The following is a 139816-nucleotide window of genomic DNA, read 5'->3' as shown; positions in this document are numbered from 1 at the left end:
CTGGCTATAATGCCTTGTACTGTAAGCACAACAGAGCTGGGCCAGCTGCATGTATGTGTGCAACGCACGCACAACACACACGTACCTCAGAATGTCCTCTCTCCTCTCTCCCTCTCTGAACCACCGCCCCGGAAGAAGAAGATATGAAGGGAGCGTGGCCTAATACAAGGGGGCGTGTCGGCTGCTTCACCTGCTGGCTGTGCGGGAGAAGCAGAGTCCCGTGTGGGACTGCAGGGCACAGCCTCAAAATCGGGACAGTCGCGCAGTATGAGGGACAGTTGGGAGCTATATATGATGTTGTGCCAGGCCAGCTAAACAAAAGAAGAGCCGCGTACGGGAGGGGAGAAGGCGGTTCTCAGGCCTCCCGTACGACGGTCACAGTATACTGACTTGGCCACTAGACCAGATCCTGCGAATCGATGTGCACTATCTCTACAAGGAACCCATTCGAAGGGGCCGTACTTATTCCAGAGTGGGTCAATATTCCCTCAGAACAATGTCAGAGACTGTTAAACTTGATAATGAATGTCATCCTCCAGTAGGTGTACACTCTCGAAAATGATGCACGACAGAGTGCATATTCGCTCTGCCAGCACCATTATAGTCTATGGCTCCATTGGGGCATATGTCCCAACTCCATTCTGAAAGCAATTCATTTATGAGGTGTACTTAATTTTTAACACTGCTTCAGCATTTTGGCGTAGTTCTTTTTAAATAATGGCACATAATTTATCATGTGTTGTTTATCTGAGAGCTTATTTACCCAATCTTAAAGCTTTTAAAGTGTATCTGCACCCGTCATGTTTTCCCAGGCGAAGCCACCACAGGAAAATGGTGGCAGTTGTTTTCCTGAAAGACTTTGTCATTGATCTTGCAGCAACTTTGCGGCAGCCATCTTTTACTCTATAATGCGCCGGCGCACTATGTCCCGGAACACAGCGAAATACTTCTGATGCATGCGCACTAATGCTTTTCGGCTTTGCCCACAGTTGGGCAAAGCATACTGCGTGTGCGCAAGGCAAGATTGCCTTGCGCAGGCGTTTACTATGGAGGACAGAGCATGAACTTCAATCCAATATTGCGCCCAGCATGCAGCCAGCGGGTAAGGAAAGGGTGAATCAAACACCCCAAAACCCCGCCCATATGACTGAAAACTGGTCCCGCCAAATTCAGCTGACAGGTTCCCTTTAACTACTTCCAGGTCTCCGGTTAAAAGAGGGGACGTAAGACAGAAAATGTGCACAGCATTGTTGTTTTTACATTGCTGTGCATTAAGTTCATTTTTGGGGGGCCAGAAACCACCTAAAAAAATACACCATTTTCACATAATCCTAGGACCAGAAGTTTAAATACTGTAGTGATATGTACAACCATACAACTCAAAGAGTAGTTTTTCTCTGGACTGTATGTACACTTTTGCACAGATTTTTTTTTATTGCTCACTTGCTTCCTACACTGCAAAATTTATCAGCTTTCTAAATAGTCATTTTAAATATTCACTATCGTTTGGTGATTTTTTTTATCTAGCCAAGGACCACACAAAATGTAACACACCTGTCCGAGCTCCTTCTAAGTTGTGACAGCCCACTGTGCTCCCCTCCTTTCTCTCAGCGTTTAGCCAAATTCATTTGTCAGGTTTTTTGTTTTCCAATTTTCATTCATTTTTGGTCTGATGTGTCATCCATTTTCCAATATACAGAAGGAAGAAAGAAAAAAAAAATAACAGCTGGACATTTTTAAACATCTCATAGCAGTCAATGAAAAACGGAAATCACGAAGATGCGAATGTGCTATTTATCATTTATTTTACTCAGTTATATAGTGACAATAATTCCACAGCCCTTTAGACATCATCACTATCCCCATTGGGGCTCACAGTCTAAGTTCCGAATCTCTATCAGCATGTCTTTGGAGTGTGGAAGAACACCAGAGTAGCTGAAGGAAACCCACACAAACACGCTTGCAGATGTTATCCTTAGTGGTATTTGAATCCAAATCTCAGCGCTGCAAAGCAACACGACTAACAACTGATGTAAATATGTTGCCCATTTTCAATTACACATTCACTTGAGTGGGCAAATTCTGTCCACAAAAGGGACCAGAGTAGGGAATGCTTCCTTTCTATATTTTAAGCAGACCATCAGATCAGAGGGCAAATGAGCCCAACAAAATGGACCCAACAAGTTTATCACAATTTACACTTAAAAACTGGAATAGATTATGACACTCAGCCCAATTGGAATACATTTTTGGTAGTGAAGCACACCTCTTAACCCCTATACATCCCAAGCCAGTTTTCGCCTTCATGACCAGGCCAAATTCTACAATTCTGACAAATGTCACTTTAAGGCCGGGGTCACATTTGCGAGTGCAATGCAAGAAACTTGCCTCAATACCCGACACTGCCGCAGGCACTTGGGACTGGAGCGTGTGCGGCTGCATGTATTTCTATGTCCCGAATGCTGGGGGAAGTGCCGGGTATTGAGGCGCGGGTTTCTCGCATTGCACTCGCAAGAGTGACCCCGGCCTAAGGGGTAATAACTCTGGAACTCTTCAATGGATCCCAGTGATACTAAGACTGGAGGGGGGGGGGGGGGTGACTTATTGTACTTCATGATAGTGGTAAAATTTGTTCGATATGACTTGCGATTATTTGTGAAAATATCGGAACTTTGGTGAAGATTTTGCAAACTATAGATTTTTATGCTGTTAAACCACAGAGTTGTATCACACAAACTAGTTAATAAATAACATTTCCCATATGGCTACTTTACATCTGCTTAATTTTTTAAACATTTTTTGTTAGGAAGTTAGTAGGGTTAAAACTTGATCAGCAATTTATAATTTTTCCACCAAAATTTACAAAACCATTTTTTTTAGGGATCACATCACATTTGAAGTGACTTTGGGGAGCCACCATGACTGAGAATAGCCAAAACTAACACCATTCTAAAAACTGCACCCCTTAAAGTTCTCAAAACGACATTAAAGTAGTTTATTAACTCTTCAGGCGTTTCACAGGAATTAGTGCAATGTGGAAGGAAAAATTAAACGTTTTACTTTTTTTTTCATAAAAATTTTACTTTAGCCCCAAATTTTTTATTTTCACAAAGAGAAAAGAATAAAATGGATCCCAAAATTTGTTGTGCAATTTGTTGTGAATACGTCGATACCCCATATATGAGGGTAAACTACAGTTTGGGCGCATGGCAGGGCTCGGAAGGGAAAGCGCACCATTTGACTTTTTGAATGTGAAAAAGGCTGAAATCTAGAGCGGACGCCATGTTGCATTTGGAGAGCCCCTGATGTGCCTAAACAGTGGAAACCCCTAATATGTGGCCCCATTTTGAAAACTAGACCGCTCAAGGAATGTATCTAGATGTATGGTGTTTAACCTCCAGGTGTTTCATACAAGTTTATAACGTAGAGCCCTGAAAATAAAAAATGGAATTTTTCCCACAAAAATGTTCCCAAAATTATTGGAAAACAGACCACTCAAGGATTGTTGTAGTCCCAAAATTTGTTGTACGATTTCTCCTCAGAACGCAAATGCCCCATATGTTTGAGAAAACTACTGTTTGGGTGCATGGCAGGTCTCAGAAAGTAAAGAGTGATGTTTTGGAAAGCAGACTTTGATGAAATGGTCTGGGGGTGTCATGTAGCATTAGGAGCCCTTGATGTGCCTAAACAGTGGAAACCCCCCACAAATGACCCCATTTTGGAAACTAGGCCCCTAAAGAAATTTATCTAGATGTGTTGTGAGCACCTTAAGCCCACAGGTGCTTCACAAAATTTGACAACATTGAACTGTGAAAATGAAAAAACAAAATTCCCACACAAATGTTGTTTTAGCCCCCCAATTTTTTTCATTTTTACAAAGATAGCATGACAAATTGGACCCCAAAATTTATTGTGCAATGTTTCCTGAGTGCACCGAAACCACATATGTGGATAAAAACTACTGATGAGGTACAGTGCAAAGCTGAGAAGGGAAGAAGCGCCATATTGAAATTCAGATTTTGGCTGAATGGTTTGAGGGTGCCATGTCACATTGGCAGAGCCCCTGGGGTACCAGAACAACACAAACCTTCCATAAGTGACCTCATTTTACAAATTACACCCCCAATGAATTAAACTGTGCAGTGAGCATGTCGACATCACGTGCCTCGCAGAATTTTATGCAATTGAGCGGTGAAGAAAGAATAATTACATTTTTATCATTAAAATGTTGTTTTAGCCCCATGTTTTTAATTTTTCTAAGGACTAGTAGGAAAAAATACACCTTAGTTTGCTGTGCAATTTCTCCTGAGTGAGCCAATACCCTACATGTAATTGGGAAATACTTTTCACACACAGTGGGAAGCTTAGAAGGGAAGGAACACCATATCATTGTGCAGATTTTACTGTTAGGGTATGTGCACAAGTAAGAATTTCTTGCAGAAAATTCCTGAAGAAAACGGGACATTTTCTGCGTTTTTTCACGTTTTTAGCTTGTTTTTATCCGGAGCTTTCCCAATGCATTATATAGCGGGAAAAACGCGAAAAAAAACAGCAAAATTAATGAACATGCTGCGCTTTTTCGCAGAAAAAAACGCATCATGTGCACAAAAATTGCAGAATGCATTTTAAATGATAGGATGCATATGAATGCGGTTTTTATGCATTTTTATCGCTTTTTTAGAGAAAAAACCCAAAAAAAACACAACGTGTGCACACAGCCTTATGGTTTGTGGATACCATGACCCACTGGGAGAGCCAGATAGGACTTTGGGCTTCCATCTAAATCTCCATGTGACGTGATTCAGATGAAACCCCCTAGGGATCTGCAGCGCCCCAGAGTCCTGGTCGTTGCAGTAATGTCGCTCTTCCACCAGGGGGAGTGATGTTACATTTGATGGTGCTAAAGGAGTTCACCTGACCAGGTATCACAGTCACACTCTACACTTCACACTCCAGTCCACCAGGGGGAGCAAAGGTTCTATTTACTAGGCCACTCCTCACACACGGGTAAAACTGGTGGGTTGGATAGGAAGTCAGTCAGAAGCTGCCTGGGTTAGACCCAGAGAGGACCTGTCAGGCAGACAGGGGGAGAAGGAGGAACATCTGAGCTGCAGACAGAGGGTCCCTGTCAGGTGGGATCCTGACAGAGGCCAAGCACGAGATAGAACGTTACAGAGCTGCGCCTGCACTTCATTGCGGCAGCATCTTAAGAAAGGACACGAAGCGAAGTATATTGTGGAGAGTGAGAAACGAAGTCACAGCACAAGGAGATAATACCGGGAGGAGACCTGCCCCAAGATCGGCAGCCTCCTTCTGAGGCGCGTAGCCGGTGGCCGGAACACCGAGGGAATAATAGGCTCTATGCATTACTTCAGAGACCGGCAGGACAGTTGATTCCAAGTTGACTGCCCGACCTTAATACCTATGAAGACACGGAGGCAAATTGTGGGAGAGGGGCGTCTCTAGGGTCCCTATAAAATAGCTTCAGGCCTACCCCTTCATACGGGTTGTCCTATCCATATCATCTGGGGGACAGAGAGAGAGAGAGAACATCAGAAACATCCACGAAAGTTGTGAGGACTATCCCGTGGTGCTCAGCAGGGAGGTACTACAACACACAGGCGCTAGTAGGAAGGCTACTGATTTCCACCTGGATGAGGGAACTCTGGATGTGCCTTCGGACCGGCCGGACTCTGCCTGCCCTGTGAACAGTACTCTGGACTGTGGACTCTGAAGTCTTCAGTAAAAGGTAAAGAGACTGCAACCTTTGTGTCCTCGTTCTTCATTGCGCCTTACATCATCCACCATCATCACCTACACATCTGGGAAGCCCTGGGGACATATTTCACCTGTGGGAAGGTATACCATCTAGCTGCCATTCCATCACCTCAGCGAACCCCTAAGCAGCGTCGGTCACCGTGACCGAATACCACAGGTGGCGTCACGAACACCGTACAAGCAACTACACCCTTTAAGTGGACGCCCCTCAGAAGGGCCACGGACCGGGCCGGGCCACCGTGACATCCCCAGAACCGAGAGAGATAGACCCGGTACCGAGTACCCCTTTGCCCTACATGTGGGGGCGATCCAGATCCATTCAATATAATGACCTCAGAACTCTGTCTGGCCTTTGTTCAACGCTGTCCTCTTCACGAGTGCACAAAACTGTGGTTGACTGCGCCCTTGTGAACGCCTAAAAAGACGGATTCCGCCAGATCAAAGGCCAGACAGTGTCCATAGTGCCTCATTATAGGAAATATTTTGTCCGTGGTTCCATCTGAATCACGTATTTCAGAGATTTACATGGAAACCCTGATGTAAGCGATCAGCGTAGAGAACAGGGTAAATATGAGCCAAGCCTTACTGCTGTGTTTGGGAGGGTTTTAAGTGATTAGACAACTTTATTCTTCAGGTCGGTGCAATTACAACGATAACAGATTTATATTGTTCTATTCTGTCTGGCTGCTATCATACACTAAAAAATGCTTTTTATTGGAAAAACAAGTTTTTGCATCCCCATAATTTTCCTATATTTCTGCTCACAGAGTCATGTTAGCTTGATTTTTGTGGGACAAGTTGACATTTTTATTTTTACCATTTTTGGGTAAAAAAACGTTTTATGACCGCTTTCTATTCCGATTTTTTGGGGTAACAGAATGAATAAAAAACAGCAATTCAGGAACTGTTTTTTTATGCCATTCTGCGTATGGTAAAATTGATAAGGCAGTTTTATTATTCAGGTCACTACGATTACAGCGATGATACCACATTTATATTTTTTTTATGTTTTGTCGCTTTTACACAATAAAAACTATTTTATAGAAAATATGGAAAATATTTTTGCATCGCTTTATTTTGAGAGCTGTAACTTTTTTATTTTTCAATTCACAGAGCTGTATGGTGACTTGTTTATGAAGTTTTCAGCTATACCAGTTTTATTTACATGCATCTTTTTTATCGCATTTTATTCCACTTTTTGTTAAGCGCTATGATGATAATATATTTTTTATGGTGTTCACTGAAGTTAAGCATGACAGTTTTATGAAGCCGATCGTTCCAGTAGTGACGATACCAAACGTGTAACGTGTACTTTTTTGTTTTATTTTTTTAACACAAAAGTACAATATTATAGGTACTACATATATATTATTTTTTATATATTTTTTTTTACAAACTTTTTTTTACTTAGTCCCTTTATGGGACTTTCTCTTCCCTTCCATAATGTACTAGGTACATCAAAGTTCGGGAAGGGGTTAATGAAATTGGCATAACTTACTTCAGCACTCCCTTCATTAATGTACACTAAATGTTCTGTGTGTGGTTTGGCACATATTGTAATCTAATATCCGTATTTTTGGCACCAGCACACTAGTTAATAAAGTTACATATTTCTAGAGATAGTCCTAGTTTAAAAAATGTTGCATTCATTGCTTAGGAAGTAATGTTTTAAGCTATGCTGTTTACTAAGGAGAGGCATTACTAAGGCCGGCGTCACACCTAACGTATAAAAATAACGTCCGTTTTTTACGGCCGAGATAAGCAGAAATGTTCTCGAGCAGTGATCCGTATTTCATCCGTGTACAATGCGAGGATGCGATTTTTTTCTCAAAAAAGTATCCGTGTGTCATCCGTATGGCATGATTTTCTTGCTGGCTTGGAAAATGGACATATGATGGATTCATGGGGTCAAATATTCGTGAAAACATATATATATATAACTATATAATTGTCTAAGGGTCACTTCCGTCTGTCTGTCTGTCTGTCACGGATATTCATTGGTCGCGGCCTCTGTCTGTCATGGAAATCCAAGTCGCTGATTGGTCGCGGCAAAACGACCACGACCAATCAGCGACGGGCACAGTCCGGCGGCAAAATGGCCGCTCCTTACTCCCCACAGTCAGTGCCCGGCGCCCGCTCCATACTCCCGAGTCCCCTCCAGTCAGTGCTCACACAGGGTTAATTGCAGCGGTAACAGACCACGTTATGCCATGGGTAACGCACTCCGTTACCGCTATTAACGCTGTGTGTCCCCAACTTTTTACTATTGATGTTGCCTATGCAGCATCAATAGTAAAAAAATGTAATGTTAAAAATAATTTAAAAAAAAAACAAAAAACCTGCTATTCTCACCCTCCGTAGTCCGCCGAGCCGCACGCGGCTGCCGCCATCCTCTGTCCCCAGAGATGCATTGCAAAATTACCCAGAAGACTTAGCGGTCTCACGAGACCGCTAAGTCTTCTGAGTAATTTCACAATGCATCCTGGGAACGGAAGATGGCGGCAGCCGCACACGATCGCCAGAGCTTCGGTGGATCACGGTGGGTGAGTATATCACTATTTTTTATTTTAATTATTTTTTTTTAACAGGGATATGGTGCCCACACTGCTAAATACTGCATGGGCTGTATTATATACTGTGTGGGCTGTGCGATATACTACATGGGCAGTGTGATATACTGCGTGGGCTGTGTGATATACTGTGTGGGCTGTGCGATATACTGCGGGGGCTGTGCTATATACTACATGGGCAGTGTGATATACTGCGTGGGCTGTGATATGCTGCAGGGGCTGTGCTATATACATGGGCAGTGTGATATACTGCGTGGGCTGTGCTATATACTACATGGACAGTGTTATATACTACGTGGGTTGTGTGATATACTGCGGGGGCTGTGCTATATACTACATGGGCAGTGTAATATACTGCGTGGGCTGTGATATGCTGCATGGGGCTGTGCTATATACATGGGCAGTGTGATATACTGCGTGGGCTGTGCTATATACTACATGGACAGTGTTATATACTACGTGGGTTGTGTGATATACTGCGGGGGCTGTGCTATATACTACATGGGCAGTGTTATATACTGCATGGGCTGTGCTATATACTACGTGCCCTGTGTTATATACTGCGTGGGCTGTGTTATATAGTTCATGGGCTGTGTTATGTACTGCGTCACCTGTATTAACGCATCGGGTATTCTAGAATATGTATGTACTGTGAGGCAGTGACGCCTGTTACAGCTAGGGGGCGCTATATGTGCTCTGCAGAATGTGCATGGAAGCGTAGTGATGCCATGAGGGCGTACTACAGACACAGGTGTGGCTGTAATTAGAATAGTGAAGCAGTGACTGATTAAAAAGCCCTGTAGTAGTGGGGGAGGTGTCAGTGTGTTCTTGGAAGCAGACAGGGCAGTTGTCTGCAGAGCTCTCTGTGTGGAGCAACACAGAGGCTAAAGGAACCAGAGAGACAGACACCCTGCATCTTGGGCTGTCTTACGTGTACCCGGCTGCACTCCAGAGGATAAAGAGCGCAGTGCGCTGAGTGAGTACAGAGACTTGTTACCGGTGTGCGGTCACCGAGGGAAACTGGACAGAGGGAAGTTCGGCCTGTGTATTGACTGCGTCATATAGCCATGCATTATTAATGGACTGTATGAAGAAGCCGTATACTATATTGACTGTGTGAAGTAACACAATAAAAGAACGTTTTGTTTGAACTTATTTGGGTCACTGCCGTTTCACTGTGTATGGTCATACCGCTGCATCACAGTATGTATATAGCAGCCACATAGTATATAGCACAGGCCACATAGTATTTGTCTGCTATATACTACGTGGCCTGTGCTATATACTATGTGGCTGCTATATACATACATACATACATACATACATACATACATATTCTACAATACCCGATGCGTTAGAATCGGGCCACCACCTAGTGTGTATGTATATATATGTATATATATATATATATATATATATATATATATATATATATATAGTCAGTGAGACACACATATATTTCATACAGAGCTAGATAGCAGAATAGCCGGTAATTCATTTGTCGGCTTTTGCTAAATCAATACAGAACCCGACAGGATATGAGACATGGTTTACAAACAGTAAACCATTGCATATCCGTTAGATTTTTATATATCCCTCACTAATAATGCTAGTTGTGTGTGTGTGTGTGTGTGTGTGTAAAATCTTGGAGCTGTAGGTGTTAAACATCAGTGCCCAGGAGAGAAAGGCCATACAGTCTCTGAAAACCAACTAAGAAATCATCATCAAACCTGCTGACAAGGGTGGTGCAATAGTCATGATGAACACATCAGACTGTATGAAGGAAGCACACAGACAACTTATGGACACACGCTACTACAAAAAATTGGAGTCAGATCCTACACAGGACTATTACAAGGAACTAAACAAGTTAGTATCTTGTCTGCCCGATGAATCCATAAGAGCCGATGACCTGATACCAGGAAGTCCAAGAACAGGGACATTCTACATGCTTCCCAAAATCCACAAATCTGGAAATCCGGGAAGATCAATTATTTCATGTGTGGGCACCCTTACTGAGCAGGTATCTGTATGGGTAGAGGGTATTCTTAAACCACTGGTAAAGGATACACCCAGCTTCATTCAGGACACAACTGACCTATTGAATAAACTATCAGCAATAGGTCCTCTACCAGAAGGAACCATCCTGGCCTCAATGGATGTGGGATCTTTGTACTCTAATATCCCACACCAGGATAGATTAAATGCCTGCAAATTCTTCCTGGAAAACACAGGGACTGATGCTGACCCTGTGCTGAAACTTATAAAATTCATCCTCACCCGCAATTTCTTTGAATTTGACAAGATATATCTAAGGATACAGGCACAGCAATGGGAAGTAAAATGGCCCCACAGTATGCAAATCTTTTCATGGCCAAGCTTGAAAGTGACTTTTTGTCCTCATGTCCCATCAGGCCCCTGGCGTACTACCGCTACATTGATGACATTTTAATCATCTGGACGGAGTCTGAGCCACAGCTAAAGACATTCCATGAACAGTTTAATCAATTTCATCCTACCATCAACTTGACACTTAACTACTCCTGCACTGAAATTAACTTTTTGGACACCATCATTAAGCTGCAGAACAATGAAATAGAAACATCCCTGTATCAGAAACCAATCGACAGTCCAACATACTTGAAATAGGAAATTTTCCATCCAAAACACATAAAAAACTCTATTGTCTACAGCCAAGCCATCAGAATCAATCGTATATGTTCCAACCCCATGGATAGAGATGAACACCTTGGTCGCCTTAGAAAGACCTTTATGAATCAGGGCTACCATCCAAGAACAATTGAAAACCAGATTACAAGACCCACTAGAATATCAAGGAATTACCTGCTACATTACAAAGCTAAAGAAGCAAACAACCGGGTGCCTCTAGTGGTCACCTACAATCCAAATCTGGAGGTGCTAAGGGGAGCTGCACAGGAATTACAACCCTTACTACAAAACGATGCCCACTTACAATCCATTTTTCCAGACCCCCCACTACTGTGTTTTAGGCAGCCCCCAAATCTAAGAAGCATCATTGTCAAAAGCTCCCTGTCCTCTCCAACAGCTGCAGGTACCTTTCCTTGCAATCAGAAAAAATGTAAAACCTGTCCATTTATAATGACCACGGACAAGATAAAGATCCCCAATTCACATCAGAACTACAAGATGCCAGGTACTTTCAGCTGCATCACATCTAATGTGGTGTGCCTAATCATTTGTACTGAATGTCCAACTGGGGGTCTGTATGTGGGGGAGACAGGGCAGAAACTGAGAACAAGAATGAACTCTCATCACCATACAATAAGAGAAAAAAGAATGGATCTACCTGTGACAATACATTTCTGTCTCCCGGATCATATCATTATGGACATGAAATTACTCGTACTAAAAGGTAGCTTCAACTCTCAGAGACAGAAGCATATGGCAATATAAACTGATGATGACCTTTGACGCTCTTAGTGCAGGAATAAATGTGTCACATGGATTTATGTCTTTTTACATCAACTAAGGAACTAAGGAATTTGCCCCTCAGACCATGTGGGGTCATCACAACAGAACCAGACCCCAATCAGAGATCAATAAAACATTCCTTATCTAAGAACTGGTCCAATATTAATGGACATGACTGTTTATCACTCATGGTAATTCTGCTTCATGTCACCTGTCTTATCCATGTTTTTTCTGTGCTTTTTTTTTTTTCTGTGATGTGTTGTGCATAAATATGTGATTCTCCAGAATTTCTTTTAGTCTATGCCTGATGAAGAGACCTGTGTAGTCTCGAAAACTTGCAATTTGTTACCATCTTTTCAGTTAGCCATTAAAAGGTATCAACTACTGAGGACTCTCAATTCTAAAGGTGTTAAATTAAAGGATTCATTCACGGAAAAAACTGGTGTGGGCTCTCGTGCAATTTTCTCCGCCAGAGAGGGAAAGCCAGTGTCTGAGGGCAGATATTAATAGCCTAGAGAGGGACCATGGTTACTGGCCCCCCTGGCTAAAAACATCTGCCCCCAGCCACCCCAGAAAAGGCGCATCTGTAAGATGCGCCTATTCCGGCACTTAGCCTCTGTCTTCCCACTGCCCTCTAGCATTGGCATATGGGGTAATAAGGGGTTAATGTCACCTTGCTATTGTAAGGTGACATTAAGCCTGGTTAATAAAGGAGAGGTGTCAATAAGACACCTATCCATTAATAATTCAATAGTATGAAAGGGCTAAAAATACACACACACACACACACACACACACACACACACTAAGAATAAAGTCTTTTAATGAAAAAAGGAAACACACAGGTTTAACATCTTTATTGTACACTCAATCCAAGTGAAACTCTCGTTCTCCTGTAAAAAATTCCAAAATAAAAAAACAACAATATCCCATACCTGTCTGCCGTACAGTCAAGTCCCACGCTGTAAATCCATCTCAAGGGGTTAATTAGCTTACAACCAGGAGTGGTGCTAATGCTACCAGCCGGGCTGTAAACCACAGAGGAATGAATGAAAAGCTGCCTGCGCAGCCTCCCCGCCTGACTGGACATGAATTCTGACATCGTGGGAAAATGTTCAGAAACTTTCCCACGCTACAGTTTACTGCGGTCATGAAAAAGTGTGACAATCCTGTGCTGTCCGTTTGACACCTTCCTGGAATAGAATGCAGAATAGAAATGATACAGTTCTTTAGGTGTTAAAGATGTGCAAATAGATAGATAGATGGATATCATAAGATATAAAATTCCACGGTACTACAGGCTGGTATTTTTAGGCAGGGAAGGGCCCAATAACGAGGGAACTTCCCAGCCTGATAATTTGAGCTCATAGCTGTCAGCTTTACCTTTGCTGGTTATAAAAAAATAAGGGGAACCCAGCATCGTTTTTTTCATTTAGTAACTTAATACAAGTACAGTAAACTACACGCGCAAGGCACTAATTACATATCTCAAGTATATACAGGTACATTTCACAAAATTAGAATATCATGAAAAAGTTAATTTATTTCAGTTCTTCAACACAAAAAGTTAAACTCATATATTAGATAGAGTCATTACAAATAGAGTGATGTATTTCAAGTGTTTATTTCTGTTAATGTTGATGATTATGGCTTACAGCCAATGAAAGCCCAAAAGTCATTATCTCAGTAAATTAGAATAGTTTATAACACCAGCTTGAAAAATTGATTTTACCATCCGAACTGAAATTTCAAAAAGATAATGACTTTTGGGTTTTCACTGTCTGTAAGCCATAATCATCAACATTAACAGAAATAAACACTTGAAATACATCACTCTATTTGTAATGATTCTATTTGCTATGAGTTTAACTTTTTGTATTGAAGAACTGAAATAAATTAACTTTTTGATGATATTCTAATTTTGCGAGATGCACTTATATATCCTTCAACCCCACATCTATCTATAATCTATTTACCACATATCTATCTATGTATCTCTGTCTTTGCACATCTTTAACACCTAACCATCTGTCATTTCTATTCTGCATTCTATTCCAGTAAGGCTACTTTCAGACATAGCGCATTTTTGAGCGCTATTTTGCGGGCGCTTTTCAAAAATGCGCAATGTCATTTTCGTCTGCCGGCAAAGTGAATGAGAAATTCACTTTGCCGTTCAGACACACCGCAAAAAAACGCGGTGCTTTTGTCTGCAAACACGCCGGCGTAAAAAGAATTGACATGTCAATTCTTTACGCAGCGGCGTGTCTGCGTATCCCCCTAGGGCCCCATATTACCGTCCACACACAGCGCCTTTGTCCTGGGTGTCGGCGTCTTTGTACGGAGGGGTTGACACCCAGGACCGGACGTGACGTCGGACAGGAAGAGGGAAGCCCCCGCCCCCCAGTGAAGCAGCATGGAGTCCTTCAACAGAATGAGCATAAACGTGGGGCTGCTGATCGAGACGGTAAGTATCCCCCGTGTGTGTGCCCCCTGTGCGTGTGCCGTGTGTGTCCCCCCTGTGCGTGTGTCCCCCCCACTGTGTGTGTGCCGTGTCCCCCCCGCCCCCGCCCCCCGTGTGTATGTATGTGTGTGTGTGTGTGTGTGTGTGTGTGTGTGTGTCCCCCGTGCACTGTATGTAGTGGCAGCATGTCTGCACGGGGCTGAGAAGTCATGAATTTGATTTCTCAGCCCCGTGAACTGATGAAGCAGAGTCGGGGATGCTACGGATGCAGGTAACTATGATGGAGTTAAATTAGAATCAAATAAAGACTTCTTGCCTGTTTATTTTGATTAAAAAATATTTTTTCTGTGTCTGTCTTTATTTACTTTTACCGTACAGGGTTACGAGGGGGGGCGTCTGACTGACGCCTGCCCTAGTAACCTGGGGTTAGTGACAGGTGTCAATCAATCACCTGTCAGTAACCCCACCCCCATTACCTGGGTGCTGCCATTTGCATGCGCACCTGGAAGGGATGTGGCAAGCGGCCGGGGGGGGGGCACATCTGAGTGATGCGCCCCCCCTGGGGCACCTGTTGGGTGCTATGGGTAGCCTGGGGGGGTCCTACATCCATGGCCCCCCTCAGGATGCCCATAGTAGCCATCAGATGCTTCGCTAGCCCCATCCGGACATAACGTGCAGGGGAACCGCACGCATTTTTTTTCATTTATTTATTTATTTAAATAAATGAAAAAAGTGAAAGCAAAGGGTTTCCCCTGCAAGACGGGGGACCCTATGCCATTTTTTTCATTTATTTATTTATATACATGAAAAAAAGTGAAATCATGCGGTTCCCCTGCAAGGAGGGCGGAGCCCATGCCGTTTTTTTTTGGCAGCTGGCAGAATCGACATGATGTTAACTCCAGTGTGTATTGTATTCTGAGTCATAAAGACAGGAAATGACCTCAATGACTCTTTTTTTTCCCCTTTTTTTTTTTTTTCAAACAAACTTTATTTTCAGTACACAATGCTGAAAAAAACGCAGCTGCAAAAAACGCAGCAAAAAACGCTGTGTGTGAAAGCAGCTGCGTTTTTTGCCTGCGTAAAAAAACGCAGGTAAAGCAGCAGCAAAATACACGCGCGTAAAAATACGCAGCAAATACGCTGTGTGTGAAAGTAGCCTAAGTGTCACACGGATGGTGCACACAGACGACACACATACACACAATTGGCACATGGATGACATATAAGTACTGTACACGGATAACACTGGTACTGGTTTTTCCAGTACTGAAAAAATTATTGTGTGTAAAGAAGGCCTAATAAAAAGTCCAGAAACAAGTTCAGTTTTGTAGAGACAAACACTCTTCATCCTCATTGGATACAAGTTTTTATGGTATAAGTTAATATCCACTGGCAATTAATAGCATGGGCACAGCCCATGTACCAACTCCAAATCTACAGCTTACTAATTCTTCAATGCATTAGTAACTTCAAAGCACATCATGGGGCAGGGGCAGGTGAAAGGAGAAATCATTATACAGGTCCTTCTCAAAAAATTAGCATATAGTGTTAAATTTCATTATTTACCATAATGTAATGATTACAATTAAACTTTCATATATTATAGATTCATTATCCACCAACTGAAATTTGTCAGGTCTTTTATTGTTTTAATACTGATGATTTTGGCCTACAACTCCTGATAACCCAAAAAACCTGTCTCAATAAATTAGCATATCAAGAAAAGGTTCTCTAAACGACCTATTACCCTAATCTTCTGAATCAACTAATTAACTCTAAACACATGCAAAAGATACCTGAGGCTTTTAAAAACTCCCTGCCTGGTTCATTACTCAAAACCCCCATCATGGGTAAGACTAGCGACCTGACAGATGTCAAGAAGGCCATCATTGACACCCTCAAGCAAGAGGGTAAGACCCAGAAAGAAATTTCTCAACAAATAGGCTGTTCCCAGAGTGCTGTATCAAGGCACCTCAATGGTAAGTCTGTTGGAAGGAAACAATGTGGCAGAAAACGCTGTACAACGAGAAGAGGTGACCGGACCCTGAGGAAGATTGTGGAGAAGGACCGATTCCAGACCTTGGGGAACCTGAGGAAGCAGTGGACTGAGTCTGGTGTGGAAACATCCAGAGCCACCGTGCACAGGCGTGTGCAGGAAATGGGCTACAGGTGCCGCATTCCCCAGGTAAAGCCACTTTTGAACCATAAACAGCGGCAGAAGCGCCTGACCTGGGCTACAGAGAAGCAGCACTGGACTGTTGCTAAGTGGTCCCAAGTACTTTTTTCTGATGAAAGCAAATTTTGCATGTCATTCGGAAATCAAGGTGCCAGAGTCTGGAGGAAGACTGGGGAGAAGGAAATGCCAAAATGCCTGAAGTCCAGTGTCAAGTACCCAGTCAGTGATGGTGTGGGGTGCCATGTCAGCTGCTGGTGTTGGTCCACTGTGTTTCATCAAGGGCAGGGTCAATGCAGCTAGCTATCAGGAGATTTTGGAGCACTTTATGCTTCCTGGCACCTGCTCACAGTGCCAAAACCACTGGTAAATGGTATACTGACCATGGTATTACTGTGCTCAATTGGCCTGCCAACTCTCCTGACCTGAACCCCATAGAGAATCTGTGGGATATTGTGAAGAGAAAGTTGAGAGACGCAAGACCCAACACTCTGGATGAGCTTAAGGCTGCTATTGAAGCATCCTGGGCCTCCATAACATCTCAGCAGTGTCACAGGCTGATTGCCTCCATGCCACGCCGCATTGAAGCAGTCATTTCTGCCAAAGGATTCCCGACCAAGTATTGAGTGCATAACTGAACATTATTATTTGATGGTTTTTTTGTTTGTTATTAAAAAACACTTTTATTTGATTGGACGGTTGAAATATGCTAATTTATTGAGACAGGTTTTTTGGGTTATCAGGAGTTGTAGGCCAAAATCATCAGTATTAAAACAATAAAAGACCTGACAAATTTCAGTTGGTGGATAATGAATCTATAATATATGAAAGTTTAATTGTAATCATTACATTATGGTAAATAATGAAATTTAACACTATATGCTAATTTTTTGAGAAGGACCTGTATATGGAGGCGCTCTGTGTAAATGGAACAGCAATTCCATAGTCTTTTTATGAAAAGAAAATCATGGCACTCATTGTAGAATTCAGTCAGTTTTTGTATTCTAATAGGATCAGCTGTGCTGGTTGATGGATCTCTGCACACTGCCTGTACTCTGTTAAAATATATGGACACCTCGGAGGGCATAAACTTAAATGCATGTACTGTATTTTTGCTTAAAATAATATATGGATTTTTGGCTACTTTAAAAAAGTAATCTTTTTGGATTCCACAGACTATGTATTACTGCACATTGCTGACTCCAAAATAAATTAAAGGGTTTGGCCACTACTTATTTATTGATGGTCCATTCTTACAGTAGGAAATTAATATCGGATTGGTGGAGGTATGACAGCTAAGTACCGGCACTACCGGGGCGTTCTGGAATGCTACCGGAAATACAGCAGCTCTGTAATTTCAATAGTGGCTGCAGGCAGATTTTGCAGATCCCCTTTACCCACGAGCCCGTTTTCACATTCATGACCAGGCCAAATTTTACAATTCTGTCACTTTATGTGGTAATAACTCTGGAAAACTTTAACGGATCTCAGTGATTCTGATTCTGAGACTGTTTTCTCGTGACAAATTGTACTTCATGATAGTGGTAAAATTTGTTTGATATTAGCGTTTATTTGTGAAAAATGTGAAATGTTGCCAAAATGTGGCAATTTTCAAACTTTTAATTTGTATGCCCTTCAATCAGAAGAGTTGTGTCTCACAAAATAGTTTAAACAATAACATTTCCCACACGTCTACTTTACATCAGCACAATTTTCAATTTTTAAAACAATTTTTTTGTTAGGATGTTATAAGGGTTAAAAGTTTACTAGCGATTTTTAATTTTTCCAATAAAACTTACAAAACCATTTTTTAGGGACCTCGTCACATTTGAAGTGTTTTAGGGGTCTATATTACAGAAAATACCCAAAAGTGACTCCATTCTAAAAACTAGACCCCTTAAGGTGCTCAAAACCTCATTCAAGAAGTTTATTAACCCTTCAAGTGCTCCACAACAACTGAAGCAATGTGGAAGGAATAAAAGAACATTTTACTTCACAAAATGTTTACATTAAACAAAAAATATTTTATTTTCAAAAAAGGTAACAGGAGAAAATTAACCTCAAAATTTGTTCTGCAATTTCTCCTGAGCAGGCTGATACCCCATATGTTTGGGAAAACTACTGTTTGGGCGCACGGCAGGGCTCAGAAGGGAACGAGCCCAGTTTAACTTCGCTGGAATCGTGAGCATACGTCATGTTGCATTTGGAGAGCCCCTGATGTGCCTAAACAATGGAAACCCCCCCAAGTGACCCCATTTTGGAAACTAAACCAAGGAATTTATCTAGATGTGTAGTGATCACCTTGAAACCCTAGGTGTTTCACAGAATTTTATAACGTTAAGCTGTGAAAATAAAAAATCAATTTTTTTTCCACAAAAATTTTCTTTTAGCCCCAATTGCTTTATTTTCACAAACTTGCAAATTGACCCCAAACTTAGTTGGCAAGGTCTGCGGGCATCATGTTGAGTTTGGAGAGACCCTGATATGCCTAAACAGTGGAAACCGCCCACTTGTGACCCTTTATTGGAATTAATCTAATGTGTTGCTGGATGTGAATTGTTTAACCCCTTAGTGACCAGGCCAAATATTTTAAATCTGACCAGGTTACTTTAGGTCAGTGTTCCCCAACTCCGGTCCTCAGGAGCCACCAACAGGTCATGTTTTCAAGATTTCCTTAGCATTGCCCAGGTGATAATTGCATCACCATCAGAGACAATAATTCCATCACCTGTGAAATACTAAGGAAATCCGGAAAACATGACCTGTTGGTGGCTCTTGAGGACTGGAGTTGGGGAACACTGCTTTAGGTGGTAATAACTCTGGAATGCTTCATCACATCTCAGTGATTCTGAGACACTTTTTTTCGGGACACATTATACTTTATGATAATGGTAAATTTAGGTTGCTATGTTTTGTGATTATTCATTAAAATATTAGAAATTTGACAAATTTCAAAATATTTACAATTTTCAAACTTTGAATGATTATCCTTTAAATTAAGATAGTCATACCGCATAAAAACATTTATAAATAACATTTTCCTCATGTCTGCTTTACATCAGCACCATCTGTGAAATGTTCTTTTATGTTGTTAACATCTTAAGAGGGTATAAAAATGTAGCAGTAATTTTCCATTTTTTCAAGGAAATTGACAATGTATTTTCTAGGGAGCTGTTCAGTTCTGAAATTACTTTGGGGATCCTATATATTGGAATCCACCCCCAAATGTGATACCATTTTAAAAACAGCACCCATCCAAATATTCAATAATGCTTTGAGGTAGTTCTTTGACCCTTTAGGTGCTTGTCAGGAATTAATGAAATGTGGCATGACAGGAATGAAAAAATTTTTACCACCTAAATGTTGCTAACTTTTTAACAGTCTGCCAGATGTATTATTTGGCCTTGAATTGCAATGGCAAACATCAGGACCATACAATCATCCTTTCAGAAAGCCAATGGGGTTAAAGAGGAAACCCCCACACATTGTTAACCATCTAGATGCTGTAGTCACTATTGACTGCAGCATCTAAGGGGTTAAATGGCCAGTACCAACACTGATCGTGGCTGATACAGCAAGTTGTCAGCTATATTGTACAGTTAATAGCTGCTGGATTGTCTCCTGTCAGAGGAGGTTATTCTCTTACATCTCAGGTCAGTAAAAAGACGTTATTGGTTGTCATTAGGTGGTTAATGTAGTGGCATATGTGAGTATTGCAGAGTGCATCAGGTTGGCATGCGCGAGTAGTGTAGAGTGCATCAGGTTGGCTTACGTGAATTGTAAAATGCATCAGGTTGGCATACATGAGTTGTAGAGTGTACCAGGTTGACATACGCAAGTAGTGTATTGTATATGTAGTTGGGCATATGAGATGTGTAGTGTGCAATAGGGTTGGCTTTTGAGTTGTGTAGAGTGCATCAGGTTGACATATATGAATTATGCAAGTCAGAAATGCACTTATTAGTCCATGGATGAGTTGTAGACTTTGAAACAGTCTTTTATACACAGACAAGGTTAAGTAACACACTTTGCATCTTTTCTGAGACCTTCCTCTCTAGCAGGTTGAGGAACCTCACAGGGGAAATGTTGCCCTTGTACAACATGGGCACCTTCAGTTCCTGAAGTACTGGGGCCAGCTCCTTCATGACTGCCAAATATTAGGGCCTTGATCACTACCTCCAGGTACTGAAGGAAGGTCCCGGTTTGGCCTGCACATCGTGATAGCATGAAAGAGTTATACATTGCCTTCTGTACAATGTGCAGCTTCTTACACCACACCTTGGCTTCTGCCATGGAACTGTATGGCTGGAGGACTTGATCAGAGAGATAAAATACTCCCATGTTCATGTTGTACCCTAGTACACAGCTTGGTTTGTATACCTGTGAAGTACCTCGTACAGCGGTGGGGTACTGCCATCACCATGTATGGTGGTCAAGAAAAGGACATCCCTCTTGTTCTTGATCAGCTTGTTGTCGCTACATTGGGCTCTGCTGTCACCCTCTCTGAGCAGCTGCCAAATTAGCTTCATAGGGAGACCTCCCTCATTTTTGCAGACAGTACCACATGCTACGGCAGCTCACGCAGAGGGACTTGAAGAGTAGGATGCTGGTATAAACGTTATCTACATAGAGTTGATAACCTTGATCCAGCAGAGGGTGCACCAAATCCCATACAATTTTCCCACTCATTCCCAGGACAAGGGGGAATTCAGGGGATTGAATCCGGGTGTCCTTCCCTTCATAAATCCTAAACCTGTGGGTGTACCCTGAGGTACTCTCACACAGTTTGTACAGCTTAATTCCATACCTGGCTCTCTTACTGGGCAGGTATTGCTAGAATTTGAGCCTCTCCTTGAAATATATTAGGGACTCATCCAAGCAGATGACCCTTTGGGGAACATAAACCTCAGTAAACTTGATGCTGAAGTCATCAATGACCGGCCAAACTTGAAGGACATCCTGCATTATAACTGTAATGCAAAAAATAGTGGATTGGCGTCAAAGCATTTATGGCAGGGCTTTGGAGTCGTTAAGCCAAACCACTGACTCAGACTTTGACTCCTCAATTTCCCTGACTTCCAACTCCACAGCACCGCCTCACCACTGAGCATGTACAGGTACATCTCACAAAATTAGAATATCATCAAAAAGTTAATTTATTTCAGTTCTTCAATACAAAAAGTGATACTCATATTATATAGAGTCAATACAAACAGAGTGATCTACACTGTGTGCAGAATTATTAGGCAAGTTGTATATTGATTACGATACTTTTTATACATGTTGTCCTACTCCAAGCTGTTCATGCTTGAGAGCCAACTACCAATTAAGTAAATCAGGTGATGTGCATCTCTGTAATGAGGAGGGGTGTTGTCTAATGACATAAAAACCCTATATAAGGTGTGCTTAGTTATTAGGCAACTTCCTTTCCTTTGGCAAAATGGGTCAGAAGAGAGAGTTGACGGGCTCTGAAAAGTCCAAAATTGTGAGATGTCTTGCAGAGGGATGCAGCACTTGAAATTGCCAAACTTTTGGAGCATGATCACCGAACAATCTAGCATTTGATGGCAAATAGCCAACAGGGTCGCAAGAAACGTGTTGGGCAAAAAAGGCGCAAAATAACTGCCCATGAATTGAGGAAAATCAAGTGTGAAGCTGCCAAGATGCCATTTGCCACCAGTTTTGCCATATTTCAGAGCTGCAACGTTACTGGAGTAACAAAAAGCACAAGGTGTGCGATACTCAGGGACATGGCCAAGGTAAGGAAGGCTGAAAAACGACCACCTTTGAACAAGAAACATAAGACAAAACGTCAAGACTGGGCCAATAAAAATCTTAAGACTGACTTTTCAAAGGTTTTATGGACTGATGAAATGAGAGTGACTCTTGATGGGCCTGAGGCTGGATCAGTAAAGGGCAGAGAGCTCCATTCCAACGCCAGCAAGGTGGAGGTGGGGTACTGGTATGGGCTGGTATCATCAAAGATGAACTTGTGGGACCTTTTCGGGTTGAGGATGGAGGGAAGCTCAACTCCTAGACCTACTGCCAGTTTCTGGAAGACAACTTCTTCAAGCAGTGGTACAGGAAGTATTTGGTATCGTTCAAGAAAAATATGATTTTCATGCAGGACAATGCTCCATCACATGCCTCCAACTACTCCACAGCGTGGCTGGCCAGTAAAGGTCTCAACGAAGAAAAAATAATGACATGGCTCCCTTGTTCACCTCATCTGAACCAAATAGAGAACCTGTGGTCCCTCATAAAATGTGAGATCTACAGGGTAAACAGATCAAGCAACTGACAGAATCTATGGATGGAAGGCTGTTGAGTGTCATCATAAAGAAAGGTGGCTATATTGGTCGCTAATTTTTTGGGGTTTTGTTTTTGCATGCCAGAAATGTTTATTCCTAAATTTTGTGCAGTTATATTGGTTTACCTGGTGAAAATAAACAAGTGAGATGGGAATATATTTGGTTTTTATTAAGTTGCATAATAATTCTGCACAGTAACAGTTACCTGCACAAACAGATATCCTCCTAAGATAGCCAAATCTAAAAAAAAAAAAACACTCCAACTTCCAAAAATATTAGGCTTTGATATTTATGAGTCTTTTGGGTTGATTGAGAACATAGTTGTTGATCAATAATAAAAATAATCCTCTAAAATACAACTGTCCCTAATCTATTCCTATCAACTACTGTATTTTTCGGATTATAAGAAGTACTTTTTTCCCCAAAAAAGGGGGGTGTTTGGAGGTGCGACACTGCGGGTGTTCGGTGGTGCGGGACTAAGCCGGCATTTTGTGAAAGCCCGGGACCCCTGCACTTCCATGGTTTACATTGAGGTGGACTCTGGCAAAATGGCTAGCAGGGGCAGCGCATGCATAGATGGAGATCTCGGGAGATGAGATCTCAGCACCAAGATCTCCATAGCGTTGCACATCCGAACACCCCTTTCTCCCAGTCTGAGGTACGCAGCATCGCCCCGCTCCTGCCTCCACCAGCAGCTACCCTGGGACCCCTCTTCACCGCAGCCACCACCCCCGGTAAGCAAGAAGACGCATGGATTGCAAGAAGCACCACCATTTTATTAAAAAAAAGGTTTTTTTACTATTTTTCTCCTCAAAATTTGGGGTGCATCTTATACCTGGCAAAATACGGTAATCTAAATTATTTTTTATTCACTTCATTTTCACACAAGAAAAAAAAAAACAACCGCCACCACCGGAAGACGATCAGTAATTTACAGTGCGTATGGAAAGTATTCAGACCCCTTTAAATTTTTCACTTTTTGAATTTATCAAATGGCTGCAATGAAACAAAGGTTCCTTTTTTTCTCATTAATGTACACTCTGCACCCCGTCTTGACTAAAAAACAAACAAACAAATGTAGTAATTTTTGCAACTTTATTAAAAGAGAAAAACTGAAATATCACATGGTCACAAGTATTCAGACCCTTTGCTCAGTATTGAGTAGAAGCACCATTTTGAGCTTGTACAGCCATAAGTCTTCTTGGGAATGATGCAACAAGTTTTTCAAACCTGGATTTGGGGATCCTCTGCCATTCTTCCTTGCAGATCATCTCCAGTTCCGTCAGGTTGGATGGTGAATCTTAGCGGACAGCCATTTTTTGGTCTCTCCAGAGATGCTCAATTGAGTTTAGGACAGGGCTCTGGCTGGGCCAGTCAACAATGGTCACAAAGTTGTTCTGAAGCCACTTCTTTGTTATTTTAGCTGTGTGCTTAGGGTCATCGTCTTGTTGGAAGGTGAGCCTTAGGCCAAGTCTGAGGTCCAGAGCACTCTGGAAGAGGTTTTCATCCAGGATATCTCTGTACTTGGCCACAGTTCATGTTTCCCTCAATGGCAACTAGTCATCCTTGTCCCTGCAGCTGAAAAACACCCCCATAGCATGATGCTGCCACCACATTTCACAGTTGGGATTGTATTTGGCAGGTGATGAGCAGTGCCTGGTTTTCTCTACACATACCGCTTAGAATTATCACCAAAAAGGTCTATCTTCGTCTCATTAGACCAAAGAATCTTATTTTTCATAGTCTCGGAGTCCTTCATGTGTTTTCTAGCAAACTCTATGCAGGCTTTTATGTCTTACACTGAGGAGAGACTTCCGTTGGGCCACTCTGTCTGCCATACAGGCCTGACTGGTGGAGGGCTGCAGTGATAGTTGACTTTGTGGAACTTTCTCCTATTTCCCTACTGCATCTCTGGAGCTCAGCCACAGTGATCTTGCAGTTTTTCTTTACCTCTCTCACCAAGGCTCTTCTCCCACAATTGCTCAGTTTGGTGGATGGCCAGATCTAGGAAGACTTCTGGTGGTCTTCCTTTGACCTCATGATTCTCATTTAGTCTGACATGCACTGTGAGCTGTGAGGTCTCATATAGACAGGTGTGTGCCTTTACAAAACAAGTCCTATCAGTTTAATTAAACATAGCTGGCCTCCAAAGTAGTAGAACCATCTCAAGGAGGATCACAAGGAAATTGAGAGAATGTGACTTACAAATGAGTGTCTGAGCAAAGGGTCTGAATACTTATGACCATGTGATATTTCAGTTTTTCTTTATTAAATTTGCAAAAAATTCTACATTTCTGTTTTTTTTTTCCAGTCAAGATGGGGTGCAGAGTGTATATCAATGTGAAAAAATGAACTTTTTTGAATGTACCAAATGGCTGCAATGAAACAAAGATTGAAAAATTTAAAGGTGTCTGAATACTTTCCTTACCCACTGTATACATACAGTACTTCATTTTTCAGAAAGTACTTCCCTTTCATGACGTAGATATACACTTCAAATGTCAGGAAGGGGTTAAGGGAGCAGGCTTCCTGCAGTGCTCGTGAACTTCCGTTAACTGCTTATTATTGGGAGTTCAGGGTGTATGCTATGGATCTGGCCATCAATAAAAATATAGTGTCCAACCTCTTTAACAGATTTAGGATTATCTCAGAGTTTTTCTACATATGTTCTTTAGTGAAAATGTTTGTACACTTCTCAATGCATTGCATTAGACTATAAAGTCACTAAAGGCAACCTATCACTAACAACTGGTGTTTTCCCCTCAGGTTTTAAACATGCCTCAATCACACCTATCCTCAAAAAGCCCTCTCTTGACCCATCCTCTGTATCTAGCTATCGCCCTATATCACTTCTCCCCTATGCCTCAAAACTACTGGAACAACCGGTCCATCTTGAACTGTCCTCCCATCTATCTTCCTGCTCCCTTTTCGACCGCTTACAATCAGGCTTCCGGTCACACCACTCCACTGTAACTGCCCTAAGGTCACCAATGACCTATTAACCGCCAAGAGCAAGCGACACTACTCTATCCTCCTCCTCCTGGACCTGTCCTCTGTCTTTGACACAGTGGACCATTCCCTATTACTACAGACCCTCTCATCCCTTGGCATCACAGACTTAGCCATATCCTGGATCTCGTCATACATAACTGACCGAACATTCAGCGTCTCCCATTCACACACCACCTCCTTACCTCGCCCCCTATCTGTCGGAGTCCCGCGCAAGGTTCAGTTCTAGGGCCCCTGCTCTTCTCCATTTACACTTTTGGCCTGGGACAGCTCATAGAATCTCACGGTTTTCAGTATCATCTCTATGCTGATGACACGCAGATCTACATCTCTGGACCAGATATCACCACCCTACTAACCAGAATCCCTCAATGTCTATCCGCTATTTCATCCTTCTCTGCTAGATTTCTAAAACTTAACATGGACAAAACAGAATTCATCATCTTTCCCCGATCTCACGCAACCCCCCCAAAGAACCTATCCATTACAGTAAATGGCTGCCCACTCTCCCTAGTCCCACAAGCTCGCTGTCTCGGGGTAATCCTTGACACTGATCTCTCCTTCAAACCGCATCTCCAAGCCCTTTCCACTTCCTGCCGCCTTCAACTCAAACAGATTTCACGGATCCGTACATTCCTAAACCAAGAATCTGCAAAAACCCTAGTCCATGCCCTCATCTCCCGCCTCGACTACTGTAACCTCCTGCTCTGTGGCCTCCCCTCGAACACTCTCGCACCCCTCCAATCTATTCTAAACTCAGCTGCCCGACTAATCCACCTGTCCCCCCGCTATTCCCCGGCCTCTCCCCTCTGTCAATCCCTTCACTGGCTCCCCATTACCCAGAGACTCCAGTACAAAAGCCTAACCATGACATACAAAGCCATCCACAACCTGTCTCCACCATACATCTGTGACCTCGTCTCCCGGTACTTTCCTGCACGCAACATCCGATCCTCACAAGATCTCCTTCTCTACTCCCCTCATCTCCTCTTTCCACAATCGCATACAAGGTTTCTCTCGCGCATCACCCCTACTCTGGAACTCTCTACCACAACATATCAGACTCTTGCCTACCATCGAAACCTTCAAAAAGAACCTGAAGACCTACCTCTTCCAGCAAGCCTACAGTAATCACCAATCGACCAAACCACTGCACGACCAGCTCTATCCTCACCTACTGTATCCTCACCCATCCCTTGTAGATTGTGAGCCCTCGCGGGCAGGGTCCTCTCTCCTCTTGTACTAGTTGTGACTTGTATTGTTCAAGATTATTGTACCTGTTTTTATTATGTATACCCCTCCTCACATGTAAAGCGCCATGGAATAAATGGCGCTATAATAATAAATAATAATAAAGTAACATATGGCTGCATGGCTTTAAACCTCAGAGAAGAAAAATTGGCAATGGAAAGGCAGCATAACTTTGTGACTAAATCCAAACTCCAGCCCGAATAAGAATTACAGAGTGTCTAAAATCAAACTACGTACAGAAAACACTCATTATGCCAAAATGTTCTTCATAAATACATTCTTGTGTGCTGCAACATTTACAAGAACTAATTTAAATTTACAGGTTTAAGAAAAATTCAACCACACAGTTAAATAAAAGTTGGCTTTTATGTTGTGAAAGATTTATTGCTAAAATCATGAAAATAAAACTCTTTGCCAATTACACTGTCCTTTTAAAATCTTGAATAACTGAATATAGCAGCAGATCTTGTAACACGAGCAGCTCCTGCAGGACGCCTCTTCAGCTGAGACTTTGGTTCAGGTATTGCACAAACATATTTGCAAGCTGTGATATGTTCTCATTGGGATGAAGTTTGGTGTAGCTGATGAATTGCTGGCGAAGCCTCCTCAGCTCTGACATATTTAGGATACGTGGCAGCTGAATGTGGGAGCATTAAGGAAAATACTGCAGAATATTACAACCTTAGCGGTATATCATGGAAAAAAAACTACAGAGATAAGGGAAAGTCAAATGAAGTCACATTTCTTTGGAAATCAAGGAAGTATAGACTAGGTCAGGTGTACTGAACGTGGGAGCAGATGAATCACATACTGCTATCATTGGGTCCATAATAATTATTTGCAGCAAATGTTAAAAGGAACCTGTCAGAATCTTTAACCCCTCCACCCTCAAATATAATTTATATGACTGTGTAGCCCTTTAGAAGATCACTCAGCTTTTCCATTTATGACTCCAAAGTGATGTTCCAGCAGAGAGAAATCACATTTTTAAAGTTGTGTCTGAAAGTACATTTGGGTGCGACAATACACTTCTAGCTTCTCAGCTCACGTCTCAGTGGCCATTTACCAGGACAAACAACCTGTCAATCAGCCAGGGGAGGGTGCTGCTAGGTAGGAAATACAGAGTGAGGCTGCCGTCACACTAGCAGTATGTGGTCAGTATTTTACATCAGTATTTGTAAGCCAAAACCAGGAGTGGAACAAAGAGGAAAAGTATAATAGAAACATATGTACAACTTCTGCATTATCACCCACTCCTGGTTTTGGCTTACAAATACTGATGTAAAATACTGACCAAATACTGCTAGATTGACAGCAGCCTGAGGCTGGGAAGCTAGAAGTGCATCATCACATCTCAATGCAATGTCCACTGGAGCCTTGCTTTGGGAGTCATAAAGGGATTGTCTGGAATATCTTTTTTAAGGGCTAGACAATCATATTAAATGTTTGGGAAGCTAAACATTTATGACATATTCCCTTTAAGAATTGTAGTCACTTCATTATTAGGGGAAATTAACTATATATGTGCTTGAAAAGTAATTGATAACACCATAACAATCAAACCTACATAGTTCACAATAGTTACAAATGCGTACGAATATCACTGGCTGGTAGTCACAACACTTAACCCCTCTCACACTTGCAGCAATATTGTCCCTGTTCCCACCTTTCCCTCACTAACAGCAACCCTCTCCTACTAGCAGCAGTGCTGTCCCCTTCCTACTACTCCCCCAGTATCAGCAGCCTTGTCCTTCTTCCCACCCCTCTCCTACTTGCAGGAATGTTGTCCCCTTCTTATCTCTTCCCCAGTAACAGCAGCCTTTTCCTTCTCACCACTCTCCTACTTGCAGCAATGCTGTTCCCTTCTTACCTCTTGTCCAGTAACAGCAGCCTTGTTCTCCTTTCCACCCCTTTCCTACTTGAAGCAATGTTGTCCCCTTCTTACCTCTCCCCCAGTAATAGCTGACTTGCCCTCTCTCCTATCACTCTCCTACTTCCAGCAATGTTGTCCCCTTCTTACCTCTCCTCCAGTAACAGCAGCCTTGTTCTCCTTTCCACCCCTTTCCTACTTGCAGCAATGCTGCACTCTTCCTACCACTCCCCCAGTAACAGCAGCCTTGTCCTTCTTCCCACTCCTGCCCTACTTGCAGCAATGCTCTCCCCTTCTTACCTCTTGTGCAGGAACAGCTGCCTTGTCCTTCTTCCCATCACGCTTCTACTTGCAGCAATGTTGTCCCCTTCTTACCTCTCCCCCAGTAATAGCTGACTTGCCCTCTCTCCCATCACTCTCCTACTTGCAGCAATGCTATCCCCTTCTTACCTCTCCTCCAGTAACAGCTGCCTTGTCCTTCTGCCCACCCTTTCTTCTACTAACAGCAATGCTGTCCTCTTCCTACCACTCCCCCAGTAACAGCAGCCTTGTCCTTCTTCCCACTCCTGCCCTACTTGCAGCAATACTGTCCTTCTTACCTCTCCTCCAGTAACAGCAGCCTTGTTCTCCTTTCCACCCCTTTCCTACTTGCAGCAATGCTGCACTCTTCCTACCACTCCCCCAGTAACAGCAGCCTTGTCCTTCTTCCCACTCCTGCCCTACTTGCAGCAATGCTCTCCCCTTCTTACCTCTTGTGCAGTTACAGCTGCCTTGTCCTTCTTCCCATCACGCTTCTACTTGCACCAAAGTTGTCCCCTTCTTACCTCTCCCCCAGTAATAGCTGACTTGCCCTCTCTCCCAGCACTCTCCTACTTGCAGCAATGTTATCCCCTTCTTACCTCTACCCTAGTAACAGCTGCCTTGCCCTCTCTCCCACTTGCCCTCTCTCTCCCTCTCCTACTTGCAGCAATGTTGCCCCTTCTCTCCCCCAGTAACAGCTGCTTTGTCCTTCTTCCCACCCTTCTCCTACTAGCCGCAACGTTGTCTCCTCCTTACCACTCTTCCAGTAACAGCAGCCTTTGCCTTTCTTCCCAAGACTTCCCCACTAGCATATGTTACTTAAAGACCAACCATGGTTTTAATTGAATAAATTGTACACATGGAAAATAAGCAACTTTGTATGTCTTATCAGAGAAATCTGCTTCTTTCTCCTCCTTGATTGATCTTTAATTCTCAATTTGGGGGTAAAATCAGTAAATTCTATCTTTAGTGAACACAGATTCTCCCATAAGTGAAATAGGAGATGACAGTTGGTGCTCATGAAGTTCTATGGAGGATGGGGGGGCTAGAGGAAGACACGCACATTCTGCTACAAGTTCTCCTAAAAACAACAGTTATACTGAAAAAAATTGTAATTGTCATTTCAGGAGAACTTGCAGCGACTGCCATCTCCTTTCTTAAAAATGGGATAATCTGTCTGCACTGAACAGATTTTTTTTTTTTTTTTTTTTTTACAGAACAACCGTTCAGATATGGAAGAGAAAGCAGTGGATATCTCCTATAAGATATTTAAAAAAAAAGTTCTTATTTTCTCCTTTACTATTGATTTATGAAAGAAAATTTAAAACAACGGTTACTCTTTAAGGAACATAAGCAAAAGTGGTATTTACAAAGAAAAAGAAAACACAACTAATCTTTTTGTAATGTTGATTTTTTTTTTGTTCACTTTCCATTCAATGCTGTTGAAACTATGCAGTTTTCACTTTGGACACTAGATGTCAGAAAAAAAAAAGAATTTTCTAAAAAGGGAAAAAAAAAATATCCTAACAGAAGTAGGTAGAAAGAAAGTTCATGGCAAAACATCTGGTGAATGAGGGAAGATTGCAGACAACTGTGCACACATCAGTGGCCAGTATATGATATCAATGATTATCTACCGTTAAAGCCTCCATACACATTAGAAAATGTCAATGGCTGTGTTCTCCCTCAAGGTAATCCACTGCCAGGAGAAAGGCAGGAACTCAAAACTCTGAGCTGACAATTTCTATGTATGGGCAATTTTAGTGTTGTGGTGTAGAACCATTGATTGTCCTTTATTATTCACGGTGAAATTTGACTCTTATTCACATGAAGCTTTATTTTTAAATCAGAAAAGATAGCATTTGGCTGAACCATCGTTTTTCTTACAAAAATATAATTAGTATGGGACGTTTTCTAAACCTTTTCTACTCGGGCCTGGCCAATCAATTCATGAGGATATTGGGGTCTCATCAGCAAACAAATACTAGTGCACAGCCCCTGTGTTACCTTTCCATATGATACCATCAGCAGCATCAAATACATCACAGTGCAACAGATCACCCCCATGAAGCCACAAATGCCCCACTGCAGTGTAAAATACCTCCCAGCACTTCCACAGCAACTCCTGTGTAGCATGAAATGCCGCTCCAATACCACCAAATAGCAGTGTTTAACAAATACGTCCACTATAATCCTGAATACACAAAATAATGCCCCAAATAAATACAACACTGCAGTATTTACCTCCCCTACAATCCTGAACACAAAAAAATAATGCCCTAGATGCCCCAAATAAATACACCACTGCGGTATATACCTCCCAAGCACCAACAAACAGAAGGGTAGCAGAAATACCTGCTCAACAATGCCCAATACACAAAATATTGCCCAGATGTACCAAATACCACAGTGCTGCAAAAAAAACCTCTCTAAACGAGCTAAACATACACCACAGCTTAGCACAGTTGCTGCATAATCCCTAACAGCAGCATTAGGCTATGTGCACACGTAGAATGGTCCACTGCGGATTTTTCCGCAGGGGATTTGATAAATCCGCAGGGAAAAAACACCGCATTTTCCCTGCGGATTTACCGCAGTTTTTGTGCAGATTCCACTGCAGTTTTACACCTGCGGTTTTCTATTACGGTATGGAGCAGGTGTAAAACCGCTGCGGATTCCGCACAAAGAATTGACATGCTGCGGAATGTAAACCGCTGCGTTTCTGCGCGGTTTTTTTCCGCAGCATGGGACAGCATTTTCGGTTTCCTATAGGTTTACATTGTACTGTAAACTCATGGGAAACTGCTGCGGACCCGCAGCAAAATCAGCATCGTGTGCACAGATCCTTACCCTTCCCACATCTCCCTCACTGATTGCAACATTTTGCCTCTTTCCAGTGACAACAAAATTGTCCTCCATCCCACCCGATCCGTACTAAGGCTACTTTCACACTTGCGTCGTTCGACGCATGTTGCAATGCGTCGTTATGTAGAAAAAACGCATCCTGCAAAGTTGCCCGCAGGATGCATTTTTTCTCCATAGACTTATACATAGCAACGCATTGCGACGGAGTGCCACACGTCGCAACCGTCATGTGACGGTTGCGTCGTGTTTGGGCGGACCGTCGGCACAAAAAAGTTACATGTAACTTTTTTTGTGCGTCGTGTCTGCCATTTTTGACCGCGCATGCACGGCCGAAACCCCGCCCCCTCCTCCCCGGACCTTACAATGGGGCAGCGGAAGTGTCGTAAGACTGCTTATGCTGCCCACGTCGGGCATCACTTTCACAACGCGCATCGGCACGTCGGGCCGACGCTAGTGTGAAAGAAGCCTAAGGCTACTTTCACACACAAGGTTTTTGGCTTCAGGCACAATCCGGCAAATGTTGGAAAAACCGGATCCAGAGCAGATTGTGAAAAACTGATGCGACGGATCTGTTTTTTTTCAACGGATCCGGCTAGCATATCTAGATTATTGGATAAAAAAAATTTGGCGCATGCGCAGTTTAAAAAGACGGGATCCAGCGCCGGAATCCGTCATTTTCCGGATCCGGCACCTTCCGGCTCCCATTCTAGCATCCGGCTCTTCCGGCTTTTTCGCCGGAGACAAAAAACGGTGCTATGGACTTTTTTTTTTCCCCCAGAAACTGAACATTTGCCAGATCCGGCAAAAAACGGATGAAACGCAATGTCATCCGGCACTAATACAAGTCTATGGAGAAAAATGGATCCGGCGGCAACATTCGCCGGATCCGTTTTTTTTTTAAATTTAGCCGGATTGAGCCTGACAGCGAAAACCTGATGTGTGAAAGTAGTCTAACAGCTGCACTATTCCCATTTCTAGTCCTTCCCCACTGACAATAGCATTGTTTCTTTTCCCACCCCTCCCTTATGCATTATCCCCCTTCCCAACCTTCACCCGCTGACAGCAGCATTGCCCTTCCCAGCTCTGGCCCATTAACTGTAAAACTGTCCCTCTTCCCACCCCTTCCCTTTTGGCAGCAGAATGTCCTCTCTTCCTAACCCTCCCCCCACTAGCAGCAGCATCGTCCTCCCTTCCCTGATCCCCACTAGCAGCGTGAGCTTTCTATCCATGACTCCCCCTATGGTAGCAGCATTCTCTGCACCAGAGGAGACTCGGCCATAGAGGGACCTGCACCTCACCAGCCAACGAGTCACCCGTCCCCAGTGGACTCCACATCACTGTTTGAAAATGCTCTGCAATGAGGAGTGGAGCAGAATTAGGGAAAAAATAATACATTGTAATACGAAAATCACTTTAAAATTGATATCTTGTTCACATCACGGATATTCCCCTCACCACACAGTTTTTATTTCTCCACTAGCTTGTGCAAAAAAAATAATAAAATTTACAAACTGCGCAGTGTGAACCGTGCTACAGCCTGTAAAAGTCATGTCCATTTTTTCCTAAAGGATATTTTCTCCGTGGCTACTGGCACCATAATAATATCTCCAGGAACACTGGTTTTCTGAGCACTTAGAACAGCCTGCGAAAACACATAAAAAAGGTTACAATAAAAGCAATGTGCATCAATGTGCAGAAAGGCAAGACATGGACTTTTTTCCCAGTTACAAAATACTTTGTTTCTATATTGAAGCATTTTAAGACCCACAAATGTTCTACTTTAGCTTCAGGAGGGTTTTTTTTCTGGATGATAAATATGCTTTGCATCAGGGGAAAAATGTAGCATATTGAAGATTTTTTTTCAGGTGCTTTTCTTTATAGACAAAAAAAAAAAAACACTTAAAAGAAAAAAAAAAAAAAAAAAAAACAGAAATCTTGCTATGTTCAAACTGGTCACTAAGCCTAATGCTAAACTCATAGTTCGTAAGCCATGTGTGTGGATATTGCTGCAGAATTCCATTCCATATTGGCAGCAGGAAAAAAAAACCCAAAACATTTGCTAGTGATTTCTGTGGTACCAGCAGGGCTACTGTGCCAGTCCTGGTGCATGCCGTTTGATTATTACAGCCTCAGATTGCATCCAGTGTCAGCATTGGGGGCTGAGATGCGGCAGAACTGGCATAAAAACCGTGGTGGGACCACAGTAATCACCAGCAGAGGTGAGTCATTATTTTTTTCCAAACTTTACTTGTGGGTTTCACTAGCAGCTTGTCCTGCAATAATTTTTGCAGTATTGTGTTGGCAAATTTGACATTCTAAAATACTGCAAAACAAGTCAATTTCCTTCTTGAAAGCAAAATTTCATGCACTTTGCTAATTCTGTATTCCACTGCAGACTGTCAGAAAATCACAAATTATCCATAGGGTCTGAACAAACCCTCCAGTTGTGAACAAAGCCATTTTCATCTTTGCACAGATACTTTCAGTAGTAGACTTCACTTACAGTCACAACATCTTGTGTCACCTTGTCCAATTCATGCAGAAAATTTGTGGAGGACAAAGGTTGCTGTTTGGAGAAAAAGACAACAATGGTTGTTAGAATGCAAATCTTGTACAAATCGTAATCGCTGAAATAAAAGAACAATCAAAAGCCCAACACATGATGGTTTACAAATGAGATCATCTCTTCCCCACTGCGCACACTTTATGTTTTTGACCTTTCATTTTCTTTTTCCCTTGGAAGTCTTGGAGAAAGAAAAAGTCTTGTTTTAGATGTAGTATTGAATGACATCAATCACTTTCTCCAAAAAAACAAACAGAAAGAAAGGAGAAGAAAAAAAGGAATTCAACTATAGCTCCTTGGGGGTCATTTTTACAGTATTTACTGTACAGTACAAATGACCTTGTAACTTTATTCTGCAGGTCATTACAGTTAGGCTACATCCACAGATCTGTGTGACATGTCCTAGTGCTGTTCGTTTCTTTTTTTCTCGGAAAGCAAATGGATCGATATCGATATACACATCAGTTTGAAAAACAGACAATGTTTCTGGTCCATAAGCATTTCCCATTCTCAAAAGTTCTGTGGTCAGACTTGGCCATTAAAGTCTATGAGGAGTAATGGAAACACTGAAGCTATAAGGCCTGATTAATCAAGATTGGTGCTGTTCACACCGGCCTTGATGAGGAGATGGGCTGAAGTCAGTCGGCTTATGCCTCTTCATGAATCAGGCGTGTCGGATGGGTGGTGTGCACATGTGCTTACGCCTCACCACAAATCCTACTCCCATCAGTACCAATGTAAAATTTGTGGCATAGCGAATGCTGCAACTCGTCATTAATTTGATGAGTGGTGGTCATCACCCCCACCCACTTTGTCGGAGCTGGGTGAAAATGACATGAGAACAGAAAAATGTTAGAGCAGCCTTCAGTTGTGCCAAACTTTTGAGACATTTCAAATTCTTTTTATACCACAATACTGGCATAAAAGATTTGATGAATCGTGCCAATAATTTGTACCTTAGAGTTCCATCCTAGCATCCTACATTTTTAACTGATACATTAAAGTGTCAATGGATGAAAAAAAGCTCATAATGTCTACCCTTCTACAAATATATAAAAAAATGCAACAAGCATGATACTTAGGGGAACAAAAAATCATAGGTCAACACACAGAGGTGTGAATGTAGCCTAATGGCAATACCAACTTTTTATTTAGAAAATCAACAGTCTGAGGCTGCCCACTTTTTTAATACATAAAGAGAGGAGCCCCAGACTGGTGATACGCACTCCATAAGAGTTCCCCCCCTCTACAAGAAGCATACACCAATAGTTGATACCCTACAACGGATCATGCCTTCACAGACAAGGCCAGCAGCGTTATCTCATCCTCACCATGTAAACTGACAGAACAAGGTTTTTAAAAAAAGATAGATGACGTTACCAAATTTTATTCCAGGTTACCTAGTGGTTAACTTTTTTTTTTTTTGTTATTTAATCCAAAATAAAAGTCTAAAGAGAAATAACCAACATGTAATAAAGTGTAATGAGTACAAAGTAGCAGAATTCCTAGGAAAATATGTAATAGAGAATGTGAATATTACATAAATACAGCCAGTCTGCTCGCAGGCACAAATGTGAATGACAGATGGACATAAAAGATAGGTCTCCAAGCACTGCTTGACCCAGAAACTGTTAGTACATGATATCTATTTATATAATTGCCTTAAATTGTCTGTCATCCACTTCCGTCTGGACATCCTCGAATCCCACAATCCACCGCACCGGAAGTTCGTCGACCACCATATTGGAATACCCAAGTGATGGGTATTCCAATATGGCACCCGCTGGTGGTACCAAACGACTGCTGATCATCTACATGAAAGCTAACCAGTGATCATTTAATGGCCAGTTTAGACTAGTATTCTATGTGCATAAGTTATCAGGTTATCAGCAGCAAGTCCCCTGCTTAACAGGACAATGTGCTGCCAACAAGGATTTTTAAGCTGGCTAAAAATAATTTTGCTTGTTTATTGATGATCAGCAGCCTGTTTAGATGGACTGAAAGTCAGGAACAAGTGTTCCTAGGAATGCCCGTCCTCCTCCTCCGTCATCAGCCCATCTAAAACCATGGTAAAGTAGACAATTGTGAATTACACACCGTTTGGGTAGACTGGTTAGGCGGAGGAGCTTTCTTGTGAAAAATTGCATCACTAATCTGATCCAGTGGCAGGACATCATCCTTATGAACAGTAAAGAGAGGACTGTCCCAGCGATTTCGAGAATCTGGAGCCTCAAACCTCTGTACCAAAGCATCAAACCTGTCATAAGAGAGAAATACGGCTTCACCATTTAAACTATGACATTTGTTATTGACAGCGTGACTGACATGACACAATGCAGGGCACAAACTAACAAATCAGGTTTTACAAACCCCAATATGTCATAAAACCTAAGATATGACTAATGCTTTATATGTGATAAAAATGATCAGCAAATGACTCAACAAGTAAAGGCAACCAATATACATTTGTGAAAGAATTATCTATTATACAAGACGCAAGAGAGTACTAAGGTCAAGCATGCAGAATCTAAACAAAGATGCTGGGAAGAAAATTAAGCTGGTGCCTAACACAAAAGCCTCAATGAGCAGACAAAATCAATTCTTGCGCAATGCTAGGCTATAATACATTTAATGAGTTTTCCTGTCATTATTTGGGACTTTGCACTTATTGGAAGGACAGTCCCATAGGGTGAAGTTAATTACATTCACTTCTATCTGGAAGAGTTAGAAATATAATCAATCCCGCATTAAGTGAAGGCCGCTTGGACTACACATAACATCTGGTTAGGCATTTTAAGACTTATTTGGGCCAGAAAATAAAATATTAAAAAAATAATAGCCTTTATGTTGCCAATTTGAAATCTATTTGTAAAAAGGAAAAATAACTCAAGGCTTGTAATAATACAAACCGCTGACTTTATTTCTCTGATCATCGAGTGGATGCTGTGTTTTCAGCCTTTTGTACTCGGTGCTGTCTGTAATCAAGCAGTTACCACGATTGGATTATATATTAACAAGGAGCAAAAGAAAGATAATTGTTTGCAGAACAAACTGTTTCAAATTGAAAATGACTTAATATTCAGTACGTCTCAAACTAATCCCTGAACATCTGAAAATCTTTCTTCCTCATCTGCAATTCAAAGAGTTCCGTGTAGAAATAAAAGACGTACAAGAATTCCAGTAGCCGTTGATGGCAGCTTTGAACTAACTGTTTCAGAAATCTGTACAACCCCCCTGAGAGCGGCTTATGGTACCACGCTTTCTAAACCCGCTTCTAATGAATTATTCTGTTTGTCTTCAAGGCTAAATTAGGAATTTTTTTTCTTCTATCAGTTTTGAAAAATAAACGGAGAAAGCGGTGCAATGCAAAGAATGGAGATAGCTTTGAGCGTATTCTCTATTTGCAGTCAAAGGCAATCTCATCCCTACAGAATATTAATAATGGTCCTTCTTTAGAGGTATGTTCATACCCAGCTTTTTTTTCCCGTAAAGTCTCTGTGAAAACCGACCACAAAATGCCTTCCATTATTTTTAATCAGAAATAAGTGTTGCCTTCCATATTTTTTCTACCATTTCAATGCCATCTATGGAAGCGGCTTCTGCTTGGAAACTGGCGGGTCGTCACACTCACGGAATGCCGCTAATCTGCTCACGCACCGGTAGAACTCCAAACTATAAATCCATGGAGTATATCATAGGGTCAGCCTCAGATTTTTGCTACAAAGACACACTTGATTATTCAAATGTGTGAAAATACCCTAAAAGGAACGTTTTTAACCATATTATTGCTTGCAAGGGTGACGCAAGGGTCCTACTAGATGACAGAACTGTTAAAAATTGGTGGTACAGCCAAGGCTTCAATTACTTACACTGCCTGTGTATACTGATCGTCCTGCTGTCTGTCCTGGTTCCAGCCAGAGCTTGTGTCAGGAGATGTTAGACAATGAATCTGCAGTAACACAAGAGTAATAGTCTCAAACAGTATTTCATTATCATCCTTCATGGTTCCCCAGAATTGGATCCTTAGGTTAAACAAAAGCCATCATCAGAAAATAACCTACCATTTAAATCAGGTTTTTGTTTTACATGTATTTAAAATATATATATATTTTTCCCCATATCATGATCTTTAGAAAAAAAAAAAAAGTAATATAGAATTTTTACACTGGGCAATTTTGCTATTTTAGACTCCTATTTACTGTCCTTTAAGGAAGAATTTTCAGCAAGGATCCTTATGAGCAGAGGCAGGATTACAATAACTAGCAACAACTTGAATACACAGCTGATAACACATCAACTACAAGAGGCAATGTTGCTGCTGACCCTCCACAATGACCATTGCACAGGTTCAGTAGATGCCTCAATACAAAAGTTAGGGTCAGGGTCTGTACTTGTGGCTAATGCTCATGTGTTGCTTCTTGAAACAGCAGTCTAAAAAAAAGGCCCCATTGGCCATTGTAAAAACTGCCTGCAAGAAAATGGCAAACAAACAGCAACAAAAAGAACAATATTTAACACGAAAACCTGAATTAAACAGCAACTCATTTTCTGAAGGTTGTTTCTAAAAGGGAACCTAAGAGTATAAGGTACTCCTAATTAGGACTGAAATCTATACAAAGCCAAGGTGACATCGCAGGATACAGGTAGATAGAAGCCACAGGTGATAATAGGAATACCCATTATATTCACACTAAGATAATCATGGCTAATCTACAGGTCAGTCCTTTCACACACCACCAGGTACAGGCTTGTAATGCAGTTTTACACCCTAATTCTTCTTTGTTACTTCACTGAACGTTTTTCAGACTACTGTTTTAGAGCAAGTTGAACAGAAAGACAATAAGAAAACTAAAATGTATATGATTATTTTATCAATGAAAGCAAAATTATTCATAAAAATTAAAAAAAAATTATATTGCTTCTAACATAAAAATTCAGAATTATTGTTTTTGCATGGAAAAACTTAAACCTTGAATATTAATGAAACAAAACCTCTACAAATAATGGAAGTTTAAAAAAAACATCTAAAGCCTTTAAAGGGCTTGATCACCTAGAAAAAAATCTCTTTAGAAATGTATATAACTTATATATAAATCCAAAGACATACTGATAGGGAATTTAGATTGTGAGCCCCAACGGGGACAGCGATGATAATATGTGCAACCTGTGAAGCGCTGCGGAATATGTTAGGCTATATAAAAATAAAGATTATTATTTATTTATATACTTTCATTACCAAATCCCCACCTAACTCCTGCCATCAGTGCCGGCCCTGGTTCCCGGATGCTTCACTTAAGGTACCGTCACATTAAGCGACGCTGCAGCGATAACGACAACGATGCCGATCGCTGCAGCGTCGCTGTTTGATCGCTGGAGAGCTGTCACACAGACCGCTCTCCAGCGATCAACGATGCCGAGGTCCCCTGGTAACCAGGGTAAACATCGGGTAACTAAGCGCAGGGCCGCGCTTAGTAACCCGATGTTTACCCTGGTTACCAGCGTAAAATGTAAAAAAAACAAACAGCACATACTTACATTCACGTCCCCCTGCGTCCACTTCCTGACTGACTGAGCGCCGTACAGTGAGAGCAGAGCGGTGACGTCACCGCTGTGCTGCTTTCACTTTCACTTTGCGGCGCTGAGTCAGAGGAGGAAGCAGACTGCAGGGGACGCAATGTGAGTATGTGCTGTTTGTTTTTTTTACATTTTACGCTGGTAACCAGGGTAAACATCGGGTTACTAAGCGCGGCCCCGCGCTTAGTTACCCGATGTTTACCCTGGTTACCAGTGTAAAATATCGCTGGTATCGTTGCATTTGGTGTCAAACACAACGATACACAGCGATCAAACGACCAAATAAAGTTCTGGACTTTATTCAGCGATCAGCGACATCACAGCAGGATCCTGATCGCTGCTGCGTGTCAAACTAAACGATATCGCTAGCGAGGACGCTGCAACGTCACGGATTGCTAGCGATATCGTTATAAAGTCGTTTAGTGTGACGGTACCTTTAGACTCCGGTTCGAGGTGTGTGAAGCTGACCGACAGGGTAAATTTCAATAGCTAAGGCTTCTTTCACACTTCAGTTGTTTGGCGTCAGTCACTTCCGACATAGTGACGGATCGACGGATCCGTCACAATTGTTGAGAAAACGGTTCCAACGGATCCGTTTTTTTTGACGGATCCGTTACTTGGGGGTTGTCTGGGAAAAGTATCTACTTTTTGGAGCATGCGCAATTGAAAAAACGGATTGGGGCGACGGATCCGCTGAAATGACGGTCACGACGGATCCGTCGCCCATAGGCGGCCATTCTATGGAATGACGGACGCGACGGATCCGCTGCGAACCGTCATTTTGGCGTTGACAAAAAACGTTTCAATGTCCGTCTATATCTAGAAAACGTCCGCCAAATTTCGACGGATCCGTCGCATGACGGATGGAACTGACGACCATCCGTCACAATCCGTCGCCAATGCAAGTCTATGGGAAAATAACGGATCCGCCAAAAAAAAAATGACGGATCCGTTATTTGAGGAAACTGGCGGTTTTAGACTGACGCCAAAAAACTGAAGTGTGAAAGAGGCCTTAGTGAACCTTCTTCTGTTACAACTGATACAGAGACAGAAAAGGGTACTGACTTACCTATAAGAAATTAGCCACTGAGCCAGCACTGACGACACGCCGGCAAAGAACGCTCTCACCTTTGTTACACCCAAGCTCAAGAGATCCAGGACTGGTAATGAAAGTACATGAATTACGGTAGTTGTTTGCTTTTCTATTTTACACACATCTTAAAGATTGCTTTCTAGCTGGACAGCCCTTTGAGAACATAGGCTCAGTAAATACAGAGAAAAGAACATTTCCATGATTCACAGACTGGCCACATAGATATACAAGGATATCAAGTTCAGGTCAGGAGACCCGTGGCCAGTACATGCATCATGGTCTGTACTGGTACCGTATACTGTACATGGATGTATGAATCCAACCTTAAAGCTTCAGATTTTCATGCTTTTGATGAGAGAGGCAGAACAGGAGACACATACACAGCACTACAGTATACATATGTAAGATGAGATATCCCAACAAAAGAGCAGATATCCCACCAAAAGCATAACTATATGAAAAGGCATATAAGTAAACAATACTTACAAAATCTGTACACAAAATGCCCAGCTCCCTCAGCTTTAAGGGGTTGAACCAAGATCTGAAGTTATCCTCTATCCAAAGGCATAACTTTGTTAGAAGGGAGGTGAGGTTGAGCATGTGCACCTCTGCTCCAATAATTCTCAATGGAACTGCTTGGCCATCTCCTTCACTCCCTTTGACAATGCTTGGAGCAAAGGTGCTCATACTCTACCTCCACTCCATTCAGATGGGGCTCTTCAGGACCCTATTCAGTATCACTGGCAAACCTCTAGCAAACAATAAGTAATGCCCTATCCTATTTATATAAAAAAAACAAAAACAAAAAAAAAACAACTTACCGTATATACTTGAGTATAAGCCGAGATTTTCAGCCCTTTTTTTGGGCTGAAAGTGCCCCTCTCGGCTTATACTCGAGTCATGGTCGGCGGGTGAGGGGGGGGGCCACGACTGTCACATACTCACCTGCTCCTGGCACGGTCCCTGCATGTCCCATGGTCTCCGGCACCCGCAGCTCTTCCTCTGTTCAGTGGTCACGTGGTACCACTCATTAAAGTAATGAATATGGACTCCAGTCCCATAGGGGTGGAGCCGCATATTCATTACTGTAATAAGCGGTACCAGTGACCGCTGAACAGAGGAAGAAGCTGCCACATCCGGAGACCATCTGTCCGGGAGAAGCTGCCAGGGACCGCGCTGGGAGCAGGTGAGTATTTCATATTTACCTTTCCTCGTTCCACCGCCGCTCCGTCTTCCGCGTCCTCTGCAGTGACTGTTCAGGTCAGAGGGCGCGATGACGTATTAGTGTGCGCGCCGCCCTCTGCCTGAACAGTCAGTGCAGAGAGGCGGGACGCTGAGGAGCAGCGGGCAGTGACGAGAGGTGAGTATGTCATTTTTTTTTTATTGCAGCAGCATTACATGTGGCACATTTTTATATGGAGCATCTCATGGGGCCATAAGGAACTGTATGGAGCATTACATTTGGCAGAATTTTATATGGAGCATCTTATGGGGCCATAATAAACTGTATGGAGCATTATATGTGGCACATTTTTATATGGAGCATCTTATGGGGCCATAATGAACTGTATGGAGCATTATATGTGAAACATTTTTATATGGAGCATCTTATGGGGCCATAATGAACTGCATGGAGCATTATATGTGGCACATTTTTATATGGAGCATCTTATGGGGCCATAATGAATTGTATGGAGCATTATATGTGGCACATTTAAACACAACCTACTGATGTCTCAATCAATTTTAGTTTTATTGGCATCTATTTTTATTTTTGACATTTACCAGTAGCTGCTGCATTTCCCACCCTAGGCTTATACTCGAGTCATTAAGTTTTCCCAGTTTTTTGTGGCAAAATTAGGGGTCTCGGCTTATACTCGGGTCGGCTTATACTCGAGTATATACTGTAATAGTTGGGGACACACCCTTAAAAGATAATTGAAGGGGTTTTTACATGAACAAAAGTTAATTTTATTCACTAGATCTTGGAATAAAAAAAGTTCCACAATTGGATGTGATTAAAAAAATGTTCCTGTGCTGAGATAATCTTATAATTGTGCCCCTGCTGCGTACTGTGTAATGGCTGCTTCTGACCATGCAGGAACAAAATGTGCATCTTATTTTTAATCCAAGATCTAGTAAATAAAAACTTTTGTTTGTGGGTAAACCCCTTTCAGGAGTAGTCTTCAACAGGTACAATTTCTATGCACTTACACTGCCTAATAACCATTGCATTATTTTTTAATTATACAGGCTGGTTCAAAAGGATGGTGAAAAATTATTGCCATGGTATTCAACATGAAAAGATAAGTTAAGTAAGTTTTATATATGCACTACAAATGCTCAAAGTGATTTTCATTGGTGACAAGGCAGATGTGTAGGCGGTAGTCCGGTTCTGTCCAGGCCACTATATCCTTTGGTCATTCAGACCCTATGGTTGATGACATACACAGAGACCTTGATGAAGCCCCACAAAAAGAATTTGCTGGGTGGTAGATCTGGCGATTGTGGAGGCTAGCACAACATCAGTGAATGGACATAAGAAAACACATCACTGAACAGTGGAGTCCAAATTCAAGGAAACTTGCATAGTGTGTCTTTTGACATTAAAGGGAATCTATCACCTACTTTTTCATATATAAGCTGTTGTCACCGCCATCAGGGGCTTATCTACAGCATTCTGTAATGCTGTAGATAAGCCCCCAATGTAACCTGAAAGATAAGAAAAACAAGTTATAGTCACCCAGGGTCCGGCGCCTCCCATCTTCATGCAATGACGTCACCTTCTTTGCATCCTACCCGGCTCCTGCACAGGCGTACTTTATCTGCTCTGTTGAGGGCAGAGCAAAGTACTGCAGTGCGCAGGTGCCGGGAAAGGTCCAAGAAGCCCAGCGCCTGCGCACTGCAGTACTTTGCTCTGCCTTCAACAGAGCAGATAAAGTATGCCTGCGCAGGAGCCGCAACAGGAAGCAAGAAAGAGGACGTCATCGCATGAAGATGGGAGGCGCCGGACCCTGACCGCGACACCCATTGGACCGGACCGCCCCTGAGTGAGTATAATCTATCTTGTTTTCTTATCTTTCAGGTTACAGGATTACAGAACATTACAGAATGCTGTAGATAAGCCTCTGATGCCGGTGGCCGCAGCTTATATATGAAAAAGTAGGTGACAGATTCCCTTTAATAAATTTGTGCTAAGTTCTCTAACTTATGAACACAGAGACTATAATTGTGCACTATCCTTTTTGAATCACTGTATTCTACTCATGCACAAGGAAACATTAGCAGTCTGTCATACCAGGCAGTGTGGGGTCTGGACATGTTTTATTAGACAAAACAGCTCATACCTATACCCTGCAAAAGAAGAAGAAATCAGTTGGTCACAAATTACAAAGTGAAAAAAGATCACGCATTTTTAACATTTCTTTTTCCATCTCCTTTTATTCTACTGTATTTGGTGTCATATTGTAAACCTTATGTCCCAGGAGATCAGCAATCCTCCAAACCCCACACACCCACGTTTGCATCTGGTGAGCAAGATAATGCCACAGACATTAGGCAAAATCAGGCAGCAATAGTAGACATCAGGGAAAAAAAAATGAATTCCTATGTTCTCTGTAGGTATTCTTTAACCCTTTAGTGACAGCCAATTTTGTACTTAATGACCCAGACAATTTTTACAATTCTGACAAGTGTCACTTTATGAGGTTATAACTCTGGAACGCTTCAACAGATCCCACTGATTCGACTAATGTTTTTTAGTGACATATTGTACTTCATGTTTGTGGTAAAAATTTCTTCGATATGACTTTTTTATTTACGTAAAAAAAAAGAAATTTGGCAAAAATATTAATACAGGAAAGATACAGTATATATCTTGGTACCAAATTAGCCAGTAGATAGAAAAATATTTAGAATTGCGAGTCCTCAGTGGTTGATACCTTTTAATGGCTAACTGAAAAGATGTTAACAAATTGCAAGCTTTCGAGACTACTCAGGCAAAAATATTGAAAATTTTCCAATTTTCAAACTTTTCTTTTTTGTGCCCTTAAATCAGAGAGTCATATCGCACAACATAGTTAATAAATAACATTTCCCACATGTCTACATCAGCACGATTTTGGAAACATTTTTTTTTTGTTAGGAAGTTATAAGGGTTAAAAGCAATTTCTCATTTTCCTAACAAAATTTACAAAACCATTTTTTTTAGGGACCACCTCACATTTGAAGTGAGTTTGGGGGGGGGGGGGGGGGGGGGGGTGTCGATGTCACAGAAAATACCCGAAAGTGACACCAATCAAATTTGTTGTGCAATTTCTCCTGAGTACACCGATTACTCGTATGTGGGGAATAGCCACTGTTTGGGTGCATGGCAGGGCTCAGAAGGGACGGAGCACTGTTTGACTTTTTGAACGCAAAATTGACTGGAATCAATGGCGGGCGCCATGGCGTGTTTGGAGACCCCCTAATGAACATAAACAGTGGAAACCCCCCAATTCTAACTCCAACACAACCCTAACTCCAACACAACCCTAATGGCAAAAAATAGAATCCTATTGTAGATTGTAAGCTCTATTGTAGATTGTAAGCTCTCACGAGCAGGGTCGTCTTATTTTGTCTTATTTTGCTTTATTACTGTATTGTTAACGTTGTTACCTATGACTGTTGTGTTTGAAACTGTTAAACTGTAAAGCGCTGCGGAATATGTTGGCGCTATATGAAGATTATTATTATTATTATTGATCCCCATCACAGTGATCAAAATGAACCAATACGAAAAATCTATTGTTGCCAGGTGCCGGCTGGCAGATCTCGGTGGACGCACTGAGCATGTGCCCACCATTTTCTTCACGGAAGAAGTTGTCAAGGGCCAGGGTACCCCATTTCTCTCTCCTTTGGTATGTTAGATCATATCAGAGGAGAGAGAAATAAATGGAAAGTCGGCCTTTTTTTGCGGTCGCCGTAATTCGGTGAATAATCGCAATCATGACACTGGGAACTGTAAAAACCAACCCGAATCATGTTCTCCGGGGTCTCAGCTACCCCCAGTAGCCGTGACCCTGGAGATTTTCCGATGCTGCGGGGGGGGCCTCTATAACCTTATTTCTCAGCGCTGTTAAAAAGCGGATCGCCGATGGATGCTACTGCACAGGAGCGGCTTTTTTTCTTATAGCAAAATGGCGCTGGCGCAGTAGCATATACTGCATTCTGAATTATGCTACAGTGGCGTCATTGAGGGAAGAAATTTTTTTCCCTCAAAAAATTTATATAACTAAATAAAAATGCGTATATGGATATTATAGATCCGATCATGCTACAGTGCAGGCGCCGCCTACATGATGAATGTAAAAAAATGTTTTCCAAACACTAAGATATACAGTACAGTTGCATCTCACAAAATTGTAATATCATCAAAATGTTAATTTATTTCAGTTCTTCAAAACAAAAAGTGAAACTCATTATATAGATCACTCTGTTTGTAAAGACTATTTCAGGTGTTTATTTCTGTTAATGTTGATGATTATGGCTTACAGCCAATGAAAACCCCAAAGTCATTATCTCAGTAAATTATAATACTTTATAACATCAGCTTGAAAAATGATCTTAAAATTCTAAATGTTGGCCTACTGAAATGTATGTTCAGTAAATGCGCTCAATACTTGGTCAGGGATCCTTTTGCATCAATTACTGCATCAATGTGGCGTGGCATGGAGGCGATCAGCCTGTGGCACTGCTGAGGTGTTATGGAAGCCCAGGTTGCTTTGATAGCAGCCTTCAGTTCGTCTGCATTGTTGGGTCTGGTGTCTCATCTTCTTCTTGACAATACCACATAGATTCTCGATTAGGTAAGGTCAGGTGAGTTTGCTGGCCAATCAAGCACAGTGATACTGTTGTTTTTAAACCAGGTATTGGTACTTTTGGCAGTGTGGACAGGTGCCAAGTCCTGCTGGAGAATGAAATTTCCATCTCCAATAAGCTAGTCGGCAGAGGGAAGCATGAAAAATTTCCTGGTAGATGCCTGTGCTGACTTTGGTCTTGATAAAACACAGTGGACCTACACCAGCAGATCACATGGCTCCCAAAATCATCATTGATTGTGGATACTTCACAGTAGACCTTGGAAATCAAGGTCCAAGAGTCTGGAGGAAGAGTGGAGAAACAGACAATCCAAGCTGTTTGAGGTCTAGCCAAAATGGAGAGGGAAGCAGATTTCTCTGATCATCACATAGTATTACAAAACTTCTTATATTGGCATGTGCAATTAATTTATGCAAATATTGTTGAAAGTACAGTTCCTTTTTAACATGTTCGAAATCGATGTTTATTTTACCATGCAGGATATATCAATTTACTTTACTAGTATGCCTTTCTTCATGCAAATTCCAAATGTGAGAATGCCGGTCAAATTATAGGAAACTAGTGATTGGCGCTAGTACTTGTTATTAGACTTTGTGTAGGGTGCCCGAGTGACATGTTCGAGGCCGCATGTTTAGCGGCTCTTGGATGCAAAACATGCCGGGATTACCCATGTTTGTCAGTCAATCACCTCATGCTTTGTGGCTAACAGCCAAGAAAAATGGGGCTGCGGGGGCCCGAACATGTCACTCGAGCACCTGCGATACTCTCTCAGTGCACACCCGAACACCCTAGGTAAATTAGAATAATGAGCATTTGCACTCATTACTGGAGGAAACTACTTATGTATTTTAATTTTTTATTACGTACATGGAAATCTATAGAAAAAATAATAATGTATCCTTTTTTAATTTTCAAAACCTTTCCCTGAATGAAGTGATATAACTTTCCATTTTATTGAGGAACTTGAAAATTTCTTCCAAAATCACTTTAGTCTCGATTGCTTGCTTTTTAAGTGCCACTTTTAAGCAGATTTCAGAGCTTTTAAAAAGTGGTAGAGTAGAATTTAAATCGATTGAAAATCTCCTGAAGAATATCCTGAAGAAAATTGATACACAAGCTGGCTGCGGGTCTCCTGACCCAAACGAAGTAGCTTCTTAGGCAAACAACACTGTAGAGTTCGAGTTGACACACTGGGGGTTAATCTATACATCACGGTTCATGCACAGTCATCTATATTCAGCCTTATTAGAAGTCTGAGGCTATGTGCACATGCTGCGGATTACTCTGCAGATTTTTCCAGACTGATTTTTCTAAATCCGCAGGTAAACCGCACTGCGGATTTCCTGCGGAATTACCAAGTTGTTTTCGCGTGGATTTCACCTGCAGGTTTTACACCTGCGGATTCCTATTATGGAGCAGGTGTAACCCGCTGCGGAATCTGTACAAAGAATTGACATGCTGTGGAATAAACAACGCTACGTTTCGGCGCTTTTTTTCCCGCAGCATGTGCACTGCGGATTTTGCTTTCCATAGGTTTACATGGTACTGTAAACGCATGGAAAACTGCTGCGAATCTGCAGCGGCCGATCCGCTGTGGATCCGCAGAAAAATCCGCAACGTGTGCACATACCCTGAGTAGTACAGCCCGCGGAGTCTAGGTAAGACGCATAAAGTGCCTTACGTGTCTAGTTTTGCTATCCTGCCATATATTCCACGTTCACAATGCATCAAATTTCTGTTACAGATTTAGTCATAAATTTGCAATGAATTTGTAAAAAAAAAATAAAAAAATCTCTACGTGTTATCTGCAGATTTTATCATTGATATGACTGCAGATTTCACCCTACCTCTTACAAAGCATTGATATGGCGAAATCTGAAGTGAAAATCCGCACAGGAATGAGCATGCTGTGAATATGAAAAGCTGCATCATGGTCTTATTTTCATGTGGATTTTTTCTGCAGTGTGTCAATGGAGTTTTTAGAACCTCATTTGCTCGAATTGTAGTGTAAATTGCTGTGCAGAATCTGCCTATCTAATCTATAGGAAATCCTAAAAGTGTGAACATGCCCTAAAGGTCTCACGTAATAAAGCTGTCATTTACATTGCACGATCTCTTAAGAAAATGACATGTCTCAGCTCATAGAGAAGCTGACAAGTGAGAAACTGTGCCCCAGGGTAAAAACTACATTATGCGAGTAGTTATATCAATGGTCTCACAGAGACTCACCTCCACTACTTTGAAGCCCGTGACGTGACATTTATATTTGAAACAAAAACCTAAAAAGAGATGAACTGGAACATGTAGAAACATGTTCACACTGGCTACAAAACAGACAAAACCCAAGATAAAAACAAAATAAGCAAATACCCTGCAATAAATAAATAACAATAGTGCATAAAAATAATATAGGGTACCTAGTTGGACAAACGATCAGTAGATTTGGTTTCCAGTACCATCTCTATGCTGACGACACCCAATTATACACCTCTTCTCCTATTATCACGCCGACCTTTTTTAGAAAACACCAGTGATTGTCTTACCGCTGTCTCTAACATCATGTCCTCCCTCTATCTGAAACTGAACCTGTCAAAAACTGAACTCCTCGTGTTCTCTCCCTCTACTAACCTACCTTTGCCTGACATTGCCATCTCTGTGTGCAGTTCCACCATTACTCCAAAGCAACATGCCGGCTGCCTTGGGGTGATCCTTGATTCCGAGCTTTCATTCACCCCCCACATCCGATCACTGGCTCGCTCTTCTTATCTGCATCTCAAAAACATTTCTAGAATTCGCCCTTTTCTTACTTTCCACTCTGCAAAAACTCTTACTGTTTCACTTATTCATTCTCGTCTGGACTATTGTAACTCTCTACTAATCGGCCTCCCTCTTACCAAACTCTCCCCGCTCCAATCTGTCCTGAATGCTGCAGCCAGAATTATATTCCTCACCAACAGTTACACCGATGCCTCTACCCTGTGCCAGTCATTACACTGGCTACCCATCCACTCCAGAATCCAGTACAAAACTACTACCCTCATCCACAAAGCACTCCATGGCTCAGCACCACCCTACATCTCCTCTCTGGTCTCAGTCTACCACCCTACCCGTGCCCTCCGCTAATGACCTCAGGTTAGCCTCCTCAATAATCAGAACCTCCCACTCCAAGACTTTACACGTGCTGCGCCGATTCTTTGGAATGCACTACCTAGGTTAATACGATTAATCCCCAATCCCCACAGTTTTAAGCGTGCCCTAAAAACTCATTTGTTCAGATTGGCCTACCGCCTCAACGCATTAACCTAACTATCCCTGTGTGGCCTATAAAAAAAAACCAAAAAAAAAAAAAAAACCAATCAGGTTCCTCGCATCATGTTCTCATACACTTTATGCAGTTAATAGCCTCTGTGTCTGTACTGCTAAATACTTAGGCAGTTAACTGGTTCATGCAGTTTTACATGAACACCCGAGTCTTACACTATGGCTGGTCCGAATAACTAAAGTAATTGTTACCATCCACCTCTCGTGTCCCCCCTTTTCCTCAGTTTGTAAGCTTGCGAGCAGGGCCCTCATTCCTACTGGTATCTGTTTTGAACTGTGATTTCTGTTATACTGCAATGTCTATTGTCTGTACAAGTCCCCTCTATAATTTGTAAAGAGCTGCGGAATATGTAGGCGCTATATAAATAAAAATTATTATTATTATTATTACCTAGTCAACAATTTTTATTAAAAAACAAAGCAAAAAAACCCCCATAAAATTAATCACACCAGGTCACAGTGACCCTATTCGGGACGGTCCTATCCTCTAGTATTAAAACCTTACCATTTGTCAAGTGACGTAAAATAAGAATAAGGGCTGAGAAGGACTTAGGTTTTTGTTTCAGGTTTTTTGCACTCTGTGCCAATAAGAGTGTGGCCTCTTTTTCCTTGAACTGGACATTACATTCATGTAGTTCCCCATGGCTGGGTGTCCACTAACGGGTCTCAGTCCTTATTCATATTACATCACTTGCCATATGGGAAGGTTTTAATACTAGAGGTTAGGACTGTGCCGAATAGGGTCACCTTGACGTGGTGGGATGGCTTTTACGTTTTTCTGATCAAAATCCTATGTTATTTTCATGCACTATTGCTATATATTTCCTGCAGGGTATTTGCTTATTTTGTTTTAATCTCAGGTATTATATACTTATATTTGTACAAACATTTATTCAGCAGGGAAACCGGTCTGGCTGATGTACTCTTATTGTGTAGCCTATGCAGATACAGCACTATATGAATAGACCTATGTTATTTACTACATCCTGATACAAGAGCAATAATGCACAGAAGTAAAATAATAAAAACATAGCGCACAGTAGCGGCATTCCCAGCACAAATCAAGGCTTTCACTCAAAGACAAATGCAGTTCATATGCCCCATTAGGTCATGTGGACATTAGAGCATCCCCTACTGTCACCCCCTTCTCAGTGAGAGAATAGCTGTCACAAAGATCCCACCAGGACAGTTCCAGGCTCTTCATGCATTGCATGGTTGGATATCCAAGTGAGGTCTGCTGGGATCCACTTCTGGCTTAGTTAAAAAGGGCTGTGTAAGTGACCAAATCACTTACATTTTGTGCTTTCTCACCATCTATATTCTTTATTAACTTTACCCAGTCCTTGGTGACTTTAGAACTTCCAACTTTGAATTTTCCTTCATGTTACTTGCCGGTCATTCTGTCTCATTATGTACAAGGGTGAGACATTCTAGGACTGTGCGTCAATCCAGCACTAGACACTATAATTACTGCCATGTCATATAAGAATCAATCACAGAGGCTGCTAGTGGATGCATAAATAATAAATGGTTTGGAAATTAAGTGTCTTGCTTAATCACAATCTGCAACTTATCTGCCTGTGCCGGCACACTGTGTTTAATGTCCACCAGTCTTGATGGGTCATAGTGCTGTAAATTAGACTAGTCTTTGCCATTTCTTTGTGATATTACGAACACTATGTAAAACCAATCACTACACTTACTGATATGTAAACACAATATAAAGTGGGAGTGCACGGAACACAGTGTTAATATACTTATATGCAGAAATCTCTGAATATCTAAACAGATCGACCTCCACATTTGCTCACATAGTGGGATAAGGATAAGACAGCTGTATCAAGATTACAGCTAACTAATCTCACAATCCTCCCCTGAGAATCATCATGTATGACAGTGCAGCACTTTAATTATTTAGCTCTTGGCTTCAGGCTGGAATGGGAAACCAATGGGCCATGTATGATTTATACTGACATGTCTGTAGATGTATTGTTGAGACCCAATAGCCATTTTACGCAAGGAGACAGATTTTTAACTCAACATGCAGTTAACTCCAATGTCTCAATAACCCATTTCACACTTACATTGGTCTAAAAGCTGAAAAGGGGCATTTGCTTGGGCCTGATGAGACTAGTCGGCACGTGATCACACCAACAATAATCGGGAATCGTGACAGTGGGTGCCGTCAAGATTCAGGTCTGCAGTCACATAGAATGAATGTAGACTTTGCTCTCAAATCTGTATAACTCTTAATTCCTTACCACCGAAGCCTGTTTTCACCTTCCTGACAAAGGCCCATTGTCAAATTGACATGTGCATTAGTTTTGGAATACTTCTGAGACTGTTTTATCATGATACACACATGCATTGATTTATGAAAATGTCAGGAATTTAGCAAAAATTGTAAAAAATTTGCTATTTCAATTTTTTGCCCTTGCAACAGACAGATATAGTCATGCCACACAAATAGTTAATAGCTAATGTTCAATACTCGGATAACCCCATTTAATTTGCTATATTACGAGTGTAAAATTAAAAAAAGACTACATTCCCCTCCATTGCCGGGGCAGTGTCTCCGGGGTGTGACGTTGTAATGCCACATGAGCCCTGCAGTTGCCCCCTCTCTTTGCGTGAAACCAACACCCAGAACAAGTGACAGCTGCTACTGCTCTCTGAATTCCTGTGAATGTCACTTATGCCTGAAAGAAGTGAGAGAAGCGGCCACTGATAGATTGGTTGCAGGGCTCACGTGACATTACGTCATAGTGGCCCGAGTGCCGACACAGTGGGGGAGTATATGACTTATTTTGTTTTACAAGGTGGAATAGAGCAATTGAGATGGGGTTGTTCGAGTGGTGGACAACCCTTTTTAATGCAATTTTTCTTATATTTTTTGAAAAGTTATGAGGCAGCATTTTTTTTTTTTTTACTAGAGGGGGCCTTATGTCAGAAAACTCCCCAAGAAGTGATAACATTTTAAAAATGGCACCCCTCAAGGTATTTAAAACTACATTCAGAAAGTTTCTCAGAGACTTAGATGTGCCACGGGAATTAATGCAACGTTGAATGAAAAATTACATTCTTTCAGCTAGAATTCTGCTTCAGCCTCAAAATTTTAATTTTCACAAGCTGTAATGAGAGAGAATGTATTAAATAAGTGGTCATGCAATTTCTACTGAACACGCTGATAAACCATATGTGTTTAGAATCTACTGTTTGGGCGCAAGGCTTGGCACAATAGGGAAAGTGCGGTGGAATTGTTTGTGGACAAGTCGCATTTGCAAAGCCATCAAGGTGCCAAGACAGCAAAAAAAATCTACAAGTTACCTCATTTTGGAAACTACACCCCTCAAAGAATTCATTTAGAGTTGTAGCAACCATCTTGGACCCACATATGCTTCACAGAAGTTTACTGGATTTGGAAGTTAAACATTGTAAGTTTTTCACAACTTTCGTTTTAGGCCCAAATTTTTTATTTTTACAAGGGATAATAGTAAAAAGTGGAATCCGCAATTTAGAAAACAATATCTCCCGACTGTGACTAAAACCAAAGTGTGGTTGGAAACTTAGGCTACGTTCCCACAATGGAGTTTTGGACGCAGCGTGTTTTCGGAAAAAAGGCACGTAACCCATCTTACTTAATGGGTGCAGAAATGCTGCAGAAAATCTCCAACACAAAACTCACCAAAAGCTCATTGTGGGAACGTAGTCTAATAATTGCTCACATGGCAGTGCTTGGAAGTGAAGAACCGCCATTTGGCCACTTGCAGAGCCCAGAGGTACCAGAACAGTAAAAATCCCAAGCCACGCTTTTGGAAATTAGAACCCTCATGTTATTCACATAGTCGTGTAATAAGCATTTTTTTTATTACACAGATGTTTCACCAATGTCTTTAGCATTGGGCTGTGTATAAATGAAAAATTACTTTTGTTACAATAATAAGTGGATGTTCGGTATATTTTAGTGCGCAATAAATAGTGCCCAGTTTGTGTTTCTGAAGATATGCACTCCATATGGGTTGTCCAGGATGTAACAATTGATGACATTTCGATGTTAGATTGGTGGGATCCGATACTACAACAGATCAGCTGAAAATTGTTTTGGCAGCGACCAGAACTAAGCAATGTATGAACATGATGGAAAGTTTTGAGACTGACACAAAATTTGGTTTTCACACAGTTTGCTGCTTCAGTGAATTTTAGAGAGATGTAATGTACATATATGGCATCTTTACAGGTATGCCATATGTCTGATTGGTGCAATCCCAGTGATTGGACCAGTCTATCAGCCGAACAAGGGTGCCACAACCTTGCCCCGACTTACAAAAATGTCAAATGAGAGCCTAATCTCTGTTCATTCACTATAAGAATGTGGTGGCTGTTAACTGCCTAACTATGTGGGAGTAGGGTAAGGGGTGAAGCCAACATCTATCAGACATGTATGGAATATTCTGTAAATATACCACAAGTACATATAGTGGAAATATCCCATTAAATAACAACAAAATAGCAATATTAAGCAGTAACAACACTAAGCAACATAAAGAAGACTTTATTAGATCATGGAGTCTTTTATTTAAGCAGTGGCACGTGTCCTTAATCATGTTAGTATATTAAAAAAAGGCTAGTACGGGCCTGCTAAATATCAGGTGAACTTCACCGGTCATGACACAACCCGCAGATGTTCCTACACCGCATCAAGATGGGGTGGACATGACAGAATATCCAAAGCCTCATGTAATTATTAGGTCTAACATTATCTTCATAGCAAGTCGCTAGAACAAAGGTCATTTCTACATACTTCAGACAGAAGGTTTTATGGTAATTGGTTATTTAATAAGCTGGACTCATTATCTACTCTCACCAGTCTTGAATATGTAGTAACCATCTGCTGTCATTATCTTTGGCTGTGCTCCATTTACTGATAGCAAATGCTGCTTAGACCAGTTTATTGTTTAGACTACAAAATATGGACATCCCATAGATTAAAAGGAAAATGAGGCTGTGATCACTACAACAGGGGACTCGATATACAATTTAAGATCACTTTTACCCTATAACACATGGCAAAATCGGGCCCTCAGGGTGATTATATTTGGCTTGCAACAGACATCGCACTTTCAACTGTATCGGCATTCAGGGTGCACATACAGTTGAAAGCAATGATGAAGGAGGCAATGTCAGCTGACGCTTCGTTCTCCCTGTGCGTCTAACGTCTCAGAGCAGAAGGAGAAACGACCTAACTATTCTGCACCCAGTGTGCAGAGCAGTGAAGCAGCATTTGCTGCAGAGACCGGAGTAGCGGGTTTTTTTTTTTTTAATGTGGGGCCTATTATACTTTATGGAAGACTAAGTGGGGTCCATTATACTGTATGTAGGACTATGAGGGACGCATTATACTCTATGGAGGGCTATGTGGGACCCATTATACTGTATGGAGGACTATGTGGGACCCATTATGCGGTTTAGGGATCACAGCTGGGGCGTAATACTGGGTTGGGATCACCATACTTTGCTGGGAGTGGGAGTACAGTGGGATCGTCACACCATGCGGGTGGAGGAATTGACTGTGGGGGTATGATACAGTGTAAGGGGGGTCATATTTATTGGCATCATACCTTCTTATCTGCATTTATTAACCCCTTAAGCCCCAAGGGTGGTTTGCACGTTAAATGACCGGGCCAATTTTTACAATTCTGACCACTGTCCCTTTATGAGGCTATAACTCTGGAACACTTTGACGGATCTTGGCGATTCTGACATTGTTTTCTCGTGACATATTGTACTTCATGTTAGTGGTAAAATTTATTCGATATAACTTGCGTTTATTTGTGAAAAAAATGGAAATTTGGCGAAAATTTTGCAATTTTCCAACTTTGAATTTTTATGCCCTTAAATCACAGACATATGTCACGCAAAATACTTAATAAGTAACATTTCCCACATGTCTACTTTACATCAGTACAATTTTGGAACCAAAATTTTTTTTGTGACGGAGTTATAAGGGTTAAAAGTTGACCAGCAATTTCTGATTATTACAACACCATTTTTTTTTTAGTGACCACATCTCATTTGAAGTCATTTTGAGGGGTCTATATGATAGAAAATACTCAAGTGTGACACCATTCTAAAAACTGCACCCCTCAAGGTGCTCAAAACCACATTCAAGAAGTTTATTAACCCTTCAGGTGTTTCACAGGAATTTTTGGAATGTTTAAATAAAAATGAACATTTAACTTTTTTTCACACAAAATTTATTTCAGCTCCAATTTGTTTTATTTTGCCAAGGGTAACAGGAGAAAATGGACCCCCAAAGTTGTTGTACAATTTGTCCTGAGTACGCTGATACCCCATATGTGGGGGTAAACCACTGTTTGGGCGTATGGCAGAGCTCGGAAGGAAAGGAGCGCCATTTGACTTTTCAATGCAAAATTGACTGGAATTGAGATGGGACGCCATGTTGCGTTTGGAGAGCCCCTGATGTGCCTAAACACTGAAACCCCCTACAAGTGACACCATTTTGGAAAGTAGACCCCCTAAGGAACTTATCTTGATGTGTGGTGAGCACTTTGACCCACCAAGTGCTTCACAGAAGTTTATAATGCAGAGCCGTAAAAATAAAAAATCATATTTTTTCACAAAAATGATCTTTTCGCCCCCAATTTTTTTTTTCCCAAGGGTAAGAGAAGAAATTGGACCCCAAAAAATGTTGTGCAATTTGTCCTGAGTACGCTGATACCCCATATGTGGGTGTAAACCATTGTTTGGGCGCATGGCAGAGCTTGGAAGGGAAGGAGAGCCATTTGACTTTTCAATGCAAAATTGACTGGAATTGAGATGGGACGCCATGTTACGTTTGGAGAGCCCCTGATGTGCCTAAACATTGAAACCCCCCACAAGTGACACCATTTTGGAAAGTAGACCCCCTAAGGAACTTATCTAGATGTGTTTTGAGAGCTTTGAACCCCCAAGTGTTGCACTACAGATTATAACGCAGAGTCGTGAAAATAATTTTTTTTTTTTTTACTCAAAAATGATTTTTTAGCCCCCAGCTTTGTATTTTTACAAGGGTAACAGAATAAATTGGACCCCAAAATTTGTTTTCCAATTTGTCCTGAGTACGCTGATACCCCATATGTGGGGGGGAACCACTGTTTGGGCGCATGACAGAGCTCGGAAGGGAAGGAGCGCCATTTGGAATGCAGCCTTAAATGGATTGGTCTGCAGGCGTCACGTTGCATTTGCAGAGCCCCTGATGTACCCAAACAGTACAAACCCCCCACAAGTGACCCCATATTGGAAACTAGACCTCCCAAGGAACTTATCTAGATGTGTTGTGAGAACTTTGAACCCCCAAGTGTTTCACTACAGTTTATAACGCAGAGCCGTGAAAATAAAACATCTTTTTTTTCCCCACAAAAATTATTTTTAGCCCCCCAAATTTTTATTTTCCTAAGGATAACAAGAGAACTTGGACCCCAGAAGTTGTTGTTCAATTTGTCCCGAGTACGCTGATAACACATATGTTGGGGTAAACCCCTTTTTGGGCGCACGGGAGAGCTCGGAAGGGAAGGAGCACTGTTTACTTTTTCAACGCAGAATTGGCTGGAATTGAGATTGGACGCCATGTCGCGCTTGGAGAGCCCCTGATGTGCCTGGACAGTGGAAACTCCCCAATTCTACCTGAAACCCTAACCCAAACACACCCCTAACCCTAATCCCAACGGTAACCCTAACCACACCCCTAACCCTGACACACCCATAATTCTAATCCCAACCCTATTCCCAACCATAAATGTAATCCAAACCCTAACTTTAGCCCCAACCCTAACTTTAGCCCCAACCCTAACTTTAGCCCCAACCCTAACTTTACCTCCAACCCTAGCCCTAACCCTACCCCTAAACGTGACTGAAATACGTGGCACTGAAATACGTGGCACTGAAATACGTGGCACTGAAATACGTGGCACTGAAATACGTGGCACTGAAATACGTGGCACTTAAATACGTGGCACTTAAATACGTGGCACTTAAATACGTGGCACTTAAATACGTGGCACTTAAATACGTGATACGTGGCACTTAAATACGTGGCACTGAAATACGTGATACGTGGCACTGAAATACGTGGCACTGAAACACGTGGCACTGAAATATGTAATACGTGGCACTGAAATACGTGGCACTGAAATACGTGGCACTGAAATACGTGGCACTGAAATACGTGATACGTGGCACTGAAATACGTGATACGTGGCACTGAAATACGTGGCACTGAAATACGTGGCACTGAAATACGTGGCACTGAAATACGTGGCACTATGACTGTCAGAAAATGTTCATTAAACGGTTAGGGGTAGAGTTAGGGTTAGGGTTTGGATCCCTTTATCACCTTGATGGTGGTGGGTGGCTTTTCAGTGTGTTTTCTGTTTTTTTTTTCGATAAAAACGCATGCGTTTTTAACGCAAACAAACGCATGTGCTTAAAAACGCAAGAAAATACTGCAGGTTGTATTTCTGAAAATGAACGCATGCAGAAAAAAAACGCATGCGTTTGAAAACGCGACCAAACGCGTACAAAAAAACGCATGCGTTTTCAATGTTAAATATAGGGAAAAAACGCATGCTTTTTTTGTGCAAAAAACGCTGCAGACAAAAACGCAAGTGTGAAACCAGCGACGCTATTTATAGCAAAAAAGTTTTTGCGTCTCCACATTTTGAGACCTATAATTTTTCCACATTTTGCTCCACAGAGTCATGTGAGGTCTTGTTTTTTGCGGGACGAGTTGACGTTTTTATTGGTAACATTTTCGCACACGTGACCGTTTTTGATCGCTTTTTATTCCGATTTTTGTGAGGCAGAATGACCAAAAACCTGCTATTCATGAATTTCTTTTGGGAGAGGCGTTTATACCGTTACGCGTTTGGTAAAATTGATAAAGCAGTTTTATTCGACGGGTCAGTACGATTACAGCGATATCTCATTTATATCATTTTTTTATGTTTTGGCGCTTTTATACGATAAAAACTATTTTATAGAAAAAATAATTATTTTGGTATCGCTTTATTCTCAGGACTAACTTTTTTATTTTTTTGCTGATGATGCTGTATGGCGGCTTGTTTTTTGCGGGACAAGATGACGTTTTCAGCGGTACCATGGTTATTTATATCAGTCTTTTTGATCGCGTGTTATTCCACTTTTTGTTCGGCGGTATGGTAATAAAGCGTTTTTTGCCTCTTTTTTTTTCTTACGGTGTTTACTGAAGGGGTTAACTAGTGGGGCAGTTTTATAGGTTGGGTCGTTACGGACGCGGCGATACTAAATATGTGTACTTTTATTGTTTTGTTTTTTTATTTAGATAAAGAAATGTATTTATGGGAATAATATATATATTTTTTTTATTATTTATTTAGGAATTTTTTTCTTTTTTTTTTTTTTTTACACATGTGGAAAAATTTTTTTTTTACTTTTTTACTTTGTCCCAGGGGGGGGGACATCACAGATCGATGATCTGATAGTGTGCACAGCACTCTGTCAGATCACCGATCTCACTGACAGGGCTGCAGGCTTACCAGCGTCTGCACTGAGGAGACACTCGGTAAGCCACCTCCTTCCCTGCAGGACCCAGATGCCGCGGCCATCTTGGATCCGGGACCTGCAGCCAGGAAGGAGGTAGGAGACCCTCGCAGCAACGCGATCACATCGCTTTGCTCCGGGGGTCTCAGGGAAGCACGCAGGGAGCCCCCTCCCTGCGCGATGCTTCCCTATACCGCCGGTACACTGCGATTATGTTTGATCGCGGTGTGCCGGGGGTTAATGTGCCGGGGGCGGTCCGTGACCGCTCCTGGCACATAGTGCCGGATGTCAGCTGCGATAGGCAGCTGACACCCGGCCGCGATCGGCCGCGCTCCCCCCGAGAGCGCGGCCGATTGCGTATGACGTGCTATCCCGTCACCGGGAATTAAGTCCCAGGTCACCTTGACGGGATAGTACGTCATACGGGATTAAGGGGTTAATTCAAAGGCTTTTTATCCTTTATCACATATTTAAATGAGGCCGTTGGTCCATATGCTTTTACAGCGCTTATACAACATATTATTCCAGTATGCCCCATTTGTGATTACATGTTATTTTTTTCAAAGATCTATTAATTAAAATGTATATAAATTTATTTAATTTATACAATGTGATTTTCTGGATATTATTTTTTATATTCTATCTCTCAATGTTAAAATTTTGGGGAGGAGGATTCACCTTTCTAGTGTCAACTGGTTAAATTGCACTGAGGATTTTATTTGCTGGACCATCTCGCAACTCTTTGGGACGTATTTATTCAGACTGGCAATTTGGTGTTGCAATAAATTTATTAAAAGACCCATATCACATAATAAATTAGGGAGCATTTATAGACTGTCCTAAAGTCAGAACATTGAAATTTACAACTACTATGCGCAGATTGGTGCAAAAGTTGCAACATTTTCTGGTTTAAAGCTGAATAAATCTGCCTATAAGTTTCTGCCACTATCTCCCCTGGTACAACACCACACTACCATTTTCCCGGAGTCCACTGCATAGTAAACAGTGCGGGGGCTCTGGGCTTTCACAAAATGTCAGCAAAGCCTCCGCACCACCGAACATCGGCACACATCCGAACACCCTCTCATCCCAGCCTGCAGCAACGCTCCACTCTTGCCTCCTCCAGCAGCGATCCTGGGACCTGTTGTGAACTCTATTTCTGGGCTCCCTCTTGTGGTCACAAGTGGTACTGTGTGAGTGCTGTCTTTCTGCAGGTTTGTGACTGGCATCAGCTGTCTCGTTATCTGTGGGCTGGTTTTCTATTTAAGCTCACTTGGACTCTCAGTCTATGCCTGCTGTCAATGTATTCAGTGCTATTCTGATTCCTTCTGACTACCTTGCTCCCAGTCTCTTCAAGAGAAGCTAAGTTTCCGTTTTGTTCATTTTTTGATCATCAGTGTTCTATATGTTTCTTGTCCAGCTTGCTAATATGTGATTTCCCAGCTTGCTGGTAGCTCTGGGGGGCTGAGTTTCTCCCCCCACACCGTTAGTTGGTGTGGGGGTTCTTGAATTCTCAGCGTGGATATTTTGGTAGGGTTTTTTGCTGACCGCACAGTTCGCTATCTGTCTTCTGCTATCTAGTATTAGCGGGCCTCATTTGCTGAATCTGTTTTCATTCCTACGTGTGTCTTTTCTCCTTACCTCACCGTTATTATTTGTTGGGGGCTTCCTATATCTTTGGGGTTATTTCTCTTGAGGCAAGTGAGGTCTTGCTTTCTCTTTAGGGGTAGTCAGTTTCTCAGGCTGTCGAGACGTCCAGGATTTTAGGCACGTTCACCGGCTACCTTTAGTGTGTTTGGATAGGATCAGGTTTTGCGGTCAGTCCAGTTACCACCTCCCTAGAGCTCGTGTCTATGTTTAGTTACTTAGCTAGTATTTCCTGTGATCCCCAGCCACTGGGATCATAACAGTACAGCAGGCCAAAAAAGTTTTCAATGCATTGCATGAAGTGGGATAAAAGAAGGCCTGAGTACAATTTTTTTTTTTTTCCTCCTTTGCTGCAGTCTGTCTAGCTTCTCTCATCCCCTTAATCTCTGTGTGGTTTTGAGCTCAGCTGCAGACATGGATATTCAGAGTCTGACTTCTAGTGTGGATCATCTTGCTGCAAAGGTGCAAAATATTCAGGATTTTGTTGTTCATAGCCCTATGTCTGAGCCAAAGATACCTATTCCTGAGTTGTTTTCTGGAGATAGATCTAGGTTTCTGAATTTTAGGAATAATTGTAAATTGTTTCTATCTTTGAGACCTCGTTCCTCTGGTGATTCCGCTCAGCAAGTTAAAATTGTTATCTCCTTGTTACGCGGCGACCCTCAAGATTGGGCTCTCTCTCTGGCGCCAGGAGATCCTGCATTGCTGAATGTGGATGCGTTTTTTCTGGCGCTTGGACTGCTTTATGAGGAACCTAATCTTGAGAACCAGGCAGAAAAGGCTTTGCTGGCTATCTCTCAAGGTCAGGATGAAGCTGAGGTGTACTGTCAAAAATTTCGGAAATGGTCAGTGCTTACTCAATGGAATGAGTGTGCCCTGGCTGCAAATTTCAGAGAGGGTCTTTCTGAAGCCATTAAGAATGTTATGGTGGGGTTCCCCACGCCTGCAAGTCTGAGTGATTCAATGGCTTTGGCCATTTAGATTGATCTGCGTTTGCGGGAGTGCAAATCTGCGCATCCTCTGGCGGTGTTCTCTGAACAGAGACCTGAGTCAATGCAATGTGACAGAACTCTGACTAGAATTGAGCGACAAAGTCATAGACGTCAAAATGGGTTGTGCTTTTACTCTGGTGATTCTACTCATGTTATCTCAGCATGCTCTAAGCGCTTAAAAAAAATCACTAAACCTGTCACCATTGGTACTATACAGCCTAAGTTCATTTTGTCTGTTACTTTAATCTGTTCTTTGTCATCCTACTCGGTTATGGCTTTTGTGGATTCAGGTGCTGCCCTGAATCTTATGGATTTGTCGTTTGCCAAGCGCTGTGGTTTTGTTCTGGAGCCTTTGGAATTTCCTATTCCACTGAGGGGAATAGATGCTACGCCATTGGCTGAGAATAAGCCTCAGTATTGGACTCAAGTGACCATGTGCATGACTCCTGTACATCAGGAGGTGATTCGCTTTCTTGTGCTGCATAATTTGCATGATGTTGTAGTTTTGGGTCTGCCATGGCTGCAGGCCCATAATCCAGTTCTGGATTGGAAAGCTATGTCTGTGTCAAGCTGGGGTTGTCAGGGGATTCATGGCGATGTCCCTTTGGTGTCAATTGCTTCTTCCACTCCTTCTGAGGTCCCTGAGTTTTTGTCGGACTACCAGGATGTATTTGATGAGCCCAGATCCGGTGCCCTGCCTCCTCATAGGGATTGTGATTGTGCTATAAATTTGATTCCTGGCAGTAAGTTCCCTAAGGGACGACTTTTTAATTTGTCTATACCAGAACATGCCGCGATGCGGAGTTATATAAAGGAGTCTTTGGCGAAGGGACATATTCGCCCATCCTCCTCCCCTCTTGGTGCAGGATTCTTTTTTGTGGCCAAGAAGGATGGTTCTCTGAGACCTTGTATAGATTATCGTCTTCTAAATAAAATCACGGTCAAATTTCAGTATCCTTTGCCATTATTGTCTGATCTGTTTGCTCGGATTAAGGGATCCAGTTGGTTCACCAAGATAGATCTTCGTGGTGCGTATAACCTTGTGCGTATCAAGCAGGGGGACGAATGGAAAACAGCATTTAATACGCCCGAAGGCCATTTTGAGTATTTGGTGATGCCTTTTGGACTCTCTAATGCTCCTTCTGTGTTTCAGTCCTTTATGCATGACATTTTCTGAGAATATCTGGATAAATTTATGATTGTGTATCTGGATGACATTTTGGTCTTTTCTAATGATTGGGAGTCCCATGTGAAGCAGGTCAGGATGGTGTTTCAGGTCCTGCGTGCTAATGCTTTATTTGTGAAGGGCTCAAAATGTCTCTTCGGAGTACAGAAGGTTTCCTTTTTGGATTTTATTTTTTCTCCTTCTACTATTGAGATGGACCCAGTCAAGGTCCAGGCTATTCATGACTGGACTCAGCCTACGTCTGTTAAGAGTCTTCAGAAGTTCTTGGGTTTTGCTAATTTTTACCGTCGCTTCATCGCTAATTTTTCTGGCATGGTTAAGCCCTTGACGGATTTGACCAAGAAAAGTTCTGATGTGACTAATTGGTCTCCTGCGGCAGTGGAAGCCTTTCGGGAGCTGAAGCGCCGGTTTTCTTCAACTCCAGTCTTATGTCAGCCTGATGTCCCTCTTCCTTTCCAGGTCGAGGTTGATGCTTCTGAGATTGGAGCAGGGGCTGTTTTGTCGCAGAGAAACTCTGATGGCTCTGTGATGAAGCCTTGTGCCTTCTTTTCAAGAAAGTTTTCGCCTGCCGAGCGGAATTATGATGTTGGTAATCGGGAGTTGTTGGCTATGAAGTGGGCATTTGAGGAGTGGCGACATTGGCTCGAGGGAGCTAGGCATCGTGTGGTGGTCTTGACTGATCACAAAAATCTGATTTATCTCGAGTCTGCCAAGCGCCTGAATCCTAGACAGGCTCGTTGGTCGTTGTTTTTCTCCCGTTTCAATTTCGTGGTCTCATACCTGCCTGGTTCGAAGAACGTGAAGGCTGATGCCCTTTCTAGGAGTTTTGTGCCTGACTCTCCGGGAGTTTCAGAGCCGGCTGGTATCCTCAAAGAGGGAGTGATTTTGTCTGCCATTTCCCCAGATTTGCGACGAGTGCTGCAGAAATTTCAGGCTGATAGACCTGACCGTTGCCCACCAGAGAGACTGTTTGTCCCAGATAGATGGACCAGCAGAGTTATTTCCGAGGTTCATTCTTCGGTGTTGGCAGGTCATCCTGGGATTTTTGGTACCAGAGATTTGGTGGCTAGGTCCTTCTGGTGGCCTTCCTTGTCGCGGGATGTGCGTTTCTTTGTGCAGTCCTGTGGGATTTGTGCTCGGGCTAAGCCTTGCTGTTCTCGTGCCAGCGGTTTGCTTTTGCCTTTGCCTGTCCCGAAGAGGCCTTGGACGCACATTTCCATGGATTTTATTTCAGATCTTCCAGTATCTCAGAGAATGTCTGTCATCTGGGTGGTGTGTGATCGTTTTTCCAAAATGGTCCATTTGGTGCCCTTGCCTAAGTTGCCTTCCTCCTCCGATTTGGTTCCTTTATTTTTTCAGAATGTGGTTCGCTTGCACGGCATCCCTGAAAATATTGTGTCTGACAGAGGATCCCAGTTTGTGTCCAGATTTTGGCAGATTTTTTGTGCTAAGATGGGCATTGATTTGTCTTTTTCGTCGGCCTTCCATCCTCAGACGAATGGCCAAACCGAGCGAACTAATCAGACGTTGGAAACTTATTTAAGATGTTTTGTTTCTGCTGATCAGGATGATTGGGTGACTTTTTTGCCATTGGCCGAGTTTGCCCTTAATAATCGGGCTAGTTCTGCTACTTTGGTTTCGCCTTTTTTCTGCAATTCTGGTTTCCATCCTCGTTTTTCCTCGGGTCAGGTTGAGCCTTCTGACTGTCCGGGCGTGGATTCTGTGGTGGATAGGTTGCAGCAGATTTGGAACCATGTGGTGGACAATTTGAAGTTGTCACAGGAGAAGGCTCAGCGCTTTGCCAACCGCCGTCGAGGTGTTGGTCCCCGACTTCGTGTTGGGGATTTGGTATGGCTGTCTTCTCGGTATGTTCCTATGAAGGTTTCCTCTCCTAAATTCAAGCCTCGCTTCATCGGTCCTTATAAGATTTTGGAAATCCTTAACCCGGTGTCTTTTCGTTTGGACCTCCCAGCATCGTTTGCCATTCATAATGTGTTCCATAGGTCTTTGTTGCGGAGGTATGTGGTGCCTGTGGTTCCTTCTGTTGAGCCTCCTGCTCCGGTGCTGGTTGAGGGCGAATTGGAGTACGTGGTGGAGAAGATCTTGGATTCTCGTATTTCCAGACGGAGGCTTCAGTATTTAGTTAAGTGGAAGGGCTATGGTCAGGAGGATAATTCCTGGGTTGTCGCCTCTGATGTCCATGCGGCCGATTTGGTTCGTGCCTTCCATGCGGCTCATCCTGATCGCCCTGGGGGTCTTGATGAGGGTTCGGTGACCCCTCCTCAAGGGGGGGGGGTACTGTTGTGAACTCTATTTCTGGGCTCCCTCTTGTGGTCACAAGTGGTACTGTGTGAGTGCTGTCTTTCTGCAGGTTTGTGACTGGCATCAGCTGTCTCGTTATCTGTGGGCTGGTTTTCTATTTAAGCTCACTTGGACTCTCAGTCTATGCCTGCTGTCAATGTATTCAGTGCTATTCTGATTCCTTCTGACTACCTTGCTCCCAGTCTCTTCAAGAGAAGCTAAGTCTCCGTTTTGTTCATTTTTTGATAATCAGTGTTCTATATGTTTCTTGTCCAGCTTGCTAATATGTGATTTCCCAGCTTGCTGGTAGCTCTGGGGGGGCTGAGTTTCTCCCCCCACACCGTTAGTTGGTGTGGGGGGTTCTTGAAATTCTCACCGTGGATATTTTGGTAGGGTTTTTTGCTGACCGCACAGTTCGCCATCTGTCTTCTGCTATCTAGTATTAGCGGGCCTCATTTGCTGAATCTGTTTTCATTCCTACGTGTGTCTTTTCTCCTTACCTCACCGTTATTATTAGTTGGGGGCTTCCTATATCTTTGGGGTTATTTCTCTTGAGGCAAGTGAGGTCTTGCTTTCTCTTTAGGGGTAGTCAGTTTCTCAGGCTGTGTCGAGACGTCCAGGATTTTAGGCACGTTCACCGGCTACCTTTAGTGTGTTTGGATAGGATCAGGTTTTTCGGTCAGTCCAGTTACCACCTCCCTAGAGCTCGTGTCTATGTTTAGTTACTTAGCTAGTATTTCCTGTGATCCCCAGCCACTGGGATCATAACAGGGACCCAGCTCCACCGCAGCCACCACCCGGTAAGCAATAAGATGCATGGATTCTAAGAAGCAACACCATTTAAAAAAAAAAAGTTTTTTTCCCCCTATTTTTCTCCTCAAAATTTGGGGTGCGTCTTATAATCCGCAAAATACGGTAACTTTTTGATGATATTCTAATTTTGTGAGAAGCACCTTTACATCTATATCTATTGGTATACGACTGCAATCCTCAATAGGTAGGGAGATCAATATAATCCATTAGATGTAGAATTAATAAGCATAGATACAATATCAAAAATGGCATAATCATGGCTCATCAAGAAACTTTATAATGGAGCATAACTATGATTTACGTCTGAGCTTAATAGAAAAAAATCCATACCGCATACCAAATAGATTTCAGAAAATAGTTACCGAATATACTCGAGTATAAGCCGAGATTTTCAGCCCACTTTTTTGGGCTGAAAGTCCCCCTCTCGGCTTATACTCGAGTCATACCCAGGGGTCGGCAGGGGAGGGGGAGCGGGAACTGTCTAATTATACTCACCTGCTCCCGGCGCGGTCCCTGCAGGTCGCTGGCGCCCCAGCTTCTTCCTGAACTGAGCGGTCACATGGTACCGCTCATTCCATAATGAATATGTGGCTCCACCTCCCATACACGTGGAGCCGCATATTCATTACTGTTAAGAGTGGTAACGGTGACCGCTCAATACAGGAAGAAGCTGCCGGTGCCGGGGAAGCCATGGACTGCACAGCGCCAGGAGCAGGTGAGTATAACGGGGAGGGGAGCGCTGCGCGATATTCACCTGCTCCTCGTTCCGGCGCCGCTCCATCTTCAGCGTCTTCTGCAGCGACGCTCAGGTCAGAGGGCGCAGTGACGTGGTTAGTGCGCGCCCTCTGCCTGAACGTCAGTGCAGGAGACGCTGAAGATGGAGCGGCGCCGGAACGTGGAGCAGGTGAATATTGAAAGTGCCGGGGGCCTGAGCGACGGAGAGGTGAGTATGTGATTTTTTATTTATTTTTTTATCGCAGCAACAGCAAATGGGGCAAGTGTCTGTATGGAGCATCTATGGGGCCATAACGTTTGTGCAGCACTATATGGGGCAAGTGTTTATATGGGGCCATAATCAACGTTTGTGCAGCACTATATGGGGCAAGTGTCTGTATGGAGCATCTTATGGGGCCATAACGTTTGTGCAGCACTATATGGGGCAAGTGTCTGTATGGAGCATCTTATGGGGCCATAACGTTTGTGCAGCACTATATGGGGCAAGTGTCTGTATGGGGCCATATTCAACGTTTGTGCAGCACTATATGGGGCAAATATCTTTATGGGGCCATAATCAACATTTGTGCAGCATTATATTGGGCAAATGTGTCTATGGAGCATCTTATGGGGCCATTATTAACCTTTATGCAGGATTATGTGGGGCATATTTTAATATGGAGCATCTTATGGGGCCATCATAAACTTTATGGAGCATTATATGGGGCTCCTGATTCAATATGGATATTCAAAAACCCTTAACCTACTGATGTCTCAATTAATTTTACTTTTATTGGTATCTATTTTTACTTTTGACATTTACCGTTAGCTGCTGCATTTCCCACCCTAGGCTTATACTCGAGTCATTAAGTTTTCCCAGTTTTTGGTGCCAAAATTAGGGGGGGTCGGCTTATACTCTAGTATATACGGTAATTGGGAATCATAAATCATATTGGATATTCTTGTAAAAGAGGGATTAAATGAAATTGTTAAGAATACAAGGTAGCAAATTAATACATTAAATTCACTAATAATAAATCAATATTACAATTATGTCTACACACTTCTGTCTTAAAATTGCGATAATATTTATATGGTATGTTTAGGCGTATAAATACACTTTTTATTCAGTCATACACATATATATGCATGTTTGTTATTTTCCCTTGCTTGTTTTGCTTTTTTATGCATATTTTTGTATTCAATTAAATGTTCTTAATTTAAACAAGCAGGAGACGCTTCCTTTTTTGTTAAGCCTAAGGAAGGAGAGTAGGTTCTGCTCCGAAACGTGTTGCTAAAATTTGAAGTTTTTTTTTTTTTAATTATACTTATTGACTGGATTAACCTCTGTTAGCAGCAATGACTGGGATCCACTGTATTCCTTCTTCCTTCACTTGTCATGTCCTCCATTTGGTGTGGGTACAGTGGTCAGAGCAGCCGCAATTGGAATATTCATCACTCCTTACGTAGTTGTGCCGCACACAACCTGTTCAGGTGAGCGACCAACCCTTCAATTCACTTTTACCTGTTGCCCGCTGTGTTACACAAGGAGCACCTCGTTTGTTTGTTTTTTATCTCTATAGCTTTAATTTTAGGTACAGGTTAAAAACTGCAACTAGAACAAAAATATTTATGCAACATTAGTTATTAGGCTATTAGTATCAGATTTGTGGAAGTCCAACTCCCGGTATCCCTGCAGATCAGCTGATTGCAGGGACAAGAGAGCTCAAATGCAGATTCCATGGCGCTGTAGTACTAGACACAGCCACTACCACAAGTATGGCGCTGTGTGGTAAACAGTGAAGGGGACGCTGCACTGCTTTCAGCCAGCAGTTTGGAGACCCCAAGTGATTTTTTTTTTTAAATCATGTATTTTTTTATTAAAGCATGACACGCCATTAACACAGTCCGATACAATTTCCAGACAAATACCGTACATTAGATACATGACCTGATAATAAATTTTCATTTTACTAAACAACACCCTTACCACCTAACCAACCCCCCTCTCCCTCCCCCCAATCTCTTGCCCATTATCCAATACAACCATCTGACAGCATCACCTCTTGAGAAAAGATAACAAGCTTTACAAAAACACGCCTGTACATGTAGGAGTCCCCCCAGAATCAACTACACAACACCCATTCTACTTTGCAGTAACGCAGCAGACGCCACACCTGGGTAATCCATCCATCCACCCCACACATTTTCAAATTTTGTATTCTGACCTCTTACTGTATATATTTCTTTCCATAAGGACAATAAAATTTATCTTGTTGATAAATTCCTTTTTCCCTGGCGGTTTTTCATCCAACCAGTGCATTGCGATAAGCTTTCTTGCAGCATACAACAATCTTGCGATAGTCCGCCTTCCACATTCATCCGTAGCAATATCATCCATACAGCCCAAAAGGCAAGTCAGCGGGTTACGCACCACATCTACTCCTGTCACCTCCTGGATCAAGTTAAGCACCTTCACCCAAAAGGGTTGTAGGCGAGCACACGACCACATCATATGTAGCAGATCAGCGCCTTCCTCACCACACCTGGGACATTCTGAGTCACCTCTCAGTCCTGCCTTCCTCATCCATGCTGGGGTCCTGTACACCCTATACACCAGGTATAACTGTGACACCCTCTTAGCCTCACTCAGGGAAACCCTGGGGATATATTGAAGTATGGACTCCCACTGGGACTCCGACAAGGGGCCCACATCCGCCACCCATTTCTCCTTAATCCTTAACGGATGCTTCAATAAAAAGGTGTCCATCAGACCCCTATACATCAAGGTAATGAACCCCCTCGTACTCCTCCGAGGCCCAATAAGATTCAACAAGCTATCTGACTGCAGATTCATGCACGACACCTCATTTTGACAGTTTAGGGCATGCCTCAGCTGCAGGTACTGAAAGAATGACTTCTGGGTTAAAGGAAACTCAGTCCTAAGTGTCTCGAATGTTTTAATAACATCTCCATCAAGCAACTGAGACACGAACCAAATGCCAATGCGCCTCCACTGACCGAACCCCCGCAATCTCATGAGCTCTGCCAACCTAGGTTCAAACCAAATTGGCGTATATCTCGTAAATTCCATTACTCCCCTCCATTGCTTAATTTTCTGCCATACTTTCCCCATCATAGCTATTGTTGGGAATTTTTGGGGGTTAATTCTGAATCTACCTGCTTCAAGACTGGCCAACAATGGGCCCTTCCCTACCGTGTGTTCAATGATTATTCCCGCTGAAGAGCTTTGTTCTGGCTCTCCCCAACCTACCATGTGCTGGCATTGGGATGCTGTATAGTAGATCCGTGGATTAGGGACCGCTAGACCACCCTCATCCTTTGCAGATGTTCCAATTTGATGCGTGCCCGTCCACCCCTCCAAATTAAATCCCTAAATAGAGTATTGATCCTATAAAATTTACTGAGGCAGCCACACTGGAGCATTATGCAATATGTAGAGGAGCTGAGGCATAAGTATCATTTTGATCAAATTGGCTCTGCCTGCGACCGACAGAAATAGCTTCTTCCAGGCCCCAATCTTCTTCTGGAACTTCCCAAGCAAAGGAGTCAGGTTGAGCCGCACATAGTCCTCTATTTTGTCCGAAACCACAATGCCCAGGTACTTAAACTCATGTACTACTCTTAAGGGAACCCCAGGGTCAAGAGTCAGAGGAGCCGCCGCGTCCATGGGCAACAAACCCCAAGTGATTTTATATCAATGGCTTATAATAAAGCACTGATACATATTAGATGGCTGTCGGCCGAATGACTGTTCAGCTATCACCCCCAACTCCACCATACATAAGATTGCTCAGTTTGGATGAGTGCTCCTGTGTTCTCTAAGAGAAATCCACTCCCAGACTCCTCTGACAGAGGGCCATCTGCCAGAGTACAGGAGGATGGGCTTTTGGAAATCTAACAGGTCAGATGCTTCACTCCCCTGACATCCTGTGTCGCGGAAAAAAGTCAAGGGACCCCTCCATACACATTAGACTGTTGGCGAATCCCATCGATATTGGAGGGATCAGCCAATTTTAGTCTAATGTGTATAAAGTAGATGGGGAAGAGAACACTACCCTTTTTCACTGTGTCTGAACGGGATGTGTAGAATCCTGAGAACTACCTCTCGCACCTGCCAGCTTGCATGCAATCATTCAAAAAAAGAAACATTTCTGATGCAGGTTTTATCCATAAATGCAGATTTTATTCCATCGTCATTTAACAATCACAACATAGCAGCCATTCATTGGCCATATTGGTTTTGGTTATATTGACCGAAATGAATCGGTGAAGTGAAAGAATGACTCCATTGTTGAAGTTGTGATTTTTATATGAAGATGGAATAAAGTCTGGTTTTATGGCTAAAACCTAGAGCAAAAGCATTTGTCTTTATAAGACTAATGATTATGGTGGATTTTCAGAGAGACCATTAATTGTAGAGTGCAAGGAATCCTTTTAAATCTGCTGTTTCCATGTATCATACAACTAATGACTGTGCAACCTTATTAATAGAGAATTAATGCTTCTACCACTGATCAAAATGCAAGCTATTGGCATCTTATGTCACCACCAGCCATATGTATAGTGTACCTGCACACACAACAAGCATTATACTGGCTTTATCTCTTTGGCTTATGCATTAGATATCTCACACATTGTCTTCAATATTCTTGGGAAGCTTTGATGATCACTTGCCTTGACGATACAAGATAATTAATATGTTTTAAGCAACTGTCATATAGCTATGGGTTAATGGGTCAGAGACATCACACCTAGCTAAATTCATTTTACTATTCCTTAAGCAAAATACATTGGAAAAAGATAAGCAGTCACCTTTAATATAATTGAGAGAGTCCAGAACGACAACATCTTCTTTATTTAATTTCCTAAAATAGAAGAAAACAATAACATATTTTAGTACTGGAGTTTACAATTCTGCACAATCTAATCCACCCCAATCCCCAGACACAAAACCACCCGCAAATTAGATTTGTTCAGTAGTATTTTGACCTCCGCTTAAGGAAATGTAGAGAGTTAAGACATTAAAAAGGTATTGAATGATCGGCAACATTAAGAAGCAGCCAAGACATGAGAACATTTCCTGCCAGGTAAACGAGGATGTTCAATTATATTTATTGTATTTCTTTTCACAATAGAGGAAAAACCACACAGGAATGACTGGCTTTAGCTCGAGGTTAAGATGAACCTCTGATTCATAGGTACACAGGATTACAAATTAGATAAATACATCGACAACTTCTATATAAACCCACTGCCGCTTGTCAATAAGTCGATGGTTTTATAGCTCTCCGATTAGCAGAAAGGCACCACAGACGCCCATTGTAGGGTATATGATGACTGCACATAAACTCCTTTCAGAGAACTTAAGTAGTAGTCATTCAGTAGAAAAGAAACTCCTCTTGAATAAATACTTGGGTTGCAGCGAACTGTGACTTGATGCCATTTGCAGACCAGAAGAAGGCAGGCTGCCATTCACAAACATGCTGGTGGGCTGCAGGGAAGACTAAGGCCATGTGCACACGTTCAGGATTGTTAGCGTTTTTTTCGCGTTTTTTCGCTATAAAAACGTGATAAAAACGCGAAAAAAAACGCTTACATAAGCCTCCTATTATTTACAGGGTATTCCGCATTTTTTGTGCAAATGTTGCGATTTTTTCCGCGAAAAAATCGCATAGCGGAAAAAAAAGCAACATGTTCATTAAAAATGCGGAATTGCAGGGATTCCGCACACCTAGGGGTCCATTGATCTGCTTACTTCCCGCACGGGGCTGTGCACACCATGCGGGAAGTAAGCAAATTATATGCGGTTGGTACCCAGGGTGGAGGAGAGGAGACTCTCCTCCACGCACTGGGCACCATATAACTGGTCAAAAAATAAGAATTAAAATAAAAAACAGTCCTATACTCACCCTCGATGTATTCCCGCCTCCTCGCACGCTGCCGTTCGGTTCCTGTAGCTGGTGTGCGCTGAAGGACCTCGCCGAATGACGTCACTGTCCTGTGATTGGTCGTGAGCGGTCATGTGACCGCTCACGTGACCGTGACGTCACGGGAGGTCCTGTGCGCACAGACCAGCTAGAAGAGGAGCCGGACGGCCGCTGAGGAGATGTCTGGGTGAGTATAAGCATTTTTTTTATTTTTTTTATTATTTTTAAACATTCTATCTTTTACTATAGATGCTGCATAAGCTGCATCTATAGTAAAAAGTTGGTCACACTTGTCAAACGCTATGTTTGACAAGTGTGACCAACCTGTCAGTCAGTTTTCCAAGCGATGCTACAGATCGCTTGGAAAACTTTAGCATTCTGCAAGCTAATTACGCTTGCAGAATGCTAAAAAAACGCGAAAAAAACGGAAAAAAAACGCAAAAAAAAAAATGCGGATTTCTTGCAGAAAATTTCCGGTTTTCTTCAGGAATTTTCTGCAAGAAATCCGCAACGTGTGCACATACCCTAAGTGAGTGAAAATAAAGCACCTAAAAGGTCTGTCCATAGGATAGATGATAGGGAGTACGTTCCAGATCAATGCGGCTTGGACCGCAGAGACATTCACCAGTCCCAAAGCTCTTCATAGCCCCATCAGAAAGGAGCAGAGGTCAAGCCGGCACCTCCCTCCATCTCCATTCATTCTAGTCTATGGGTCTGCTGGTCGAGGAGTTGTACTCCGCTCCATTCATTCTCTATGGGACTTCTGGAAGCAGCTGATGTGCACATGACAAACCTACATTCCTTTAAGAAGGTGCCCCTTTAGACTCCCAATCTGGGGATAGGCCAGGGTCCAATCGGTTGGACCTACAGTGATTGTGAAAATAAAAATATCCCTTATCAACAGGATAGGAAACTACTTCAAAAATTGGTATAAACCTTTACAGGGGAATCTACCAGCAGGTTTTTGCTACCTATTCTGAGGTCAGCATAATGTAGAGACAGAGACCCTGATTCCAGTGATGTGTCACTTACTGTGCTGCTTGCTGAAGTTTTGATAAAATCACTGTTTTGTGAGCAGGAGAATATCACTAGAGGATGAGTAAACCTGCAGTCATGTAGTCCTCCATATTTTTGAGCTCTGCATAACATCCCCATTTAGACAATCTGCAGCACTTAAAACAGTGATTTTCTCAAAACTGCAGCAAGCAACCTAGTAAGTGACACATCGCTTGAATCATGGTCTCTGTCCCCACATCATGCTGCTTTCAGGTGGGGTAGCAAAAACCTTGTCATGGATTCCCGTTAAGGTTGATTTAGATTTATATGAATCCAATGAAAAGTAAAAAGTTCTGATCACCAACATGTTCCACGTTAGCGAAGTCATGGTGGCTCAGTAGTTAGTATGGTCATCCTTCACTTTCAGGTCAAACAAGGATAAAATCTGCATGGCGTTTGTATGATCCTCTTGTGTATTTGTGGGTTTTCTCCCAGACTGCCCAAAAAACATACTAAAGGGTTCATTTGGAATTTAGATTGTGAGCTGCATTGCAGACAAGGACCCATAGGGGTGATGCCAAAAGTAAAATGCTGCATGAATCAAGAGAATAATGAGAAATTATTTTCAACCTTTCAACTTCTGCCCTTAGAGCTCCACGTAGATCTTTCTCTTTTCTGGAATCTGTAATAGAAAGATTTCCTCTAGTTATTAAACGATTACTAGTTTTCCACATAAAAAATGATGTTTTCAGTGCAAGGTCACTGTGTAGTGGATGTAACATCTGAAAGAACAAGAGTGATGTAAATCGCATGGAGGCTTTCCGTTTTATTATGGAAAGTACAATTACACCACTGCTACACAATGAGTGTGTCCGGGGAGCAGCAATTAGCAATGTACAGACACAGTCAGCGACAGGCTTTCACGCCAAGCTTTTCACCGGCATTAATAACATTTCACACTCACCAGATCTCCTAGCAACTCTAGCTGCCCAATGTCCGCCGTGACACCTATATAGCTGGCAGAGGCTCCGTATATGGGGTACACTATCGAAAAAACTGACTGAAGCACTAGTCTCTAGGGCTACGCTCCCACGATCAGGAAGTAACAGCGTATTTTCATTGCGTCTAAAGCGCTGTGTTCTAATCACACAGGTAAATCCACATGTGTTCAGATTTACCGCACCCAATACATTTCTATTGTGTAAAAGGACATGTTGTGGCTCGTAGAACCGCACAGTGGGTGAGATTACGCTCTGTCAAATAGAAGCACAGTGTGCATGGGATTTCTATCAATCCACTGTGCTTGTACTGTACAACACAGCACATGTTATTTTATCAAAGCTGCAGCATGCAGCCCAGTAAGTGACACATCGCTGTAATCAGGGTCTCTGCCATGTAATCTGAGAGCAGGGGCAGATGTAAGGGCAAAGACTCTGGTGACAGATTCCCTTCAAGCACAGGAATATCAATATGTAGTCTGTATATGCAAAAAAAAATGTATTTTGTACCGGTGTCTGTAACATTAAATAGCTCTATATCACACAAATATATGTTTGGCTACCTCTTTACTGAAATTAACAAGTGGTAGGCCCAAGCAGACCACATTAAATCTCTCACCAGGTTTGTGCTTCCCACTTTAGAAGCAGCATGATGTGGGGGCAGAGAGCCTGATACCAGTGCTTACAGGGTTGCTTGTTTCTTCATCTGCTGCAGCTCTGTCACCCACACCATTCATTGCTAGCTTTCTGCCTACATTATGTACAGTCAGAAAGCCCCCAATCCATGTTGAGATTAGACAGCGTTCATAAATATAAATAACTAAATAGCACTAGCTTATTACTGAAAAGACTAGCAGAGCTGCAGTAGATAAGCAAAGCTTTATCAAAACTACAAGAAAAATGGGCAGCGTAAATCTGATGTCAGATTCTCTTTATTCCACATAAGGTCTAGTGTAAGAATGTTTTAGTAAAAATAAAGTATATGTCAATGTGAAAATGACAATCCACATCTCTTTACAAGCCAAAATGACAGTGACTGATACGGGGAGCATTGTTAAAATATTGAATGGTGTACGGTAGACTTACCATATACCGGATGCCCCCTTGGAGAGCTTATTGATCTGTTCATTGCTATGTTATGGATCTCCATTCTTAGAATTAGCAGTAAGAAGGAAGAATTACCGTACCTGAATGACAATTAAATGCCCAAGCTCCTATAGTTTACATCAGAAAGTACAAAATCTCATCTACTATAATGTTTTTTGGGGGCTGAGTTTCAATGCTGTGAAATACATGACGGCTCTGATCAATCAACAATATTTTAGAAATAGCCCCAAGGATTACCAGTGCGGTGGAGCATTAATAAAAACTATTCTTTCAAGTAACTTTACAAAATAAAGTGTCACACCATTGCATGCCATGTATGTATTTTGCATTGCTCACAAGGTTCCCCATGGCAGATACTCTCTCTAACTTGCAATTGACTCTGAGCTGGTGGTTGCAGGCTAGCGTACACTTTTCAGCATACACATTCCTCAGATGGCATACAGGTAGAAGCAGCAGATGCATGGCTGAAATGACCCAACAATACTGAGCACTGTTGCTGTGAATCCAGCCTATACTATTCTATGCTTGTATCTACCTCTTCAATATTTATAATGTAATCTGACACCTCACTATGCTTGCTTGTGCAAGATGGATTTGCAATTTTTCTTGAGTAAATGGTGAGTTAAGGAAGCAAGCGTGTGGGGGGAGAAGCAGATTTCTCTGATAACATATTGAAAAGTTTAGTATATTTACCTCTGCTATTGATTTTTGCAAAGTTTGGTGAAAGTAGATTTCCATTTAAGAACTCGACTCATCTAATAAATCTGAGCCCCTGGTGACATCATGGCCAGAACCATGAACAAATGAGCAGAGCGGTGAACCTGAATGGACTTGACAGCTCTATTCCTAAAATATATCTGGATCTGCCATTGGGGAGTGAAACTAGTACAGAATCCCGTCTCCAGCAAGAAGAGGACAAAACCACAACACAAAGAAATACAAGCTTCAGTCCTGTATCCAAAATGTTACAGAATTACTTAAATACAATGTAAGGTAGTAGCAGATAATGAGGTCTGTAGGCTTCTGTAGGAAAGCACATGGCATGTGATAACCATCTAGCTGAGTCTATTAGTCTGGACCCTTGGAAACAAAGTAGCATAAATATTGCACATCTATATGAGGTCAGAGTGTTTAACCCCTAAAAAGTACAGAGCAATTTTTTGTTTTTGCACTTTCATTTCTCTTCTTCCAAGAGCCATAACTTTAGTTTCCCGCTGACAAAGCCATATTAAGGCTTGTTTTTTGTGTGGGACTAGTTGTGAATGACACTCATTTTATCATATGGTTTGCTGAAAAATGGCAAAGAACATTCCAAGTCATGTGAAATTGTGGTGAAAAAAAAACACAATTCCACAGTAGATTTTGGGTTTAGTTTTTTCAGCGTTCATTCTGCAGTAAAAATAAACCTACTGGTATATGTTTTGGACCATACACTACCAAGAACGATGATCTTTTGTGCAGCACAAGAAATCGTTTCACCTGAAAGATTAAAGATTTGCTCTTTTATTGAGTGATCAGCAACTGGTTTTGGCTGCAAAACTATTTTGTAACGAGCGTTCCTACAGTGTGCCGGTAAAGTCATGGTGCACTTTTGACCAGTCACTGGAAAGCAACAAAAAACGATAGAAATGTGAAATCTGTTCCAAATAAAAGAAAAACTCTCCCAGTTTCATACCTATTCAGTGCAGTTCGATGTGGGCTCCATTTGCTGCCCTGCACACATTAAAACGATAGTGAAGTTCTTGCCACACACGGGTAAGGACGTCTGGTGTAACAGAGTGAATAACGTCTGTGATTCTCTGATTTAAGTGATTAATGTCGTTGGTATGTTCAATGAACACATATTGCTTCACATAACCCCAAAAGTAAAAGTCTAAGGGCGTCAGATCCGGGGACCGTGGTGGCCATGGCTTGACAGAACCCCTGCCTATCCACCACAGGGGGAATGTTCTATCCTGAACTCACAAACAATGGTTGTGTAGTGTGGAGGAGCGCCGTCCTGTTGAAAGATGACATCTTCTGGAAATTGTAAGACGGCATACAATTCCAACATGTCAAGATACGCGTTTGCCATCACAGACCGCTCCACGAAAAGAATAGGCCTATCACCTTATCATGCATCAGGCCACACCACACATTCACTTTAGGGGCGTTACATTCGTACTCCACGTAGGCATGAGGATGTTCAGCAGCTCTCTGTACCGTCCACATCTCAACTGGCATGGAAAACCACACAGCTGGCATAAGCTTGTGGTTGCATGATGTCACAGACCTTGCAGTGTATTAATCAGAGTTCAGTTTATCAGGGGTTAATCTGACTGGGGGCTCAGCAACAGCTTAAATGAGTTTGTGTTTGATTGGTTCTTGTAATCTCTCCTCGTGAACAGGTCTGATATGATTGGGCCAGAGAAATGGGCCAGAGAATGGGTACCAAAAAGTAAACTATAAATAGATACTGTGACTGGTCAAAAGTGCACAATGGCTTTACGGACACACTGTATTTTGCAGAGTAAATGAAACATTAGTCCACCTACATGGAAGTTATGTTACGTACAGCAGAACTAGGTTTTCACAGAATGTTCTTTTTTTAAGTCATGATTGTAAATCTTTTTGTGTGATTGTAAAAGCGGTTGTCAGGTCCAAATTGATAAGCCTGCAGCCACTCTGTATGTCGCGCAGTCTTATGAATCTCCCCAGCGCACCCACTGTATGCTGTGGGGATTCGCTGGCTTCAGCCCCAGGACCGGTGGGTATGTATGCATTACACATACTCCCGGGCCAGTGGGCACGGCATCGTTTCCATTCACTTGTACGGTGTGAGGCTACGCCCTCCAGTCATCCATGCTGGCTAGACAGCTGCAGCGCTAGACGGGGCACTGCCTTAAGGGCTCAGTACAAGTGTATGGAGCAAGGCCATTCCCACTGGCTACTAGTATGTGTAACTCCTACATACTCTCCGGTCCCGGGGATGAAACTGGCGAATTACTGCAGAGCACAGTGCGTGTGTTTGGAAATTCATAAGTCTGCAGTGACACAGAGTGACTGCCGACTTGTCAATTTGGACCGGACAAACCCTTTAAGTAAACAAATGCATGCCAAAAAGGGGAAAAAAAAAAAATCAAAAAATCAAAAAATGTTTTGTTAAAAACACCAAGCTGTCAAAAGTACATTTGAAAACCATTATAATTTGCAATAAAAATGCATCTGGTTTTAAACATGAATTTTAAGCACATAAAGCTGTGAAAAATAGAAATCTTCACAACCTCATTTTCTCTGTGCAATCAGTTACGAGATCATGTGCTACAAAAGGAAGGTGAAGGGGTTACTTCAATTGGCTGTACCACAGCCTGGATCATAATCTTGGACCTGTTTTAAAGCCAGGAGTCTATTCCTCTGCTGCAATCTAGCCTGAGATACTACCCTTATGTTATGTGCACACTGAGTCTTTTTGCTGAGTTTTTAAAGAAACTCCAAACTTTTGAGGAATTTTGCATTTTTAAGAATTTAGCGAGTTTCCGCTCCAAAAACTCCTTAAAAAAAAAAAAACCCCTCAGTGTGCAGGTAGCCTTACTAGTCTAGTTGAAAGTGAGAGCTGTAAGCACTTCACTTTGCTGTATCTCAGGCTGGCTCATTCACAGTCTTGTTTTAAAGCCAAGATTCATAACCCTTAAAACATCACATATATCGAAGCTCTAGCTGTGAGCTAGTCAGAATGTGATTAGTAGGAAGCATACACCTTGCACATCATTGGCTACTGATATGTCTTCCTGCATAAAAGTATGAAATATATCCTTGGCAGAAGAGCTGTGGAGTCGTTAAGCTAAACCTGACTGCTCCATTTTCATGACTGACTCCACAGCACTGCCATAAAGTGCAGCACAGGTTCATCTCAACTAGAAACTGAGATCCTTAGATCAGAAACAGAACAGACATTTATAGGACATTTCATAACTTTCCCAAATTCTTAGGAAAATATTTACAGCACATCCTGCACTGTACTCAATGTATTATACATTTTAAGAGTCGGAAACAGTCCATTTTATACCGACTCCACCAAAACGGACACCGACTCCAACTCCACATCCCTGCTTGGCAACAACAGGTTGAATGCCATCCAAAGCAAGCACACACAACATAAGAAAACAGCCACACAGGATCCAGAAAATAAACATGGCAAACACATCAAAAACCATTAGCCAAGGCAATGCATCTTAATGCAATACAATGTGGTTGTAAAATTAAGTAGATCATGGGGATGGGGAATACTGAAAGTAACATCATATTTGTGCAAATCCCATTAGTTAAGAAGATCTGACAATGGCTATTGATCCAGTAAACAGCCATTTGGATAGGTAACTGTTGCATTTTGTGCTATAGTCAGCAATGTCCAGTTGTCTGGATTCACCCTGATTGTCAGAGGTAATTATAATATTTATTGATATCTACATACACAAACAGCCAAATATTCACCTATCAAAAAGGGTTCAGGGTATGTGCACACGTCCGGATTTCTTGCAGAAATTTCCTGAAGAAAACCGGAAATTTTCTGCAAGAAATCCGCTTTTTTTTTTTTGCGGTTTTTTTTCGCGTTTTTTTTAGCATTCTGCAAGCGTAATTAGCTTGCAGAATGCTAAAGTTTTCCAAGCGATCTGTAACATCGCTTGGAAAACTGACTGACAGGTTGGTCACACTTGTCAAACAGCGTTTGACAAGTGTGACCATCTTTTTACTATAGATGCTGCCTATGCAGCATCTATAGTAAAAGATAGAATGTTTAAAAATAATTAAAAAAATGGTTATACTCACCTGCAGGCGTCTGTTCCTATAAATGCCGGTGTGGTTCAGGACCTTCCATGACGTCGCGGTCACGTGAGCGGTCACATGACCGGTCTCGACCAATCACAAGACCGTGACGTCATCGCAGGTCCTTCACCGCACACCAGCTATAGAAACCGAAGCGGCAGCATGCAGCTGAGAGGCGGGAAGACATCGAAGGTGAGTATATGACTAATTTTTATTTTAATTCTTTTTTTTGACCAATTATATGGTGCCCAGTCCGTGGAGGGGAGTCTCCTCTCCTCCACCCTGGGTACCAACCGCACATAATCTGCTTACTTCCCGCATGGTGTGCACAGCCCCATGCGGGAAGTAAGCAGATCAATGCACTCCTAGGTGTGCGGAATCCCCTGCAATTCCGCATTTTAATGAACATGTTGCTTTTTTTTCCGCGATGCGATTTTTTCACGGAAAAAAAGGCTACATTTGCACAAAAAATGCGGAATACACTGAAAATAATGGGAGGCATATGTTAGCGGTTTTTTTCGCGTTTTTATAGCGAAAAAACGCGGAAAAAACGTGAAAAAAACGCGAAAAATACTGAACGTGTGCACATGGCCTCAAGGATAACACAATAATTCTAGAAGAATGCCAGTAATGTTTAGAAATCCTGCTCACCTGCATACACAGAATTCCTATCTACTCCTAGAGCATGGTCCCCAACAATAAAGACTTTTTTTTCCTTCTGCTCCAAGTGTTCCTTCAGCTGTAATGCTCTACGACTTTTTCCGCTGCAAGGGAATCCACACATCACAACAAGTGGCATTGTTGGAACCAGCCTGCTGGAATAAACACATCAAGCTATCAGAGCACAGGCAATACATGACAGTCGGACTCTTTGTACATCACTTTTTGGCCAAATAGGTGAGGTGTATAAACTGTATACATCTTAAATGTTAACTTTTATTATACCAATAAATGGATCCATTAAATATTATTAGTCTTACTCACACACTCTTAAATGTTGCCCAAAAAAGCTGTAGAAGTGGATTAGATTGGAACAGCGATGTAGACTTTTAAATCCGTGAAATGTGAATTTATGTTGCAGAATGGTTGCTGAAATATCCAAAAGTTCAGAAGCAACTAAAATATATTAAAAGTTTATATAAAATAAAACTAACAGCAACAAAAAGGCAGTATAGGCAGCATTCTGACATCTCTATTGTAACGTAGCCTGGTTATCCCACTGGTCTCTGTACAGTGACATGTAAAAATTTGAGCACCCCTAGTGAAAATTACTGTTGTTGCGAACAGTTAAGCAAGTTGAAGATGAAATGATCTCTCAAAGTGCTAAAGTTAATTACACATTTCCTTTGTATTTTAGGCAAAAAAGGAAACATATATTTTCATCTTTTACATTTTAAAAATCACAAAAAAGGAAAATGGGCTGATGCAAAAGTTTGTACACCCTGCATGGTTAGTACCTAGTAGCATCACCTTTTGCAAGTATTACAGCTTATAAACACTTTGTAGCCAGCCAAGAGAGTCTTTCAATTCTTGTCTGAGGGATTTTCATCTATTCTTCCTTGGAAAATTCTTCCAGTTCTGTGAAATTCTTGGGTCATTTTGCATGCACTGCTATTTTAAGGTCTAGACCCAGATTTTCAATGATGTTCAGATCAGGGGACTGTCAGGGCCATTGTAAAACCTTCAGCCTGCACCTCTTGAGGTAGTCTATTGTGGATTTTGACATGCGTTTAGAGTCATTATCCATTTGCAGAAGCCATCCTCTTTTCAACTCGAATCCATTCTTCCCTCTACCCGTGAAATGTCTCTAAACAGTAGAGCAATGTACCACAACTCCACAGTCTTAAATCTTTCTGAACCTCTTTAGTAGTGAAGCGGGAGTTCTGATTTGCTGCTCTAGCAATTCTAAATCCAGCGGTCACTGAAATTTTGCTTGGTCTTCCAGACCTTATCTTGATCTCCACTGTTCCTGTTAATTGTTATTTCTCACATTTCGAACGGGTGCGGAATTGCTGCGATTCCGCAAAAATAATGAACATGCTGTGTTTTTTACTGCTATGGGTTTCCGCTGCGGAAAAAACCCAGCATGAGCACATCAATTGCGGAATGCATTAGAAATTAGTGGGATGCTGTTTGTAAGCATTTAAGCGTTTCCACCGCGGAAAATCGCAGCAAAAAAGCTTAAAAACCGCACCGTGGGCACATAGCCTAACAGTAATTTTGACCAGGGAGCCCAAACTTTTACATGGTACTATATGCCTCTCTGCAGAGTACTACATCAGGGTTTGTGTAAAAATCCCTGAAAAGCAGAATTCCAACAAGATCCCCAGCAGGGCCAATCAAGTAAATTAAGGTAACAGAATCACTCCGAACACTGTCTCACCTCTGTTCTGGCAGCAAGAGTCTTTTCCAACAAAAATGTAATCTGCCATGACTGCAGATCTGAAAATTTTTAACCCCTTCACCCCCAAGAGTGGTTTGCACGTTAATGACCAAGCCAATTTTTACAATTCTGACCACTGTCCCTTTATGAGGTTATAACTCTGGAACGCTTCAACGGATCCTGGTGATTCTGACACTGTTTTCTCGTGACATATTGTACTTCATGATAGTGGTAAAATTTCTTTGATATTACCTGCGTTTACTTGTGAAAAAAACGGAAATTTGGCAAAAATTTTGAAAATTTCGCAATTTTCCAACTTTGAATTTTTATGCAATTAAATCACACATCAGATCACAAATCAGATATGTCACACAAAATACTTAATAAGTAACATTTCCCACATGTCTACTTTACATCAGCACAATTTTGAAACCAAAATTGTTTTTTGTTACAGAGTTATAAGGGTTAAAAGTTGACCTGCAATTTCTCATTTTTACATCACCATTTTTTTTTTTAGGGACCACATCTCATTTGAAGTCATTTTGAGGGGTCTATATGATAGAAAATAACCAAGTGTGACACTATTCTAAAAACTGCACCCCTCAAGGTGCTCAAAACCACATTCAAAAAGTTTATTAACCCTTCAGGTGTTTCACAGGAATTTTTGGAAAGTTTAAATAAAAATGAACATTTAACTTTTTTTCACAAAAAATTTACTTCAGCTCCAATTTGTTTTATTTTACCAAGGGTAACAGGAGAAAATGGACCCCAAAAGATGTTGTACAATTTGTCCTGAGTACGCCGATACCCCATATGTGGGGGTAAACCACTGTTTGGGCGCATGACAGAGCTCGGAAGCGAAGGAGCGCCATTTGACTTTTCAATGCAAAATTGACTGGAATTGAGAAGGGACGCCATGTTGTGTTTGGAGAGCCCCTGATGGGCCTAAACATTGAAACCCCACACAAGTGACACCATTTTGGAAAGTAGACCCCCTGAGGAACTTATCTAGAGGTGTGGTGAGCACTTTGACCCACCAAGTGCTTCACAGAAGTTTATAATGCAGAGCCCTAAAAATAAAAAAAAAATTTCCCACAAAAATTATTTTTTAGCCCCCAGTTTTGTATTTTCCCGAGGGTAACAGGAGAAATTGGACCCCAAAAGTTGTTGTCCAATTTGTCCTGAGTAAGCCGATACCCCATATGTGGGGGGGAACCACCGTTTGGGCGCATGGGAGGGCTCGGAAGGGATGGAGCGCCATTTGGAATGCAGACTTAGATGGAATGGTCTGCAGGCGTCACATTGCGTTTGCAGAGCCCCTAATGTACCTAAACAGTAGAAACCGCCCACAAGTGACACCATTTTGGAAAGTAGACCCCTTAAGGAACTTATCTAGATGTGTTGTGAGAGGTTTGAACCCCCAAGTGTTTCACTACAGTTTATAACGCAGAGCCGTGAAAATAAAAAATATTTTTTTTCCACAAAAATTATTTTTTAGCCCCCAGTTTTGTATTTTCCCAAGGGTAACAGGAGAAATTGGACCCCAAAAGTTGTTCTGCAATGTGTCCTGAGTACGCTCATACCCCATATGTTGGCGTAAACCCCTGTTTGGGCGCACGGGAGAGCTCGGAAGGGAAGGAGCACTGTTTTACTTTTTCAACGCAGAATTGGCTGGAATTGAGATCGGACGCCATGTCGCGTTTGGAGAGCCCCTGATGTGCCTAAACAGTGGAAACCCCCCAATTATAACTGAAACCCTAATCCAAACACACACGCCATGTCGCGTTTGGAGAGCCCCTGATGTGCCTAAACAGTGGAAACCCCCCAATTATAACAGAAACCCTAATCCAAACACACCCTTAACAATAATCCCAACGGTAACCCTAACCACACCCCTAACCCTAATCCCAACCCTACTCCCAACCGTAAATGTAATCCAAACCCTAACCCTAACTTTAGCCCCAACCCTAACCCTAACTTTAGCCCCAACCCTAACTGTAGCCTTAACCCTAGCCTCAACCCTAACCCTAGCCCTAACCCTAATGGGAAAATGGAAATAAATACATTTTTTCCCTAACTAAGGGGGTGATGAAGGGGGGTTTGATTTACTTTTATAGCGGGTTATTTAGCGGATTTTTATGATTGGCAGCCGTCACACACTGAAAGACGCTTTTTATTGCAAAAAAATTTTTTTGCTTTACCACATTTTGAGAGCTATAATTTTTCCATATTTGAGTCCACAGAGTCATGTGAGGTCTTGTTTTTTGCGGGACGAGTTGACGTTTTTATTGGTAACATGTTCGGGCACGGGAGATTTTTTTATCACTTTTTATTCCGATTTTTGTGAGGCAGAATGTCCAAAAACCAGCTATTCATGAATTTCTTTTGGGGGAGGCGTTTATACCGTTCCGCGTTTGGTAAAATGGATAAAGCAGTTTTATTCTTCGGGTCAGTACGATTACAGTGATACCTCATTTATATCATTTTTTTATGTTTTGGCGCTTTTATACGATAAAAACTATTTTATAGAAACAATAATTATTTTTGCATCGCTTTATTCGGAGGACTATAACTTTTTTTTTTCGCCGATGATGCTGTATGGCGGCTCGTTTTTTAACATGGTTATTTATATCCGTCTTTTTGATCGCATGTTATTCCACTTTTTGTTTGGCGGTATGAGAATAAAGCGTTGTTTTTTGCTTTTTTTTTTTTTTTTTTTACAGTGTTCACTGAAGGGGTTAACTAGTGATATAGTTTTATAGGTGGGGTCGTTACGGACGCGGTGATACTAAATATGTGTACTTTTATTGTTTGATTTTTTTTTATTTAGATAAAGAAATGTTTTTATGGGAATAATATTTTTTTTTTTCTTTATTTAGGAATTTTTTTTTCTATTTTTTTTTTTTACACTTGTGGAAATTTTTTTTTTTACTTTTTTACTTTGTTCCAGGGGGGGTACATCACAGATCGCTGATCTGACAGTTTGCACAGCACTCTGTCAGATCACCGATCTGAGTTCCAGCGCTGCAGGCTTACCAAGCGCCTGCTCTGAGCAGGCACTTGGTAAGCCACCTCCCTCCCTGCAGGACCCGGATGCCTCGGCCATTTTGGATCCGGGCCTGCTGCAGGGAGGAGAGGTAAGAGACCCTCGCAGCAACGCGATCACATCGCGTTGCTCCGGGGGTCTCAGGTAAGCCCGCACGGAGCCCCCTCCCTGAGCGATGCTTCCCTGTACCGCCGGCACACCGCGATCATGTTTGATCGCAGTGTGCCAGGGGTTAATGTGCTGAGGGCGGTCCGTGACCGCTCCTGGCACATAGTGCCGGATGTCAGCTACGATAGGCAGCTGACACCTGGCCGCGATCGGCCGCGCTCCCCCCGTGAGCGCGGCCGATCGCGCTGGATGTACTATTCCGTCCTTGGGAAGTAGGGCCCACCCCACATGGACGAAATAGTACATCCAACGGCAGAAAGGGGTTAATCCCATATGACGTACTATCCCGTCGAGGTGACCTGGGACTTAATTCCCAGGGACTGGATAGTACGCCATAGGCGATTGGCCGCGCTCACGGGGGGGGGGGTAAGATCGCCGCCGGGTGTCAGCTGATTATTACAGCTGACATCCGGCACTATGTGCCAGGAGTGGTCACGGACCACTCCCGGCACATTAACCCCCGAAACACTGCGATCAAACATCCGGCGGCATAGGGAAGCATCGCGCAGGGAGGGGGCTTCCTGCGTGCTTCCCTGAGACCCCCGGAACAACGCGATGTGATCGCGTTGTTCAGAGGGGCTCCTACATCCTCCTCCCTGCAGGCCCGGATCCAAAATGGCCGCGGGGCTCCTGCAGGGAGGTTCATACCGCCGAACAAAAAGTGGAATAACATGCGATCAAAAAGACGGATATAAATAACCATGGTACCGCTGAAAACATCATCTTGTCCCGCAAAAAAACGAGCCGCCATACAGCGTCATCAACGAAAACATAAAGTTATAGTCCTCAGAATAAAGCGATGCAAAAATAATTATTTTTTATATAAAATAGTTTTTATCGTATAAAAGCGCCAAAACATAAAAAAAGATATAAATGAGGTATTGCTGTAATCATACTGACCCGGAGAATAAAACTGCTTTATCAATTTTACCAAACGCGATAAGGTATAAACGCCCCCCCCCCGCCCCCAAAAAGAAATTCATGAATTGCTGGTTTTTGGTCATTTGGTCACAAGAATCGGAATAAAAGGCGATCAAAAAATGTCACGTGCCTGGAAATGGTACCAATACAAACGTTAAATCATCCCGCAAAAAATTAAGATCTCACATGACTGTGGACCAAAATATGGAAAAATTATAGCTCTCAAAATGTGGCGACGCAAAAACTATTTTTTTGCAATAAAAAGCATCTTTTAGTGTGTGACAGCTGCCAATCATAAAAATCCGATAAAAACCCGCTATAAATAGTAAATCAAACCCCCCTTCATCACCCCCTTAGTTAGGGAAAAATAAAATTAAAAATGTTTTATTTATTTCCATTTTCACATTAGGGCTAGGGTTAGGGCTACAGTTAGGGTTAGGGTTGGGGCTAAAGCTAGGGTTTGGATTACATTTACGGTTGGGATTAGGTGTGTGGTTAGGGTTATGGTTGGGATTAGGGTTAGGGGTGTGTTTGGGTTAGGGTTTCAGTTAGAATTGGGGGGTTTCCACTGTTTAGGCACATCAGGGGCTCTCCAAACGCGACATGGCGTCCGATCTCAATTCCAGCCAATTCTGTGTTGAAAACGTAAAACCGTGCTCCTTCCTTTCTGAGCTCTCCCATGTGCCCAAACAGGGGTTTACCCCAACATATGGGGTATCAGCGTAGTCTGGACAAATTGGACAACAACTTTTGGGGTCCAATTTCTCCTGTTACCCTTGGGAAAATAAAAAATTGGGGGCTAAAAAATCATTTTTGTGGCAAAAAAATGATTTTTTATTTTCACTGCTCTGCGTTATAAACTGTAGTGAAACACTTGGGGGGGGGTTTTCAAAGTTCTCACAACACATCTAGATAAATTCCTTGGGGGGTCTAGTTTCCAATATGGGGTCACTTGTGGGGGGTTTCTACTGTTTAGGTACATCAGAGGCTCTGCAAATGCAAAGTGACGCCCGCAGACCAATTCATCTAAGTCTGCATTCCAAACGGCGCTCCTTCCCTTCCGAGCTCTACCATGCGCCCAAACGGTGGTTCCCACCAACATATGGGGCATCAGCGTACTCAGGACAAATTGGACAACAACTTTTTCTGTCCATTTTCTCCTGTTACCCTTGGGAAAATACAAAACTGGGGGATAAAAAATAATTTGTGGGGAAAAAAAAGAATTTTTATTTTCACTGCTCTGCATTATAAACTGTAGTGAAATACTAGTGGGTTCAAAGTTCTCACAACACATCTAGATAAGTTCCTTAGGGGGTCTACTTTCCAAAATGGTGTCACTTGTGGGGGGTTTCCACTGTTTAGGCACATCAGGGCCTCTCCAAACGCGACATGGCATCCTACCTAAATTCCAGTCAATTTTGCATTGAAAAGTCAAACGGCGCTCCTTCCCTTCCGAGCTCTGCCATGCGCCCAAACAGTGGTTTACCCCCACATATGGGGTATCAGCGTACTCAGGACAAATTTTACAACAACTTTTGGGGTTCAATTTCTTCTGTTCCCTTTGGTAAAATAAAACAAATTGGATCTGAATTAATTTTTTGGTGAAAAAAGTTAAATGTTCATTTTTTTTTTTTTAAATATTCCAAAAATTCCTGTGAAACACCTGAAGGGTTAATAAACTTCTTGAATGTGCTTTTGAGCACCTTGAGGGGTGCAGTTTTTAGTATGGTGTCACACTTGGGTATTTTCTATCATATAGACCCCTCAAAGTGACTTCAAATGTGATGTGGTCCCTAAAAAAAAAAATGGTGTTGTAAAAATAAGAAATTGCTTGTCAACTTTTAACCCTTATAACTCCCTAAAAAAAAAAAATGTGGGTTCCAAAATTGTGCTGATGTAAAGTAGATATGTGGGAAATGTTGTGAGGTGTGGGGAAGTGCAGGAAGGTGGGGGTGGCGTTCCAGCTGCGCATGCGCGGTCGGAAAAAGTGGACCGTCAGCAGCAAAAAACGTTACATGTAACGTTTTTTGCAGCCGACGGTCCGCCACAAAACGGCGCAACCATCGCACGACGGTTGCGACGTGTGTCAATTTGTTGCAATGCGTCGTTAATGTTAGTCTATGGACAAAAAACGCATCCTGCAAGCACTTTTGCAGGATGCGTTTTTTGACCAAAACGACGCATTGCGACGGAGAACAAAAAACGCCAGTGTGAAAGTAGCCTTAGAGAGGTCCGGCGCCTGCGCACTGCAGTACTTTGCACTGCCCTCAATAGGGCAGACAAAGTATGCCTGCGCCGGAGCCGCAGCGTGAAGACAAGAAGAGGACGTCATCCTATGAAGATGGGAGGCCCCGGACTGGACCGCGACGCCCATCGGATCGGACCGTCTGCCCAGGTGAGTATAATCTAACCTCTTTTTCTCACCTTTCAGGATACATCGGGGGCTTATCTACAGCATTACAGAATGCTGTAGATAAGCCCCTGATGCCGGTGGGATTAGCTCACCTTCGATTTTGGGGGTGACAGGTTCCTTTTAACGTGCAAACCACCCTTGGGGGTTAAGGGGTTAAATACTACCAGATGGAAAACAGACAATATCCATGGTAACAAAAAAAGTAAAGTTGCACTCTGTAGTGCTAAAGCATGTAAATATGTAATATATGAAGTATGAATAGCGTAATTGCTATAAATAATAAGAAAAAAAATGGAGATACTTAGCACATCATTTGCCCAATTCATGATGATGTGGTACTCAACTGAAAAAGGGTGAACCTAGCCTTAGGATATGCGCATATGGCATTTTTTTTTTTTTTTTTTTTTTTAAGTAGGATTACGCCCGGAATCTGCCTGAAAAAGCGCTAGAAAACTGTCCCATAAAATGAACATAATGCAAAGCAATGTCAAAACGACATTGCTGTGAAGCTCTCTCTTGTCACTTTTTTAATGGCTTCAGGGTGTAGATCGTTGAAAAGGTTAAAAGTAATGACCTGCCCATTCTCAGGCAGGGTCAGCTAGGAAGTAGTCTGCTCTCTATTATTTAAAGTATAAGACACTGCTGATGAAGCCACCACAAAAATACCTTAGAAGTTACTCCAGGAAAATGACTGCTGGAGCTTTCCTGGAGCAGGTACACCTTCAAAACCAGATGCCCTTAAGGCCATGTGCACACGCTGCGGATTCCATTGCGGAATTTTCCGCAGCGGATTTGATTAAATCCGCAGTGCAAAAAGTATTGCGGATTTATCGCGTTTTTTTGTGCGGTTTCCACTGCGGTTTTAGACACCTGCGGTTTTTTAATATGGAGCAGGTGCCAAACCGCTGCGGATTCCGCACAAAGAATTGACATGCTGTGGAAAATAAACCGCAGCGTTTTTCCGCAGCATGTGCACAGCGGTTTTTGTTTTCCATAGGTTAACATTGTACTGTACACCGCATGGAAAACTGCTGCGGATCCGCAGCAAAAACTGCAACGTGTACACATACCCTTTAACGCTTTTTTCCAAAGTTCAAATACCACTGGAATAACATTTACAAAAAAATAAATAAATATGCATGCGGGATATTTTTAACAAACGGAATATACACAACCAATCTCCAAACTGAATGCATTGCAGTCATTAAATAGAGCACTGATCATGTTCCCTCAAACTTCCCTTATGTATTATAGAATATGGTACAAGTAAACTCAGAATTAAGACAAGCTTCATATTACGATTAGACAGAATTGTTCAGCTAATACAGGTTCCAGACTACAGTGATTGTCTGCAGCAGTTACCTAACCCTGTGCTGGGACATTACTGTTGCAGCAAGAACTACAGACCAGAGGAAAACTGGGTTTTAAGCTGCTTTAAAGGGGTTTTCCAGTGCGAAGAAGATATCACCTAGCCACGAAATAGGTGATAACTTACAGATCGGTGGGGACCTAACCACCTGCACCTATTGGCAGAATGGGGTTCTTTTATTTATGGCAGAATGGAACAGCAGTGTACATACTGTATATGATCACCGCTCCATTCATGGCCTCCACTCTATTCAAAACGATAGTTTTTGACTGCTCTGAAGACTAAGTAATCAGAACATAATCCCCTATCCTTTACACAGAATAATTTATGATTTTGGAAAAGTCCATTAAATTAGCACAACTATTTATAGAGCACACAGAGATTCGGAATGTCTGGGTGGTCTGCGATCCCCACTGCACACGATCATGCAACTGCGAGAGTCAGAAGCCATCTGTAAGACACAGCTGGACTCTCCATAGAGAAGGCAGAGAGGGTTTGTTACTGAACAAACTGTGTATACAGTAGAGAAAGTGGTGTCCGTGCTTCCCCCTCCAGACCCAGAGATCACATCCTGTGGACGGAGAAAACAAGAGCTCCCAGGAGACCCAATCGGCCCTGCTGACAGGACGCTTAATTATCCCTGGGTGGATCAGCCCTAGTTACAGGGGAAATTATTAATGCTTCATTCCCACAATGAGCTTCTTGGTGAATTTTTGATGTTGCAGATTTTTTGCACCCATTACGGGTGACAAGAAACAAGTAACAAGAAGGTTACTTGCATTTTTCTGAAAATATGCAGCGTCAAAAACTCATTGAGTGACTGTAACCTAACAAGTAATGAAAATGTTGAAATGCTGGAGTCTTTTATGAACTTATGGGTGTATGTGTGGTGGGGTTAGAAAAGAGGGCAAAATGTGTGAAATATAAAAAAAAAGAGCGGCAATTCACAGTGCTGTTCCTACCCAACCCCGAATAAAACAGACAAAAAAAACCCACACACACACACAACCATGTCCAATATTTATCAGAATTGTTAGGGAAAGGAGAACACATTTTTTTAATGTATTTTAGTGGCTCTTTGTGATCATTTAGAAAAAAAAACTGTGAAAACAGACATCTGCCCCTCAAAAGGAATGTATCACAAAAAAGTGCAGAAATTTTATGACTATGGATGAAAAAAAAAAAACCCTTAATACCTGGTCAGAAACAGGGGCTCTTGAACTAGTTAAGGGCAGATGTGGAGGAGAGGAGGCAGACGCCAAACCCAGCTACTAATGGGTGCTGACAATTCAGAGAAGCCGCCATACCGTATGGTCACCAGACACCAATCAAGATCCACTTTACATTTCTCCAGTGAGGTTTACAAAAGAAAGCTGAACTCTGATTGGTTGTGATGGACAACAATAGGAACTAAGTGCAGAGTAGACAATGAAATAATCGGTTACTGGAGGAGACAGGACTTTATATAGGGACCAATGACACCACATTACATGAGAAGCCATAGCGCACCACATGGGGCTGATGGGTGCGAGCATTACTGTCAGACACCAATAGCACCGCCGCGGACACGGGTACAACCTGTTAGAAGACCGGCAGCGCACCCCGTCATTAGTAGCCGCTGTGAAACACTGCAGCAGTGCGCGGTATTCACCTCCTCAAAGAGCCGGGCAGAATTATAGAAGAACAACCATGGGCGGCGCCATGTTCAATTCCCGGCAAGCACCTGCTTCCGGTCACGTGGTGAGAAGTGGTCCGTCGCCATGGCAACAATTACTGTCGGCCCGGGGTTTGTGAGGTGAAATGTGGGAATGGACGCACATAATATCGTGTAATAAATGGCGGGCTTTCTGTACCTGTGGGGTGAGGAGCAGTGACGGGACAAGTGAGGCGCCTGGTTTATGGGCTTTAGTATCTATCATTACATGCATATTGCATTCTAGACATTCTAGTCAGATTCTGGCCGGGATCATACATAGCTCATTATAGACAGTCTAGTCAGAACGTGGCTGTGAGCATACATATTACATTCTATATACAAAAAAAGTTGCACTCTATCGTGGTAAAGCATGTCAATGTGAAATATATGAAATATAAATAGCAATATGGCTTTTGAATATTAGGAAAAAATGAAGGAGACGCAGTCTAGTCAGATTCTGGCCAGGAGCAAACATATCGCATTCTAGACAGTCTAGTCAGATTCTGTCCGGGAGTATACTGTACATACTGCATTCTACACAGTCTAGTCAGATTCTGGCCCAGAGTATGCATATCGCATTCTAGACAGTCTAGTTGGAATGTGGCCAGAAGTATATACAGTATATTGCATTCTATACAGTCTAGTCAGGTTCTGGCCTGCTGTATGCATATTGCATTCTAGACAGTTTGGTCGGAATCTGGCCAGGAGTATACATATCACATTCTAGACAGTCTAGTCGGAATGTGGCCAGGAGTATACATATCACATTCTACACAGGCTAGTCAGATTCTGGCCAGAAGTATACATATCACAGTCTAGACGGAATGTGCCTGGGAGTATACTTATAGCATTCTAGCCAGTCTAGGCAAGAGCTATGGCGGCCTCCATTGAATGCGTCTTTTAATCGTTCAGACAGGCCCTGACAAAACTGACTCCTAAGGGTGGGGTCATTCCACTGGGTGTCAGTGGTCCATCTACAGAATTCTGAACAAAATTCTTCTGGTTGGTCTCACTGCTGGATCTTACATAGTTTAGATTCCGCAAGGGAGGCCCAGTCTAGGTCACCAAAATAAAAGCCAAGAGCCCCCAAAAATCCATTCACCGACTGGCGTGACAATTAGTTGGATGGGAGTAAGAAGGCACAGGATGGACCTCACTCCCAGATGACCGCTGACAAAGCCTCAGATAGAGCTTACAGGCTTTCCAGAACACGACAAATTTGTCCCAACCTATCCTGGAGTGCCACTTTAGGTTCCAGTCCAGCTGTCTGGTGTTAAGAAACCTTAGACCGTAGGTCTGATAGCTTACAACACAAAAAACAACCAAACCAAAATAGTATAAGGGTATGATCAATATGAAAACCAAAAGAGAAAAAAACAAAATACCCTAAAAAATACATTTTAATTAAATATTCTTAAAATCTCATCAATAAACACAGAATAACTAGCAACACCATAAACCAATAGTTCTTTGCGGGGTAAAAAAAGGCGCCAGGAGAATACGGGAACTCTTTTTAAGTAAAGAAAAAATTCCTGACTAAGTCCCTAATAAGGACCCTAATGAAACTGACCCCTTCCTGACAGCGGAGGTTGGCACCCTATAATTCGATGTGGCGCCCCCACTCAACGGCGGCTATCCCTCCTAGCCCTACTCGGGCCCTACCAGCTACCCACGCCCAGACTCAAAAACAACACACACACAACAAAATACCTAGGTCACACTGTAAATGTGAAAAAGTATTTAAAAAGTAAGCAGCACAAAAAATATTGCTGTAAACACCTCGGATAATGCACTATATCATGCACAACAAATTACCTTATAGGCTCCCTCTGTTTATTGAGAACAAAAACAAGATTATCTTTTGTCTCAACTAAATGGTAGTCTCCTTTGTCTATACAATACAGGAAAATGGAGAGTACAGATGAGCAAAAAACGGGTTTCTCAACAATCAATAGTTGGAAGCCCTCATCGTCTAAGGTGCTAGCGTGCAGATTGCAGTATACTGCTGCCATAAATAATTAGATAAGCACATTAGCTATGACCTGGTAGTGACCATAGCAGGCAAAAAAACAAATTCAAATACGTTAGAGTTATCGCTAATGACTAATAGCCATCATATTCCATGTTCCAACATATTTTTTGTACAATAAGGAACCTGTCAAGAACTATCAGCAAAAAATAATAAATAACTGCAGTCACAGTCGGTTGTTCAGCCACATCTATATACCGTACTGGATACCATGTCTGCATATCAATCTCCCAGACATACGTACAGGCCTCATTGACAACAAGCCATAACTCTAAACTTTTTCACATTTACAGTGTGACCTAGGTTTTTTGTTGTGTGTGTGTTGTTTTTGAGTCTGGGCGTGGGTAGCTGGTAGGGCCCGAGTAGGGCTAGGAGGGATAGCCGCCGTTGAGTGGGGGCGCCACATCGAATTATAGGGTACCAACCTCCGCTGTCAGGGTCCTTATTAGGGACTTAGTCAGGAATTTTTTCTTTACTTAAAAAGAGTTCCCGTATTCTCCTGGCGCCTTTTTTTACCCCGCAAAGAACTATTGGTTTATGGTGTTGGTAGTTATTCTGTGTTTATTGATGAGATTTTAAGAATATTTAATTAAAAGGTATTTTTTAGGGTATTTTGGTTTTTTCTCTTTTGGTTTTCATAGCTTACAACACAAACCCTGAAACTGTCTCGCAAGGCTAGCAATGGGATCCGTGTCAGGATCAAAAAATGTGGGGCCTGTGAAAATGTCACGCTGTGACAGTCTTCAGTAAGGAAGGGGGGCCTAAAATTGTCCCTGGAAACCTATCTATCCCTGTCCCGGGGGTACTCTTATAAGTAGAGAGGCCCGAGTTTCCAATCTTACTATGCTCCTGTTAATGTCCTAAGCTGTCCGCTCCCCCAGGAGGCCTGGGGCAGATATGTTAGTGCATATACACATAAGATAAACAGGGATAACAAAAAACATCCACCAAGGGAAGAGAGAAATAAAGGGAAAGGTACGAAAGTATAAACCAAATGGGAATTGGATAATGGAGAAAGCATACACCCAAAAACAGCAGACAACTATCTCCAGCAGCAACTACAAACTCCAACTTCAGCACACCAGTGCTAGGAAGCAAAACTTTCACATGCAGGGATGAGAAGGTCTGGACAAGTTTTATAGAGAGAGAAAGCGAGCAGCTCAGGAGCAGCTGTCAGATGGAGCTGCATGTCTCTAACCAGCATAGAAAGAATCGTTAACCTTTTCAGCACCAAAGGAAACAGTCCATTTAATATGTGGAACAAACACCGGCTAAATGGAAGATCTGCAACTCACAGCACATAAAGATCCCCTATCCCCAGATCTCCAAGGAGAACGTGACACACTCATGATAGTACGCCCTTTTCTAGGAGATAATAGTACTAAAAGAGAACCGTGTGCACTACTAAGGAAGGTTCTGTAGTAGGATCCCACACCATGAAGTAATAAAAATAAACTAGGCACTCAACTTAAAGATGAATTTTTTGACTTTGAATGTAGTCAAGGTAAAACGTTTCAGCCGCATTTGGCCTTTATCAATTACAAACTATACAGGAGTGTCAGGGATTCATGGGAATCCTGTGGATTTTTAGTGAGGCACTTCTCGGTATGGTCACTTTCATAAGGGTATGGGGCGTATAAAGAGAAAAAACCCCAATGGTAAACAAGCCAGGGGATCTGAATGTGTGCACGTGCCTGGAGAAAGATGCAGCATATGTCTCCAAACGCATTCAGTCTGTTTGAGGTTAGAATGCCGAGGAAAAGGATAGACGCATCCCTAAACAGGAACGAAGCGCCCTCCAAAATTACATACAAACTGAGTCCTCTGATCTGACACCACAGAGGGAACCCCGTGAAGCTTCACAATGTCAGTGACAAACACCTGAGCCAGTGTCTCATCATTAGGGAGAGCAGGTAAAGTAATAAAAGTAACATAACGGTTTTGCCAGAGGACAAAGGGATATCCGTGATGAAATCAATGGATAAATGAGTCCATGGTCGGTCAGGAATAGTTAATGTTAAAAGAACCCCATACGGATGAGTATGCGAGATTTTAGAATGCACACAGACACTACAAGAGGAAACAAAGTCAACTACATCCTTACACAACTTTGGCCAAGAGAAACCATGAGAAAGGCGGTCCAATGTCGCCTTACTACCTGGGTGTCCAGCCAGAGTCAAGCTATGATGTTCCTCTAAAATTTTGAGACACAGATGTACAGGTACAAACAGTTTTCCTGAAGGACCAGCAGGGGCGTCCCCCTGAATCTTCAATACCTCACCCTCAAGTTCACAACACACTGTGGAGGCGACCACCCCTTTTTGTAAAATAGGGGCATCATCAGTACTCCCATCCCCAGGGAAACTCAGAGACAATGCATCTGCTTTGACGTTCTTAATCCCAGGACAGTAAGTGACCACAAAATTTAACCTGGTAAAGAACAAATACCATATAGTTTGCCTGAAAGTCAGATGTTTAGCAGATTCTAGGTACATCATGTTTTTATGATCAGTTATGACTGTGTTCAGGTGAACTGCCACCTTTCTAAAGAATGATGCCATTCCTCAAATGCCAACTTAATGGCCAAAAGTTCCCTATTACCTACTTCATAGTTTCTTTCGGCCAATGGCAACTTTTTAGAGAAGGCACATGGATGCCATTTACTAGGTAATGACCCTTGAGACAATACAGCCCCAACCCCCACCTCCGAAGCATCAACCTTGACAATAAATGGTTGAGAAGCATCGGGTCGTAGGTGTACAGCACAGTGAAAAAACAGCTCTTCAAAGAAGAAAATGCCTGCCGAGCGCAGTTGGACCACCTCAGGAAGTCCGTACCTTTCCTAGTCATGTCATTAAGAAGTTTGACAATGGACGAGAAGTTTCAGATGCATTTCCGATAATAGCTTGGAAACCCTAAAAAGCATTGTAATGCTTTCAGATTTTCTGGGATGTTCCATTCCCGGACTGCTTGGACCTTATCAGGATCCATGTGGAAACCTGCAGCTGACACTAGGCAACTTAAGAAAAGAACCTTGTGTACGTTGAATATACACGCAGCATACAGTTTATTATCCTGTAGAACCTGTAATGCCTGCCTGACATGTACCTGATGAGGCTTGAGATTGGGTGAGTAGATCAAATTATTGTCAAGATACACTACTACAAATCTACCCACGAAGTGACGGAAGATGTCTTCAACAAAATATTGGAACACGGCGGGAGCATTCGTCAAACTAAAAGGCATGACAAGATTTTCATAATGATCTTCTGGAGTGTTAAAAGTCGTCTTCCACTTATCCCCCTCATTAATCCTAATCAGATTATAGGTTCCTCTGAGATCCAATTTGGACAACCTTTTTTCCCCAATAATCTGAACAAATCAGGAATGAGTGGGAGGGGGATATGGGTCCAGGATAGTAATCCAGTTTAACTCACAAAAGTCTAAACAGGGACCCAGGCTCCCATCTTTCTTTTTAACTAAGAAAAACCCCGCTGCTACAGGTGAAGATGAGGGTCTAATGTGTCCCTTGGCAAGACTCTCAGAGATATAGTCTTTCATGGCCTGTCTCTCAGGACCTGACAGATTTTATAATCTGGTCTTGGGCAACCGTGCACCTTGAAGCAACTTCACAGGATAGTCTTACACACCTCCGCAAAATCAGAGAGAAAAGATTGCAATGTTTTTAATGGAGACAATAGATTTAAAAGTACGTAGGCAATTTTTCTTGCAGAAATCACTCCACTTTTCTCTCTGGCCTGCCAGTCTATGACTGGATAAGGCTAAGTCAACCAGGGAAGACCGAACACAACAGGAGTAGGGAGGTCTTCCAGTAAGTAACAAAAAAGGCGCTTCCTGTGAAGAGCCCCTACCCGAAAGCTCACTTTATGTGCTACTTGCGTAAAGCTTCCCCAACCAAGAGATGCAGTCTCTATTGTAAATATGAGGATGAATTTATCCAGCTTACTACAGGCGAAACCATGGAGCTGAACGAACCGAGCATCCACCATATTGGCTCCTTTCCCACTATCAAGTAGGAGAGATATTGTCTCAGTTTCCATACCTATAACCACTTCTGCAGGTAGGATAAACTGAGACACACATATGGAGGAGATACATGCGCCCAGGTTGTAATCCACACAACCTGGGGTCAAAATTTTTCCAGGGCTGTGGAGTCGGTAAGCCACAGTTGCGACTCCGACTCCTGGATTTTATCAAGTTCCGACTCCGGCGCCGACTCCGACTCCTTCATAAATGGCCAATTTGTAACAATAAATTTAGTGTTGTAAAATGTTAACATTGTGCTTATTCAGTTTCTCACCATCATATAAGTAATCAGACCACTTAGAGCAAAAATTATATTTATTAGAATACAATTAGAATATAGCAAATAACTTTTATAAACTTTTCTAAACTCTTGTAAGTAAATATGCAATAAACACTGTTATGCAGTTAATAAGAAGAAATCTATAAATTTGTCCTCAGAAAAAGTATTGCCTCTGTCAGATCCTCCTTCATGGATGCCCTCAAATCTGATCTAATTATTTTGAGAGCAGAGAACAACCTCTCTACACTAACTTGGGTTGGTGGCAAAGCAGTAACCACTCGGGCAACATCTCTGACAATGTCAGGATACAGAGGAATCGCTTGTTGCACTGTTACTTTTGATGAACGGTCAAATTTCTCAATTTCTTTTAGTGCACATGAAAAATTCTTCTGAAATGTACTGGCTGTGTTCTTTGATGGGGATGACTCTTCTATGCGGGAACGCTTTGCACGGTCCTTGTGATCCAAATATTTTTAGAAATTAAATTCTTCATCAGTTGATGAGGGTGAAGATGTGGCAGGACGACCAAATTCTTCTTGTTCCTCCTGACTGTTCTGCAACCCTTTCATCCTTACTGCTATTTCAAACAGAGCTTCTTTTCCTTTAGTTAGCTGTTGATCATCTAGAAGAATCCGATGCATTGGGTCTACATAAACAGCTGCCAAAAGAATGTTATTTTGTAATAGTAGCTCCTCTCTCCGTTTCATTGATGTAGCAATGCCACTTGCAATAAACCCTCCTCTTTGGGACAGGCGAAACATCAGGTTCATCCACTCCTGTAAGAAAATACCTGGAGTTAAGTCCTCTGCTTGTAATTTTTTAGTCACTGTAAATGGGTGCTCTAGCAATTTTTCCAGCTCAGTCACCTGATTCCACTGACTTTCATTTAGCGTCAGTTGAGGGTTAGCCATGTCTACAAGAAAGGTTTTCAGTTCAACCAAGCGCTGAATCATTAAGTAAGTACTGCCCCATCGTGTGGCTTGATCAATAATTGCCCCTTTTCCAGCACGTCTCTTCAAAATTGAGTCAACTTTAGGGGTTCTGGCAACAGTAGCCAATTTTCTCACCTTGCCAATCAGTGCAACAGCATGTCCTTCTTGCAGACTGTCTCTTATAGCCAGCTGTAGCGTTTGCACAAAACAGTGCATGTGATGAATGAAAGAACGTATTGACAGTTTCAACAAGATCATCTAAACTATCATGTTGCTGTTCATCTGAAGCAACTTCAGTTTGCTCCTCAGTTACAATACTGTGTTCCTCTATTTCAAACGTGTCTGTGAACCCAGAATATTCTTCTAGCTGCTGGTCACCATCATTACTCTCATTCACTAGTTTAATAGTACTTATCATATTTGAAGCATTGTCAGTTACGACAGAAAGAACTTGCTCTTTTTTACGTTCATAGTCTTGCAGAACCTTTTCCACCAAGACCTGGAGAAACTCACTGGCGTGATGAGCTTTGGTGTCTTTTACTGCCAATGTCTTGGTAACTATGTCATTTTTGTCACAAACAAATCGGACATTGATGGCAAAATAGTTCACTCTGTGACGTTTGCAGGCATCCATTTTAAGAAACAGAAAGCGTCCCTTGAGAGTTTTTTTAAGTTCTTCCTTTTGTTTAAAAGCTTCTTCGATTACTAATTTTGTAATACTCTGTCTCTCCAGAGAAACACCAAGCTTGCGGGCCATTTCCCCATTCAGACACATAAAAGCTGGTCGTGAAAATAATGAAATAGGCACACTATCCTTTACAACAAGCTCTATGATCTGTTTTTTAAATGTATCTACTGTCATTGTCACAGTAACTTTGTCACTGACAAAATATCTTGCAACTGATGGCTGCAAAGTTCTCTGCTCCTTTGTTTGGCTGGAAGAGCTGGGCACTGGTTCATTGGTTTGGATGCAGTCTTTCTCATCCACTGCTTTCAGTACTTCTGGATGAAAGCGCTGTAAATGTCTCTTTAGATTAGAAGCTCTGCTAGGAGCATTTTTATCTTTGCCTGAATATGCACTGATGTTGGCTTCACAGCATTTGTTTTCGTCTGGATCATTTGTCATACACTGACAGACATAATGTTTTCTATCTTGAGTGATGGTGAAATGTTCACATACAGCTGATTTAATGTGACGCTTCTTTGAGATTCTCAGGTTTTTAATTCTGCATTCACAATCCAAATGACAAATGTTTTTCCTAAAAACATTTGGAGAAAATTATTGCCAGGTCTAACAACTGATATAGTGGTCAGTAATACTGTTATTCCTCATGTACTCACAGTTAACTGATGCAAAGTTTGTTGAAAGGATAATACTTCTTACAGTCTTCCTCTTCTGAGTAGCAGCTGTGAGATGCTTGGAAGACGCACACCTAGTAAACATCTATTAATCAGAAGCACAACAAACCACAGCATGATACAACAAAATGTATATTCAGATGTCACTAGAACCACATAAGTAGATCATAAGCTGAACCCCCAAAAAAGGGGGACAATATGAAGAGACTGGTCACTAGTAAACATAGGACGGAGCATGAGCCACAAGTGTTGTGAATTTGGATTCTGGGCTCCCCCGGTGGCCGCTTGTGGAATTGGACTTGTCATCCTCTTTCCTGTTTCACCTGGTTCCATCAGTAGTGGGTGTCGCTATTTAAGCTCATTTCTCTGGTGGTTTCTTGCCGGTCAACAATGTTATCTGATGCCTCTCAGTGCTTGTTCCTGCTTCTGACAACTACTAGATAAGTTGGACTTTTGTCCATGTTTCGTTTTGCCTATTTGTTCCAGTTCACAGCTGAAGTTTTGTTACTGTGTCTGGAAAGCTCTCGTTGATCAGGGATTGCTACTCTGGCGTTATGAGTTAATGCCAGAGTTTAAGGTAATCTCTGGATGGTGTTTTGTTAGTGTTTTTCTGCTGACCATGAAAGTATACTATCTGTCTTCTGCTATCTAGTAAGCGGACCTCAAATTTGCTAAGACTATTTTCCTGCTGCGTTTGTTGTTTCATCTGAACTCACCGTCATTATATGTGGGGGGCTACTGTCTTCTTTGGAATATTTCTCTAGAGGTGAGCCAGGTCTTATATTTCCCTCTGCTAGCTATTTAGGTCTTAGGCCAGAGCTGGGCATCTAGCGATAAATAGGAAATGCTACCTGGCTATTTCTAGTTGCGCGGCAGGCTTAGTTCATGGTCAGTATAGTTCCATCTTCCGAGAGCTTGTCCCTCTATAGGCTTGCTATGATCTCTGCCTGCAGAGATCATGACAGTTTGACCGGCCAATAAAGTGTTAAAAACCCAGGTTGAGAAAGGAGAGTTATAAGAAGTCTGCTGGAATTTTTTTTTTTTTTTTTTTTGTTTGCCTCCAGTTTGCCTTGCTGCAGTCTTTTTTCTCTCTCTCCTCCTAATCTCTGTATGGCTCTGTGTGCACCTGACAATAATGGATCTTCAGAGTGTAACTGCGGGTTTGAATAATCTCATCACGAAAGTACAAAATTTACAAGATTTTGTGGTACATGCTCCAGTATCTGAGCCGAGAATTCCTTTGCCGGAGTTCTTCACAGGGAATAGAGCTAGCTTCCAGAATTTCCGAAATAATTGTAAGCTTTATTTGTCCCTGAAGTCTCGTTCAGCTGGAGACCCTGCTCAGCAGGTTAGGATTGTGATTTCCTTGCTCAGGGGTGACCCTCAAGATTGGGCCTTCTCATTGCCAGCAGGGGATCCTGCGTTGCGCGATGTGGATGCGTTTTTTCTGGCCTTGGGCTTGCTTTATGAGGAACCTCATTTGGAACTTCAGGCAGAAAAAACTTTGATGGCACTATCTCAGGGGCAAGACGAAGCTGAGGTTTACTGCCAAAAATTCCGTAAATGGTCTGTGCTTACTCAGTGGAATGAGTGCGCCTTGGCGGCAACTTTCAGAGAAGGTCTCTCTGATGCCGTTAAGGATGTTTTGGTGGGGTTCCCTGTGCCTGCAGGTCTGAATGAGTCCATGACAATGGCTATTCAGATTGATAGGCGTCTGCGGGAGCGCAAACCGGTGCACCATCTGGCGGTGTCTATGGAAAAGACGCCAGAAAGTATGCAGTGTGATAGAATTCTGTCCAGGAGCGAGCGACAGAATTTTAGACGGAAGAATGGATTGTGCTTCTATTGTGGGGATTCTACTCATGTTATATCAGCATGCTCTAGGCGTACAAAGAAGCTTGATAAGTCTGTTTCCATTGGCACCATTCAGTCTAAGTTTATTTTGTCTGTAACCCTGATTTGCTCTTTGTCATCCATTGCCACGGACGCCTATGTTGACTCTGGCGCCGCTTTGAGTCTTATGGATTGGTCCTTTGCCAATCGTTGTGGTTTTGATTTAGAGCCTTTGGAGACTCTTATTCCTCTGAAGGGGATTGACTCCACCCCATTGGCTAATAATAAACCACAATACTGGACACAAGTAACCATGCGTATCAATCCGGATCACCAGGAGATTATTCGTTTCCTGGTGCTATATAATTTACATGACGATTTGGTACTGGGATTGCCATGGTTGCAGTCTCACAATCCAGTCTTGGACTGGAGAGCAATGTCTGTGTTGAGCTGGGGATGTAAGGGTATTCATGGGGACTTACCTTTGGTTTCTATTTCGTCGTCCATTCCCTCTGAAGTCCCTGAGTTCCTCTCTGATTATCAAGACGTCTTTGACGAACCCAAGCTTGGGTCGTTACCTCCGCACCGTGAGTGCGATTGTGCCATAGATTTGATACCGGGTTGCAAATATCCAAAGGGTCGTTTGTTTAATCTGTCTGTGCCGGAACATGCTGCTATGCGGGAATATATAAAGGAGTCTTTGGAAAAGGGACATATTCGTCCATCTTCTTCTCCCTTGGGAGCTGGGTTTTTCTTTGTCTCAAAAAAGGACGGCTCTTTGAGACCATGTATTGATTATCGGCTTCTGAATAAGATCACTGTTAAGTACCAATACCCATTGCCATTGCTTACTGATTTGTTTGCTCGTATAGAGGGTGCTAAGTGGTTCTCTAAAATTGATCTTCGTGGGGCGTATAATTTGGTGCGGATCAGGCAGGGGGATGAGTGGAAGACCGCATTTAATACGCCCGAGGGCCACTTTGAGTATTTGGTCATGCCTTTTGGTCTTTCTAATGCCCCTTCAGTTTTCCAGTCTTTTATGCATGATATTTTCCGCGATTTTCTGGATAAATTTATGATAATATATCTGGATGATATTCTGATTTTTTCTGATGACTGGGACTCTCATGTCCAGCAGGTCAGGAGAGTTTTTCAGGTTCTGCGGTCTAATTCTTTATGTGTGAAGGGGTCTAAGTGCGTTTTTGGGGTCCAGAAAATTTCCTTTTTGGGGTATATTTTTTCTCCCTCTTCCATTGAGATGGATCCCGTCAAGGTGCAAGCTATTTGTGACTGGACTCAGCCCTCCTCTCTTAAGGGTCTTCAGAGATTTTTGGGCTTTGCCAACTTTTACCGCCGATTTATTGCTGGTTTTTCGGATGTCGTTAAACCACTGACTGATTTGACCAGACATGGCGCTGATGTTGCTAATTGGTCCCCTCATGCTGTAGAGGCCTTTCAGGAGCTTAAGCACCGTTTTGCCTCTGCCCCTGTGTTACGTCAGCCTGATGTGAATCTGCCTTTTCAGGTTGAGGTTGACGCTTCGGAGATCGGAGCTGGGGCAGTGTTGTCGCAGAAAGGTTCCGACTGCTCCGTCATTAGGCCTTGTGCCTTCTTTTCTCGCAAATTTTCGCCCGCAGAGCGGAATTATGATGTTGGGAATAGGGAGCTTTTGGCCATGAAGTGGGCGTTTGAGGAGTGGCGCCATTGGCTAGAGGGGGCTAAGCATCAGGTGGTGGTATTGACTGACCACAAAAATTTGATTTATCTTGAGACTGCCAGGCGCCTGAATCCTAGACAGGCGCGCTGGTCTTTATTTTTTTCTCGCTTTAATTTTGTGGTGTCATACCTACCGGGTTCTAAGAATGTTAAGGCAGATGCCCTTTCTAGGAGTTTTGACCCGGACTCTCCTGGTAATGCTGAACCCACAGGTATCCTTAGGGAGGGAGTAATTTTGTCGGCCGTTTCTCCTGATCTGCGGCGGTCCTTGCAAGAGTTTCAGGCGGATAGACCGGATCGTTGTCCGCCTGATAGACTGTTTGTTCCGGATGATTGGACCAGTAGAGTCATCTCTGAGGTACATTCTTCTGCATTGGCAGGTCATCCCGGAATTTTTGGTACCAGGGATTTGGTGGCAAGATCCTTCTGGTGGCCTTCCCTGTCACGAGATGTGCGAGTCTTTGTGCAGTCATGTGACATTTGTGCTCGGGCCAAGTCTTGTAGTTCTCGGGCTAGCGGACTGCTGTTGCCCTTGCCTATTCCTAAGAGGCCTTGGACACACATCTCGATGGATTTTATTTCAGATCTGCCTGTTTCCCAGAAGATGTCTGTCATCTGGGTGGTCTGTGACCGTTTCTCTAAAATGGTCCATTTGGTTCCTCTGCCCAAGTTGCCTTCTTCTTCTGAGTTGGTTCCTCTGTTTTTTCAGAATGTTGTCCGATTGCACGGTATTCCTGAGAATATTGTTTCTGACAGAGGTACCCAATTTGTGTCTAGATTTTGGCGGGCATTCTGTGCTAGGATGGGCATAGATTTGTCTTTTTCATCTGCTTTTCACCCTCAGACTAATGGCCAGACCGAGCGGACTAATCAGACCCTGGAGACATATCTGAGGTGTTTTGTCTCTGCTGACCAGGATGATTGGGTTGCTTTTTTGCCATTGGCAGAGTTCGCCCTCAATAATCGGGCCAGCTCTTCCACCTTGGTGTCCCCGTTTTTCTGTAATTCGGGGTTTCACCCTCGATTTTCCTCTGGTCAGGTGGAATCCTCGGATTGTCCTGGAGTGGATGCGGTGGTGGAGAGATTGCATCACATCTGGGGGCAGGTTATGGACAATTTGAAGTTGTCCCAGGAGAAGACTCAGCGTTTTGCCAACCGTCGTCGTCGTGTTGGTTCTCGGCTTTGTGTTGGAGATTTGGTGTGGTTGTCTTCTCGTTTTGTCCCTATGAGGGTCTCTTCTCCTAAGTTTAAACCTCGGTTCATCGGCCCTTATAGAATATTGGAGATTCTTAATCCTGTTTCTTTCCGTTTGGACCTCCCTGCGTCCTTTTCCATTCATAACGTTTTTCATCGGTCGTTATTGCGCAGGTATGAGGTACCTGTTGTACCTTCAGTTGAGCCTCCTGCTCCGGTGTTGGTTGAGGGTGAGTTGGAGTACGTTGTGGAGAAAGTTTTGGACTCTCGTGTTTCCAGACGGAGACTCCAGTATCTGGTCAACTGGAAGGGTTACGGCCAGGAGGATAATTCTTGGGTCAATGCATCTGATGTTCATGCTTCTGATCTTGTTCGTGCCTTCCATAGGGCTCATCCTGGTCGCCCTGGTGGATCTGGTGAGGGTTCGGTGCCCCCTCCTTGAGGGGGGGGTACTGTTGTGAATTTGGATTCTGGGCTCCCCCGGTGGCCGCTTGTGGAATTGGACTTGTCATCCTCTTTCCTGTTTCACCTGGTTCCATCAGTAGTGGGTGTCGCTATTTAAGCTCATTTCTCTGGTGGTTTCTTGCCGGTCAACAATGTTATCTGATGCCTCTCAGTGCTTGTTCCTGCTTCTGACAACTACTAGATAAGTTGGACTTTTGTCCATGTTTCGTTTTGCCTATTTGTTCCAGTTCACAGCTGAAGTTTTGTTACTGTGTCTGGAAAGCTCTCGTTGATCAGGGATTGCTACTCTGGCGTTATGAGTTAATGCCAGAGTTTAAGGTAATCTCTGGATGGTGTTTTGTTAGTGTTTTTCTGCTGACCATGAAAGTATACTATCTGTCTTCTGCTATCTAGTAAGCGGACCTCAAATTTGCTAAGACTATTTTCCTGCTGCGTTTGTTGTTTCATCTGAACTCACCGTCATTATATGTGGGGGGCTACTGTCTTCTTTGGAATATTTCTCTAGAGGTGAGCCAGGTCTTATATTTCCCTCTGCTAGCTATTTAGGTCTTAGGCCAGAGCTGGGCATCTAGCGATAAATAGGAAATGCTACCTGGCTATTTCTAGTTGCGCGGCAGGCTTAGTTCATGGTCAGTATAGTTCCATCTTCCGAGAGCTTGTCCCTCTATAGGCTTGCTATGATCTCTGCCTGCAGAGATCATGACACACAAGGGCCCGAAAAAACGACCTCAAAGTCCATATAAAGTATTACATATCAAAAAATCTTTATTAATCATTGAAACTATATTATAGGACAATACAGAACAGGTAAGGTGGAATACCACATGGTGTACACAAACATCTCACCGACGTGTGATCCACCACAGGCGCACGGAGCCAAGGAAAGAAAACACCTGCATATATATAAAAACAGCCTACCGTAACGATGCTGAAGCTTACCACAACCAAATACCAAAATAGCATATAATCTATATAAGTAGCAATGCCGATCTTTTAACAGAGGCAAAGGTGCATAATGCCTAAATATAATTAACCGTAGCCCTGCATGTAATGTGGCAATAAAGCTACATGACCTGTACACCCATGGACATTTGGAATGGACCTTACCTCTTAGTAGAGAGCAATGTGTTAACTTCCCACGGGTCCGTGCGCCCACCCCGACGCGCGTTTCGGTCGCACACCTTCCTCAGGATGACCTGTGCTGCCAGCTGACCTCAAACAAATGCTATCAGCCCACAAGCAGAATGATAACCCATTAGTGCCTTGCAGGAATAAACAAAATATCACAGTACCAATTCTTGAGCTAGTGCACGGTTACCAAGATCCTGCCTCAACCAATAAACCTACAATATGAAGTGGGCGACCAGATAATCAGGGCCTAGGGAACGCTATAGCCTTTTTAATCAAATAAGAGAAAAGATATCAGCAATTCCCTAAGCCGTCCCATGGCCGGCAGGTGCAAGATCCTGCATTCAAGTATCTAAAGTGCATGGCAGGGTTACCAAAAATACCTGGGAGGAACAATACCCCACGCGTATCGACGCTGCTAGAGCGTCTTCATCAGGGGTAGTGTGGATAGTCCATCCAATCAATGCCCCTTTATATACAAAAATAATAAGCAAGATAGTGATCACCTGTGAGGGTGCTGCAGCGTCAGAGATCTCCCCTCCATGTATGCAGCCAGGCGGATATCCGGGTCAAAATGAGGAGCAGGTATGCGCTTGCGCATTAGGTATTCAATAGCTAGCCGGGTCTGACCACACTGGCGCCTCAGCAGTCCCAGTGCCGGATCAGAGAGAACGCTATATGCGCATGCGCTAAAGTATGTCATAGCCCATCGCTGTTTAAACAGCTTCCCAGGCACCAATGTACTGCGACGTAGTGCACTGACGGTGCAGCGCTATTGCAGATGGAAAGTATGCGCATGCGCACATAAGAACCCAGAGAAGCGGCCGGACCCCATTGTGCTTACAAAGAAGATCACAATGGACAATTGGCTGTGCAAATCACTATTCTCATCTTGCAATGTTTACCATGATCTATATGACATAGATCAGGTTTTTTAAGGTTTCAAGTGCCCATAAGACCAGAAAAGAGGGGGAAGTCTACGACACATAAGTAATTTGTATATGCAAGTGGTTACCGTCTTGGTAACTACCAATTATAAGTTGTATTGTCAACCTCGGACTAATATATCCGCGCATGTGCCGTAACAGAACCATCCTGCATGTCGCACCTAGAAAATATGCGTAAAGCTCCTGTGAGCAGAGGTGTGCACCCCACAATTGGAGAAAAACACCTTAGGTGCCCATCTAAAGATGGTACATGGAGCACCAAAATCATATAGAATAAGACGAGGTAAAGAATGATGGTCATGCCCAAAAGGGGACAAAAATGCGTATACAAGCGACAATGTATGTCAAAATGTCCCAACCCTATTCAGTGGTTGACCCCACTCAAACTGTACAAAGTGAGTCAGATATGACAAATACATAAGGAATATACATTACCCTGATAGGGATGGGAAAGAATAGGTCTAAAGGCCATAATAGACCACTTGTACACAAGTCCTCAAAATAGAAATGAGGAGAACAGCCCTAATCCAAAGATAATATGGTACCAAAACCGTGTCAGTAGCAAGGATGGGGAGTGGACAAACAAGGGGGAGACCAACTAGATTAGAGGAGAGACATGTTTATGACAATGCACAGATCCCAGGCGCAATGTTAAAAATATATTACATTACAATCCTAAAGAGAATTGTATTACATCAATAATTAATATGATACAAGTGCCGGTCAGATCTAGTAAGGTGGAGTATAATGGATCTATCAAGCACAGATCTACTTACACGGATATCTATACCAAAGAAGCCCCAGTCAAATGCGAAAAAAAACCAATAGGCTATCCGAGGTACGTAAAATACAACAGTCCAAAAGGGCATGCGCTGCCCCAATATTTGAGGCAAGAATAGAAACAAGCCCTAGTAGTCGGAATACACCTATATTTCTCATACAGGAAAAATACTAGCAACTAGTGCCAAATATCGGAAAAAATCATATGATCAAAGAGAATGTACAAGGGTGCACCAATGAAAAGTATATACATTCCGGTCATATAACCACCCAGGAAATAAACAGTAATCGACTAGCCGAACAAACAAGCATTACATAGTTTTTTTAGTTTTTGCACAGGGCTAGGCACAGCTGGCAGCAAGGAAACTATGCACACGGTACATTGCATATTGGTCCAGAGGGTCCAGTTTTTACACAGGGCTAAGCATAGCCGGTAACAAAGAAGCTATGCACATGGTACATTCCATATTGGTCCTGAGGGTCCAGAGGGCTGTCCATTGGTTCACATAGTGCTTCTATGGAGGAGAAATTATATAAAAAATCTTGGGAGGGGGGTCTTCTTAAGTGTTCAACCATATTGATTGATTTGCTTCTGGAGTATGACCGTGTCCTTGTAAATCAGCTTAATGAAAAAATCAAACTGAAAGAGGTGAAACTCCAGTCCTTTGACCAACAGGGACAGGTCATTCCCTTCAAGGAGCGCTTAAAAACCTCTATAGATACCTTTGAAAAGGAAGTAATTAGGGGTAAGAAGCACAAGTTCCAGCGGGACAAACTGGACTTTGATAATCAAAAAGCCTATAGGTGGTCACATCATGGTAATAGTAGGCGAAGTGCACCAACCGCACCAGGGGAAAGGAAACTGGTGAATCAAATTGAACCTGTCTCTAGCGATTTTTTATCGTCCGACACGAGCGACCAAGAAGGCGCAGTAGGAGGGGCCGGCGCAAGTGTCGCAAATTTGAGACCGAGAGAGAGACCCCTCCAGAATCGGAACATGAGTCACAAGAGAGTTACGAGGAAGAACAACAGAAAATATTAGCATATGACAACTTGCAAGAAGAAGGATCAGGTAAGCTACAAATTATTAATTTGTCCTCCTACTCTCTTTCACCTGGGGAGGTTTCCCTCTTGTCTAAAGGGCTGTCTTTTTCACCTACTAATTCTCTCAATAAGTTCGAGCTTACAAAAGATCTATACCTATTTTGTAGGCAGCTCACGTTCAAATTACTTTACCATAAGCCGTCAGTGATTGATACTCTACCGGATGAGGACAGACAGGTGTTTCGGGATCTGTTGGAGCTTTTGAATGAAAGTGAAGGTGAAACCGGTAAGTGTTATAGGTTCACAGGACGTATCCCCTCTCAGGCCATTCCATCATTCTCACTCTTTCCGGTGATTCAAATATTTTTTGACACCGTGAGTAAGGACATATACGAAATCTTAAAATGGCTAATAAGGGGTTGGATAACCTTACTAAGGAAGAGAAACGGTGCTTGGGTCAGCTTAAAAAACAGGACTCCTTTGTCATCAAGGAGGCTGACAAAGAGGGCAATATGGACCGATTGACTTTGGCTGCCTTCAATTTGGGGATCATTAACAAAAAGGAGAGGGAATTCCTGACGATTGATGTGCCGAAAATTCCAACTTTTTACATGCTGCCTAAAGTGCACAAGTGTTTGGACAACCCCCCAGGTAGGCCAATAATATCAGGGATTGACGGCCTTTTTGAAAGGCCCTGCATATATTTGGATTACTTTCTCCAACCTCTTGTCTATTCTTTACGGTTATATATCAGGGATTCAATGCATCTTATTGAACATGTTAGCCAATTGAAAATACCAAAAGATACGTTCATTGTGACACTTGACGTAGAATCCCTCTACACCAACATTGAACATGAACTTGGACTGGAGGCAATAACATACTTTCTGGACAAAAAATCTAGTAGAGACAGGGAACGTGATTCCTTCATTTTAGACTTGCTTCGGGTGGTCCTCGAGAAAAACTATTTCATTTTTGATCACACCTTCTATAGACAGGCTTCCGGCACTGCCATGGGCGCGAGGTGTGCGCCGTCGAACGTAAATTTGTTTATGGGATGGTGGGAGGAGGCCCATGTGTATAATCTCCCTTCGTTTGGCCAACACGTATTGAAGTGGTACAGGTTTATAGATGATATCCTGTTTTTCTGGATTGGGACCATGGATGAGTGTAACATTTTTATTGATTCCCTTAATAGGAATCCCTGGAATATCAGACTCACCTCCAGGATATCTTCTAGGATGGTGGACTTTTTGCATTTGGAGATTACATTGATAGATGACCATATCACCACAAACCTCTATAGGAAAAAGACAGCTACGAACAGCTTACTCCACTATGATAGCGCACATCCGACCCATTTGCGAAATAGTATACCAAAAGGACAATTTTTAAGAGTAAGGAGAAATTGTTCGACCCCTGAGGATTTCCAGGTGGAATCTAGGATACTCACGGATAGGTTCCAGGTCAGAGGGTATCCACGGAAAATCATATCACAGGCATTCCAACATTCTCAAAGGGAGGATATACTAAGACCAAGACGGAAGAATCCTATAAGATCAATTGATCTTATTACCACATATCATAATCTGTGGGGGGATGTCTACAATATTTCTGAAGAAGAACTGGGACATTCTACTGACAGAACCAAAACTCTTGCCATGGCTGTCTACCACCCCTAAGATGATAGCTAGAAGGCCCCGTAATGTAAAAGATGAATTGGTATCCAGCCACTTCAAACGGGCTGCCACAAGGAGTGGAACAGGCAGCCGCATTTTTGGGTCCTACCCTTGTGGAGGGTGTAATATTTGTGGCTTCATGATTTTGGAACGGGATTTCCCTCCCACATCTGCCAAGGAGGATCCAACCACCAGCATACTTCAATTGTCGCACTAGAAATCTTGTGTATGCCTTACATGTAATTGTCCGAAACTCTATGTAGGCTACACTACACAGGAGCTGTGACGCCGGGTGCAGCACGTGTCCAATATCAATACGGCCCGTAAGGATTTGGAGAAAGGTAAGAGGATTTCATCAGTGGCAACATACTTTCTACAGGTGCATGGTGGTTCTATGAGTGGGTTTAAGGTCATGGGCCTGGAAGGGGTCAAGCCCAACATTAGGGGTGGTAACATTACTTTGGACTTACTTAGGAGAGAATCGAAATGGATATATAATCTACATAGTCGGGCCCCGGTTGGGTTAAATGAGCAGCTCCTTTATACGGGTTTTTACAAGCAGACTTAGTGAGGATTTATTTGACTCACATTCTTGTTATCTTGTTCTTTCAGGCTTACTAGACATGTTTATACTAATTTCTCCTCCATAGAAGCACTATGTGAACCAATTGACCGCCCTCTGGACCCTCAGGACCAATATGGAATGTACCGTGTACATAGCTTCTTTGTTACCGGCTATGCTTAGCCCTGTGTAAAAACTGGACCCTCTGGACCAATATGGAATGTACCGTGTGCATAGTTTCCTTGCTGCCAGCTGTGCCTAGCTCTGTGCAAAAACTAAAAAAACTATGTAATGCTTATCATCTTTGTGCCTGTTTGTTCGGCTAGTCGATTACTGTTTATTTCCTGGGTGGTTATATGACCAGAATGTATATACTTTTCATTGGTGCACCCTTGTACATTCTCTTTGATCATATGATTTTTTCCGATATTTGGCACTAGTTGCTAGTATTTTTCCTGTATGAGAAATATAGGTGTATTCCGACTACTAGGGCTTGTTTCTATTCTTGCCTCAAATATTGGGGCAGCGCATGCCCTTTTGGACTGTTGTATTTTACGTACCTCGGATAGCCTATTTGGGTTTTTTTCGCATTTGACTGGGGCTTCTTTGGTATAGATATCCGTGTAAGTAGATCTGTGCTTGATAGATCCATTATACTCCACCTTACTAGATCTGACCGGCACTTGTATCATAATAATTATTGATGTAATACAATTCTCTTTAGGATTGTAATGTAATATATTTTTAACATTGCGCCTGGGATCTGTGCATTGTAATAAACATATGTCTCTCCTCTAATCTAGTTGGTCTCCCCCTTGTTTGTCCACTCCCCATCCTTGCTACTGACACGGTTTTGGTACCATATTATCTTTGGATTAGGGCTGTTCTCCTCATTTCTATTTTGAGGACTTGTGTACAAGTGGTCTATTATGGCCTTTAGACCTATTCTTTCCCATCCCTATCAGGGTAATGTATATTCCTTATGTATTTGTCACATCTGACTCACTTTGTACAGTTTGAGTGGAGTCAACCACTGAATAGGGTTGGGACATTTTGACATACATTGTCGCTTGTATACGCATTTTTGTCCCCTTTTGGGCATGACCATCATTCTTTACCTCGTCTTATTCTATATGATTTTGGTGCTCCATGTACCATCTTTAGATGGGCACCTAAGGTGTTTTTCTCCAATTGTGGGGTGCACACCTCTGCTCACAGGAGCTTTACGCATATTTTCTAGGTGCGACATGCAGGATGGTTCTGTTACGGCACATGCGCGGATATATTAGTCCGTGGTTGACAATACAACTTATAATTGGTAGTAACCAAGACGGTAACCACTTGCATATACAAACTACTTATGTGTCGTAGACTTCCCCCTCTTTTCTGGTCTTATGGGCACTTGAAACCTTAAAAAACCTGATCTATATGACTTACTTCCGACGTTGGTAAATATTGTAAGACGAGAATATTGATTTGCACAGCCTATTATCCATTGTTACCTTCTGTGTAAGCCCAATGGGGTTAGGCTGGCTCTTTGGGCTTTTATGTGCGCAGACGCATACTTTCCATCTGCAACAGCGCTACACCGTCAGTGCACTACGTTGCAGTGCATTGAAGTCTGGGAAGCTGTATAAACAGCGATGGGCCATGACATATTGTACCTGATATGTATGACTTACTTCCGACGTTGGTAAACATTGCAAGATGAGAATAGTGATTTGCACAGCCAATTGTCCATTGTGATCTTCTTAGTAAGCACAATGGGGTCCGGCCGCTTCTCTGGGCTCTTATGTGCGCATGCGCATACTTTCCATCTGCAATGGCGCTGCACCATCAGTGCACTACGTCGCAGTACATTGGTGCCTGGGAAGCTGTTTAAACAGCGATGAGCTATGACATACTTTAGCGCATGCGCATATTGCGTTCTCTCTGATCCGGGACTGGGACTGCTGAGGCGCCTGTGTGGTCAGACCCGGCTAGCTATTGAATACCTTAATGCGCAAGCGCATACCTGCTCTTCATTTCGACCCGGATATATATATTGATTATCTGGTCGCCCACTTCATACTGTAGGTTTATTGGCTGAGGCAGGATCTTGGTAACCGTGCACTAGCTCAAGAATTGGTACTGTGATATTTTGTTTATTCCTGCAAGGCACTAATGGGTTATCATTCTGCTTATGGGCTGATAGCATTTGTTTGAGGTTAGCTGGCAGCACAGGTCATCTGGTGTGTGTTATGCAAAATTATTTAGCACCTTTGCGTGTGTCATCCTAAAGGCACACACTTTTATGTGCTTGTACAAATTGTTATACTTACTGCCAGATTTGTTTGTACCTTTACAAATGCATGATTACTTGTAATGTATTATTTCCTGGGGGAACTTGGTCGTAGCACTTGGCCTTGTGGCCTTTTTAATTGGTGTTAAATTGTGTGTCCTTTTCTTTGCTCCTGTTTTTGTAATGTTATTTAAAATAAAGATTTATATGGTTGGTTGATCCCACTAGTTTGCATATCTTTCTTCTTTTTTTGATTTTTTTTGGCCTCTGTTCCCAGCGCTGACACCCGAGAGTGCTCGCAGTGTGCACAATGTGAGGATTCACAAATCTGCAGTCACAAAGAGTGACTAGTTGTAGGCCGCACACTTGATCATATTTTTCAAGCACGCCGAAGACATTCGGTTATCACCCAAGCATGCTCGTATAACGTCTTATCCGAGCACGTTCGCTTATCACTAGTATTGAAGTCTAATGAAAGTGTGTCTTGTGTCATTTGGAAATATTAGTGACTCTTTGGTCCCCCATTCATCAAGACCGGCAGTGTTCATGCTGGTCTTGATGAGATATGCTGGAGACAGACACTCCTGATTCATTGAATATTATTGGATAAGTGATCTACACCTCTGTGTGCGGCTGACCACAAATCCTACTCTGGTCCCTGCTGGAGTAAGATTGGTAGCGTAGTGAACGCGGCCGCTTGTCATGAATTGGATGAGTGGCGGTCACCAGACCCCCATCCTGTCCATTTCCACACACTATGTCAGAGCTAGGCGAAAGTGAAAGAATGCCAAAAGTCGCAAAATTTTAGCTCAGCTTTATGTTTACAAGTTTTCAAAGCTTGTTCTGCCAGAATACTATCATAAAAGCTTTAATGAATCCAGGCTCTATATTGCACCATAAGAAATCATTGCAATGAGCCTAAATCTTCACATATTATGAAAAAAATGTTTGTTTCCCTTCTGCTGTTTGTATAATCCTCCTTTTTATCTCGTCCATTAGGTCACGTGACTCCCCAAATAAATGTTAATAACATGATTAAAAATTTTCATGTACTCCAATTTGGATCCAATAAGAAGTATAGCTTGTGCAACAAAGAAAAATAAGCCCTAATACAGGAGAATTGATGGAAACATTAAAAAAAGGCTTGAGTATCAGAAAATGGCAACACAAATCAAGCTATCATTTATTCATATATTTATTGGTTGTTGTTTTTTTTCATAGAACTGTAAATTTGGTATCACCGTTATCATACTAATCTCCAGAATAAAGTTACCTGATCATTTTTACTACAGAGTGAATGCCGTGAAAACAAAACCTGAGCAGGAATGGCATCATTTCGTTTTTTATTACCAACATGGAAGTTTAACTTAGAAGCTATTACTTTGCTTCTACGGGCAGATCGCTATAAATGCTGGAAAGTGTAGTGAAGCACATTTTACAACAGACATGAAAATGAAGTAGAAAGCACAGACGTAATCATAGGATACATAAGTGGGCTTGCTTACACACGACAGTCTTTTGAGACTACGTTCCTGCTATAAATCCCATCGACTGTACTTGTACTGTACAACACAGCGTTTTGAATGCAGCGCAAGTAATCGGCATCCAAAATGTTGCTATTCCCGATCATGGGCATGTACCCTTAGGCATGGGGACTTCTCCTAGCACTTCCTCCAGTTAATGAGTTAAGTAAATATTCATAAACCGCATGTAAAGTTCTTCTGGCCAAAGTACAGAATGTGAACACACCGGCAGCCTGAAGTCTCTGAGCACTTCCCTGTAGTTAATGAGTGAAACCAGGGATTGAAGCTTGTGGAGGACAATTTGCATATTCCAGGTGCCTTCTGGGAAAAGCGAAGAATCTCCATCAGCAAGAAGATCGTTGGGTACAGCCGGGGCCAGCTGCTTGGAAAGCATCTCCAAACCGCGCACCTTACGGCGCGCAAATATTTGCCTCTAGGACTTTATTGCAAGAAAGCTTGGCTGATTGAGTAGATTACACAAGAAGGAAAAAACACAGCAGATTAAAAAAGGTTTCACACAGTAGATTACACAAGAAGGAGGATACACAGCAAGTCAGCAGGATCTAGGAGTAACATGGCAGATGTGACAACCTACATGGTGAGCTGCAACATGTGCTACATGTTCACAGATCGACCAGAAGAAGAATCCAACTTCACCTGCCAGAAGTGTAGACTACTGGCCCTTTTAGAACAAGGACAAAAGATGGTACACCTAAGGATGAGGCAATAACAGCAAGCAAAGAAGGAAAGGGCACACAGCAACACCCAGAAGTGACAGCAAAAAGTACAGCCAAGATGCGAAGATGAGTGGTAGTGGTGGGAGACTCACTACTGAGAGGCACAGAAGCAGACCGGACATAACCAGAGAAGTATGCTGCCTCCCAGGTGCTAAGATCAAGGATGTGACCGATAGGATACCAAGGCTCATCAATTCCAAGGACATCCACCCATTTCTTCTGATACATGTTGGCACCAATAACACGGCAATATTGTACAGTTTCACTTGTCTTTCACTAGGGAGACTTGGCAGGGAGTCACAAAAATACTGATCTTTAGAAAGGCAAAGTTTGACCAGCTTAGGCTACGTTCACATTAGCGTTCTGCGCCGCAGCGTCGGGCGCCGCAGCGTCGCCGCATGCGTCATGCGCCCCTATATTTAACATGGGGGCGCATGGACATGCGTTGCACTTGCGTTTTGCGACGCATGCGTCACTGCGGCGCACGCGTCATGGCGCAGAGGACGCAGCAAGTTGCATTTTTTGTGTGTACAAAATCAAGCAAAAAAAGGACGCATGCGTCGCAAAACGCAGCGTTGTGCATGCGGTGTTCCTGCGTTGTGCGTTGCGTCGCCGACGCTGCGGCGCACAACGCAAATGTGAACGTAGCCTAAGAGATGTCCTTAGGCTACGTTCACACTTGCGTACAGGGGCGGTGGAGGGCGGTTCAGAAAGGAAGTATGCAGCCATCCAGCCCCGGTTCGCAAGTGTGAACGTAGCCTTAATCTGATTGACTGGCACAATGTCCTCAGAAATAAGAATACAGATAATAAATGGGAAATGTTTAAGAACATCCTAAATAGGCACTGTAAGCTGTTTATACCTTGTGGGAATAAACGGACAAGAAATAGGAAAAACGTGGCTAAACAAAGAAGTACGAGGGGCAATTAACAGTAAAAAGAAAGCATTTAAACTACTAAAGCAGGATGGCACCTTTGAAGCTCTAAAAAACTATAGGGAGAAAAATACTTTATCTAAAAATGTAATTAAAGCTGCCAAAAAGGGTACAGAGAAGCACATTACTAAGGAGAGTAAAACTGTATCAATAGTAAAAGAATAAAAAGTGAAAGTGTATGCCTCTTAAACAAATTGTGAGGAAAGAATGATTGTAGATGGTGAAGAAAAAGCTAATATATTAAAGGGAATCTGTCACCTACTTTTTCATATATAAGCTGCGGCCACAGCCATTAGGGGCTTATCTACAGCATTCTGTAATGCTGTAGATAAGCCCCCAATGTAACCTGAAAGATAAGAAAAGCAAGTTAGGGTACCGTTACACTAAAAGACTTACCAACGATCACGACCAGCGATACGACCTGGCCGTGATCATTGGTAAGTCGTTGTGTGGTCGCTGGGGAGCTGTCACACAGACAGCTCTCTACAGCGACCAACGATCAGGGGAACAACTTCGACATCGTTGAAACTGTCTTCAACTATGCCGAAGTCCCCCTGCAGCACCCGGGTAACCAGGGTAAACATCGAGTTACTAAGTGCAGGGCCGCGCTTAGTAACCCGATATTTACCCTGGTTACCATTGTAAAAGTTAAAAAAAAAAACGTCACCGCTGTGCTCTGCTTTACGGCCGGCGCTGACACAGTCAGTGCAGGAAGTTCTCGGCAGCAGCGCGTAACCCTGTGGACGCAGGGGGACGTGACAGACATCAGAAGTGAGTATGTAGTGTTTTTTTTTTTTAACTTTTACAATGGTAACCAGGGTAAATATCAGGTTACTAAGCGCGGCCCTGCGCTTAGTAACCCGATATTTACCCTGGTTACAAGTGAACACATCGCTGGATCGGCGTCACACACGACGATCCAGCGATGACAGCGGGTGATCTGACGACGAAAGAAAGTTTCAAACGATCTGCTACGAAGTACGATTCTCAGCGGGGTCCCTGATCGCAGTAGCGTGTCAGACACAGCGAGATCGTAAGGAGGTGCTGGTCAGGTTTCTTTCTGCTCTAACACTGCACTCCTCCCATTGACCTGCATGTGTTCTCAACCAATTCTACTTGCCCATTCAAATTGTAGGCTTGCAGCCCAGAAGAGACATGTTTGTCCACTATTGTAGGCCTTTTAGCCGAAAAGTGACATGTATGAAGTTGATCTTTTCATTGCTATAATATGTCTTGGCATTAACAGAGTGTTGCTGTGCTTTTTTATACATATTTTGCAGTCACTACAGCTTGTACCTATTCACACTTAGGAGGTGCTGATCAAGTTTTTTTGTATAGACAGATATGAGTAGATAAATAGATATCCAAACGATATATAATTAGTGCCGTGTGTAGTTTACTGTACCTTAATATCCTAATAAATAAATTGATAAAACAACATGGGTTTCCTCCTATTTTTAATAGCCAAGGAAAAGCAGACACCTTCAGGCTTATATTATCAGACTGAGAAGATCCATGGTTATTGGGCCCTTCCAAGCCAAAAAATACCAGCTCGCAGCCACCCCAGAAGCGGAGCATCACATTAGGTGCACCAATTCTGGCACTTTGCACCTCTCTCCCTGATTGCCCTGGTGCGGTGGCAATTGGGGTAATGGGGTAATGGAGCTTTGATCTTCCATCAGCCTCTGAGGTTAGTTCACATGCCCCGGGAGTAACGTCAACGCTCATTATTGTCGCTGTCTCCCGCTGCGATCATCGAGACCCAGCTTCTCTAATGGTCGTTGTAGTCAGTACCCAGCGCCTGTGAATAACGATCACTTTATTGTTATTCACAGACAGATATGAGGAACGTGGATTACATCGGACCTGCATGGCAACATTTTTGGTAAATTGGTGGATGAGGGAAAGTCTCTTGTGTTTATTTCTGTTTTTTTCTGGACTACATCGGATTCATTAGACCACTTCTGCCCTGCATGGAATTCTTATTTTTTTTTCAATTAATTGGTGAATGAGGAATAGTGTGTGGGAGTCTTTATCCAAATAGCGTTTCTTTCTGTGAGTTGTTTTTTTTTCTTCTGATTACTGGATTAGGAATGGGGGAGTCTGATTGATACCTCTCCATTGCTGACCCCAGGGCTTATGGCCAGCTGACATCAACTCCAGCTACCATTACCCCAATTACCACCACACCTGGGCATCGGGAGGAGCCGGGCAAAGCGCCAGAATTTGGTGCATCTAATTCTGGGGCACCAATTCTGAGGCAGCTGCAGGCTTGTATTTTTATTCTGGGAAGGGCCTAATAACCAGGGACATACCCAGCCATTTAATATCAACCCGCAACTGTCTGCTTTACCTTTGCTGGTTATCAAAAAATGGGGGGGACCCCACATTGTTTTTATTAATTTATTAACAAGTACAGTAAACTACATATATAAAACACTAATTAATCTCACAGAAATCTATCTAGCCATCTATCTATATCTTTGCGTGTCTAAACATCTGTAATTTCTATTCTGCATTCTATTCCGGTACATGTCACATGGATGGCACACTATATGTCCTCTGTGTGCACGAATGCGGGACATATTGATGTCCGTGCTGCCGGAAAAAAACAGATATGGCTATGTTTTGTTATAACTCAATATAGTTCACAAATAATGTTACCCATAATCAAAGGTTGGGTTTTAGTACTGCAAAAGATACATAACCATCACAAATTTTTTTTTACAAAATTCAGTAACAAAGAAAGGTGGGAGATAAAAAGAGGGACTCTATTAACAACATATCATGGGGATCAAACATACATTAACTAAATTCTGCAAGCTATTAATTGGCTGCAAAAAAACTTGCATAAAAAGGCGAAAACAAAAAAGGTGAAAAAAATGAGTAGCCAGACCACCCTATATTGAAAGTATGTCAAAAGGCAGCAAGCAGCATACCTTGATGGGAAATGGTCTGGTCCAAAATCTACAATTAATGCCAATGAATAAATAATAAAGCGGAATTGAGTTACTGTGTTAGGCTGGCGTCACACTAAATGTATGGAAAATCTGTCGGAGTCTCCCTGCCGAGAGTCGCATGCGTGTAATGCGAGTGTCATGCAAATACAATTCGATTTTCCCACCTAGCATCCAATTTACATCGAGTGCAGTGCGATTGCTATGTGAATGCAATGCGATTTTAACATGAGCTTTTACATACAGCAATTCTCTATGTCATTTACACATCGTTTTCAAAGGAAATATTCGTCAAAACACACACACATAAATATATATGTTATTTAAGTAATAAAAAAAATCTTTGCTAAGAGCTGTCTTCTAACTCATGCTTTGATCATAGTGGCTTTTCAGCTATATTATTGTAATATCTCCCAATTACTAGCCCTTGACCTTCCCAGTAAGGCATCAGTAAACACCAAACTTTTACAAGGCTCTTAGAATATTATTTTCCTGAAATCATTCATTTCAAGCCACAGAACACTATAATGTAATAAAGCTACTTAAGTAGAAGCCCCGCTGCACTTTTATCTTAATGTTAAGACAACCTACACAGCTGAATTATTCCTTGTTGCTTATTATGTAAAATTTGTTCTTCTTGACTATTAAACATAATATATTAATATAATTTGTAGCTTTATGATACATATTTACAGTATGTTATTATATTTTTTGGAAATTGACAGAAAACCCCAGGCCTCGTACATTGATACTTTTTTTTATAATTTTTTTTCCAAGGTTACAACCATTTTATCATCGAATGTTTTAAAAACTACATTTTTGTAATTTACAACTATATTTTAAGCTCCTCCAAGGTTCCTGTTTCACCTATGGTCCAAGAGTCCAGCAACTCCACTTCCAGGTTATGTGCTTTCAGTGGCAACATATGACCTGTACTGTGTGTGTAAAGGGGACTGGCTGGCCAGCTCATTTCAATAACTGCTGTATTTTTCGGATTATAAGACACATCGGACCATAAGACGCACCTAGGTGTTAGAGGAGGAAATTAGAAAAAAATTGAAGCAAAAAATTTGGTCAATTCTTTACTTAATATCCCCCTTCCTGGCATGAGTGCTCCCTTATCTCTATCCTGGTATGCAGGGCCCCCATCTCTGTCCTGGTATGCATTGCCCCCTCATCCCCATCATGGTATGCAGGTCCCCCATCTCTGTCCTAGTATACATGGCCCCATACTTATACTGGTATGCAGGGCCTCCATCTCCATCCTGGTATGCAGGGACCCCATCTATGTCCTGGTATGCATTGCCCCCTCATCCCCATCCTGGTATGCAGGGTCCCCATCTCTGTCCTAGTATACATGGCCCCATCCTTATACTCGTATGCAGGGCCTCCATCTCCATCCTGGTATGCAGGGACCCCATCTACGTCCTGGTATACATTGCCCCATCCTTATCCTGGTATGATTGGCCCCCATCCTGGTATGCATGGCCCCAACCTCATCCTGGTATGATTGGCCCCAATCCCTATCCTGGTTTGCAGGGACCCCATCTCCATCCTGATATGCATGGCCCTATCCATATCCTGGTATGCATTGCCCCATCCTTATCCTGGTATGCATGGACCCATCCTTATCCTGGTATGATTGGCCCCCATCCCCATCCTGGTATTTATGGCCCCCAGCAGAAAGAAAAAACATTCTTACCTCCCCTGCATGCCGTCGCAGCGTCTGCTCTGGTGCCAGCAGTTGCTTTATGCTTGTAAGCAGCGCATGGCAGTGACGTTATGCGCTGCTTAAAAGCCGCCGTAGACAGCTGCCGCAATACTCACTGTTCTCCACGCCAGGACTGTGTAATACACTATGTTCCAAATTATTATGCAAATGACATTTTTCTCGGATTTTCCTAAATGGTCGGTGCAAATGACAGTCAGTCTAATAAAAGTCATCACCCGTTAGAGTATACATTGAATTTTATTGAAGAAACCTCCCAATGATAACAGTATAATCTCCCAAATGACTAAAAACTCAAAATGCACTGTTCCAAATTATTAGGCACAGTAGAATTTCTAAACATTTGATATGTTTTAAAGAACTGAAAATGCTCATTTGTGGAATTTGCAGCATTAGGAGGTCACATTCACTGAACAAAAAAGCTATTTAACTCCAAAACATCCTAACAGGCCAAGTTACATGTTATCTTGAAAAAAGAAAAAATGATCCACCGCACAGCTGCCAATCCAATCGAACTCTGTGAGGGCAAACAACCCCTTGTTTATAGGAACAGCCGACAAAAATACCTTTTAGTATAATAACGGGGTGCAACTTCCAAAAAACACCTTATAGTCCATGTGAAGATAGAAAAAAGTGCACTCACCCGTATTCAATAGTCACAACTTTATTTGGACATCATATAAAAATTGCAGGGAGGGATGTGAAACAACGTGGACAACGGCCGTTTCGTGCCTCAAGGACCCGTTGAAGTGCTGAGGCACGAAACGGCCGTTGTCCACGTTGTTTCACATCCCTCCCTGCAATTTTTATATCATGTCCAAATAAAGTTGTGACTATTGAATACGGGTAAGTGCACTTTTTTCTATCTTCACATGGACTACAAGTTACATGTTAACATAGGAGCCCTTCATTGATATCACCTTCACAATTCTTGCATCCATTGAACTTGTGGGTTTTTGGAGAGTTTCTGCTTATATTTCTTTGCATGAAGTCAGAATAACCTCCCAGAGCTGCTTTTTTGATGTGAACTGCCCCCCACCCTGATAGATCTTTTGTTTGATGATACTCCAAAGGTTCTCTATAGGGTTGAGGTCAGGGGAAGATGGTGGCCATACCATGAGTTTATCTCCTTTTATGCCCATAGCAGCCAATTACTCAGAGGTATTCATTGTCATGCATGAAGATGATTTTGCTCCTGAAGGCACGTTTCTGCTTTTTAGACCATGGAAGAAAGTTGTCAGTCAGAAACTCTATATATTTTGCTGAGGTCATTTTCACACCTTCAGGAACCTTAAAGGGCCCCACCAGCTGGTTCCCCTGATTCCAGCCCAAAACATGACTCCTCCACCTCCTTGCTGACGTCGCAGCCTTGTTGGGACATGGTGGCCATCCACCAACCATCCACTACTCCATCCATCTGGACCGTCCAGGGTTGTTCGACACTCATCAGTAAACAAGACTGTTTGAAAATTAGTCTTCATGTATCTCTGGGCCCACTGTAACCCTTTCTGCTTGTGAACACTGTTTAGGAGTGGCCGAATAGTAGGTTTATGCACCACAGCAAGCCTTTGAAGGATCCTACACCTTGAGGTTCGAGGGACTCCAGACGCACCAGCAGCTTCAAATAACTGTTTGCTGCTTTGTAATGGTATTTTGGCAGCTGCTCTCTTAATCCAATGAATTTATCTGGCAGAAACCTTCCTCATTATGCCTTTATTTGCATGAACTCTGTCTGTGCTCTGTTTCAGTCACAAATCTCATCAGAGCATGATGATCACTCTTAAGTTTTCGTGAAATATCGAATTTTTTCATACCTTGTCCAAGGCATTGCACTATTTAATGCTTTTCAGCAGCAGAGAGATCCTTTTTATTTCCCATATTGCTTGAAACCTGTGACCTGCTTAATAATGTGGAACATCATTTTTTAAGTAGTTTTCCTTTAATTAGAATTGTGAAGGAAGAAATTAAGAAAGATTCTCCATTTTGTGCTTTTCGACTCCATTTTGTTGTTTTGATATAAATTTTGTTAGTAGGCTAAAGTTTACAGCTGTTATGAGACCATGATTGTTGCAATCTAAACAGAACACTAAAACTTGTTTTTTGGTGTATTTCTGTGTGTATTAGGAAATTCTGCACTTAGACAACTAGTGATGAAGCCAAAAGCGTTGCCACCCCTGCTCTTCTCTACACCGATTTCACAAAGTTATCTGACGAAGATGTTGAAGCCAAGTGCATGGCTATCTTCAAAAGATCCCCACTACTGTTATCAATAATTGTTATTTGTAAATTCTAGTATACAGGGGGGACAGGTACGCCGCAACAGCCATGACTGGTAACATGGCACCAGCCATGTGAAGACCAGTACCCCTCGAGCTTAGAGCTTGGGATCGTACCTCTGATGTTGGACATTAATTAACAAAATTTATCTAGGGGGGAATGTGGAGGAAGAAATTAAGAAAGATTCTCCATTTTGTGCTTTTCGACTCCATTTTGTTGTTTTGATATAAATTTTGTTAGTAGGCTAAAGTTTACAGCTGTTATGAGACCTTGATTGTTGCAATCTAAACAGAACATGAGACTGAGGGTGTATTGTTCTACAAGACTTTGACACACAGATTGTTCCTGCATTCTTATAGGCTAAGAACTGTGAGCGTGTTCTTATGCTGATTGGTTGAAGTATAATTTCTATGACTATGAAAACTCATACTCAATAAACGGGGGCCAGAGAGATCAGCTTGATCCCCCCAAACAGAGACACACGTCTCCGTCTGGTCATTTTCAGTTGCCGGCAACACCTTGTAGATTAATTTGGAAATCACTGAGTTAACCGTGAAGGATCAATTTAGATCCTCCCTCAACAGTTGGGGCCCGAAATGTGGGGCCCCAAGCAGGAACGCCTCTGCCCCCCGGAGGACAACAAGACAAAGGACCCTCGGACCGGACGCAGGCACTGGAAAATTGGGACTGATCATCCCCCACAACAACCACGGTAAGTTGGCAGTTATACTGTCCAGACTGACCATTTGGTGTGGTTTTCCTGTGTTTGTTGCTGCAAAGAGGATCTGAGGTTTGTCCCCGATGGTGGGATGATTCTTGGGTGGAATCATATAGAGGTGTAGTTCCGTTGGGAGCCCAGTGCTCGAACCGTACCTCATAAGGGACGGACACCCCGGATTGACCAGTGATGTAATTCTCTTTATAGTCAAAATATCCTGAATTCCTGATCACTGTTAGAATCAGGCGCGGTGAGGTGATCGAAGATTGGGTAGGATGCGTAACTCAGGTATATATTGATATAAATATATCCAGAGGTGTCCGGAGGGAAAGTCTGAGACGCCCTCCTTTCGCTGAGTACCGCGATTTTGGGTTGTCCCAGCGGGGGACAGGTAAACCCTAGTGGAATAGACTATACGGCCGCTCTAGTACTATACACGACTAAGTAAGGGTATTTAGCTCTAAAGGAGAATCAGTTTCCGTGGAAGAAGAAAACGACTTTGAATTTGTGTGATGAATTTGATATTGTTAGCCCAAAGACAGGGAAAGAAATCTGTCAGGAATGCAGGGAAAATATTCTCAATCTGGCATGTGAATTGTGTGATGAAGATTTTGAAGAAATTAATTAAGTCTGAGAACTGCTGTATTCCGTTTCTGTGTGAGATTTCTGAGATACCCAATGGGAGGTGTTATGATCCTGGTGGTAAGGAACACATAAACTGACCTGATGGATAAACCAAAAATAAGGACAAGCTCTGGGAATGTGGGAACTTTACTGACCGCAATCCTGATTCTATCAAATCACACTATAGGCAGCCATGGAGAGTTCCTAACTCGGCCTTGAGGGGCGCAACTCCGCACCCCAGAGCTTCCAGCTAGCAATCAAATAGCATATAAGCAAGCTGGACTGAACTCATAACATACTGAGAAACATTTTCAAATAGCAATGAGCAAAAATGGACTAGCATGAACTTAGCTTCTCCACAAAGAGACAGGTCACAAGGGAAGTCCCAGAGAGATCTGAACCAGTACTGAATACAACGACAGCAGGCAACAAGTAAAGGTCCAGATGGAGTTAAATAGGCAGCAAGCCTAGCAGGAAACGAGGCAGCTGGAGTCCAGCTACAGACCAGCCGTAACACTAAAAGCCACCAGAGGGAGCCCATGAACAGAACTCACAAAGTACCACTCATGACCACAGGAGAGAGCCCGAGAACGGAATTCACAACAGGGAGGGGTCAAACAGCTTCGCTATTGCTTTCTCCTTTCTGTGCTGAGGAATGTTGCGATTTTCTTATCAATGCTGTGTCTCTGGTGTGGAGGGGGCATGTGGCTGTGCTCTTGAGTTTCTCTTTTACACATTAATGTTGTTTCGATACCGATACCCGATACCACAAAAGTATCGGATCTCGGTATCGGAATTCTGATACCCGCAAGTATCAGCCGATACCCGATACTTGCGGTATCGGAATGCTCAACACTACTCAACGTGCAATGGCCATACCATTAGTGTTGAGCATTCCGATACCGCAAGTATCGGGTATCGGCCGATACTTGCGGGTATCGGAATTCCGATACCGAGATCCGATACTTTTGTGGTATCGGGTATCGGTATCGAAACAACATTAATGTGTAAAAGAAAGAATTAAAATAAAAAATATTGCTATACTCACCTCTCCGACGCAGCCTGGAACTTACCGAGGGAACCGGCAGCGTTCTTTGCTTAAAATGCGCGCGTTTACTGCCTTCTGTGACGTCACGGCTTGTGATTGGTCGCGTGCCGCCCATGTGGCCGCGACGCAACCAATCACAGCAAGCCGTGACATAATTTTCAGGTCCTGAATGCAGAATTAGGCATTCAGGACCTGAAATTACGTCACGGCTTGCTGTGATTGGTCGCATCGCGGTCACATGGGCGGCACGCAACCAATCACAGCAAGCCGTGACGTAATTTTCAGGTCCTGAATGCAGAATTAGGCATTCAGGACCTGAAATTACGTCACGGCTTGCTGTGATTGGTCGCGTCGCGGTCACATGGGCGGCACGCAACCAATCACAAGCCGTGACGTAATTTTAAAATGCGCGCGTTTCCTGCCTCCCGTGACGTCACGGCTTGTGATTGGTCGCGTCGCCCATGTGACCGCGACGCAACCAATCACAAGCCGTAACGTAATTTTCAAATCCTGAATGCCTAGAATTAGGCATTCAGGACCTGAAAATTACGCCACGGCTTGCTGTGATTGGTCGCGTCGCGGCCACATGGGCGGCACGCGACCAATCACAAGCCGTGATGTCACGGAAGGCAGTAAACGCGTGCATTTTAAGCAAAGAACGCTGCCGGTTCCCTCGGTAAGGTCCAGGCTGCGTCGGAGAGGTGAGTATAGCAATATTTTTTATTTTAATTCTTTCTTTTACACATTAATATGGATCCCAGGGCCTGAAGGAGAGTTTCCTCTCCTTCAGACCCTGGGAACCATCAGGGATACCGTCCGATACTTGAGTCCCATTGACTTGTATTGGTATCGGGTATCGGTATCGGATTAGGTCCGATACTTTGCCGGTATCGGCCGATACTTTCCGATACCGATACTTTCAAGTATCAGACGGTATCGCTCAACACTACATACCATTAATCTCTGCCGGTATCTTCCAATATCCCAGGAAGGATGCCGCCATGGTTATAGTATCAGCAATAGAGCGCTGTATACAAGAAAACCCCATAAAATTGGAGGAGGTCCGATTTGTCCTTGATAGCCGCCTAACGGCCCATCAGGCAATACAATCTCTAACTGTAACAGAGCCTCCTGCCCTGCTTCCGCAGCAGATGTCTCTTGTGCCCGTACTACCGCCACCTCCTCCCGCCCCCGAGTCAGTAATATCAGAGTTTGAAGAAGATGATGTGAAAACTACTCCTGACAGGCCAAAGTATACCCCCTTTTCTCCATCGCAGAAAGACACCCTTTGTGACCAATTACCCAACCCAGAAACCTCCCTCACAGATGTCACACAGGACAAGGGGGAGACTGCCGAGAAGTTTTATGGGCGTCTTATGGTAGTGTTTAAAGATTTGGGATTCTTATTGTATAATAAAGCCCATTCACACCTTTTTGTGGCAGCTTTAATGTCCGGCCTTAAATCTGAATTGAAAGAGGCAATAATGTCAGTCAGACCCGATACTGAGATTTCCACTCCAGACAATGCATTAAAAGTAATTAAAAGTTTTCAGAAGAATTTAGTATGTTCTGTATCAACAGGGAAATCAAGGGTTAAAACTGTAGCTGCAGCAATCTCTGCTCCTATTCCAGCCCCCACCCCAGGTACAAGCACGCAGCTGGTTCCTTATCAGTGGCCTGCCCAGCAGCAAACTCTAATTCCAGCCCACCCACCTTATACGAATTCAGTCCCCTACTCAAATACTTCTTCTAACCCTATGTCTGGAGGTATCGCTCCCCAGCCCTGCAGCGCCAGTTCTCGCTTGCAGTGTTGGCGCTGTGGCCGGCCCGGTCACTTTCAGAGAGATTGTCACACCCCTGCTGACAGATGCTACCCACAAGTTCCCCCTTCAGTCGCAACCTGAATACAGGGAACCCCAGAGGATACTCCGATTACAGACAGCCTCAAAATCCTGATAATCGCCCATACTGAAGGGGTGGCCAACCAGAGTCTGCCATCACAATGTCCTTCACCAAACCTGGGGCATGCTCATCTGTCACGCTTCCTGTTGGGGACACCCTTGTTAGGTTCATGGTAGACACTGGGGCGGCCAACTCTATAATCAGGTCATCAGATGTACCTACGGATATCCCTATTCAATTCTCAGACCAAGAGCTTGTTTTAATTGAAGTAGATGGCAGACCCAATAAATATACTCTTATAAAACCTATCCCTGTGGGACCTTTCCCTGAAGTTACTGCTCAGTTCGTAATCTCTTCTATATGTCCGGTAAATTTACTGGGGGCAGATTTATTATCACAGTTCCGCTCCAGAATATAATTCCAAGATGATCGTCAGATGGTTCTTACGTTATATAACCCCTATGCAGATGAACATAATGAGATGTGTATCCTACATCCCCTTCCTACGGTTATGATGGCCCTGATAGGCCCAGATCCACCACCAATAAAGCCTGTAGAACCAGTAAAAGTGTTTCTCAAACCTGGTGCCCCTTTTCCCAAAGTCTATCAATACCCTTTGAAACATGATCAGGAGCGGGGTCTCAAGGGGCAATGTCATGGTTCCCAATGGCAAGGGAACGTAAAAAACACATAAGTAACGAACGAGCTCTCGGGTGATGGAAACTCGAGTTGACCGTGAGCTAAATCTACCACACAACTAACAGTAGCCAGGGAGCATACCTACGGCTTCCTATATGCCACGCGCCAGCCGGAGGACTAACTACGCCTGGTAGAGGAAGAAACAGACCTGGCTTACCTCTAGGGAAATACCCCAAAAGATGATAGCAGCCCCCCACATGTAATAACGGTGAATTAAGAGGAAAAGACATACACAGTATGAAAGTAGATTTAGCAAAGAGAGGTCCACTTACTAGATAGCAGAAGGATACAAAAGAGGACTTCACGGTCAACTGAAAACCCTTTCAAAAACCATCCTGAAATTACTTTAAGACTCCTGTGTCAACTCATTAACACAGGAGTGGCAATTTCAGCCCGCAAGAGCTTCCAGCTACAGAGGATAACAAAAACTGCAAACTGGACTAAAGGTACAAAACAAAAGGACAAAGTCCACTTAGCTGATCAGCAGACTAGTAGCAGGAACATGCAACCGAAGGCTCTGGTTACAATGATGACCGGCAAGGAAATGACTGGAGAGCAAGGCTAAATAGGAAACTCCCAAACACTGATGGAAGCAGGTGAACAGAAGAAGCAAAGTGCAAACAAGTCACCAGTACCACCAGCAACCACCAGGGGAGCCCAAAAAGCGGATACACAACAGTACCCTCCCCTTAAGGAGGGGGCACCGAACCCTCACAAGAACCGCCAGGGCGATCTGGATGAGCCCTATGAAAGGCACAAACCAAATCCGAGGCATGAACATCAGAGGCAGTTACCCAAGAATTATCTTCCTGACCATAGCCTTTCCATTTAACCAGATATTGAAGTCTCCGTCTGGAAATACGGGAGTCCAAGATCTTCTCCACGATGTACTCCAATTCACCCTCCACCAGCACAGGAGCAGGAGGTTCAGTAGAAGGAACCACCGGTACCTCATATCTCCGCAACAACGACCGATGGAACACATTATGGATAGCGAAAGATGCCGGGAGGTCCAAACGAAAGGAAACAGGGTTAAGAATCTCCAAAATCCTATAAGGACCGATGAACCGAGGCTTAAATTTGGGAGAAGAAACCCTCATAGGGACAAAACGGGAAGACAACCACACCAAGTCCCCAACGCGAAGGTGGGGACCAACACGACGACGACGGTTAGCAAACTGCTGAGTCCTCTCCTGGGACAATTCCAAATTATCCACCACTTGTCCCCAAATCCGATGCAACCGATCCACCACCGCATCCACTCCAGGACAATCCGAAGATTCAACCTGACCAGATGAAAAACGCGGATGAAACCCTGAATTGCAAAAGAAAGGAGAAACCAAAGTGGCAGAACTAGCCCGATTATTAAGAGCAAACTCCGCCAACGGCAGAAAGGCAACCCAATCATCCTGATCCGCAGACACAAAACACCTCAAATAAGTCTCCAAAGTTTGATTAGTTCGCTCCGTCTGGCCATTGGTCTGAGGATGGAATGCAGACGAAAAGGACAAATCAATGCCCAACCTGGCACAGACTGCCCGCCAAAATCTAGACACGAACTGGGTACCCCTGTCAGAAACGATGTTTTCCGGAATACCATGCAAGCGAACCACATTTTGAAAAAACAGAGGGACCAACTCAGATGAGGAAGGCAACTTAGGCAATGGCACCAAATGAACCATTTTAGAAAAACGGTCACACACCACCCAGATGACAGACATCTTCTGAGAAACAGGGAGATCCGAGATAAAGTCCATAGAGATGTGCGTCCAAGGCCTCTTCGGAATAGGCAAGGGCAACAACAACCCACTAGCCCTAGAACAACAAGGCTTGGCCCGAGCACACACAACGCAAGACTGCACAAAAACACGCACATCTCGAGACAGGGAAGGCCACCAGAAGGATCTAGCCACCAAATCTCTGGTGCCAAAAATTCCCGGATGACCTGCCAGAGTAGAAGAATGAACTTCCGAGATGACTCTAGTGGTCCACTCGTCAGGAACAAACAGTCTACCAGACGGACAACGATCAGGTCTATCCGCCTGAAATTCTTGCAAAGCACGTCGCAAATCTGGAGAGACAGCAGACAAAACCACTCCATCCTTAAGGACACCAGCAGGTTCAGAATTCCCAGGAGAGTCAGGCTCAAAACTCCTAGAAAGAGCATCTGCTTTCACATTCCTAGAACCCGGTAAATACGAGACCACAAAATTAAACCGGGAAAAGAACAACGACCAACGTGCCTGTCTAGGATTCAGGCGCCTGGCAGACTCCAAATAAATTAAATTCTTGTGATCAGTCAAAACTACTACCTGATGTCTGGCACCCTCAAGCCAATGATGCCACTCCTCAAATGCCCACTTCATGGCCAAAAGCTCCCGATTACCAACATCATAGTTTCGCTCGGCGGCCGAAAATTTTCGCGAAAAGAACGCACAAGGTCTCATCACTGAGCAGTCGGAACTTTTCTGCGACAAAACCGCCCCCGCTCCGATCTCGGAAGCATCGACCTCAACCTGAAAGGGAAGAGAAACATCAGGCTGGCGCAACACAGGGGCAGACAAAAAGCAGCGCTTAAGCTCCCGAAAGGCCTCCACGGCAGCAGGGGACCAATTGGCAACATCAGCACCCTTTTTAGTCAAATCCGTCAGAGGTTTAGCAACGCCAGAAAAACCAGCTATAAATCGACGATAAAAATTAGCAAAGCCCAAGAATTTCTGGAGACTCTTCAGAGAAGTAGGCTGCGTCCAGTCGTAAATAGCCCGAACCTTGACAGGGTCCATCTCAATAGAAGAAGGGGAAAAAATATACCCCAAAAATGAAATTTTTTGAACCCCAAAAACACACTTTGAACCCTTTACACACAAAGAATTCTCCCGCAAAACCTGAAAAACCCTCCTGACCTGCTGAACATGAGACTCCCAGTCATCAGAAAAAATCAAAATATCATCCAAGTACACAATCATAAATTTATCCAAATATTCCCGGAAAATATCATGCATTAAGGACTGAAAGACAGAAGGTGCATTAGAAAGGCCGAAAGGCATTACCAAATACTCAAAATGGCCCTCAGGCGTATTAAATGCGGTCTTCCACTCATCCCCCTGCTTAATTCGCACCAAATTATACGCCCCACGAAGATCAATCTTAGAGAACCACTTAGCCCCCCTTATGCGAGCAAACAAATCAGTCAGCAAAGGCAACGGATACTGATATTTGACTGTAATTTTATTCAGGAGACGATAATCAATACAAGGCCTCAGAGAGCCATCCTTTTTAGAGACAAAGAAAAAACCGGCTCCTAAAGGTGATGAAGAAGGACGAATATGTCCCTTTTCCAGGGACTCCTTAATATACTCGCGCATAGCAGCATGTTCAGGTACAGATAGGTTAAACAAACGACCCTTTGGAAATTTACTGCCAGGAATCAGATCTATGGCGCAATCACAATCCCTGTGAGGAGGGAGTGAACCAATCTTAGGCTCTTCAAAAATATCACGATAATCAGACAAAAATGCCGGAATCTCAGATGGAATAGATGACGAAATGGACACCATAGGAGTGTCCCCATGAGCCCCCCGACATCCCCAGCTTAACACAGACATAGCCTTCCAGTCAAGGACTGGGTTATGAGACTGTAACCATGGTAATCCAAGCACCAAAACATCATGTAAATTGTACAACACAAGGAAGCGAATCACCTCCTGATGGTCTGGAGTCATACGCATAGTCACTTGCGTCCAGAACTGTGGTTTATTACAAGCCAAAGGTGTAGAATCAATACCCTTCAGAGGTATAGGGACTTCCAGAGGCTCTAAATCAAACCCACAGCGCCTGGCAAAGGACCAGTCCATAAGACTCAGAGCGGCGCCCGAGTCCACATAGGCATCCACGGTAATAACTGATAATGAACAAATCAAGGTTACAGACAAAATAAATTTGGACTGTAAAGTGCCAATTGAAATGGACTTGTCAACCTTCCTAGTACGCTTAGAGCATGCCGATATAACATGAGCAGAATCACCACAATAGAAGCATAACCCATTTTTACGCCTATAATTCTGCCGCTCGCTTCTGGACATAACTCTGTCACATTGCATTTTCTCTGGCGTCTCTTCAGAAGATACCGCCAAATGGTGCACGGGTTTGCGCTCCCGCAAATGCCGATCAATCTGAATTGCCATTGTCATGGACTCATTCAGACCTGTAGGCGCAGGGAACCCAACCATAACATCTTTAACGGCATCAGAAAGGCCCTCTCTGAAATTTGCCGCTAAGGCGCACTCATTCCACTGAGTAAGCACAGACCACCTACGAAATTTTTGGCAGTATATCTCCGCTTCATCTTGCCCTTGAGATAGGGCTATCAAAGCTTTTTCAGCTTGAATCTCCAAATTAGGTTCCTCATAAAGCAACCCTAAAGCCAGGAAAAACGCATCCACATTGAGCAACGCAGGATCCCCTGGTGCCAATGAAAATGCCCAATTTTGAGGGTCACCTCGCAGCAAAGAGATTACAATCTTAACCTGCTGGACAGGATCTCCTGAGGAGTGAGGTCTGAGAGAAAGGAATAATTTACAATTATATTTGAAATTCAAAAACCGAGATCTATCTCCGGAAAACACCTCTGGTGTAGGGATTTTAGGTTCAGAAATAGGAGCATGTATAACAAAATCTTGTAAATTTTGAACCTTCGTAGCAAGATTATTTAAACCTGCAGCCAAACTCTGGACATCCATGTTAAACAGCTAAGGTCAGAGCCATTCAAGGGTTAAGAGGAGGTAAGAAGCAGCTAGACAGCAATTAAGGGCTAGGCAGCAAAACTCTGAGGGAAAGAAAAAAAAAAAAAAATTTCCCTTCAACACTTCTTTTTCTCCTGCTTCAGCCCAAACAATTAACACTTTGTAGGCCGGTCATACTGTCATGGTTCCCAATGGCAAGGGAACGTAAAAAACACATAAGTAACGAACGAGCTCTCGGGTGATGGAAACTCGAGTTGACCGTGAGCTAAATCTACCACACAACTAACAGTAGCCAGGGAGCATACCTACGGCTTCCTATATGCCACGCGCCAGCCGGAGGACTAACTACGCCTGGTAGAGGAAGAAACAGACCTGGCTTACCTCTAGGGAAATACCCCAAAAGATGATAGCAGCCCCCCACATGTAATAACGGTGAATTAAGAGGAAAAGACATACACAGTATGAAAGTAGATTTAGCAAAGAGAGGTCCACTTACTAGATAGCAGAAGGATACAAAAGAGGACTTCACGGTCAACTGAAAACCCTTTCAAAAACCATCCTGAAATTACTTTAAGACTCCTGTGTCAACTCATGACACAGGAGTGGCAATTTCAGCCCGCAAGAGCTTCCAGCTACAGAGGATAACAAAAACTGCAAACTGGACAAAAGGTACAAAACAAAAGGACAAAGTCCACTTAGCTGATCAGCAGACTAGTAGCAGGAACATGCAACCGAAGGCTCTGGTTACAATGATGACTGGCAAGGAAATGACTGGAGAGCAAAGCTAAATAGGAAACTCCCAAACACTGATGGAAGCAGGTGAACAGAAGAAGCAAAGTGCAAGCAAGTCACCAGTACCACCAGCAACCACCAGGGGAGCCCAAAAAGCGGATACACAACAGGGCAAATACAAACGTTATTCGATAATGGTGCCCTGGTACCCTGTGTTTCCCCATGTAACACGCCCTTGTTTCCCGTTAAGAAAAGCCCCCACTCGGCCAACCCCCTGTGTACTGGCTGGTACAAGATCTACGGGCAGTTAATGCAGCTACTGTTCTGGAAACTCCAGTGTGCTCAGAATGCTGAAGCTGTTAAAACCCTCATGGACTCAATCAAATTACCTACCCAGGTGGCCATTATCAAAGTTAAGGCGCACGGTCCTAGGAACAGTCCACAGACTGTTGGTAACGCCTTTGCGGATATGCAAGCAAAAGCTGCTGCTCTCCTACCCATTGAACCGATCATACCAGCTATGGTGACCACACGCTCTCAGCGTAAACAGTTACAAGAAACACTGACTCTACAGGAACCTGATAATCCACGACAGACTGAAGTTTTCTGCCCCGCGAGACCACTTAATGACGATGCAGAGAATGTCCCCAAAGGAAGAGGTGAAGCAGTGGAAGGCTGATGGAGCATGTATGGACAATGGTCTCTGGAAAAAGGACCAACTTGTGTGTCTCCCTAAGCGGATGTACCCTGCTATTGCCATGTGGGCACATGGGCCCACACATCGAGGAAAAAAAACAGGCCCTAGCCCTGGTACAAAAATTTTACTGGGCTCCAGGTATTTCTACAGTCCTAACAGCACTCAACCGTGCATGTAATATCTGTCAGACCTGCAATCCCGGTCAACTTCAACGTGTACCCCCGAAGCACCTTGCAAAGCCCGACTATCCTTTCCAAAGGCTCCAAGTGGACCACATCACGTTGCCTAAGTCTGGAAGGTGTGAATATTGTCTGGTGGTTGTCGACATGTTCTCCAGTTGGCCAGAAGCTTTCCCCGTTACCAACATGACTGCAAAGACTACAGCAAAGAAACTGGTGATGGAAGTCATATGCAGATATGGTGTTCCAGAAGTCGTTGAAAGTGACCAAGGCCCGGCCTTTTCTTCTTATGTGTATCAGGAGGTTCTGACAATGCTTGGATCCACTGTAGCCCTCCATACTCTGTACTATCCACAATCCATTGGGAAAGTTGAGAGGCTGAACGGCACACTGAAGGGACAATTGACCAAAATGATGCAGGAGACTACGGCTCCATGGCCAGAGCTCCTACCCATTGTATTGTACCACATTCGTACTACCCCTGAGGCAAAACATGGCCTGTTCCCATATGAGATATTGTTTGGTGCTAGGCCCCCAGTTGCAAATTTCCAGTCTCAGTAGTTATCAGAAGAAACTGACCGTGCTGTTCAATATGTTATTCAGTTTAGTAAAAATCTTGCTAACATCTATGTTTTAGTTTTTTCCTTCCCTTCCAGATTCAGCAGAAACCGACACTTGTCACAATTTAAAGTCTGGTGGTTTCGTGGTCGTGAAAAGCCAAGTCAGAAAACACGGACTAGAACCCTTGTATGACGGTCCCTACCAAGTCCTCAGTATCACTCCTATGTCAGTAAAGCTGGAAGGAAGGCCGACGTGGATCTACGCATCGCACTGCAAGCTGGTCAAACAGACTAGTAGCAAATAAGGGGACATAATGTTTTGGTTTTCGCATTTTCTATATTATTATTGGTAACCACATGGGACAGCCTAAATTCCCCAATATCCTTGAATAATAAGTTTGTCCAATATCATGAAAGATTAGTAGTACAGATGGGTATAGCCAATAAAATTGTCAGTTCTATTTCCATTTACCCTATGATTACACAAATGTGGGATAAATTGCTTAGGGCCACAGATTATCTAGATGATCAAATTTGGGATATATTGGATATATTTAATACTACTGTTGCTGTCCAAAACCAACTTATCATAGTCACTAATCAACATACTGTAGTACTGGATTATTTAACAGCAGCACAGGGTGGTATGTGTCAGGTCATTGGACCCGCCTGCTGTCATTATATAGATCCCAATAGTACTATGAAGTTAAAGTTAGAGGATATTCAAAGACTCAGAGATCAATATAATAAAGACAATGACCGTAATAGGGACAGTTGGTGGGCAGATACCTTCTCTTTTCTTAATCCAGCCAATTGGTTTAAGGGATTTGGGGGCTGGATAGCTGGAATCTTGCAAAGTTTGTTACATATTGTTGCCTTTATCCTTGTTATGTATGTAACACTAAAACTTGTTTTTTGGTGTATTTCTGTGTGTATTAGGAAATTCTGCACTTAGACAACTAGTGATGAAGCCAAAAGCGTTGCCACCCCTGCTCTTCTCTACACCGATTTCACAAAGTTATCTGACGAAGATGTTGAAGCCAAGTGCATGGCTATCTTCAAAAGATCCCCACTACTGTTATCAATAATTGTTATTTGTAAATTCTAGTATACAGGGGGGACAGGTACGCCGCAACAGCCATGACTGGTAACATGGCACCAGCCATGTGAAGACCAGTACCCCTCGAGCTTAGAGCTTGGGATCGTACCTCTGATGTTGGACATTAATTAACAAAATTTATCTAGGGGGGAATGTGGAGGAAGAAATTAAGAAAGATTCTCCATTTTGTGCTTTTCGACTCCATTTTGTTGTTTTGATATAAATTTTGTTAGTAGGCTAAAGTTTACAGCTGTTATGAGACCTTGATTGTTGCAATCTAAACAGAACATGAGACTGAGGGTGTATTGTTCTACAAGATTTTGACGCACAGATTGTTCCTGCATTCTTATAGGCTAAGAACTGTGAGCGTGTTCTTATGCTGATTGGTTGAAGTATAATTTCTATGACTATGAAAACTCATACTCAATAAACGGGGGCCAGAGAGATCAGCTTGATCCCCCCAAACAGAGACACACGTCTCCGTCTGGTCATTTTCAGCTGCCGGCAACACCTTGTAGATTAATTTGGAAATCACTGAGTTAACCGTGAAGGATCAATTTAGATCCTCCCTCAACAGAATCACCTGGAAAACTAATTATCCCACGTGTTTAAGATTGATTTCAGTGATTCATTGAACCCTGAGACACAATACCATGCACAAGTTTATTTGAAAAACAAAACAATTAAATCTTTATGACACTTAAATCCAATTTGCATAATAATTTGGAACACAGTGTAATTATAGGGGATAATTCAGGAGACTCTTTGCGTGGAACAAGACAACTACAGGACACAGTTTTATAAGTGGTAAAGTCTATATTATCACACGGTGATTCAAACAGGTGCAGAGAG

The 139816-nt window shown here is 42.7% G+C and overlaps 1 protein-coding gene across 9 annotated transcripts; it reads right to left on the bottom strand.

Annotated features, from left to right (window-relative positions):
- Positions 1–27360: 27360 nt before the first annotated feature.
- On the bottom strand, positions 27361–93632 carry KTI12 (KTI12 chromatin associated homolog). Of its 9 annotated transcripts, XM_077264235.1 has the most exons (11): positions 93487–93632; positions 82520–82651; positions 82187–82347; positions 75258–75309; positions 72517–72569; positions 44570–44625; positions 38474–38553; positions 36702–36861; positions 34545–34607; positions 33615–33683; positions 27361–27649 (listed from the first exon to the last, which is right to left on the bottom strand). In XM_077264235.1, exons 3-11 carry the CDS (start codon positions 82332–82334, stop codon positions 27506–27508), a joined length of 825 nt encoding a protein of 274 aa, XP_077120350.1. In that variant the 5' UTR covers positions 82335–82347; positions 82520–82651; positions 93487–93632; the 3' UTR covers positions 27361–27505. The 9 variants fall into 9 exon arrangements, with proteins under 9 accessions (XP_077120350.1, XP_077120346.1, XP_077120349.1 ...); XM_077264231.1 differs by lacking the exon at positions 82520–82651 and having other exon boundaries at positions 82187–82350; positions 93487–93621; XM_077264234.1 differs by lacking the exon at positions 82520–82651 and having other exon boundaries at positions 93487–93621.
- Between the last annotated feature and the right edge of the window lie 46184 nt (positions 93633–139816).

Source organism: Ranitomeya variabilis, chromosome 5 (genome assembly GCF_051348905.1).
Source record: "Ranitomeya variabilis isolate aRanVar5 chromosome 5, aRanVar5.hap1, whole genome shotgun sequence".
Taxonomy (NCBI): Eukaryota; Metazoa; Chordata; class Amphibia; order Anura; family Dendrobatidae; genus Ranitomeya; species Ranitomeya variabilis.
Note: the sequence above shows the minus strand (reverse complement) of the source record. Positions and strands in the feature narration are given on the sequence as shown.

Excerpts from the sequence above, each read along its gene's own strand:
- KTI12 (XM_077264229.1), bottom strand. The coding sequence starts at position 93,370 with ATGCTCGCACCCATCAGCCCCATGTG. Across the intron at positions 72,570-75,257 it reads CTAAGGGCAGAAGTTGAAAG|GAAATTAAATAAAGAAGATG; the intron begins GTTGAAAATAAT and ends CTTCTATTTTAG. Across the intron at positions 27,650-33,614 it reads TGCCAGTAGCCACGGAGAAA|ATTCAGCTGCCACGTATCCT; the intron begins ATATCCTTTAGG and ends TAATGCTCCCAC.